Source organism: Megascapheus bottae, chromosome 13 (assembly GCF_031878675.1).
Source record: "Megascapheus bottae isolate mThoBot1 chromosome 13, mThoBot2.hap1, whole genome shotgun sequence".
Lineage (NCBI taxonomy): Eukaryota > Metazoa > Chordata > Mammalia > Rodentia > Geomyidae > Megascapheus > Megascapheus bottae.
In genome coordinates this window covers 54,548,150-54,692,328 of record NC_143521.1, presented here as the reverse complement: position 1 = coordinate 54,692,328, position 144,179 = coordinate 54,548,150, and the positions used below count along the sequence as shown (strand labels likewise).

The following is a 144,179-nucleotide window of genomic DNA, read 5'->3' as shown; positions in this document are numbered from 1 at the left end:
CATTTAAGTTTTTATGATGACTGGCCAAGGTTTAGGCTTGCATCAAAGGGAATAACTGAAAAATAAGAATATAAACGTGTGACTTGGGCTACCTCAGTAAAAGACTTAACACCTGTGTTAGCAGACATCAGTGGGAAGCCTGGGGAAGGACTTGTGGAATATGTTCCCTACGTGTTTGTGGCATGCACTCTGGTGCTACACACCCCAGACATGATATCTAAGGACCGTGCAGGCTCAGCAGGGGATCCAGTTCTTTCCACAGGAGGCGGTTTTGAGGACCCAGAATCACATGTTTTCCATTTCAACCTGCACGCACTGTAGCTCTTGATAAATAGCAAAGCATTGTTTGTATATAGGGATGCACTATGCCAAAAGGCAGCTGAACACTGATGCAACACAAATACTTTTGCCTTTCTGCCACTATCTAGGGGAAGACTAATTCTTTGGGTCTGAAAAAAAAAAAGAAAGTAGATTCCAACAAAGTTTTCAGACATGGCTGGTGGACAGAGCAGGCTTCAGCGCCACCTCCTGCCATCGCAAGCCACAGGGAGAAGTGTCACAGGCCAGGACTCACTGTAGTCTTCTTGACTCAGAGGGAGAAAGTGTGGTGAAAAGTCTGTGCAGTAAAGGAAAGCTTGGAGCTGAGAGGAAGAACTCTTTGCCTTTGCCCTCTCATCCTCATCAACTTCCTCAGCTCATGAAATTTCTCTGTATGAACAGAGGTTTCAGATAAGCATAACAGCAAATGGACCATATTCTATTTCTGGTATTGGACCAATGCAAGATGGTGGACAGAGTCAAAGCAGCATGAGACCATGAGGGAGGTGACAGAATTTACAGAAACTGCAAGGCAGCTACTGGACTCTCCTCACCAAAAGCTCCAATGTATAACTCAGCCCACCTAAAACTCAAGGGCCTGCCGAGCAGCCTTGTGTTCCTGTTTGTTTTGTCTTTCCCAACTACAATGTAAGCATTGTCAGGGCAGAAATCAAGTCTTGGTTATCATCGCATTCCCATTACCCCAATTTTTATTGTTATAATCAAGAAATAAAAATTCACACACATATGAGCTACCTCCCGTCTTCATCTTTATCTGTACCTGGCCCCCTAGCTCTCTTCATGACCTTCTCCTTCATAGGCCCTTCTGCATGTCTCTGGATCAAATCTGCTGTGCCTGAGATCTCATCTGCAGTGGCCATTCTCATCAGCTCCTCCCTGAATTCCTATATTCATCAAGACCATTTCTCACCAGGTCTGTCTAAATCTCCCTTGTTTTCTTTAGACAGGAGCTGGGCTTGTGTTTATACATGTAGCCCAGTCAGGGTAGGTGTGGAGGAAGGAAGGCACGTGGCTGCCTCACTCTGCCTGGGGAAGGAGCCCAGCCAGGCCTCCTCTGAGGATGACAGTTCAGGGTAGGTCCTACGTAAGCCTGCCCTCGGGCCCCACAAACATGTGGACAACGTTTATCTCTCACCAATCTTTGTCTCTTTTTTTCTGACTGTCAAAATGCCTTGTGCTCACAGAATAAAAACTAATAATAATGCAGACAGTATAAGAAACAGTAAAGATGCAGAAAGAAAAGTTACTTATCATTTTCTATCACCCAGAACTGGCCATGGCAGCCATTTTGTCATATTTTCTCCTAGGCCTTTTCTCATGCATTTCATTAGTCTTTACACAAAGTCTAGATACCAAATTATGTAAATGCTTTTGTTGTTTTAGTATCCTACTATAGTTATATTTCTTTGCCCTTGAAAGTTTTCCACAAATGTGATTTTATCTCTTCGTGGAAATTGAGAAAACAAAGTCTTCTGTGGTTCTCCATTCCTCACAAGAAAAACTTTAAATATTTTTAACATGGCTGACCATTACAGCACCACCAGTTCAGATTCTAAAACTTTACATTCCAAATGACAGCCAGAAGAGCAATTTCCGTTTCCTGAATGTATGTCTCCCCTTGGCTGTTAGGACTATCAAACTGGTCAAAAACACAAGCTCTTACCACCCTTCTAGAAATCTTCCCTGAAACCACATGCTTTTAACTTCCTTTCCTACAATCTAGGAATTCTGTACGTTCCCTCCTGACAAGCTTGTTCCTGTTCACTTTATGATGCCCACAACAAGTCATGAGACTATAGAAGAATACTAAATGACACCATGGATCCCAAAAATACTCATTTTAATTCTATCAAAAATTTGCCAAGTCATGTCCTTCATGTTGGAACTTCAGGATGCTTTCAGTTTTTCCTAATGATAACTAATGTTCCAAAATAGCACATTCACGCTTGTTTGTCATTTGCACACACTGAATATGTTCAGATTGAACAAAATCTCAAAGCATTTATGCATCAGACAATGAATTAATGTTATAAAACATTAGAAAATTATCTTTGACTATTTGGGAATCAGGCACCAGTGGCTCACATCCGTAATCAGAGGACTTCCCCAGACCAGGAGACACAGGGAGTATGCCAGAACTTAAGTTGAACTTCTGGCACTCTCCAAATCGTGTCCCAATTCAGAAACGTTGTTTTTCAGGGTTTAGGGGTGGATACATCTTATCCATCATACACGCGAAGGTTTCCACCTCAAGTGATCACTTCAGACTCTGGCCTTAGGCATGGGTTGATCCATCAACACTTAGGCGAGAAGAGTTCCCCCAGATGCCACTAATGGGATCTTCTTCCGGGCTTTTCCTCTACTTTCTGATTCCTCACTTAAAAATTATACAGACAGTATGTTTTACAGTTGTCCAATTTTCCTCTTCCTTTATATATACCAACTCACATCGTGTCTATAAAACTTTAAAAAGGCATGTAATATCATCCCAAGTCTAGTGTGAATTTCTAGTAAATCTCAGATGATGAATCTTCCAAATGAATGATGAGGAAATGTATTAAGTCGATCTAATAAATTTGAGCAGACATAGTAAATTATTTTCATTAACAAAAGTTTTTGCATTACTAAATGCCAGACTGTATTTTAAATGCTTTACGTGGAAACACTATTTAACAATCCTGATTCTAATTCTATAAAGTAAGTGATTTACATGTGAGCAGACCAAGGCTTCAGGATGGCTTCAAGGAAGAAGTATAATTACAGGCAGGGCCAAAACATCAGAACCATGTGCTCTTAAGTGCTTTGCTGTAAAATGATCCTGAAATGCTGGATGACCATGAGTTTCATACACTTCAAGACCTCAGGGTCAAGTTCACTTGTTCTCAGACTTGTCCCAATGTTGTTAGATCACCTGAACATCACCCAGAATGCCAAGCAGTAATCAGGCTTTTAGAACTGTTTTAAGAGCAGAAAAATACATGTGTTCATGTCACTAAATTTCATCTAGAACAAGGACCCTGAGAGGGAGGCAGAGAGGACTAGAGCTGTGATCCTTTCTTATTTATTTGGCTGCCTTTAAAGTCCAACAAATAGACTTGTGGAGATGCCAAGAGGATATTGGAAACGATTATAGGCATAAAACTCAAAATTAAGAAAAGTTCATCTGGGAGAGCCTCGGGTTAGACCACCCTTCAATCCTGGCTCCACCACTTCCACTTTTACCTCACAGCCCCATTTCCTTATCTGGAAAAACAAAGATAATCTTTGTGAGTCCCCCTCATGAGGGGGGAGAGAATTGAATCACGCATATAATGCATTAGAGCTCACCTTGTTAAAAAAAATGAGTATTTGTGCCTTAATAGTAAATATTAACTTCCTGTCTACCTGCAAAAATCTCCCTGCAAAAATTAGAAAGGTTTGCCACTATTCTCGATTTGTAGCTGAAAACCCATGGTCTGCAGGACCATATCTGAGAACACTTCTAATTTAACAGGAATACTGGCAATACTGCACACTGCACTAGTTTGAGGTGGAACTGTCAGGGCGTGGGACTGAAATAGAGATGACAGGAGAACATCCCCAAGTGGTCACATAGGAAAGTCTTGGTCTCACTGGGGGTGCTTCCTCCAATGGCAGAGAGGCCCCTCAGATCCTCCCTCTTTCTTTCTTTTGCTTCCCACCCATGAGAGGAACGGTTTTTTTCCCAGCACATGCATCTGTCAAGATGTACTGTCTCATCACAGGCCTCACATCCACAAGACTCAGACCTTCAAAACTGTTGTTCAAAACCAACCTCTTTACAGTATACATTGATGGTTCTAGATACTTGTAATGCTGATGGAAGGGTAACAGATAGGGGGTGGAAAAAAGAATCAGCCATCTTTTTCTCAATGAATAATGAACATTTGGTTTGCTAAAACAAGACGTTGTTCTTTTTGAGTCTGGTTTGTTTTGGGTTTTTTTTTTAATCTGACAAGATGTAAAATCTCCTTTCCTGTTGCATCTTACATTCAGCAAAGTCAGAGAGGTGATGAACTGATGATAGTAATAACAACAAAGCCTGAAAGCACGAGATCCTCTGCAAAATGCATCCCAGGAATGAGCTCACAGAGAGCTCATTATGACACGTATTGCAAGCTTTCAAAATACAAGTGCACTGCTGTTTTTGCAAAAGCAGTAGGGGACAAAAGTAATAACAGGAAGACGTGAATGCCTTTCTAGCACAGCACTCATTTCTCCATTTTCCTTATGATCCTCAGGCTTCAACTTCCAGCATCCCCAACTCACCATCTCTTTTCCTCCCCCTTCAGCATGGCTGGTGGGGGGGAAGGAGTGCTTGCAGCACATGGGAGGCAGAGGACAGAGTTCAGCCTGTTAAAAATCATTAATCATCTTGAGGTCACCAGCCCTGAACACGTTTCCTTTCTGAAGTCTGTCCTGTGGGCGATCTGTCTCCGCACAGGTTTTGTAATGCCGAGTTGTAAAGCGTTCCTGATGAATTATTGTTGGCACTCAGTCCAAAAGCTTGAAGGCTCAAGTCCACCAGAAGAAAAAGCAGACCCTTTCTCCTCCGCCTGCTGTCCACGGGGCCAGCTCAGCGCACACGTTGAGTGCAGGCAGATGGTCTGGGGCCCCTCATCCCTGCAGGAAGGGCCTGAGACAGACTGGGGTTTATCACTATGTTAAGGAACAGGGGTGTTAGAGGGCAGGTCACCCCTAACACCATGCATCCTTCCCCACATAAATCCAGATAAGGGCAGGGTTTATGTTTCCATCTGACAGATAAGGAAACTGAGGCCAGGGCAATGACATGGCACATTAAAAGCAATTTAAAGCTACTCAGTGGGAGACCTAAGAGTATTACATCTTGGTCTCTTACTACCTGTTTCTTTCCTCCATTTTACAGATAGAAAAAATGAGGCTCAATGCAACTTACTAACTTCTCCTCCTAACCCTAACAAAAGAAAACTGAGATTCCCCCTCCAAGTCTTTTGCCAGATAATCTCAGTGTCCCTACAGCTGAGTAGGGAATTGTGAATTCAGAGATTGTCAAATTTCTACCTCATATGGATTTCCAAGACTATTTGGAGCCCAAATGTGAACAGAAGGTAACGTGTGTTCTCAGAGGCTGTTTGGATAGCACTGTTCTGTGGTGGGCTTTACCTTTTCATCAAGGCAGAGACTATCTTTCTGTCCAGGTAAGGTGGATTAAGGTCCAGAGAAGAGTGAAAAACAGAGAAGGAACTCAGTCTGTTACCTGTCACTGTACCAATCAGGTGCTGAGTAATTCCTGTGCATTATTATTTTGCCCTCAGAAAGCACAAAAACTTAGACACGAAGAGAAACTGAGAAAACCCTGACAGATTGTGTGTACAGTACCACATGCCTGCCCAAACAAGTGACCGGAGTAGCTCATTCATAACTTCTAAAGGGCTGTGGAAACTAGGTTGTTAGATATTTGGTTTAGTGTCAACTAGGAGGAAGTTCCACTTTACTTTCACGGTCAACAGCTGAAGCAAGTTGTATCCAATAACTATATCTAAGTCATATGACGTCCAACCACAAGGGAACCTGGGAAATGTAGTTCTTAACTCTAAGCATGGCATGCCTAGTGAGAGTAGAAATGATGCTTAGTACTGAGGGCCACCATTCCCCATTCACCCTGTGATGAACCAAGAGCAACATCACTCAGTCCTGGACTCTAGAAGTCTGGAATGTGAGCTTGGGAAAATGGGGGAAGGAGAGAGAACGGGTAGGGCTGGCAAAGATCAGGATAAAGACACAAAGTGTCTGCTGAGCAAAGACAAGAGTGGCAAAGGAAAAGAAATCAAGGTGGTAACAAGAGAAACATTTTCTCAGAAGTCACCTTAGAGGGCCCCTCAGGGCTCTTTCTGTCTTCACCGTGCAGGGGTGGGCATCTTCAAACTCCGTGAGGTGCAGTTCTCTGCCACATTTCTTTCCCCTCTGGCCCTGAGGAGCAAATGGCTCATACTACATCAACAGAGGCAGCACAGAGGAAAAGCTGGCGTCACCTCCTCCTCAGCCAGTGCCCATGGGTGCTGAGTTCATTCAACCAAAAAAAACACCTGTAAGTGGCAGAGTTGTCTTTCGACTCAGAGGAGAATTTCAGGCAACTTTTATTTTATAATCATCTCATATCTAAGAATAACTGTGTCATATTGATCGTCAAGAGATAGCATGTTAGAATGTTAGAATATATCTTGAGCAAAACAAGATGCAATGTCATTAAAAGCTAATGATCTGTCATCTTGTCATCTTGTTTCCCTCCCCACTCAGCTTTCCTCCTTGTCGTCACAACTTTTCTCTCATTCTCTCTCCTCCCATTGTCTCTCTCCCTCTCTGCCTATAAGCTTTCACTGCAACACACACACACACACACACACACACACACACACACACACACACACACACACACACTCCTATGAAAACCAGTGGACCAGTGATGAGCTCAATGCTACCTAGCTTCTGATATTTTTCAGAAGCTGAAGGGAGAGTAACTAAAAGGCCCACCTAGAGCCGGACAGCAGCAGAAAAGCCTAGTCTGGAAGTGAACTCTGTTGCCTAATCTGTTTTCCCCACTGGCTCAGTGACCCATACAGACGGGGCTCTGATCCACGGTCAGATCATGGTTGGTCCTGTTTGTTTGCATAATGTATAATATTATTTAAGTGCTAAAGCTCAGAGGCATCCCTGACAAGCTGTGCGCTGGGAGCTGGTGCCCGCGCAGTGTGCAGTGGTCTCAGATGGAGAGAGCTGTGGGGAGGACAGGGTGGCTCTTGGCGGGCGGGGGAGGGGAGGTGTCTGCCCTTACACGTCATATCCTTTGCAGTACTATAAACACAAGTCCTCTGTATGTTTTTAAAACATGAGAAGAAGCAGGATCCTGCCCTCGTGTTTTGACATCGCCTGCAGGGAGAGAGAATGGGACAAGCAGATTCCGCCTGTGCGAATGTAATTGCTTCCCTACCTGATGGTTAATCTCAGACGGCCTCTTGGCCTGAACTTCCCGCACCCCCATACAGAGTCAGGCCCAGGGTCCAGAGTCTAGGCCATTAAAACAGTGCCATTCCTGGACTCTGGGGCTTTGGTCCTTGTTTTCCTTTCTAGGAAAATGAGAGGATTGGCCTAGATCATGTTTTTCAAGATGTCAAGGAAGACTCCTATCTGATCTATTTTATAATGTGGGTGTCCTGACAAGATTTAGGTTCGAGTTTCTCTTACTAAAAGGAAATTAAAACCTCAGGGAAATCTTTGTTAGCCCCAGGATATGGATTCAGGCAACACAAATCACAAACATTCAGGAGGAAAACGCATGTATACTGAACCTGCACATACATATTGTCTTTTCATTAGTACCTAAATAATCCAGTTTAACATAATTACACAAGATTATATTGTCTGAGGACTACAAACATTGCTATAAGTAATGTAGAGATGACTTAGGTATACAGGATGCTGTGCACAGCCTATGTGAAAACAAGAGGCCATTCCATATAAGGAACTTGAGCAGCTGTGGGCTTTGGCATCCTGGGAAAGTTCTGGAAGTAATACCCCACACCCACCAAAGGCCAATTGTATCTCTTTTGCTCTGAAATATTCTAATTCAATATTTTACTTCCCTTTAAGGAACTAAAAGGAGTTTTATCTCCATCCAAGAGACTTGGAGAGACACTCATAGTTGTTGGAAGGTCAGCTGGGGACGACAGGGTTTGGGGAGCTGAATCTTTCTGCTCTCTTCCCTTCCCATCTCATCATACCACTGTGGCTACTCGCTTTCTCTCCTGCCTCATCCAGCACTTGGGTCTTGAACAGATACCACGGCCGTGCAGTTCATGTGTTGGGCCAAAGCACACCTTCTGCTGCATTCCCTGCGAGCTGCTTCAAGTCCAGGCTTGTGACTTACTCCTGGATGAAATCCCAGTAGCCAGCACCGTGCCTCGTATGTTGTAGTTGGAATGGAGGTTGTATTAAGATGCATTCCAAATCCCTGGCCTGGATTTCAAACTTAGCATTCTAAAGCTAAGCTTCAAATGCACGTGATTGCAAGAATAATATTTTAGCCCAGAATATAGACTGTATTTTCTCAAGTAAAAATGAGCTGAGTTTTAAGTATCAACTCTAACCCAATGCTTTTCCAGAATGCAGAGCTACACTGGAGAATAACACTGGATATGTCTGGTGTGAAGCTTCTAGAGGGATGGGATGGAAGTGAGGGCCCAGGAAGGCCTGGGACTGCCTGTTCTTGAAGAGTGCACCTCTTTCTACAGGAAGATTCGGGCCTTGACTAGGAAGGAGATGTCATCAGTGTTAAGTTTCCTTACCAAGACAAGAACTTCTGCAGAAAGAGCACCACAAGATACTTTAAGGATCTTGAGAAAAGCACCGCAGAGAAAAATGTGTGCAAATAGGGGGGCAAATGGAGTATCATCCATCTCCATTTTCTGCCCAAAGACTATGGTGATAGCAAAACACGTTTGAATCCTCCACTGCTGCGGCGTGATGAAAAGAACATCGCCGCAGCCTCTGTAGGAATGCTTTGGGGGAAAAGACCATCCGTTTGGTTGGAGATGCATTTTGCTGACAGTGGCTCTGAGGTCACCAATGGTGGAGTGCAGAAAACACCTAGACGTCGGATCTGGAGCTCAAGAGAGGCAGGATTTGGAGGGTGAAGGTTTCGGGGCTAATTTATACAGAAAGTGTTTCTTAAAACCACTGGGTTTTGTGAGGACATCCAGGGAGAGTAGGGGAGGAAAGAACAGAGGAAGAATGGAGGAAACCACAGGGAACATTCAGTAGAGCAGCCCAGAAGCAAACATCACTGGGAAGGTGCTTGCTTTCCATCCTTCTGTAGGACCCTGGTCAGCAGCCACTCTAGTCCTCTCACACTGCCTAGGCAATCTTTGCTTGTTTCTCATCCATATCAATACTATGGACCTGAGCCACCCTTGCACAGCCAGCAATCTATCCGAGCGTTTGTTTGCTGAAAGGGATGAATGATGTCTAGCAACTGTGTACACCAAGATACAATTGGACCATCTATAAATGTTGTCCTAGAAGAAGACTTGCCTAAGGGAATCCAAAAAGAGCTGATGCTAAAAATAATATACCATCATGTCAGTATTGGGAGAAAATGATTTTGGCCCAGCCCTGGACATACCCAGTAACAGAAAGGCCACTTGGTGAGATGGCAAGCTTTTCGTCACAGCGTATAGAAAAGCTGAGGCATGTGGTATTTTCCCAGAATTAATGCACCTAGGGCAAGTAGCTCTGGGTCTGTGATTTCAACATGGTGCCAGGCAGCTCCCCCACCTGTACTGATGAGTTCAGAAGAGAGAAATGGAGCCATCACTTCAAACAGGAATACTTACTGAATCCTGTAGACCTCATTCTACGGATTTCTGGAAGGTTCTTGACACATCCTATTCCTAGGCATTCTGGACCCTCAGAACCCAAGCTCTGCCTACCTCGACACCCTTCTGTCCCATTGAGACTCAGCCTATAGGTTCATACCCACTTGCCCTTCTATTCCACTCCTGGCCCTAGCTCCAATCTGACAAGAGGGAAGTCCTGAGAAGACAGACAAGGATTCATTTTTTCATCAAGCAGCTCTGTGTGGTAGTCCAGTGTCATAATCAAATTATGCTCATTCTTCAGCCTAGACTGCTGCATGGATTAAAAAGAGTTAATGTGCATTCCATTCTCACAGGTAGAAGATTCTAAAAGATAAGCTAGCTATGATTACTATGATTTTCTTATGTACCTGAAATAGTTGATCAAGTTTTGCTGAATTTAAAGCAAAGAATCCATTTGTACTAAATATGACTGCCGTGGCTACCACTGGCTATGCAATGTGCTATATGTACTCAGTACCATCGCCACTGCACAGGCAATACTTCTATGTACCTAGTACTGTGCTGTGTGGTTAAAAGAAAAGTTAGAAATGGAATAAAAATATACAGGTCTTATTTTCAAAGATTATGCAATCTAGCAATAAAGAATAACATTATTTTTAAACTGATAAGAAAAATAATCTAACACATTATGAAGTCAGGCATGGTGGCCACCTATTTGGTCAAGTCCTGGGCCTTAAGGGATCTCCAATTAATGCTTTGAGGGGAAACAGGAAAATCATGTGGGCTTCCTCAAAGGAGGAAGGTTTTAACTTCCGTGAGAAGTATATTCTTAACTTTTTCTAATATTCTACAAGCTTCCCTGAAATACTCAAAAAAAAAAAAAAAGCTCAAGCAAGGCAAAATACAGAGGTGTGGAAAGGGGAAATAGACACTTGGCAGGTGACACATATGGAGTTTCCATCTTTTGTCTCTGTCAGTTCATTTAACACCAGCCTTAAAGCTATCAATCAGGTGTGGATTTTCATTGCGGGAATGCTGGGGTCAACCTTCCTGCAGGAGTCAGATGCACAGATGGACAGAGGGGATTCCCTCTCAGTATTCTCCCTCTGACCTATCAAGGGCCAGGATGCAAACAGGGCTTTGGTCAGTGATAAAGGAAGGACACTCAGCAGACCCGGCACTGATACGTTCCAGGGAATTCACCCTCAATATCCTCACAAAAGAAAACACAAGCACCATTGATTACCAACTAATAACCATTTTATGACACATTTTATATTTAGAAAAGGGCACCAAGAGAGAGCTGTTATTATTTCTCTAATGCAAAGCAGCTGCGGCTGACAGAGGTAAAGGGGACTTTATGGGTGTGGCTCTGAAAGTTTGTGTTTTCCCGGAAGGTTTTGAGCCAGGGCCAAACCAGACCCAAAAGTTCCCATCCAACCCCGTCTCAACACATGACTTTCATTAACAAAATTGCATTGCTCTTTTCTGCAGAAAGTGGTGCCATTACTATAATAAAAACATGTCTATTATGGATCAATTGCCACCTACATGGTGGTAAGAAGGACTTGGGGAGGGAGAGGAGCCCAGGACTGGGAAGAACAAAGAAAGTATGGCTCAGCCTGTGGGCCTCCCTCGTAGGTCTAGAGCTGGACAGATGGAACTTGTACCTGCAGCATAATCTGCCTGGGCTAATCTCCTAAGGACAGAATACTCCGAGAGTGTTCTTCCATGATGAGGCCAGCCCATCCCCCACCAGGCACCTTATCAATGGCGGCCAGAAGCAGGCTCCCTCCAGAGCCACTCTCTGAGCTCCTCCTGGCGTTGGACTTACTTCCTGACTTTACTTTTGAGTTCCACCCTAATAAATGTCATCCTGTTTCTAGCCTCAAGCTCAGTTTTTAAATTAATTTGAATTTCCTGTCTTGGCCACAGCCATCCTATGTCCAACCCACTGGTTCTCATCTGGTATGCTCAGTTTGCCTGTCTGACCAATATCTACTCCTGTGCCCAGGCCTGGCAGCCATCCCCACTTAGTCAGGCTCCTCTGCATGGCAGCAGATATGGCCAAATTCCACTGCTTGACATTTCCTTCCAATCACCATGTTTTATCTTGGTACCCTTTTGCCCCGTTACTCGTGATCCTTCAACACTTAGGTACATGAAAATTAGCTGGAGCGGGGAAGGAAATGAATTTTTGAGAACTTCCTGCAGAAAAATCTATTCCTCAGATCTAAACGAGCCAAGAATCTGCTTTGCCTATGCTAGTTGATTCTAAGGTGGGAAGAACCTGGAAATACACTTTGAGACACACAACCTTAAATCTGCTTCATCCATCTTTGATGGTAAGTGGTCAGTTACAGTAATGGCCTTCTGCATCTGTGCAATGCACAACCTTTTCCAAACAATGGCACACACACACACATGTGTCTTGTCTGTCCTCTCTGATTCTCCTCACCATTAAGAATAATGTTGTGTTCACTCTATTATAAGGAAACTGAAACTGAGAGCATGGGAACTTCCTAGGTTCTGAGCTAGGATCCTTAGTATAGATTCTGGTATTCTAACCAGATCATCTCTCCAGTACCCCACATTATCACACCCCAGCTCACTGGATACCAGCAGACGTCTGGACTTCACTTGCCCATAAATGATCCACAAAACCTCATCATCTGGGTGACTTAGCCATCAGATAACCACGGCGGCTTCCTAGCACAGAGCTATCTGATACTCCATTCTGCCTTCGCCTCCTGCTACCACTCCTTGCTTCTCTCAGTGCACATCAGCCTGCTTGTCTGTCCATCTGACACATCAGGCTCACTCCTACCTCAGGCCCTTTTCACACTCTCTTCCCTCTGCCTAGAATGTACTTCTTCCAGTGATTATTAAACCTCACTCCCTTCTCTCCTTCAAGTCCTTTCTTGTGTAAGGGCACTAGATACATGAAGCCTTCCTGAACTTAATACTGCTGCTCCCTTCCCCCAGCACACCTCTCTCTCTCTCTCTCTCTCTCTCTCTCTCTCTCTCTCTCTCTCTCTCTCTCTCTCTCTCTCTCTCTCTCTCTCTCACACACACACACACACACACACACACACACATATTCGACTACTACCCCTTCCTTGTTTATTTCTCTCCTCTGCTTATCACCTCATAACATGATAGTTTTCTCTATTTTTTCCATCTCTACCCACTCTAAATCATTAGTTCCATGAGGACATGTGAATGCATTGATGCCAGTTCTCTCTCTCCAACACCAGGCTCAACAAAGAACTCGCAAATAAATGAAGATGTTGAACAACCCTGCTTCTACCTTCCCTCATCTCTCTACCACTTCTCCAAAGGCAGTGCCATTCCCCTTACTTGTAAATCTCAGCAAAGTTTCTTCCCTTAGCAGGTTCAGGTTCAGACCGCAGGAGGACAAGAACCATGTGCCAGCCAGCACCTCTGTAACCTCCCTAGAATTTGAGATGGAACCCAGTGACCATTTCATGCTTGAGACTTCTATATCGAAGCATTAGAGGATGTTTGGGGGGGGGGGATATGTTCATGGACATCCACTTTTCCCCTAAATAAGAATCTGCCCTGTGGGAAGAATTTCGTGCTGTAGACAATGGGGAAGAAATGATATCATGGCGGTGGCCTGATGAGCAGCCATGGTGAGTTTAGAAATGTAACCGGGAGTGTGGTCTCGGGCAGAGGTGAATCCTGGTTTTTCCCACTCACACTCTGTCCATATTTGCAGTCAATGTCTGAGCTTCTGTTTCCTGGGCTAAGAAATGGTGGCAATTCCTTCCTTATAGGTGAACATTACAAATAAACAAAGACTTAGCACTGGCTAGTCCATAGTAGTTTTATTAAATTCTGGTCCCTGATTTTAAAAATAATTTGAGAGAGAAAATTAGCATTCAAAAAATAACTTCAGAACAATCTACATTGTGATTGGTCCAGTAGTGCAGCTGCAGAGTCCTTGCCAGAAGAGCTACAGAAGCAAGTCAGTGGGAGGAGAACAATCTAGAAGAACTCTTGAAGGAAATGAGAATCTTCTGGGCCCCAAAGAATGAGAGGCTGGAAGACCAAAGAAGGAGAGAGACCTTGGCCTGGGCCAAGCAAAATAGTCTTGAATAAGAGGACTATTTGGGACAGTGGGCATTATTGAAATTTATGCTAACTTCCCATGCTGAAAAGAGGACTCTTATTTCTTTCAAGCAGAAGAAAATACCACAAATGGGGAGAAGAGTCAGAATACTGAGGCCATGAAGGCCACATCACAGTGGCACTGAGTGCACATCAATTCCATACTGAGTGTCTAACAACCACAGGGGAGGAAACCAAAGGCATGCTACCCTTACTGTCATGGAGGAGGAATCTCTTCTCCTAGTATTGAACTGCAAAGCAAACTTCTCATCGGATTCACACGAAAGCTTTACCACTTCAGCCACAGTCACTATATATTAGGAAGTCTAGAAAGTCATTATTAGAGTCAGTATTAAAGATGGAACTACTAGTCTACCCCTGGCCAGATGGGAGTACAGGATGACACAGTCCCACTTTCGTTCCTCTGGTAGTGGGAGCTATGTCACTGGCTTCCTCTGTCTTTTACGCTGGTGTTGAGTTCTTAATTTTCTTGCTGCTCTTCTAGGAGAGTCTGACCTCTTCACCATGGCCTGAGGGGACGAGGGGCTCCTGACCTCTTCTGGTTTCCTTTGTACCATTCTGAACCACCTAATTCCAATCACATTGGCTTTTAGAGAGGATGCTGATTTCTCTGCCCTAAGTCCTAAGTCCCTCTTGCTCACTCTGTCAAGAGGACTGTGCCTTAAAACTTTGATGTGGTTGCTATTTCCAAATTCTGCAAGCTACAACCTACTGTCACTTTTTCCCATAAATCTTCTCTGCCACATCCTCTAAAATAGGCTTCTTCATTGTTCTCTGATTCATCTCTAGTAGCCTTCCTTCATGACCTTTTATTCATAAATTTAGTTGTGTATCAGTGTCTCTTCAGACATAGTGTGAAAGAGCAGAGCCTGACTGCTTTTCCTCCATCTTGTCCCTTGGCTCTGGGACAGCACCTGACACCCAGATGCTGACAAATATTTGCTGACAAATGAAAAAGAGGCACAGGGTGGGAGGAGGGGGTTACAGGAAAGCAATATGGTGAGTCTTGTCTGTCAGATTTTCCTGCATTGAATTCTAGCTTCAAAAAGTCTAATCATCGAAGGGGCCGGGAGTTTGGCCTAGTGGCAGAATGCTTGCCTAGCATGCATGAAGACCGGGTTCGATTCCTTGGTACCCCACATACATAGCAAAAAGCCAGAAGTGGTGCTGAGGCTCAAGTGGTAGAGCTCTAGCCTTGAGAAATTCCAAGGACAGTGCTCAAACCCTGAGCCCAAGCCCAGGACTGGCAAAAAAAAAAAAAGTCTAATCATCCAAGAAGATATTCTTCCTAGAAAATCAAAGAACCCAAAATGACAACTCCAAGGAGACACAGCAGAGAGACCACTCCCAGGTCCCTCTGCCCATGAGGTCAGAGGCCTTTGCCCAAGTGCTCTTTGGGGATAGAACCAAGTCTGTTCCTTCTACAGTCTTTGGCAATGTCAGGGGTGGAACACAACACACAGAGGATAGTGAGATTCTTTTTCTATCCCTTCCAATTCAATACCAAAAAGAAAAGCTCTCCCCGCAGGATGAAAACATGCCTCCAGTCCAAAGACACCAAAGAGTACTACTTGGTGTAAGAGAGACACTTCTGGATATGGATCAAAAAAAAAAAGCCCCACCAAGTCGCTTCCTTGGCCCCTTTCTGTTACCAAGGCCCTCTAGCCTTACTGCATAGCTAAAGGCTGCAGGCTTTCTTGAAGCACAGCTTCCACTCAGACCCTCCCAGAGGAACGCCAACCAGAGCAGGCCACCCACCAGTGCCCGCAGCCCAGACTGAACTGAAGGCTTATTATCAGAGCCAGTCCTCTCTGTTCCCTTTGGTTTCCTCTTTCTACCCCACACTCTTCTGCAGCTCCAAACGGGCCACAGGGTGCCCAAACCCAAATTCCTACTCTCCAGTCTGTCCTGCTCTGCAGCCACCTGGAGCTAGGAACACAACCAGCAAGTTCTCCTGCTAGACACCAAGGCAGGGTGGCCAGAGATGTAATTGCTGTGGGTGGGTGATGGTCAGGCTGTGAGACTTGGAGCAGAACCATTCCTTACCTGGGTCTATAAAACAAGAGGGCTGTACTCATCATGTTCCACCAGGAATTTTACATTCCTTCCCACTGCCTGTCCTGTTTTCAAAAACATGATTATCTAATGTTTGCCTTCATAACTGGCACACCTGGCAATAATATCTCTAAACTCAAAGGCATTCTATTCATTTTTCTAGTGTACATTCAAAAAAAAGTAACCATTATATGGGTACCTGTGGCTCATGCCAGTAATTCTTGCTATTCAGAAGGCTAACATCCAGAGAATCATGGTTTAGGAGGATCTAAACAAAAACTGGCCTAGCTCAAGTGGTAGGACTTCAGTTCTTCTTCCAAGCTAAAACAAGTGATACACCCTGATTTCAAATCCCAGTATTAACAAAAACATGCCTAACACATGGCTATTTGGATATATCATGGATTAAATGAGCACTTAACTGAGTCCTTATAATGCAAGAATCTAAGCACAATTCTAGAACACAGAGGAATTACTGTAAAGTATGGCTGGGATTTCTAATCGCATTCTGAGTTCCCAGATCTACTGCCAACCTCTGGAGTTCCCAGGGAGAAGGCCTATTCTGTGCATGACTTGGTTTTTGAGTCTCTATGCTTCTGTGCTTTGTCATCTCTAATGTGAGATGCTTGGAACAGAAACACTAGAAGGCAGAGGTTTGTGTGCATTAGGCCGAAATGCTAAAGGACATAGTCCAGCATAAACTAAATGTTTCTTACAGTGTGGCAGGAAGACCACACTCCTTGCCCATGGAGCTGAACCTCCTTCAGCTATGAGTCCTGCCTACTTTGCAGTGCTCAGTACACAGTGGAGACTTTACTGACTTATATGCTGAAGTTCTAGAGTAGAACACTACCAAGGAATGGCAGAACACAGCTTCACTCTGTATTGGGGAAAACAAATCACAGTTCTGCCAAGCACATTCCTCAAAAAATTAAGTGTTCTGAGAAAGTCTGATCTCCATGAGTCATTCTAAAGAAAAGGGGAGCCATCTCTGAATACATCTGAAGATGTCCAGGTGATGAGTCAGGTGAGGATGGGGTTATGTAACCTTATGCACATGAGCGTCATCTGCTGATTACACAGGGGTATCACACTGGATAGTCAGGGCCTCCTGGTGCCTGAGAGAGACCATATTAAGGAGATAGAATCCTCCTCTACCTCTAGGAAAACTGCTCTGAGTTCATGGATCCTCTTCCTGGTATGAACCAGCATTTATTCCACCACCCATCTGCTTGCTTGTTTCATTCTTGAACAAAACCATTAACCGACTTAACCTGACTGGCATTTACTACACCCATCAATGTCACTATATACTTTACTTTTCAGGTATACATGGAATATTAACAAAAATAGATCCTATCCTGGTTTCCTTCTGGGTTCTCCATCTTGCTCATCCTAATGACTTCAACCTCAGTGATGGGGCAGACAATTCCTGCCACTCCCCCTGAACCCAGCCATTGATATTCACACAGCCTCCAAAATCTCAGCTCAAATGGCATCTTCACAATGAGTCCAACCCTGAAGACCATGTTGAAATTACAACCTACCTTCCTTCTGCTAACAAAAGCCCTTTCCCCCCACAGCTTCAGACTTAACAGACTATCCTTTACTTACTCTTATACATATCATCTATCATCTGCCTTGTGCTTTCACTCTAATGTGTGGTAGAATGGTGGAAAAGATGCATTTGTTTCTCCCACTAATTTCTGTCTCCTTATCTGCTGGCATACAGGGGATATACAAAAAGCATTTGCTGCAGGAGTAGATAAACGATTTGTAAAGACTGCAGAGAACTACGTTGAATCAAAGTATGCATGGCCTTCCTGTGAATATGGCAGAGTGAAACACAGGTCCTCTAACTCTGACCTTCACCCCTCATTCGCACTCCTTCCTCTCACGCTTTCAGAGCTCACATCCTGAAAACCTGAATTCCTTTCAGTGAGAGGGTCTAAACTATTGAAATGAGGGTCTTGCTGTGTAGGTTAAATTAACCTCATGCTTCAGAGTGCTGAGATTAGTCATCCACCTCCACTCCTAGCTAAGCTATATTTTGTGGCTTGTTTTTTTTTTAAGTATGTTGTTAAATGTATGAGTTGCAAATATAGCCCTCCTTTTACCTTTACTCCAAAAGCTAGAGCCCATCCAAAGTGGCACCAGGACTGTATCCCCCAAATAAGGAAAAGTTTTGATAGTTTTTTATATTTGATATTTCATATTAATATAGAATAATATAATTTACATAATATAAATAAATATAGTAAGTACATAATACATATTATAAATAAACAATAATATAGAGTTTTGACTTGATTGGTCTCTACTCTTTCCAAATGTTGGATTGGTTAGCTCTGTTGCATTCATCGTTACTATGCAATTAAGTTTCAGCACCTTTTCAAATGCTAGTCAAGAATGTGAGAAGTGATCTCAGATTTGGAATTCTTTCCTATGCTTCTTTCATTATGTTGCAAAAGAACAAATCATCTAGGGGCTTAGGCTAAGCATTAGGCCATTCAATGCCTTGTAGCTTTCAATGTCACTGTGTCCTACCCAGGGCAAAGTGCTGCTTCTGTGAGCAAAGTACATGCTACAAAACTCAGGACCACAGAGAAGCTAATGAGCTCAGCAGGAAAGAACAATTAGCAGAGCAGGCCAGTCTGGGCTGTGTTTGCATTCCAGCTGCCAGCTCTCATGTTTAAACTCCTGTCTGTGTTTATTGTAGGCATTAGTGCCTGTCAGTTCTTCATTTCTCAACTGGGACCCAAGCTCAGTCAACATTTTCACATGGGAGCAGAAAAGTGTAGCGTGGCACATGCTTATGTGCCTCTGCATGGAGAAGAAAGGTATGATATTGCAGAATCAGCCTCCTTACCTGGCTGTTCCTGTTACCACGTGTGACTATATGTCTGGCTATGGGTGCTGAAACCAAGAGGACACCTGCCCCCAAGCTCCTTGTTTCCAAACCAAGACTCTGCGACAAGTGGTTAGTCTTTGCATGTGGTTAGAACTAAGGAGATGCAAATGTAAGAGCTTGAGTACCATCATTCTTTTTCCATCATGCTCCAGAGAAGATGGGCAAGCTTTCCAGTAAAAGAACAAAATAGCTCTAGAGGAAAGGAGAGACGAGAGGACTGCTCATTCTCCAGTTCTTGGCTCTATGCCCTCCACAGCTCCATGGTTCTTAGGTTCCAGGAGCTACCTAGCCATCTTTCTGTTGTTGCTTAAGCACTTTCAAGCTGGTTTCTTATAATAAACAGAGTCTATGTTACACATCACTGTGTATAATTACAGCTAAGCAAAGAAGGCTACATTGTGCAAAAGAATTAAAAATAGACAGGTCATGGAAGCTCATATCCAGGTACTCCAAGGCAGACACAGAAAAATGACTTGAGTTCAGCAGTTCTAAGCCAATCCAGGCAATATAGCAGGACCTCTATCTTAGAGGGAAGGGAAGAGAAGAGATGGAGAAGAGAGAAGAGGAGAAAGAAAGGAAACCGAATCGGGGAGGAAAGGAAGGAAACTGTACAACCTTAATTAGTTTTCTCATTATTTTTCCTCAGTTTAATAGTTTTTAAATTAGTTCTAAAATTCTTCATAAAGAATTCTAATGCAATAACCTAGTAATTGGCCTCTAGGCTCTCCCATTTATCCTGCCCCTTCTCCAAATCATCCTGACCTTTGATTCTTCCCTAAGCACATGGCTAAGTAAATTATTTCCCAAATCAGAATTCTGACCAGGTCCTTCTGCCTTTAAAATCAAGTTTGGAGAAACAGATAGAATCATTACATGCCTACAATTCTAGGAACACAGAAGGCAGAGGTAGGAAGATCCTGATCCAGGTTGACCAGGCAAAAGCAGGAGATCTTACCTGAAAAAAAAAATATCTAGCGCAAAAAAGATCGGGAGTGCAGTTGTCAAGGTATACAGCCCTTGCTCACCAAGCCTGAGGTTCTGAGTTCAATTTCTGGGAGGGAGGGATAGAAAGAGGAAAGGAAGGAGGGAGGGAGGGAGGGAGGGAGGGGGGATAGGGAAAGAGAAAAAAAGCAAGAGAAAAGGAGAAAGTGTTAGCTCAGGGGCCATGGTACACCTCCATGTTAAACACGTCCTTGCATGGCCACACTGACGCAAAAGATGATGTAATTAATTTATTAAAAATAGAAAGTGGTGCTGTGGTTCAAGGGGTAAGGCAGTAGCCTTGAGCTGAAGAGTTCAAGTCCCACAACCGGCAAAAATAAAAATAAAGCAAAGCTTGCTTCTCCTTGTGGCAGTGATGACTCGACAGCCATAGCCTGCCGTCTACAGAGGAAGAGCTGGCAGTGCCCCAGTTGTGTCAGCTCCTAAAGCTCCCTAGGATTACGCTGGCCAATATGGCAGCCTCTGGTCACATGTTATTCTGTATGTTAAAGAAAATTTATAGTCTATTTCTTCAGTCATGCAAGCCCATGCTTTCAGGGTCTGGTAGCACATATGGCTCACTGCTACACAGATGGAAAGTAGCCCAGCACAGAGGACAAATGTAATGGACATACTTGCTAAAGTGTGCTCTTCTTCTGACACTCTGCTTGTCCCATTCTGTCTCTCCCATCAGGTTCCAACCCTTACCATCACCTTCTTCCAACATGGAAGCTAGACAGTCCCTCAATCGAATTCTAGTCACTCATTTCCACTTCCTGAATTAATATGGCATCTGGACTCTAGATATTGACTAATTCACTAGCTCTTAGATAATTCACTTAGCCTTTGGGATATTACTTTCTTCATTTGCAAAATCCAGTTGGTAACTGTACTTGTCTGAGAGCTTAGTTGTATGAAGGAAGCTGCTAAGATAGGAATTCATGAGTAGCATCCATGTTCATCAAGCCTTAACCCCGAACCTGACACCAGCTACGTTCCTCATAGTGCTAGCCGCCCACATAGTAGCTGCTCTGTCTGACCTTCTGTCAGTTTTCAGATATAAATCTCAACTAGTTTTCCAAGATTCTTCATGAATCCAAGATGCAAGTATAATTCACCTCTGTACCTCTCCAGATGCTTTAGGACAGAATCTGCCACATAGGTTAAACTGGGAAATGTAAATTCCAGGAGCCTCTACAAGCGGTAACAGCTACTAGCAAATTGTTTGAGGGTAAGGGTGATGATCTGGAATTATCTGCATAGAACTGACCACAACATGCCGTGTGCATGTATATTTTGTGCACATGCATGGCAGCATGTGTCTCCTTCAACTTTATGACTCTTGCAACTTGGTTTGAGTTATTTTTCCCCATCTGAGAGATTTCCCTATTTATATAATGAAAAGCTTGGATGGGTTTCTAAAGGTCCTTTCTCTGGGGGATCTGTCATTTAACTACAAGTGCCAGTCCATGTTTAATCATGGTATAATTTTAAGCCAATTTTTTTTAAGGAAATGTATCTTCTGTGAGCACAATGCTTTGCCCAGCATCCCCCCTCTGCAGGTTCCAGTGTTTTTTCTCCACTCAAGGAATTTGTCAGAACAGAAGTCAAACAGAATAAGGTATGTATCACACATCCTTCAGTGACTGTCCTTTTCATTATTCCAGGAAGAGTCCACATTCTCTATGTTCACCAAGAATCACCCAAGGAAATGGAAAACAAGTGTATCAAGATGTCTACAATAGGCTGAGTTCTGGTGACTCACACTTGTAATACTAGATCAGGAGGCTGAGATTTGAGGTTTGAAGCCAGCCCAGGAAGTTCCTATGAGATTCTTACCTCAAATTAACCACTCAAAACCAGAAGTGGAGCTGTGGCTCAAAGTGACAAAGCACAAGCCTTGAGCTCAGTGCTCAGGCCCTGAGTTCAAGCCCCACAACAGATAAAGGAAGGAAGGAAGGAAGGAAGGAAGGAAGGAAGGAAGGAAGGAAGGAAGGAAGGAAGGAAGGAAGGAAGGAGAAAAGATGCCTATATAATCCTATTGAAAAAAATAGCAGGACATTTTAAGATAAAATGCATCATGTGCTTTGTCCTTCACTCTCTCTTCAGAGAAATAAGACTTAGCCATTTTAGTTATGAGGGGAAAAACTGAGTTAGACTCATCTCAGAGTAAATGAAGCTGAAATATGGTGGATTTTCTCTGCGGAATTTCAGGATCTCAGTGTGAGTCTGGTTTGTGCAACCTGAGATTTATTCAAGTAACAGTGATAAGAAAACAGTGGAACACCCAGAGAATAAATTTAATAAGGAAGAGAAATAAGATCATCTGGGTAGGATCTGCCTAAGCAGAGAGGGTTTATTGTTGTTATTGTTCTTTTTATGCATAATCAGAAAAGGGTATGTTCACATCAGAAGAGTGAACCTAGGGATGAGTTGTTTACGTGAGCTTTCAGACAAGCCCTGAGTTCCAAACATAGGGCTCAAGCCTAGCTAGTCACAGGATTGCTGTTACAAAAGAGTATACTTCAGAATGAGATAAGTTAAGTATAAGGCATCCACTACCTAGAAGCCAGCAATCTAGACCACAGCTGGACAGGATATGACTGCAGCCAGGCCAGCAGCCCTGGGTAGAGGATCATGGGAGTGAACATGACACAGTGCCTTTACTTCAGGTGCCAGGTAGCGGGATTACTTATGCACATGGTAGTCCTATTTTTTGAGCCAAATATATGTCCAGTGGTTTTTACAGTCTTCTGTCTGAGCATACTACTTGTCCTAAGAACTATGAGACTTCATATCACAAAACTAGACTCTTCGATTTTCTTAGACATGTAGATACTTGAAATTTTGCAAGATAATCTCCTTCTTCTTCTACATCAGTTTCCCATAAAGGTAAATATCTGTTATCAGGTGGTGAAACGCACTTTCAGGGAAACCAGGGGGAATGCCAATGTTCAGGGACCAGTTGGGGACCAAGGCAAGATTTGAACATAGCTTCTTCTCATTTGGAAATAGGTGTTTATTCTCCAACAACACAATGCGTGTGGACACAGTAGGCACTGGGTAAATGTTTGCTGAGTCATTTGAATAAAAGATTGCTCTTTCAGAAACCTGGGGGGGAGGGGGAAACCAATGCTCTGCTCATGAGCAAGGTGGTATCCTCCCTACATGTGCAAATGGTGGCATTGGGCTGCTTTCCCTAAATACCAACGCAAGCCCTGAAACACTTATGGTTAGAAGATTGAATTTCATAAAAGTATTAAATTTATGTGTTTTGAACAGCATCACTGGGGGAGGCACCGTGGTTACAACTCTCTCATCTTAAAACAGACAGAGAGTAATTTCCTCCTCTGCTGGTTGTCAGCCTGGCTCCCAATCATTTCCCTCTAGAGCTGGCAGAATTTCAATGACTCTAAAATTAATCTGTTGGGCAGAGTCTGTCCACTGCCTTGAAATTCTGGGAGCTTTGCTGTGGTCTCAAACTCAGTGAAACAAGGTCAGGAAGTCAAAGGTGAAATTCAAATTATTCGTCCAGTTGAGGAACCTTGGGTGACCCTGAAGAAATACTTTTCTCTGATTTTATAGTGAGGAACTTCACAAATGACTTTGAATAGCATGCAATGGCAAGGCATATTGGTGAGGTTTTTAAAATAAATATATTCCACGTTCATATGAGGCAGAGACACATGTGAATAAAGTGGCATGTGGAACACAAAGGACAGATACAGGCTGCGGGGGTCCCATAGAAGCTGGAGTAACTTAGGCCAGAAAATGGGGAGGGAACAACGATGCAAAGCTTCTGCAGGGGATGCTGGTGAGATTCGGCATAAAGAAAATAGAACTTGGTGAGTGGGATTACAGTAGATGATTACAGACAAGGAAATAATACACCTAACAGACAATCTAATAATTAAACTACAAGTAGCGCCAAATAACACTTTAAATCTATGACCCATGATGGTAGAAAAAGAGCTGATAAGGAAATCAAGGGCTAGGATCTGTACAGTATCTGCATATTGTGCTAAGGTACCTGGACTTAACACTATACATCCTGAAAAGCCATCAGAGGTTTTAATCAGAGGATAATACAGACATGTCTGTGTTTCAGAATCATCCTGGATGCCCTAAACTGTGCTAGCAGACTGCAAATGCAAGGACAGGAGAGAGATCAAGGACAGAGGAGAGGTGAAAGGTGAGGTGACTATCAGAGTCTTCAGAATGATTTGTAGACAGAACCACAGGACATGGTGTCTGGAATTAGAGCTAAAGTAATATCTCATTTCCAGGGTTAGATAAGTAGCTGTGGTACTGGTTGGTAGTTCAGCACAGGTGGAGAAGAAAGATCCATCCAGCAGTACCCTAGTATGTAAAATGGAAGTGAGGAGAGGGGAAGGAGAGTTAAGGGGTCTCAAGTCAAGGGGTTGATGTTTCAGAGCAAGAAACTCACATTGCATGGCCAGAAGATCAAATATGGAAATAGAGAAGCATCATGATCTCCTTTGTCCATGTCACACATCCTCTTTTCAGGCTGCTTCTCCTGACTGGTAATTGCCTACATTCAGAGTCCTAGCACTCTATACCTGATGGCAGAAATCTTACCTTCTCATTTTCTTGCAGTCGAGATAAACATGTGATGTTGGTTTCATCCTTCAGACATGTTCCTTCTATCCAGCAGGCACCTGAAAAGTACTAAGCACTTATTTTAGAACTTGTTAAGTTTGGGGCTCTGTGCTAGATCCTGGGAGAGAAAGCAGCAAAAGAAGCAAACCCCTTAGAGAAGGACCAGATTTCTTCTCTAGGAGCTGCCTATCTTGGAATGGATCTAGAGAGCAGTCAGCCTGGCTGGCTAGGTAGGATGGAACATTACCTTATACAGAGAATGGAAGGTAAATGGAAGGCAGGGGGGAAACACCTATAGTTAAATAAGCACCCTTTAAAGTCACACCCAATAGAATAAGATGGTTTCTGTGGTTTGAGAGGCAAGCAACCCCTCAAGTGACTCACTCAGCTGGGCTCACAGCTCCCCTTTCATCCACTGGACACACAGGCAATCAAAGCCACCCCCTACCCCTGTCTATACATCCATTCTCCTTCTCCTTCTGCACTCTTTCATCAAGTACATGGAGTTCAATCTATGTGTTCAAGGCTTACATAACTCATTAACTTACCAAAACCAAGCAGGAGGAGTTTACAAGTTCAAGCCTGACACTGGCTGAATTTTTAGTCCAGGATTATTACTTGCACCAGTTAATGTCTACAACCCACTCTTTTAGCCTGTGAATGCTCAAAGACCTCTGCTGATACTCCCTGGACTCCTGGACTCCCACCCAAGGCACCAGAGATCTGAGCTCCCAGGGGCCACAGAACTTGAGAGCTTGAGCCGAGCTGAATTGAGAGGTCATCTGGACAAACAATGGGGTGGCAGCCAGCTGGTGGGATACCATTCATTTTCCTGGGATGTATATGTTATAAAGAGCTTATCAAGGAGTGTTTACAAATGGGGAGACCTTGCTGGTTTTAACAGATTAACTATAACATATTGGATGAGTGACCTGACAGCCCATTTACATGAGCAGTTAGTTTACACTTGGCTCTTTTCCTGGACAGTAGGCAGATACAAAGGCCACCGGGTTGACAGGGGAGAGGCTGGCCATGCCCACCGCTTCCATTAAGCAGTTAAGTACCTACAGTGCACCAGAACTCACACTTCACTGTCCCCTAGAGACAGAAAACGAGCCGTGCAACCCCACCTATGGCATCTTTCTGAGTGGCTCCAATCAGAGGCATAGTCAAATGGAAATATCAGAGGAGAATTCAGGTCATTACTATGCGGGGCAGACTGTAAGGACCTCAGGGTGGTCCCAATTACATTTCTGATACAAATGAGAAGCATCTGCCTCCAGCAAAGCTCATGACAGTGCCAATGCCATCATTTAGACCAGTGGCTCTCACTGCTAGGTCTCATTTACCATCCAAACTGCTCTAAGAAGCAGGTACTACTCTCTTCCTCAGTGGATGTGAATATAGAAGCTGATGGCAGATAAACCACAGTGTGAGACTGCAGGTAGAGTTCACTCTTGGCCCTGTAGTATCCTGAATGATTTATAATGAATACAGGTTAATCCACTCATGGTTCTGGAGGATAGCAGTGCAAGGATCCAGTGCCAGCCTCAGCAAGCAAGGACCCTGGTGTGGGTCATTCCTGAGCGGAAGCAAGGGGACAAAGTGGGGATGGAGATGAGAGGAAAGCATCCATGGTATCAGGAAGCCATTCATGAGGGTAAAGCCATCAGGAGCTAGTCAGCTACACTGTCACCATGGCAATAAACTCTACCCCTGCACTTTTGAGACTCATTCAAGTCACAGAAGTCAGCCTTTAACACATGTTCTTCTCACCAGTGGCCTAATCCAAGCTCTCCTAACCTTCCTAAGAACAAGATATATCTGACCCTTTCAGAAGCCTTAGGGTATGAGGGCAACAGTAAAATCCACTATGAGTTCAGTATTTGGGGTCAGCAGAGCACAGACAAACCAACTAGTATATTCATTGCATGTATGGTACTATCATAATGAATTCTCCTGCACTGTATTATAGACAGTGATACAAAAAAAACATACATGAATAAGAATCAGCCAGGTGCCAGTGGCTCACATCTGTAATCCTAGCTGACCAATAGGCTGAAATGTGAAGATCATGGTTCAAAGCCAGCCCAGGCAGGAAAGTCTGCGTGACTCTTACCTTCAGTTAACCATCCAGAAGTGGAGCTAGGGCTCAAATGGTAGGGCATTAGGCTTGAGCAAAAGAAGCTCAGATGCGGCTATTAAATCCAAAGAGTACAAAGAGCGAGGACTCAATACCTGCATACCCAAAGCTATGGACACGGTAATGGAAATACAAACATAACTATATAGACATAAAAACCTATGACTCTATAGACATAATGTTTTATTTCATAAATTAATATGTTTCTATGACATACAAACCCTTAGCCTAATTTTGACTAAGTTCTAAATACTATGTCCCAGTGATTGTAATTAGAGATTCCCTCCTTGAACACTTGTTTGTTAAACTTGTCATTTAAAATATGATGTAAACATAAGCCATATAATGAATGATTGTTGTTCTTAAGGTACTATGTTATCTCTCATCACTTTTGCTGTCCCTTGGTTATCTCATATTGTTACACTATCTCACTTTGTTACCTGATATATCAGATATATTTGTATTTGGTTATTTGAAATTGGATAGGGAACGGGGGAAAACAAGCTGAGGGGTGGGGGGGGGACCAAGACATATGAAAGGGTATCAATGTATGGGAATTAATGCACCATCTATCTGGCAAATATCATGTAACCCTTCTATTAATTACAATAAAAAATATATGAAAAAAAAGAAGCTCAGTAACAGTACCCAGGCCCTGAGTTCAAGCCCCAGGACAAGCACCAAAAAAACCACCAACAACAAAGATTAACCAGAGACCTTGTTGAAGAGGCAGGCTCACAGAGACAAGCTGTGTGTCTGCAGTTCCATCCCAGAAGCTGCACTTCAATAAACAGCAAGTGCACAGAGTCATTTCAGAGCTGCAAGAAGTCTTACTCCTTGCAGGAGTGAACATGGAAGGGTCTCCAGTGAGAAGTATCATTTCTTCTTTCCTGGGCCTTCCTAGGATCTTGATGGCTGGCAGCTGTGTTGGCAGAATCTTTTGGATGTTACCTCACATTCATGCTCCATGAAGGCTAAAAAGCCCCCGCCTCCTCCCACACACAGGGTGACATGGACAGTCTAAACAAAGGTCTTAATCCAAGGGAAGCCATGAAGGTTCCTTGGAGTGTGCACAGGTGCACATACACACAAACATGTATGAAACAGGGCTCCAAGTCACCCAGTCACATACCTGGAAGGGTAAGAGGTAGCCATCAGTATCCTTCAGTAGCTCCCCCATCTGTTCCAAGCCAGAGTTGAGAGTCATTGGCCCTAATCACTGGTCTGCAACAACCATGTGATAAAATTCCACCCTACAGAAGAACATGAACTGTTTGTGGATTTTTTTTCTTTCTTTTAGCTTTTTCTCCTTCCTTTTTTCAGGCCTTCTAATTTTGCAATGTACATATGTGAGCTCTGGAAGAAATCAGCCATCCTGGGACCATGAAGGAGGTTGCCTAACAGTCACAGGCTAACAATGCCAAGGTGAAAGAGAGGCAAAGAATCTCAGAATGGGAAGGTTGGGAAAACTTACTTAAGCAATCCTGAAGTCATCTACCTAAAAATGCTATGGCCCTCTACCACCTGAGCCATGACACTTTGGCTTAATTTTTCAAATAAGTGATACAGTTTAGAGCATGGTGCTTGTCTCAGACCATGATTCTACTTCTTATGTCTACTATCTAGCTGGGATTACACACTTTAGCCACTATGCCTGGTTTGCTGGTTCAGATGGAATCTGTCTAACTTCTGACACATGTAGATCCTTCTGCCATGGCCCCTTCTGGCCTGAAAATGAGATCCCTCCAATCTCTGCCTCTAGAGTGGCTGAAATTACAGGCATTAGCCACTATGTCCAGTTCCTTAAATTCTTTATAATATGAATTTGGAACCTCTGTAACTTGCAGCCCAAGCGATCTCAACACTGCTGAGTTCCATGTGCCTATGGCCTGAGCTATTTCTAACTGGGACACAAGTGCATCAGCAGCTGAGGCACACTGGATGAAGGGCCCAGATACATTCTTGCAGCAGTGAGCCTTGGGCACTGTCATAAAATAACTGTGTAAACTGGGAGCAGTTCCAACAATTCTATGACATTTTATTACATCACTTCAATAGCAAGAACTATGCTGGCCAAGTGCTAACATGCTATTAAACCCCATTTTTAAATTACCCACAGCCATGGTAGTATTATCTGTGTTTTGCACACTGGGGAAGAGACCCAGAGAAGCTGAGTATTTTCACTGAGATTACATAGCTTGCAGTGGCATAGCCAGAATGCTAACCTCAATCTGTCAGCCTCTCTAGCTCTTTCTTCTTTCCATGTTGTTTCATTTCCATGACTTATGAAGCTCTTTGTGTGTTCACACATTCACCGAGGTGCTTAACGATGCAAATAAAAGGCATCCATCATTGTAATCCCTAATGGAGATAACAGAAATATTAGCCAAGGCCCGAGTGAAAACAGTTCAAGTGAGGCCTAATTTTTTACAAGGCTAAGGAATGATTTACTTAATCACAGCAAAGAATTTTATTTGACAAATGCATACTTTATCATCTCTGGTCTGCTGAAAATCTACGTTTACATTTTTCCCAGCCATAAAATTAAAATAATTTTGGCTCCAGAAACTTTAAAGCAGTCCTATTTTCAGTTTAAGTATTTTCCTGGAATGTAAATGGTAAGGATGGAGTCTGAAAAAACACAAGACTCTAATGCTGGTGGAATTGCACTCAAATCCTGCTTATGCCTCTTATGTACCATGTACTGAGATGTTGGATGAGACAACCCTTGCTCCATGTCTCAGAATTCTTAAGCTGTAAGAGGACAGCCAACTCTTGCTGCAACCAAGACTAAGAAATAAATCAGAACGTCAGAGCAGGTGAACTGTAAAACAAAAAACAATATACGTGTGTGTGTGTGTGTGTGTGTGTGTGTGTGTGTGTGTGTGTGTGTGTGTGTGTTAGGTAGACGGTAGCTACCCAATGTATCTTCTGTTCTTCCTTCATCTGATCTTCAGTTGTTTTCAGGCACTGACCTGCAAAGGCACTCCCCTAGCAAGTCAGTCCCTTCCAGCTATGGAATAGCAATGAGACACGAGCACATCTTGATTTGCTCAGCTTTTACAATATCACATTTACCCTGAGCTCATGGAGGGCAGCTAGATGATCTGTTTATGGGCCACTGGCCAACTCCAACTACTATCTTGAGAAAGTCAAAAGGAGGAACTAAGCAGTGAGGCTGGAGTGAGAGGAGATGGTCATCTCAAAAGCCAGGTCTCTGGAAAGCAGGAAAGAAATCCTCCACATTCGAGTTAGAATTGTGCTGGTGTCAGGAAATGCAAGAATTCAAGTGGACCCTGGTGAGAGTGGGAGCCACAAAAATCCAGGTTTCAGCCAAAGAGGAACTTTCTAAAAACCTATCAGAACTTATTACCCCCGTTCCAAGTCACAGTGACAGAGCAGACTTTGAGATAAACCCCTGCTCCCTTGTTAGTCTGGAGTCACTAGAGCTTAACTTAGCCCCATGAAACTCTCAGGCCTGAAACCTTTGTCACAGATCCTTTTTTCTTTTTTGTTGTCACGGGGCTTGAACGCTGAGCCTGGGCACTATCCCTGAGCTCTTCAGCACAAGGCTAACTCTCTACCACTTGAGCCATAACACCACTTCCAGCTGATTCTATTTTACAGATTTGCAAGCTGAGGCTCTGTATTGGTAATATTTTCTCCATCATATAAGAGCAGGAGAGATGGTAGGAGATGAGCCTGTCCTATGAGCCACAATCAGAATCCAGGGCTCTGTGTCCGGAATTATTACATATGCACGTATGCATATATGCATATATAATACTACATAAATAGGCAACACATAGATATATTTAAATACTGCTTTATACTAGTACACATTTTATATATACATGTTGTATATATATAATATGTACAATCTTATACAACATATATTTACATACTTATATAAACTATATATTTATACATTTGTATTTATATATTTGTATATAACATTATGCCATGTATTACATGATATATACTATATAAATGTAATAAAACTATTGATACTGTTATATGTTAGTTTATAATACTAAATATCATATATGTTATTCAGTGTCGAAACAATTTAATAAGAGACGATTTGATGTAATAGTTGGATAGCTGTGTAAGAACCAGCATAGAAGCACAAAGAAAACCATTTGAGTCTAGGTCTTCCCCGCCACTGAGAAGTTCACCTGCCTTTGCCTGGAATGCTGATTAAATCAGTACTCCTTAGCCCCACATCGGAGGCTGGGAAGACCAGCACACACACTAAATCTACAGGTGGAACTTGCTACTTCTTGCACTCTGAGCATTGGAATTTACTGTTTCCAGTACCAAGTTACAGGGTCACAGGAGAGTTGTCATTTTCATTTGTGTGAACAAGAGAAATTAAGATATTACTTCTAAAGAGAAGCTTGGAAAAAATGGTGAAAATACACTCATTTTCAAAACCCCTCTGAAGCAGCCCTAATGGAAAGATAAAACAGGACTCCAACCCAGCATGGTTTATAATGCAAGTAAAAATTGGACATAAAATATCTAGATAGAATGATAAAATATCACCCAAGTATACACTTGAAAGTCATAAGGTCACTAACAATGATTTATGCTTATAGAGGTAAAAAATGTTTATAATATCCCTTAGTGAAAAAGATTAACAAAATGCAACTTGTATATAAGAATACCTTCTGGAGACCTGTTTATAGACAGATGTTTAGAAGATGAATTATCACCAAAATGTCAGGAAGGGAGGAGGTAAGCTTAGTTTGTTTTCCTCTATCTTATTTCACAAAAGTGACCTAAGTCGAACAAATGATAAGGTCATTTTGGAGATTCACATTTTTGTACAAAATTAGTTATAGGCAATAAAGATTGTGAAAATTCATTATTTTTATAGACTTCCTTATAAATACATACTCACATAATTCCTTTCTGTGCTCAGTCATAGAGTGTGTGTTCATTCGTTAGAAACTGTTACCTAGGACTCAAGTGTAGGGGGCTAAGGATGAAGGAGAGCAGCCAATGGCAAAGAGGTCAGGCTTCCATACTAAATAGGCTGAGTCCATACCCCAGTCCTATAACTACCTGGCCCATGACCTTGTTGGGATATCAATCTACACTGAGTAAACTCCATTTATTCATTTGTCCAAAATAATACAAGTATTAGTTATGGACCACGAGGAAGCAAATTGCTCCCAAGGCTTGGGAACTTAAAACAACTGTACTGATTTACCATCTTCAATAGTTTCTGAGCTGCCTCTAGTTTGGCATCTTCCCTCAAGTTTTAGTCAGATGAGAAGTCAGTGCTATGTTTGTCTGTGGGCCTGATGGGCTGGTAGATTTGTTTCCAAGCTAGCTTTACCAGAGGAGGCCTGGTAAGTTGGTGAGCATCTTTTCTGCTTCTACATATTCAAAGCACTTGTGGCGCGTCCATACTGCACAGTGTCTGGATCCTCTCAGAATGAGCAATTCCAGGGACCAGGATGGAAGTCACATGGCTGGGTCTTGGAAACACACATCTTCATTTTGGCAGTGTTCTGTGGGTCACGGGTTAGCTGATTTAATGAGAGGCAGGACACAAATAACAAGCGGTGAGAATCCTTGGAGCCTGGTGTAAGGTGGACAACCATCTACATAAATGGAGAAAACATTTCATAAAGAACTTGGGACTCCCACATTGCACCAGATGTGACATGGTGATAAAGTGAATATGATGGCACACATACAAAAAAATGCCCCTGCTTGAAGCCAGCCTCTTGGTTCCTTCAGATCAGCAAAATGGGCAGGAAAGGTGAAACAACTGGGCTGCTCCTGTCAGTGGGTTTTTGTTTGAGACATTATGTGGGTTTGGGACAAGAGGTGGGTTTTCTAACTGGCCTTTTCAAGGTCACACTTTTCCCAAGAGAATTCCCAATGGAGCTGAAAGTATGTAGTCCTACCTACTAGAGCAAAGTGCTCTCCTAAACAGAAAGGGGATGGGGCGAGAAGGGGGGGGAGAAGGAGGGGAGGAGGGAATGAGAAGATCCTGAATGTCTTACTGAGAATTCATTTTCTTTTGAGGCAAAACATCACAGGTCATGGAGGGCTTGGGGATTCTTCTTGTTTTCAAAGCCCTCATTTTAATAGAGCAGTTTAAAGTTTACAGCAATATCGAGAAGGTGGTATTGTAGATTTCTCTCCACACAGCTGCAGTCCCCCCACCGTGGAGCTTAGCACATCATAATCACTCAAAATTTATGTTTATATTTCTAATTCTGTAGGTTTGCATGTATAATGACATCTATCCATTATACATAGCTTATTTTTTCTTTTTCAGTGGTCCATCTGCCTATTTTCAGGCTTCCTATCATTGACAAGCTTTCCAACGACACGGAGTCCCATGGATTTCTTGGTCTGGTACCACAATCCTCCCAATGTCAACTACAAAGCTGGAGATGATGGACACATGCTCTGAGCTCAGAAAAAACCTTTTGAACTTTTCTGCCCAGTTGGCCTTCAACTGAAATCCTCCCATTCTCAGCCTCCCAAATAGTGAGGACTGCTTGGCTTGTTCACAGCATTTTCATTCTTCTATAAATTTTCTGTGAGTGTCCTAGTCATTAATCATGTGCCCTGACTTCTGGCCACCACTCATCTACCAACTCCATGGTCTTCCCTTTCCCAGAACGCCACGAATATCCTTTTCAGATTGGCTTCTTTCATTTAAATAAATATATGTATGATTTGGTTTTGTTTTTTCTTTGCCAGTCCTGAGCCTTGAACTCAGGGCCTGACCACTGTCCTTGGGCTTTCTCAAGGCTAGAGTTCTACCACTTGAGCCTCAGCACCATTTCTGGCTTTTTCTATGTATGTGGTACCGAGGAATTGAACCCAGGTCTTCGTGAATGCTAGGCAAGCATTCTACCACTAGGCCAAACTCCCGGTCCCTAGCTTTTATTTTTATACCTTGACAACTAAATTCTTTCTAGTGCTGAATATTCCATTGTCTATGCAAGCCACAATTAATTTGCTTAGGAAGAGCATCTTGGTTGTTTCAAAGTTTTTGGCAATTATAAATAAAGCTATAAATATTTCTGTGTAAATAATATTTCAAACTCCTATGGGAGTTGATGCTTTCCCGCCACAAGGAATAGAGTTCTGGTTGTTCCACACCCTCTCCAACAGGTGGTGTTGTCATTGTTCTGGATTGGGGGGGAGGGGCTCTATGTTGTGTCGGTAGGTATGTACTGCCTCCTTGAGTTGGCATGTTCCCGATTACTGTGATGTAGTATGTTTGGTCACAGGCTTGCTATCTGTATATATTCTGCAATTTGTTGTCTACTAAGTATTTTGCTTGTTTTTAAATCAAATTGAGAGGAGTTCTTTTGCTTGAGCTCAGGGCCTGAGCACTGTCCTTGGACTTTCTCAAGGCTAGAGCTCTACCACTTCCAGCTTTTTTCTATGTATGTGGTACGGAGAATTCGAACCCGGGTCTTCATGCATGCTAGGCAAGCACTTTAACCACTAGGCCAAACTCCCGGCCCTGGTTACTGTTAATTCTTAAAGAGCTCTCAGAATATTTTGGACAACAGTTCTTTATTAGATATGGCCTGAGCATGAGGAAGTAGCTAAGTACAAGGTACGCTCTGTGTACTGTAAACTGTGTTCATTGTCTAGCACTGAGAAAATAATCAACCAAGCACATAAAACCTTTACACACGCTAGTTCAAACCCAGGGTCAGAGACCGCTGTACATGTCCCTTGGCCTCATGTCCCACCTCTGCTTCTTCAGTGTTCGCCCAGTCTGGATCCTTGGGCACTTGATCCCACTGGGGTGGAAAACAGCTATCACTACTGCTCCAAGCTGTCTCTTTTCTCAACATCCAGGGGGTAGGTCTTCTGAAAATTTCTGGGTGGAAATATGTCTTTCCTTCTTCAGAAATATTAGAAAATGTCCTCAGAAGTTTAAATAGCTCTGATAAAGGTATCAGACCATTTCTAAGCCAACCACTACGCCAAAGAGGTTTTATGCCCTGATGAGCCTAAGCCAAGGAAGATCCATTCCTGCAACGGACAGGGGTTGGAAAGTGAGGAGGGTGAGGTCAGGAAATCAGGAAACTGACCTTGGGAGAGGTGACAGGGATGCTAAAAGGTGAGGGGACAGACAGGTAATAATGCTTACTTAGCAGGACTGCAGGATACCTACCCAGTAGTTACTAGCCTGTCATAGCCAGAAAACTTTTCTATTTTTAAACAGCACACAAATTATTATGCTTATCATAAAGTTCAGTGATGAACTTTAAAGGGCCTTGGCTTACCTCCCCCTGGAATAATAAAGTAGTCACAGGAGTTCTTTGGAGCACTCCAAAAACCATGCCACAGTGGTTTGCCGCACATAATGGAGGGTACACTTGAAAGGCCGCATCCGATGACCAGTTCTGCTTGAAGATTTTTGTGTTTTCCAAAAGCTCAATAAGCAACCCAAGTGACCACAATGTGTTTGAAATCTTATAGTATGTGTCTTCAGAAGACAAAGTGCCTAAAACTAGATGGAAAAACTTGTAATTTTTTTTTAAATTAAACACTGTTGACAGGAGAGGTAACCGTCAAAGTAAAATAAGCATAAATCCCATGTTTTGTTTCAAAAATAAAAACTGAGCTATCTGGGGAAGTTGTAACATGGAATTCAGAAAGGTGCTTTCGCTGTATGTTCTACTTGTTCACTGGGCCTGCTTTCCTATGGCCAAAAGGCTCCCACTGACTGGTGACAGTCAGTTGAGAGACACACAAAACCAAAGAGAGCCAAGACAGGAGAAGAAGTGGTGGTCATTTCTGTCTTCATCCCTATGCCTAGGACAAGAGTGGACAGACAAGTGTATTGTTCAAGGTGGCCAGCACGACAGGGTAAATGGACCAGCACGGGGTGAGACTATTTAGCTCCATCCCATTTCTACACACAACTTCAGCCAAGTAACACAACTGCAAAGCAGCCACAACCCACATCAGGCTATTCTATTCTATCTCAGAAGCATTTCTCCTAGTTCTAGCCTCCCATTATCCAAGAATATTTGCTTTCTCTTACCTCTGGTTTTCTCTATGAGAACACATCCAGGCTGCCACTGTGTAAGAATAATTGCTTATTCTAAGCTCTGGTCTTCTGGGTGAGAAGACAATGATTCTTCTCTCTCTATATTTGTATAAAAAGCCAACAGTTCGCCAGAAGTTTGGCCTAGCAGTAGAGTGCTTGCCTAGCATGCACAAAGACCCGGGTTCGATACCTCGGTACCACATATATAAGAAAAGCCAGAAGTGGTGTTGTGGCTCAAGTGGTAGAGTTCTAAGCCTTGAGCAAGCCCAAGGACAGTGCTCAGGCCCTGAGTTCAAGTTCCAGGACTGTCAAAAAAAAAAGAAAAGAAAACAGTTCACATAGAAGGTACCAAAGAATGTCCAAAGGAGAGCAAACCTTACAAAGACCATTTCCTCCCTGCCCTTACCCAGATCTTCACAGTGCTCCCACACTCTAATCACAAGACAGAACCTTTGTTAACCTCTGGGTGGCCTCTGGGAGCTCACGCACTTTCATGACTGTACTGGGCAGAGAGAAAAACAGTCCTCAAATTGTCACGCAGATGCAAAAATGATACAAAATTGCCAAAAGGGTCATGGCCTTACCTATTACTGAACATAAAATCTTGGAACATTTACGTTGACAGTGGGCTTTGATCAACCACAGCAGTTAAAGTTACAACGGTGAACATCTCTCCTACGAAACTGTCAAGTCCTTGAATGCTGAGAACTCTTGTATTCAACCTTATTTTCTTTTTTTTTCTTTTTTTTTAATTGTAATTAGTAAAAGGGTTACATGATATTTGCCAGATAGAAGGTGCATTAATTCATACATTGATACCCTTTCACATGTCTTGGTACCCATTTCCCTCCCCCCCTCAACCTTATTTTCTCTTAGAAACTAAGCTGCATGCATCAGGAAGATGTTGAAAGAAGAGTAAACTGAACAAGAGTGAACCAAAGGGCTGATCACCTCAAGGGCTTAAGAGTATTCAACTGCTATAAAATGAAAAAATATGGAAGTCAAATAAAGATGTTGGATCCGCTAAAGAGTTCAGCCACTACTTTATATTTTTTATTATCATTTTATTATCAAGTCTAGCTCTGAGACTCGGAGACTTCTTTGGGTTTTTTGTTTGTTTTGTTTTGTTTTTGTGGGCCATGGGGCTTGAACTCTGGGGCTGGGCGTTGGCCCTGAGCTCTTCAGCTCAAGGTTAACAGTCTATTCCTGGAGTCACAGCACCACTTCTTGTTTTCTAGTGGTTAATTGGAGATAAGAGTCTCATGGACTTTAGTGCCCAGGCTGGTTTTGAACCACGATCCTCAGATTTCAGCCTCCTGAGTAACTAGGATTACAGGTGTGAGCCACTGCATACAGCTCAGAGATTTCTGACGTGTTCTTTTCTCTCCTCACTTTAGTTTCCATAGCTACACAGGATGTGAAATGACTTTTCTAAAATCCCTTACAGCTTTAAACATTGATGTCCAAGATTTCTGCACACACTGTGGCAAGCCTGAGACAGCACCAAGGGAGGCATGATGAACACGAACAGGGCCCATGGCTGCTCATTAGGCTATAAAACAATAACAGAGACGCACACATAGCTCTGACATAAGGCAGGAAGGAACGACAGCCATCCACAAAGTACTGGCATGGAACTTACATGTGTGGAGCTGAAGACATTCCACGCAGAGTGGCATTCATTCCTGCCACAGTGTAGAAAGCAGGGGGCAAGCCTCCTGCCATACACTGGGCCTTCACACAAACACAACTATGACACACAGACAGAACTGGACCCTACAGTCCCCACCATCTTGTGGTAGAAGACACGAGCAAGGAAAGATGCTAGGGAGGGACCTGCAGAGCAGCAAGAAAGTAAGAGCACCACTAAGTGGACAAGGAAGAGTGACACGAGAAAGCAGGTGGGTGGAAAGCAGGTGGGTGGAAGACGCAGCAGGCTGTGGAATCTATAACCATTCCAAGCAAACAGCCTCGCAACTTAGTGAAACCACGAGTGGGTCCAAATACATGATGTTTGTAAGACGATGGCTGAATGAAAATTCCAAACAAGAAAAGTAATTTAAACCAATTTATTTGTGAGAGAAAAACATCTGGACATCAGGTACTGTCTGTTCCACACTGATCCAAAAGGGTGTCACAACTCATTCTGAGAGCACTTTTATGCAGGGCAGCGAGGAAAGCCCACGTGGAACATCAGCTGGACATTTATCAACATTCATAAAGCCATCTAAGCTAAATATAATACGGTATGTAATGACCATGATACAGTAAGAAAAATACAATATCAAATACTTGCTACTTTGTGAGTTACAAACTACAATATAAACAATTTAGGCCCCTTGTTAAAAAATGAAAAAATATTTCTATTACAGCCTCTTTTCAAGCATTTTTAGTTACATATAACTATACAATTCACTCTTAATAAACAGCAAAGGAATGTCTTAAGTAATTGTAGGTAAAATATATTACTTTCTTCAATATTTGCACTCTGAAGTATACTTTGACATTCGTTGAGTTCCAAGAAGAGAATGCAACCATGCTATGGCAAAATCCTGGCTGATAATCAAGATTTAGGGTCTGCACATTTCGTTAAAAAACAAAAAATTAGATCAGGGAAATAGAAGTGAGGACATAAAGAACCAACATCACTCTTTTTCAATGATGCAATCTAACTCCAGAGAATAGACGCTCCATTTTGATTTCAAAGTGTGTGGTCCTGCAGTTGACTTCTTTCCAGTGCACAGAGCTGTCTGGGCTGTGAGGCAGCGCTGAATGAGGGCAGAGCAGGAGGGAGGTGTGAGCTCAACTACAGAGATGGTCACTGATAAAAACACGTTCCTAGACAGCCTGGGCCCACTTGGAGATGAAGGGCAGCCAGAACTATCAACACAAAAGAAAAATGGGCTCACTGAACTGCACACATGGAGCTTCTAGGCCGGTTAACAGTTCTCGACACAGGCTCCTGGCTGTAGTTTACAATATCTGCCTTCACCACCCTCTGCCATAAAAGAAAAGAGTTATTACCAAGACATCAGAAAGAGTCTCTCACAGCACATTTTCATTTTCTGAACTATGGTGAATTCCTGATGACAAACATCATAAATGTAGCAAGAGTTGATATTAAAAGAATTAGCCAGGACTAATGAAGAGTTGAAGGTTTGGTTGTTTTGTTTCTGTTTTTCTTCTTTTGAGTTTTTGGCCTTTTTTTAAGGAAGCAATGGCAACCCAGCAATTAAGACATTTTTAGTTTTATAACATTGAGAGTCTCATTAAAAATTGACCAATCAATATAAAAATGAAACCCTAGTGACAATTAAAACAAAATAATTAAAATTAATCATCTACCCATAATAAATACATCAGGACTCTGCTTCACACTAATCCTTTTCAATTTTAATATCGACATGAGCAACTAGCCTCAGCCATAACATTTCTGAGAAATTACGGCAGTCTGTGGATTATTGAGGAGAGGTGCGTCAAAAGGACTTGCACATAAATCAGAAGAGATATAAGTAACTCAACCTTTTAAACTTGCCCCATTTTTAAAACCTTTCTTCCAAATAGCTCTCTACTGGGTGGTGAATAATGACTCTAATAACATGACATATTGGGGAATTTTGAGAGTCACCTCATATTCATCTCTTAAAAATGACTTAAACAGAAAGATATTTTCAACCCTTTCCACCTTAAAATGCCCAGTCAAATACCTAAAACTGAGCTCTAATATTTATCTCCAAGGAATCTAAATTACAACAAATCCTTTACTCTATTGCTAAGTGTATCCATAAGACAAAGGACAATTCAAGGCAAATCCTAAAAACATTCTCACAATCACCAGGCTATTTCAGGGGAAAAAATGAGAAGGAATGAATGATAAAATAACTGCTTCAATTCTCTACTTCACTACCTATGTAATAAACAGAATCATAAAACAAATATATTTACAAATAACTAAAATGGTATTTTAAGTTGTTCTCAATTTCTTGTTTAATTTGTAAGTCTTCTGGCAAAGGATCAAATTTTTAAAATTCTACAACGGAACTTATGTAGTGTTAACTTATTAAAAAATATGTACAACAATCATCTGAACTACCCTATTTGTAAAGAATAAAGAACAAGATAACATTCACTAGTACTTCCCACCCCCCTCCCCAAATTGCAACAATTTATCCATTAATACCTGCACTACTGTACTGAACAGATTCTACTCTGAGAAGAGCTGGTGTGTTGGTTATCTTCTTCCGGATACTTCACTATTTCTGCCCTGACAATATGCTGTCATTTCCATACAGCATAAAAAATATGAAGGAAGAAAAGAGAGAGAGAGAATATGAAAAGTATGTTTAATGACTGAAAGAAGGAAAACACCAAGGTAGAAAAGGAAAATTAACTCATAAATTTAAACACATCACAAAAGAAAGAGCAGAATGTATACAAACAAACAAGAAAAAAAGGAGAGACCCAATAAACAGTATTCTTAATAATTCAATTATTAAATAGATAAATCTACTGAACTTCCTAGACAAATTATGAGTCTGTTTTTCACACCACAATTACACATAACATAGTTAATGCCTGGTATTTTAGAGGATTTTGAAGTGTCGTGAGCTTTTCTATACTAAACTCCAGCCAGCAAAAGTATTCATTCCATTTCCTCTGACAGATATTTTAAGGTCGCACTGAGTGCCATTCTAGACTAGGAATGGACAGGAAAACAGTAATCTATTCACACACCTGTTGGACCTAATGGGAACAGACATATAACTAATTGCCCTAAGTTCTTTACTAGTGAGAATATAAAGGGAAGAAAATCTATCTTCCAAGGCAGGGCAAAGTTGTTTCAGAAGCCAGGGGCAGCCATATGCAATCTACAGTGTGTGTGTGTGTGTGTGTGTGTGTGTGTGTGTGCACGCGCGCACACGTGTGTATGTGTGTGTGTGTGTGTGTACACGTGCAAATATAATAAAGCCACAGTTAACTTACACTCATTTTTTAAAATGCAGTTGTGGCACACTTAAAGAAAATCAAGAATACAGCAATTTAAGTACAACAGCTACTGCTTTCAAATATTTAAAAGCTTCTTCTAAACAAAAATAAAAACTACAGTGCCATGTTTTAAGTGCACTTCAGGATGAAAAGACCACATGGAATAAAGATAACCTCTCCAACACTTTAGATATCAGAGTATCCTCACTCAATATATTCCTTCATAAGAGCTTCTGTTCATTTCTTAACACACACAGAAAAACACTTCAAAATGGCTGCTACTTATGAAGAACACTGATAATAAAGATTTGATAGACAGCTGAGAGTAAATGGACAGTATATTGGAGTGCTGAATATGCAAGTTTGGATGTGTTCTAGCAAGCAGTATTATTAACCTTTAGATAAGAATCATGAGTTATCAGGCTCTCAGCCAAATGCTACAGACAGAGCATTACCAACTGCAGGAGGACTGCACACCTGTGAAATGCCATCCACTATTAGCTCCCCTTCTTCCTACTTGTTTCATGTCAAACTACAGGTTACAATGAAGAGAAGAGATACCATAATCAGTAAGCAATTCATTAATCAAAAAAAAATGTTGGTTTAAGACCTACCTGATAAACACAGCTAGGTTACGGACCTGACTCAAGACATTTTCGTCAAAGTCCTAACATAAGTGATTTGATTTTCAACATTTATTTTTTATTAAATTCATTTTTTTAAAAAAACTAACAAGGCAAAAATTTTGATGGGGGTTCTATTTGACCTAATGGTTTGTACAACTTTTCCATATTGAAAGCCGTGAAAGATTCTGCAGATTCAAAACTTTATTCACTATGAGTAAAAAATATAACTTTCATGGCATTACCACTTCATGGTAGGTGGTTTACAAGCCTAAATTACCTACAAAAAGGGGTTTTTTTTGGAGAAAATTATTCTCCGAAATTGAAATGAATATAAGTGAACTGGCATTAACAGAAACTGAAAGTAATAGCTTAACTCTGATCTTGTCGATACATTTCCAAGTAGGTACTAGAAATGCAAGTGGTAGATTCAAAGCATAAATAAGGGCCAAGCTCAAAGGTCTAAATATGATAAACACCTGAGAAGGTCATGAAGCGAAATTCTTCCAATCATAAAACTGTGCATTAAGATAGATAGTATCTACCGATGCAAGAGCCATGCTTTGTCATGGCCAGCATAAAGAGTAAATACACAAAGAAAGCTCAACTATTTTGTTGCTATCAAAGGTAAACATTGTTAATATCTTTATTCTGGGTATTGTAGACCTTTACAAAAATCTTGAGCTCTGTTCTGAGACATATAAAAGTACAGGATAAAAAGTTGATGTTACCTGGTTTTAAAAGAGTATTCTGACTAATCAATACACATGCAAAGTACAAAAAAAGATTATAGATTTCCATATTAAGCGTGGATACAACTTGATAAAAAGCACAGTACTTTATATGCAGTAGGAATGAAAAATAATTATACTACTCCTTTTCCAGGACCACTACATGTTGCAAGTAACATTCATAACTTTGGTCAAGTGATTTCACCTCATCAATCTTTACAATCTCCTAATCTATAAAATCCAACGCTCATCTCATAGAATCTAAGGTATCGTACTCGGTTTTGAAATTATGTAAAGGTGAATTAGGAAAAAATAAAAACTAGATATGATATGGAAGTTCATTACACAATGTTCAGTGTCTAAGAGTTTGAGTAGTATATACAAAATGAGTGAAAACAAGTGTGATTTGAGAAAAGAATCAAATTCCAGTCTAGGCCTCAGGAAACACACTGAAAGAAAAGCACCTGTAGTGAAAGAAGTGCCTTAAAGAAGGGTATTATTCAGAAAAAGCCAAAGACCCTGAGGATATGGACACTTTCGATATATATATATATATATGCTAATTAAGACTCAACTAACATCTAGAACATGTCTACCCCAGGCCAAGTCATATTAAACACTTCCATAGATAATATGAAAACAATCCAAGAAGTTAATAAGCAATACATACTTTAATATGTTTAGTGAGTATCTCAGACAAAACCAAAATTTGTTTATAAGGAAATTCATGTGTAACCGATTCAAACCAAATATAAACTCAATAGTTTATTGACACGTAAAATGTATAAATAAATTATAGCACAAGTATATATGACCAAATTCAGACTAACTATAGAAGTATCCACTTTCCTCACAGATTATGAAAAATATTATTCACATGCTCAATGCAGCCATCCTAGGAAACAATACATGTAAACTTAATTTTTTCCCAGAAGCTTTGATTAAGTTGCAGATGACAAAAATAAAAACCTCAACAATATGGGAAATTGAGAATATTTATTATCAATAGCCCTGATTTTCATACTAACTGGAGGGAGAGGAGTGAAGGATAAATGATACAAATGAAATAATTAACTAAATTTAGGATTGTCAGGAGGGGGAAAGTTTCTATCATATATGTAACTGCTAAAATGTTTGCCTGATCTGTTTATTTGGGAAGCTCTGAAGACAAGAAGCTCTTCATCTCTGTTTCCTTATATCCTGGTGTGGCCATTTTTTTTTAAGGAATCTGTACTGTATCAGTAAACTACATTCACTTGCTTTTAAGTTTCTCTCCTTTTCTTGCAAAACTTAAAAAATACGCTGAGAATTCAATTTTATATGACTCACAAACAGAAGCAATCTAGGGTAAAACTAAAATAGCAGAACCTAAATCATAAGTGAATGGAACTAAAACTAAAACCTCATTTTAAGTATTTATGTCACAAAATAAATTAGTACAGTGTCAATTTCCATGTGTCTGGGAAATCGTCCATTTAACTCTTCCTCTATAAAATACAAAATACTTTTAAACATTATCTTCAATCCCATTACAAATCTCTCAGGCATCATTAAAAACGGAAAACTTGTGAAATACATAACTATAAACAACCTGGACTTCTTTCTCCTGTTTACTTCCTCCTTTCTTTCTTCTTCCTCCTTATCCTTCTTTCTTGTCCCCTTCTCTAACCCACTATCCTCTTCCCCTTCTTACTCTGTCCCTTCCTTTGGTCTCTGGGATGTGAAGTCTACTACACTGCCTAGCATCATGGGCTAAAGTGGCCTTTCTACTGCAGACACATCAAGCTCATGCCAGTATATGCTTCTAGGGCTTGTTGCGCTCTTAAATAAACTTGCAAATATGCTTCTTCTGAGAAATATCAACTGTGAAATCCATGATTTAATCAGTAAAGGCACCAATTAATTGAATTCAAGAAAAGATGAGACTTCCCATTATACACAAAGAATTCTGACAAACATCATAGAGGAGGGCTCTAGCAGCTTAAATTTACCTTCAAATAAATGAAGACAGAATTAAAACACAAAGCATAAACCAAGCAGGCAATATCATTAAACACAGCTAACCTCCCTAGTTTTACATGCCTTGCTGTTGAGCCCAACTCGAAAGTGGCTAGTTTGAGTGACAGGAAGGAGCTAAGAATGCTGAGTTTCTCTGAACGTTGGCTGCACCTGAGCAGCATAGCAGAACAGCTCAGAGAAGTTCTTTTTCAGTCAGAACACCCTCCCCCCCCCCCGCCGCCCCGTGAAGCACACCTTCCTTCCTGTCCCCTTTCCTCCAGGTAAGACTTTGGGGCTAAAGGCTAGAAGAATAGCTGCTCAGTGGTCATGCGTGGCCATTTTGCATGAAACCTTAGGTTTCATCCTTAGTGAAGGAAAAAAAAAAAAAGTCCAAGAAAAATCTCAGGGACTACATCCTATCCAATCCAATCATTCAACAAACAAACCCTTTTAATTCTCCGAAATGCAGGTTAAATCCATCCATCTCTTCCTTCTCTCTTTCCTTGATTCTGATATCTATCACAGAGTAGTAATAAAATTTCATTCCCTCTAATTCCTTCCCAGCAACCACACCCACTGCATAAATCCTACCTAAAAAACCTTTCATTTACTTCCCTGTCTAAACATTATTTTCCCACTCTCTGCAGGCATGTACAGCTCATCAGCATGGCATTCATAAATCTTCATAATCTGTTATCAAACTCCCCTTTATCCTTGACTACAAATGAGCATTTATTCTCAATCAAACTGTTCTTTGATTTCCAAATTACAACCTAACCTTTTCTGTACAGGTATACTGTACACCCAGGTCCTCTTTCCTCCATTTTCTTCCTCTGCACTGCAAATTGCCCAGTTTGGAGTCAATGTTGCAGAGAAGAAACAAACTGTCAGACAGACCTAGGTTCAAATCTGACTTCACCATTATAGCTTAAGTAATAAATTACTTAGCTTCTCCACCGTTATAGTGTTTTGATATTACAATGATGAAATATCACCTGCCTCAGAGTTATTATGACTGAATAACGCTCTTTATTGGAAATAACGGATATAGTTTAAATTCCTTGTGGGACCACCAGTATAATTCAGAGGTAACTGACGATCAATGAATCACTTATAATTATTTGATCATCATTCATAGAGAGCCCAATTAAACAGACACAAGCATCATTTAGAAAGAGAAACAAATAATGAAGAAATCATTAGACCTCTGAAGTTCTTGGGTATGTATGATCAAGCACATCATCTAGACTTTTCTTTCTTATATTTCTCTAAGCCAAAATCAAGTAACTATTTTTTTCTTTAATGTTTCTGGGCTATTTACAAAGGACAAAATATCTTATCACTATGTTTGTCCAAAGGAAGTGCTGGAAAATGTCTCTGATGAGAACTAAAAGTCGCAAATTTTCAGAATTAGTTATTTTTTTTTTTGCCAGTCCTGGGCTTGAGCTTAGGGCCTGAGCACTGTCCTTGGACTTTCTCAAGGCCAGAGCTCTACCACTTGAGCCTCAGCACCACTTCCGGCTTTTTTTTTCTATGTATGTGGTACCGAGGAATCGAACCCGGGTCTTCATGCATGCTAGACAAGCACTTTAACCACTAGGCCAAACTGTTATTTTAATGAAATCTTCAACAGCATTTTGCTTATTTGTCCCTACTGCTTTAGCAGTCATCATATACAGAGTGATCATAAGAACAAGTCACCAAACTATTTCTAAATGAGTTAAAGTTTAAACATGACAAAAAGATACTTAAATCCTTTTAGCTACATGGTCAGAGGAGAGGTGGAAGACACTGGAGCAAAAACACTATTTGTTGCTTCTAACCAAACTTGTGTTGCTTTAATTTTTCATTCTGTTAAACATGTGAATTAGAGTGCAATTATACTGGTATTTTTCTTGCCAGTCCTGGGCTTGAGCTCATAGCCTGGGCACTGTCCTTGGACTCTCTCAAGACTAGAGTTCTACCACTTGAGCCTCAACAACACTTCTAGCTTTTTTCTATGCATATGGTACCAAGGAATCAAACCCAGGTCTTTCTGCATGCTAGCAAGCACTCTACCACGAGGCCAAACTCCCAGCCCCTATAATGGTATTTTTAAGTTTTTGACAACTGCCATTTATGTTTCTTTCTTGACTTCAAACTGTCTAGGAATAGTGAAAGCATCCAGGAATCCTCAATAATTGATAACGTAATTCTAAAATAATACCAAGAACTACTATAACTCTATGGACTGTTTTTAGAGATGAACACCAAGTCTTGACACAATTTTAAAAAGTATGAAATGGTAAGGCCAGAATCTCAATCTATTCATTAGCCACTGATAAAACACTTCCCAATCAAAAGGAGAGAATAAAGTTGCTTCAAGGGTACCATGATTTTGCAAGAAGTTAATTCTTCAACTTCTTCAATAAACATTGACTTACATACACAATCTATTTTCAAAGTCTTCAGGGAAATGGAAATTGAGTGCATAAACAGAGAAAAAATCCTAGGTAAGAAATAATTGTAGGAAACATATTAATTTTTAAATAAAAAGTTCAAGATCATCACCTGTGACTGTTCTATTTCTGCTTTGTTTAATTTGATGCCAAGGATTTCTGCAGCAACTTTCTGAAAACACAGGAAGACCTACATAACAAAAATAGGTTTAAATGATTTAAAACAGTCATGCTTACCTTCAAATAAATTGAACTTTAAAAAAATGATAAACAGCTCGAGTTTGCATGAATATGATATATTGGATCATTCTAAAAATAGCTTTATTTGTCATATATGGCAGCATACTAAAATAATTTAAAAGATTAAGTCATAATTTGAAAATCCTTGTATTTTACTGAGTCTAAACTTACATTTATCCCTAAAAAACATTTTTAAAGATGTATCAAGGAAATTAGAGCTGCTTTAAAAATCAAAACAATTCACATTAACAAATATCTAAAACTCCTAAACGAAAGAAAATAATCTTTCTCACTACCCGTTTTCTGCTGAGGTTTTGAGTTGGGTTTAATCTACTTTAAAAAGTCTTAGTTTCTAACCCATCAACAACCTTTCTAGGCTTCTTTTCAATTTCAACAAAGTCTCCATATCTTATGAGTGAAATAACTTTGGTACTCTATACTATATTTCTCCATTCAGGGTAAAGGAGCAATGCACCACATTCTAGTTAAATAGAGATTTATAAATACTTTTCTATAATCAGCATTCATACATGGCAGGCTTATGGCAGGTAGTGCTCAATCCTGGCCTTTATGGCTGGGTAACTTACTTTTGCCTCACAACTGTCCTATAATATTCCTAGTCCTACTCATGACTACTTGCTGAACATTTATCACCACTTTACTAATTCAATTTTGAATTTTAATCAAAAAATTTATTCCTGAAGAGTTTATGTTGCATTACCCTCCCCCAAATTATTTATTTAAATTCACTGATAGTTGGAGTCCAAGGAACTACAGAAAAATTAGTGTGGTGAAGTAGAAAAAAATAAAACATTAGAAAAGACAACACACAAAGCATGTAGAATCAAGAAGGCTGCTGGGGTGACTTTAAGTTTACACTAAGGAAATTAGAAGCCATAGGAGGGTGGTTCAAAGGACTTTCTATGACCATTCTGATGGCCATATTGCATACTCTTTGCAGACTAACAAGTGAGCAAAATGAGAAACTATGGATGCTGAAGCAAAGTGATATCCAGTGGAAATGATAAGAAACAGTCATCAAGTTCTACAGATATTGTCAAAGGGAAGTCAATAGGAGTTGGTGATAGATTGATGTATGCTGACAGAAAAGAACTAAGCAGCCAGCAAAATAGATCTGCTATATACTCAAGTGAGATATTTGAGGAGGAACTATACATAATCCAGTCCTGGGTGTGCAGACACTCACAACAGACACTTTTTAAGTGGGCAGCTGGATCTAGAGTTCAGGAAGATATGTGGAGAAAATGCTAAAGAATGGGGCCAGGAGTTTGGCCTAGTGGTAGAGTGCTTGCCGAGCATGTACAAAGAATTGGGTTCGGTTCCTCAGTACCACACAGAAAAAAGCCATAAGTAGTGCTGTGGCTCAAGTGGTAGAGTTCTAGCCTTGAGGAAAACCCAAAGACAGTTGCTCAGGCCTAAGCCCAAGCCCAGGACTGGGGAAAAAAAAAAAGTGCTAAAGGAATAAGCTTAGAAATGAGATGCCCCAAGCCAGGCACTGGTGGCTCACACCTGTAATCCTAGCTACTCAGGAAGCTAACATCTGAGGATCGAAATTCAAAGCCATCCTGGGCACAAAAAGTCCATGAGACTCTTATCCCCAATTAACAACCAGAAAACCAGAAGTGGTGCTGTGGCTCAAGAGGTAGAGTACTAGCCTTGAGCTGAAGAGTTCAGAGACAGCACCCAGGCTCAGAGTTCAAGCCTCACAACTGCAAAAAAAGAAAAAAAGAAAAGAAAAAGAAAGAAAGGAGAAGCCCCAGATGATAGCACATCAATATTTAGTGGGTGCAGAAACAAGGAATCAGCCTAAAACTGAATACGGTGAGGCAGAGGGAAAAGTAAATGTAATGTACTAAGAAAGTAGTTCAAAAGGTGATGTCTCAACTATTTTACATGCTGCTACTAAAGTATGTAAGATGAGGAGTAAGAAGTGAGTGGTGGAGTCAGTAAAAACATTATTGGTAACCTTGATAACAGCAGTCTCAGTGTCATATTTGGGTCAAAAGTCTCTAGGAACTGTTTAAGAGAAACTGGGGGTAACTTTCACAGCATCCATCTGGGAAGTGAAGAAAGAAGTAAGGTAGAGAATAGAAAGAGATGAAGAATTAAGAGATTCTTTGACAGAGTAACTAATAGGAAAAAAAAAAGGTCATGACAGAAGTACCCTGATGCTTGAGGGGTCACTTGAGGTTAGTGACTATAAATGGAAAGTGAAATCTCCAGCATGCCTGTGTTTTTCTGTGCTCATGTGTTTTTTCTATTGGTGCACTTGAACAAAGTAGATGCTTGGTCTACAGGAGAATTAAGATTTGGCTAAGTAAATTTCACAGAGTAACAGAGGAAGAGAAAGAAAAGAGGAGACACACATGACAATAATTATGCTTTACCATAAGATTTAAATTAGGAAGAGGACAAAATGAGGAAACAGATAATTAGGGACTTCAATAAAAATGTGGGGATAAGTGTCTCACTGCAATGGTATAAATTATACAGTAATGGTATAAATTAATTCATCCTTTTTAGTGAAAATTTAACAATATCTTTCCTGTTAAGGAATTACTATTAGGGAATATATGTAAAAGAAAGAAATCGGGGCCAGGAGCATGATCTAGTGATAAAGTGCTTGCCTAGCATGCACAAAGCCCTGGATTCGATTCCTCAGTACTACATACACACACAAAAAAGGCCAGAAGTGGTGCCGTAGCTCAAGTTGTAGAGCACTAATCCTGAGCAAAAAGTGTTCAAGGACAGTGCTCAGGCCCTGAGTTCAAGCCCCAGGACTAGCAAAAAAGAAATATATATGTATAGGTGTGCGTGTGTGTGTGTGTATGTATACTTGAACATTTTACACTATAATATCATGTTCAAAACATAGAAACGGGGCTGGGAGCATGGCCTAGTGGTAAAGTGCTTGCCTAGCATGCACAAAGACTCAGGTTTGATTCCTTGGTACCACATACATAGAAAAGTGGAACTGGTGGTTGAACTTTAGCCTTGAGAAAGCCAAGGGCAGTGCTCAGGCCCTGAGTTCAAGCCCCAAGGGTGGCAAAGCAAAAACAAAACAGACAAATAAAAATAACCTTAGAAACAACTTACCTATCTAACAATAGGGACAGGACTAAATATATTTTTGAATATTTTTTAAAGGATTATTAGTATTAGACTTACTTGATAGTGAGAAATTTTCCCACAGTTAAAAATGTTTCTAAAGACACAAAATTACTTGTACAATATGATCTTACTTTTTTATCTTGGGGATGACAGTGAGCCCTGAAATGTCACTTTCTTCGGCCACAAAACTGTCTCTACCACTAACTAGCCCTAAGACTCATCCGGGCAATGGAGATAGTAAGAGATCAATGGTGTCCACTGAAGCCACAGCTCTAATATCTGTGACCATCAGGAAAGAGAGGCCACGAAGAGCTCATGAGGCTCAACGGTCATCAGTGGATGTTGTAATTATTGATGCTTTCTATTCTTTGTAATTCTTTGCATGTTTAGACTCCTTAAAATAGAAAATTATTATAACTATAAAAGTAATATAACAATAATCAACATATTATCTCTAATCAAGACACCTCATATTTTTTAATAGAACTGCATTTCTTCCAAAAATTAATTAAGAGAAATATTCTTCCTAGGAATGTTACAAAATAAATGAAACAACATTTATAACATATAATATTTATTATTTTAGGTTACTTACAGAGTCTCCTGTCTTGGCCGAGACAAAATGGCTACTAAAACCATTTTCTTGGCAAAATCGGAGATGCTTCTCAGGTTTTACTGTTCTCATATGCTCCAGATCAACTAGAAAAGAGAAAAATCCAATATTATGTTCCTAACATGCTTTAATTTGACTTTCTAATATTATATTCCAGTTTAGACATTAGCTGTATAATATTAACTTCTTTGTGCCTCAATTTCCAAATTGACTAGGAATAGTAATTAGATATATCTAATATTTTTTGCAGAAACATTCTATGTATGATGAACAAAAACCAACACATAAATGCTTAAAATTGAGCTATCAGACAGGGCACTACGGTGCATGCCTATAATTTCAGATGCTCAGACAGATGTCTGGAGGATGATGCTTCAAGATCAGCCCTGGGCAGAAGGTAAGCATGACCCTACCTCAATCATCAAGCCAGTGTGATAGTTTACACTTGTGATCCCAGCTATATGGGAGACATAGATAGGAAAATCTCCATGTCTAAAGCCAATCCTGAATAAAAAGGACAAGACCCTACCTAAAACTTAAGGAATGCAATAAAGAGTTAAGGGCATGGACAAAGTAGTAGAGAGTTTAGCAAGCCTTGAGTTTTAACTCCAGTAACCTCAAAAAACAAAAGATGGAGCTATCGTTATCTCTACAAATTTAGACAAATTTATGATCCTCAAAAAAGATCTACTTAATACAGGACATTTAAATATGGTAATTAATTGAAGGCAAGGTGTACATATCCAATTTGTCTGAAGCAAAGTATTTTGATAATTAGAAATTATTTTAATATATAATTTAAATATTATCAAAAGACCTAATATTCTTCTAAAAAGATCCATACTATATTACATAATTTATTCTTAATCATAGTCTAATTCCATAATGATACAGTTCAGCTGCTTCCCAAGTCTAAAGTTTCCATTTTGAGAGTAATGGGCCAGTAAATTTCCTTGAACAGATGTGGGTACTTCAAAGCAGAGCACAGAAATCCTACCCAATACTGGTTTTATCCAACAGTTAATTTATTTAAATGTGATCCTTTAGAAAACATTTTCCTCTTATACAACACTAAAGACTGTATAAGGTTGTTGACTCAGTGCTGTCAAATTATGAGGCAAATATATTTACAGGATTTAAGGACAACTAGACTCTTTGAATCAATGAAGAAAAAAATAAAAAAGCAAACTGATTTCCTGAAGAATGCACCCAACTGACTTGTAAAAACTGGTAAATCTGAAAATCTAGTAAGCCTCTGTAATAGTCACAACTGATTATCAATTTAAAAAAAAACTGCTCTCATACTTCATAAAAGGTTTTGTTTAAAATTATATTGGAAGTTTTTTGTTTGAAGACTTAAAAGATCTTTCTCTAGAGATTTCTAATCTAGTAAGGGATTCTTGCACCCCATTTATATTGCTTTACCTTGGAAAATGGGGAGTTGTGTTGTTTCCTGGCCACAGCTGCTGTTCTTTAAACATCACCGAAGCCTTTTTACAAGAACAGGACCTGAGATGTGCAAGTGCCACAGTATTTACTTGTGGAAAACTAAAATACTAAGCTATTAGTACTGCTAATTATATATCTAGTTCATCATAATTTTGAAGCCAGAAAACTTTCCTAATTCAATAAGAATAAGAACAAGTCATGACACTGTGGAAAATCCCCAATGAAATTTCTATACAGTTCAAAATACAAGAAGTTGTGTTATAAAATTCAGTTCACATTTGCCTTTTCTAATAGAATTGCCTACCACTGCTTAATCAAAGGAAAACATTTAGCCACAAGCATTTATTGAACATCTATTATATGCCAGACACTATAGTAAGCCATGAAACACAATATGGAAAATATACAATCCATTCCTTCAAAAAGCTACTGCCAATATTTAAGAAGGATGAAGAAAGGCCATTAAGAATTATGAAAATTATTTTAAGAAACTGATCCTCTCACAAATGAGAGAATAGGTATAAAAAAAAGGCACAGTACTTCCCTACAAAGCTATTCCCATGTAGGATTCAGGGAGCAACATTCAGAGAACTTCACTGGTGTCTGGCATGATCTAAATGTATCCTCCCAAGTTCTTCTGTTAAAACTTATCTGCCCAGGTGATAGTGTCAAAAGGTATGAGGACTTTGTGGATGCAACTGAATCGTGAGGACTGAGCTTTCAAGGATAAGATCAGAATTATTACAAAAGTGTCTGAAGGAGCAGGGGTTTGGTCTCTTCTGCTCTTCTGCTAGGAGAAGACAGTGTAATCAAGGTGCCATCTTGGAAGGAGAGGCAGAGCTCTGACAGCACATATACCAGTGACCTGATCTTGTGGTTCTCACACTTCAGAACTGAGAAATGGATCTGTTTATAAACAACTCCATTTCAGAGATTTTGCTATGGCAATACTAATAAAGTAAGACACCTGAGCAATTCATCCTAAGTAAGACAGACAAAAATGAAGATGTACTTTTATTTCTTCAATACTTAGACACATTCCTAAATTATTATTAATACATCTATCATACCAATAGTAATAAAACTTTTCTGTTAAAATTTCCTTACCTTCCTTAATCACATAACTTTTCTAGACCTTATCTTTTATTTTTGAACAAAGAATTAAAATTTGACACAAGAACAACAATCAGAAAAATGAAATTTGAACTATCATAACTTAAAGATGACAATTAACATTTGGTGTACCTCTTTTTCAATGTCTAAGCAACAGAAAGATAACGGAATTAATATGTACAATTTCATTTCCTTCAACAATAGCATATTTAATCTTGTGCCTATTTCAGATGATATCCATTTTATTAATCCATCCTTCAACAAATATTTGGATACCTATTATGGCAAGGCATTGTCATGAACATGAGAGGTATAACAATGAGTAGCTAGGATTATAGAACCCTAAGACGTGAGCAATGTGGTTTCAGAGTCAGCCCAAGCAAAATACCAACACTCCATCTTCAATCCAAAAAAAAAGATGAACTGAAGGTGTAATTCAAGTGTAGGGGCCACCTATGAGTGAAAAACCCAAGCACAGCAAGAGGTTCTGAATTCAAGACCTGGAACGCATGCACACACTCAGAAAAACCCTTAAAACATGCTAATGAATCTGATGTAGGATGTGAAGGACACAGAGAAGTAGAAATACTTGAAAGTATTCATTCCAGATCTTAAATGAGTTAAAGTGTTACAGATTTTATTCCAGCACCACATTCTGTTGGAAGGTACTGAGCAGAAGATTGGCATTTGAGAACAACTACAGTTCTCCAACCATATATGGTGACTAAAAACAAGGGGCCCGTGATCAAAAAGAATAAAACAAGGAGAGATTATAATGACAGAACATGAAATGCAAGACAGAAAAGGAGACTGAAGGAAACATTTTTAAATTGGTAAGATCCACTGATTTTTTAAGGTCTGGTATGAATTTAGACTTTGGCATTGGGGAATTACAGGAAGAGACTAGAGATAATAGAGATCTTGATGTGTGAAAGTAATATTTCTATTGGAGTTAAAGTGTAGAAATGAGGTAAAAATTAGGCCTAGAAATAACTGTGGGTCAGTTTTCTGAATGTTGATTCCCCGATGCTACCAAGGTTCTTGAGAAAATTCTCTTCTGCATTAAATAAACTCTTGTAATCCATTGCTTAACATACTTAGAACAGAACCTGGTTTGCATTTGCTTGTTGTTCCAAATGCATGGTGCTCTAACAAAAAGATTGTTTTGTTTTTGCTTGCCTTAGTTTTCAACTCCTTTTATTAAAAAAAAAATGTTGTGGCTTAAGCTAATTTAGAAATTGTGACTAAAGGGTCATGCGCTTTCTGTTCTGTACATGTGATGTGACCAAGATGTATTCTGTCCTTATCTAGAAGATAAAATGTAAGTGAACCAAAGAAAGGAAGGAAGGAGGGAAGGAAGGAAGGAAGGAAGGGAGGGAGGGAGGGAGGGAGGGAGGGAGGGAGGGAGGGAGGGAGGGAAAGAGAATGAAGAGGAAGAGAAAGGGAAAGAGGGAGGGAGGGAGGAGGGAAAAAAGGAAGGTGGGAGGGAGAGAAAAAAAAGAACTAGATAAAACACAATTGAACCTTAAAAAAAAAAAAAAAGAACTGAGTTCATGATTACTGCATGATTTAAGAAAATGGTGGTCAAAAGAATTAAGATTACCCAATACAAACATAGAAATAACCAAGAAGCATGACAGCAATAGTAATAGTCAGACTAGGACCTACAGTCCAAATCCTCAAGAAATTCTAGGCGATGACTTGGGGTTGGTTAGTTGATACCTCCTATAAATCTAATTAGCAGGAGTCATTAGATGATGGTTTGATAATCAGATCTAAGGAAGCTCAAAGAAGATGAAGGAGAATGATCTGGAAATATTGTACAAGAGGCTCCACATCCAAACCCTGTAGTCATAATGGTAGCGAAAATGTAATCGAATTCACCACTTAAAGAGCTAGAAGACAGCACAGTCTTTATAGGTGTGCCAAGGCTCCAACCAGCAAGACATTTTCTATTTCTCTGAAGGACAGATTGCAAATATAGGAATTCTACTAACGTTGTCTACTGTAAACTACCAAAAATCCAGTGTCAAAAGATAACTAAAGAAACTAATGTAAAAAGAAGAAAGAATTGTACCTGATAAGAAACCAATAATAAGAATTAGGAGACCAAATAATTTCAGCTAAAAATAACAATACAATTTTACGTAGGTGTTGATAGCTCACTCTGTAATCTTATTCAGAAGGCTAAGATCTAGAGGATAGCACATCAAAGCCAACTCAGGCGAAATGTCCAGAAGACTCCATTTACAACTAAGCAGCAAAAAGCCAGGCTGACGATGTGGCTCAAGTAGTAGAATGACAGCAATGAGCAAAAAATTCCTATCAGAAGCCGGGTGTGTGGCTCACACCTGTAATCCTAGCTATTCAGGAGGCTAAGATCTGAGGATCCCGGTTCAAAGCCAGCCGGGGCATTAAAGTTCATGACATTCTTATCTCCAATTAACCACTAGAAAACCGGAAGTAGCACTGTTGCTCAAGGGGTAGGGTGGTAGCCTTGAGTTGAAAAGCTCAGGGACAATGACCAGGCCCAGAGTTCAAGCCCCATGACCAACAACAACAACAACAAAAAAGTCAAATCAGAGACAGACCTCAAGTCAAGAACTAGTATGAAGATCATCATTCTAAGAAATAACATGAATAATTTTCATTTAATTGTTTTTAAAATATGCCAGCAAAAGTACATTGCAGTGCTCCATGGAATATTAAAAATCCAGTAAGATTTTCTCAGAAATAAAGCTAATAGGTTACAAAACATTAGGTTACCTTAAAGATCTTTTTAAATATTTGTGTATAGCTGTGGGGGAAAAAAACTGATCCATTTTACTAAAATGGGAAGAAATGCCAATGAAAAAAGCAATGTTTACCTTTCGGACTGGCAAAGATGAGGGAAATGAGAATCTGTACCAATTACAAGAGCTGCTATTGGCTTTTTGAGAAACCATTTGGAAATATGTTTTAATATTATAAAATTTTAGTGTGACCAAATAGCACATCGTGGAAGGGTTTAGGTAAAGAAAACATGGGATGTATAAGAATTATAAATCAGGATACTAACAGAGTTTCTTTTAGAATAAATAATACTAGAACTAATATAAAGTACTTGAAGTAGTTACACAGTTCAACTACAGTACAATTACATAACACAATACCCTGGGAAGTATAAGTAACAGATTAAAGACTATGAAGTGAAATTTGTAATTATACAAAATGTTAAATTTAGAGTAGAACACTGCACATACAGTAAAATTGTAAGAGTTTTCTATGTATAAGTGTACATTCCAGTAAGTACATAAATAACAAAAAGATACTCAAATTTTTAAATAATTTTTCAATTAAAATAAAGAGGAATCAAATTAAAAAAAAAAACTGATAGCTTTGCTTTTGTCCCAGCATTTCAAGGATGTATAAATGGTGGGCATTGTAGAGAGACAACATCTCCCTCTGGCACACAGGGTAGGTTTATTTTTTGTCTAACATAATAAAGGTGGTATCTCCTTCCAGAGCAAAGATGATGGATTGTATACAAAAAGTCCCATATGAGAAATAACTTTTCTCACAACTTCTCAACTGTTTGTATTAAACGTAAAAGAAACTTAGGCTGAATATACCTGTGGTCAATTACTCATTGACTTATTTGGGGAGGAAGCAGGTCATAATAGTAAAGAATGCACTTCCCCAACAGAGTGTAAGTACACATTCCCTTTTCTCCAAATCCTCACCACCACTGGTCCCTCCTCTTTCTCTGTCTCCTATAACCCCCCCCTCCCATACTGAGCATTTAACTCAGAATAGAGCTCTTGATAAGCAAGCACTCCAACCACTTAAGCCATGCCCCCAGCCCTTTTGTTTTCAGATGGCTAATCTCCCCAGGGTTGGCTTCTAGCTGTGACATTCCTCAAATTACAGATACACATTTCCACTCTGGGCATAGTACCTGTTACCACTTCTCTCAATAATACAAATGTATTGCATTTTTGAAAACTGCTGGGAGTAGATTTCAATTCAGGCACGCCATAAAAATGTCAGGTAACAGCTTCTCTATATTTTTACTTTTGAGTATCTATCATATTCTCACAAGTCCCTTCTGCCATATTACAAAGTGGTTGTTTTCTTTGGAGTCTGAGCCATACCATCTGACCTTGTCATCCTGAAAAATGGTTAGATAATAAAACTTTTCAAGATGTAGACTATCTCAGGTCCTTTATATTTTGAGATGGCAATGTAAAATTGACTAATGCAATATCTATTTAACCTTTTTGTAAAGTTGTTACAAAGCTTCCTTTTTCCAAACTTATACTTTGCGAAACTTTGTTTTTATAATGAATCACCATAAAAGCTGAAATGAATTTATTTAACTTTTTTGTTTTTCATAAACTCAGTTGACTACCAATCTCTTAGCCTTTAAATAACAAAAATACTTACTTGAAAAAGAAAAAAAATGTCAGGTAATACATATGCTAATTACTTCAATTTAGCCATTCCACTACAGGTAGGTAGGTAGACAGACATCATATATATATATATATATATATATATATATATGTGTATATATATATTATCAATTAAAATAATCGGAAAAATAGTTTTTAAATGAAAAAAATAGCACAACTTCCTAGCTTTGATTTCCTCAATGTTACTGTCTGTGGCACTTTGGGTAAATCACTTAATCTCTTTTTCTGTTTTTTCTGAACAAAATGTGGACAATAACAGTACTGACCTCATAAGGCTAATGGAATAGATAAGGCCCCTATAAAGCAAATACAGCAATATTTAGGCACATAATAAGGTCCACATATGTAACAGGCTCTCAGGACAGCTAGTGCTGTCATAACTTGTCCACATATTCAGTTGTCAACTATTTCCCTGGCATTTTTAAGTGCTAAATGCTGGGTCACAGGTTAAAAACAAAACATCCTATAAAATGCTGAGACCAAAAGCTCTGTATTCGACAAGGAGAAAAGAAATTTCCAAAATTGCTTAGAGTGACAGAAAACACCACACTTCAACCAACTACTAAAAAGGAAAAATTATTCCAATGACATTGAGGGTAGACAAGATGTACATAGTCTACAAAGAAAATCTGAACAAAAGCATCTGAAAGAAACTGAGTTGGTCCTTAATGTTGCTGTCCCTTGATTATCTCACATTATTACAGTATTTCACCTCGTTATCTGATATATTGTATATATGCGTATTTGGTTATTTGAAATAGGATAAGGAAGGGGGAAAACAAGATGAGGGGCAGGGTGGGGGAGGGAAATGGGGACCAAGACATGAGAAAGGGTATCAATGTTTGTGAAGTAATGTACCTTTTATCTGGTGAATATAATGTAACCCTTCTAATAATTACAATTAAAAATATACAAAAAAAAAAGAAACTGACCTGGTGGGTTCAGCAAGGGCTAAGCAGGACAGTTCTGTACAACATGCTAAACTGTTTATATATACACAGAAAGCCATCTATGTAGCTACATTTTTCACCATCTTATTTCACATATTCCAGTTAAATTCTGATCAAATTAAGTTTTTCAAAGAAAAAGGGCATCAGCTATAATAATGATAACTCAATTCTTTGATAAGGAGTCTATAAAATTCTAAATAGCCATTATTATTTTTTAAACTGAACTGTAACATGGCTGGCTATTTATGTGTAATACTTCAAGAGTATTAATTAATAGCAAAAAATCATAAAATGAGCCTATAACCATTATAGACGAATTATCAATATGCTTTGCCTTTGAAGCACTACATAAAGTCCTTTACAAAGTACTTGCAGCTAAACATATCAGCTGCGAAGTATAATGTTTAAAAATAATCAATCATGATTAGCCCAAACATGACAAGTAAAATCCCCCAATAATGTATTAAATCTGATTTACATGGAACTTAAAATGTATATATTTTGACTTTTAAAACACATACACTAGTGCTAATAAGCCAATGACATAACTTCATTTTTAAGTTCTATTTACTTACTGTCATTAGAATTCCTTCAGAATCTTCACTGTACCTACCTACAGCATGAATACTTGTGAAAAATGCTGTTAAATGGAATTTTTTAATTAAACATATGGCTAAGGGCTGGTGGCTTAGGCCTATAATCCTAGCTACTCAAGAGCTGAGATCTAAGGATCTCAGTTTGAAACAAGCCATGGTAGGAAAATCCCTAAGACTCTTATTTCCAATTAATTAATCACACAAAAAAAATGGGAGGAAGGAAGGGAGGGAGGGAGGGAGGGAGGGAGGAAGGGAGGGGAGGAATTAGAAGAGGAAAAGGAAAAGGAAGAGGAGGAGAACAGAAGACAAAAGATGAAGAAGAAAATGAAGATGAGGCCAAACGCGGTGGCTCACACCTATAATCCTAGCTACTCAAGAGGCTGAAATCTGAGGATCCACTGTTCAAAGCCAATCCAGCACTGAAGACCTTGAGACTCTGGTCTCCAGTTAACCACTAGAAAACAGGAAGTGGCGCTGTTGCTCAAGAGGTAGGGTGGTAGCCTTGAGCTGAAAAGCTCAGAGACTGTGCCCAGGTCCACAGTTCAAACACCATGACTGACAAAAAAAAAAAAAAAAAAAAAGAATGAAAGAAGAACACAAAGAAGCAGCAGCAGCAGCAGCAACAGTAGTAGTAGTAGAGTAGTAGTAGTAGTAATACTAGTGGTGGTGGTGGTAGTAGTGGTGGTGGTAGTAGTAGCACTAGAAGCGGTGGTGGTGGTGGTGGTGGCGGTAGTAGCAGTAGTAATAGTAGAAGAGCTGTGCTCGAGTGCCAGCCTTAAGCAAAAACGAGCTCAGGGAGCAGTCGTTTAGGCCCTGAGTCCAAGCCCCACAACTGGTATTAAATTAAAAAAAAAAAAAAAAACTAAACATATAAAATGTTTATAATCAGTTACCAATCAGACTAAATTATGTAAAATTTCAGACTGTGAAATAGATTACATCATCCCTATATTGTTTTTATAGTAGCTTCTATCTCGGCATGCTGTAAGAACATCTGCTATAAAGTATATGACTTTTCACTCACATCAGAATGTTACTTCATGGTTCCAAAAAAGGAAAATAGATGATGTTAATTAATTATATAATTAATGTCTACTCACTGTCCATGGAAAGAAAACATTAAGAATATTAGCCATCTTGCTCCTTAGCCTATATATAACAGCAGGAACTAAAATTCTTAGTGAAATGTTTGTAACTTAAAAGAAGTAAAAGCAAAATATAAATACAGCACTTGTACAGATTTTCACAGTAATTTTTAGGTTATCAAGGAAACATCTAGAGTGTTGATCTGGTTATACTCAATTCAAACAAACTACTTGTCACATTAACTACCTCCAGGAAGTTACTCCAAACACAAAATAAACTGTTTATGCCCCTACTCAGATAGATAACATGACAGATTGTTATTAGTTGAAGACAGATGAAATACATTAATTTGATTGTGAGCATGTGTTTAATTTTACCCTGCCATGTACACTCTCTAATGCTGTCTTTCTATGATGACATAGTAAATCATGCCATATTAGAAGAATTGCTAATGTAAAAAAAATACAAAATTACCAAAACTTGACCTTGATTTTGCAGATTCCTAAACCAACTCTTTCAAAAATAACTGCCTACATACCACTGCATTCCACAAACAGATAAAGGAAAAGGTTGGCATTCAAGAAATTATTTTAATTTCTAGTATACATTTAGAGACTTCTGTGAAGTTTCCCATTTGTCCTTTATCAAATGTCTCTTCCCTCCTCTTCCCACCTTCTACTGGGTTAATAAGGATACCTACCATGCATGTTACTAACAATCCTCTTAGGATTTGCCTTTATAGTATTTCGTGACTTTTTGAGAAACATATTAATATCTTATGAAATCAATTACACTTGTGATAAATAAGTACATCATTGTTTCAATTATGCTTATTTGCTTTTGTGTTATATTTAGCTAAAAACAAAACTAAATGAATGAAAAATAGACAATCACAAAGTACTTGTTGAGTACAGAAGTCTAAGTGTTTTTAATAAATTCAAAAAGTGTCTAAAATAGTATTTATTGCTTCATTTTTACAGGAATACAACATGGGAATGGAACTCAATTGTTTCACAACATGATAACAAAAAATCTTATAAACAGGTTAAAACACAAAAGAATACCCATACATAATTGCATTTGTATGAAATTCTAAAATGGCACAACTAAATAATAGTAATGACACAGGTTATATAAGCAAAAAGAAAAGATCAAGATGAAGGATAAAGTTACCTTGGGGAGAAGAGATTGCATAAAGGCAGGAACCAGAACACACCGTCAGGGAACTGGCACTTTCTATTATCTGACCTTGAAAAATCGCTTGAAATTATACTCATTTTTTACATTCTTCTCTATGTGTATTTCATTACATTACAATTTTCTCCTGAAATTATAATGCATGACATTCTTCTCTTAAAATCTAATTTTTCATATGGCCATAAGAAAAGGTGACTTGCAAAAACATTTATAGTTTTCATCATTTTCCTGAAGACTACTATTAATCCTTGATCACATTCTTTTGACCTACCTATATAGGTCATGAACTCAACTATTTGTTACCTGATCCTCATTTCATTGCTTCTTTTAGCCTCAAGACTTGCCTAATCAATTTACATTGTGTTCACATTTGTATGACATACAAAAATCCACATACTAAACTTTAAGAATTCAGAGCAGATAATAATGAATAATACTCTTAGTAGAGAAAAACAAGAGCAACCAGAACTAAGAGGAGAAAGAAATACGAGTATGTAACAATCCCTATTATTTTCTCAGCTAAGTGTTGTTAGTTATCAAAATCCCTCTGGTGACAATGTATAACAGTTCCTATAATCTTAGTTAAAAACAGTAATGGCCAGGTGCCAGTGGCTCATACCTATAATCCTAGGTATTCAGGAGGCTGAGATCTGGGGATTGCAGTTCAAAGCCAGCCTGGGCACAAAACAAAAGTCCTAGAGACACTTATCTCCAATTAACCACCAGAAAATCAGAAGTGGCTCAAAATAGTAAAGCACACTGGCCCAGAGTTCAAGCCCATGACAAATAAGAGGGGGTGGGGAGGAGGGAAGGAAAAAGGGAGGGAGGACGGGAGGAAGAGAGGAAGCAAGAAAAACAATAATGGAACAAAACGAGAGCATAGCACCATCTAATAAGTAACATTTTTTTGTATTTGTGGTTGACCACAATTTTGCTGCTGAATGTAACATTCATGAACAAATTATGAAATTAGTATTTGTCCATATACCAAAAGCTTAAAGAAACTGGAAAATTAATCATTTTTCCTCTTATTTTAATTCATGTGCAATAGGCAATTTCACCTTAACATAGGTTTATTAGAAAAGTTTTTTAGATAAATATAATTAGTCTAAGTTTGCATATACTACTCACACAGAGGCTTGCACCAAAAAAAAAAAAAAAAAGTGTTGTCATACCTAGGGTCTGAGTTCAGGGCCTTGCACCTGATAGGTAGGTAGGCACCCTACCACTTGATCTATATTCCAGCCCTTTGTGCTTTAGTATTCTCCAAGTAGAGTTAAAACGGTGTTGACCACTGTACCAATGCTCACATTACTCCTCTGCTAAAAATAAATAAATACATTAGTGATTCATTATAGATGTTATGATTCAAACTCCTTAAAATACTTTCTCAGCTCTTCCTGCCACATCTGTGATAAAATAGTCCTCTTAGAATGAGTAACAGTGGCCATAGAAAATTCACTTCTACTACATACACTTGCTGTAGTAACGTCTGTGATATAAACATTGAAGATGGATGTGTTCTTAATTCACCTAATAAATATTCATGAGCACCCAGAAAAAAAATAGTCCTCTTATATCACAAACTATTTCCCAACTTCTGAAGGTTTATTCATTCTTGTTCTCCTTTCTAAGCTGCCCTTTCTCACTTCATTTTTTTTTTTTTGGTAGTCATGGGGCTTGAACTCAGGACCTAAGCACTGTTCTTGGGCTTTTTTCAAGGATAACACTGACACTTGAGCCACAGCACTACTTCCAGCTTTTTCTATGTATGTGGTACTGAGGAATCAAACCCGAGTCTTCATGCATGCTAGGCAAGCACTCTCACCACTAGACCAAACTCCCGTCCCCCTCACTTCAATTTTGTTTGTTTGTTTTGTGCCAGTAGTAAGCCTGGTAGTAAGCCTGGTCACTGACACTTTGCTCAAAGCTGGCATTCTACCACTTGATCCACAGTTCCACCTTTGGCTTTTATTGAAGAGTCTCATAGACTTCCCTGAACAGGCAAGCTAGCCAGTATTTAGTGAGATCATCAGCTCATCAGATTTGTCTTCTGAGCAGCTAGGATTACAGATATGAACCACTGGTGTCCAACCTCACACCTGTTACCACACATTCCTGCACATTCCTTAAAATTCTATTTATTGTCTCTGTTAAGTCTTCCATGGGCACTTTCATTGTAAAGCTCCCTTTGCAGAAAATACATCTCTCAAAGACAATACTATCATAGTGCTCTCCTACTACTGTACAGAAGACTACATATTATACATATATATATACTGTACTCATAAACTGCTCTTTTAAATGGCAACTACTTTGTACATCTATGTAAAAATAAAAGCTGGGAGCAGTGGCTTACGCCTGTAATCCTAGCTACTCAGGAGGCTGAGATCTGAGGATCACTGTTTAAAGCCAGCCTGGGTACTGAAGAACATGAGACTCTATCTCCAATTAATCACTAAAAAAACGGGAAATAGAGCTGTAGCTTAAGGGGTAGGGAGATAGCCTTGTGCTGAAGAGCTCAGGGACAGTGTCCAGGCCCAGAGTTCAAGCCCCATGACCTAGAAAAAAAAGTGAGTAAAATAAAAACACTGAATGTGAACAACAGTTTACAATACCAAACAGCCAAATTTTAACAGGTAGTTATACATTTGAAATAATAAAAATGTACTTTAATTAAATTAATTTTGGAAAAAATTCCAATAAAGCTATGGTCATTCTTAATTACAAAACATCCTTAGATTTTATTATTTAACTGTAAAGTAACCGAGAAGATGACACTAAGGTAATACATCAATAAGCCAAGAACCAAGTAAACAATACAATTTTCAAAAAAAGTCTTTATATTCCAAATCTCTTTGCAATAAAGAAAAATCCACTCTGGAATGATCTAAGACTAAACAAAATATAATCAACTTCCATCTATTTTTATTTTTAAAAAATAGAATGGTGATCAGTAAACTTTAGTACTTAAAAAAAGAAGAAATCTTAAACAGGAAATTTTAATTTCAAATCTTAAAAATATTCTCCACTGCAAAGCATTCAGCTTGTGGGAACAACGTATTAACAGATCAAATTATAACTCTAAGGATATAAATGGTAGTGATGGGAAGAAGTTGGAACAAAGAAGAAAACAAAATTATATCAACCATCTTTGGTACTCAGTTCTAACCCCCCCCCCCTCAAAAAAAAATTCCCTCAGGACCTAAAACAGTAAGTTCAGTTATTAAGTTGTATCACAATAACCTGTTTTTCACTCATTTTCAGATACTTGCCATTCTGTTACTAAAGTAGTTACCTTCAAAAACAATATACTTTTTGGTTAACCATATAGAAAATTCTGAAATAGGACTTGAGATTTAGTGTATTTGTTTTTGTTTTTACTCTACATTCAGGTATTCATTTTCAAAAGATTCCATGTTTTTGTACTGAGTATCTCTATCTATTAACAAGAATTTAAATTCGTTACTTTCATAACTGGCCTGTGCATAAAGACTAAAAATGTTCTGACTTAGGAAACATACAGCCAAAACCTCACTCCAAATATATCTGACTTAAAAAACCGGCAGTACTACTTTAACTGGGGTACACTGCTAAATGATACACTCTAACTTTGAAATAAATTCAAATATTTTTAAAATAAAACCCCAAAAATACATTTCATGAATGTGGTATGAGTAATGAAACTGAAAAAATACACAAAATGAATCTATACCTAAGAGAAGCACAAAAAAGGGGAGGGGGTACTGGTGCCTCATATCTGTAATCCTAGTTTCTCAAGAAGATGAGATCTGATGACTGAGGTTCAAAGCTAGCCTGGGCAGGAAAAAATCTGTAAGACTCTACCTTCAATTAATCAGCACAAAAGCCAGACTGGGAGGTAAGGCTCAAGTAGAGTGTTACCTAAGAACACATACAAAATCTAAAAGAGAAGGAACCAATAATGATTGTAAGGTGATTCTAAAGATCCCAGCAGGCTGAGATCTGAGGATTGCAGTTCCCCAAAAAAATCTTATCTCCTACCCCTCAGAAAATAATTGGATCAAGAAGATGTGGTACTTATACACAATGGAATTCTATGCTGCCATCAGCATAGAATGACATTGGCCCATTAATAAAGAAATGCAAAGACTTGGAAAAAATCATAATTACGTGAAGTAAGCCAGACCCAAAGGAACATAGGCTCAATGGTTTCCCTCATTTGTAATAATTAGTACACACCTAGGACTCTCCTAGCAAAGGATTACAACTGCACAAAACCTAGATATATAAGGCCATACAGGATGAGATCTAAATGAAAGGATTTCTAGGATATGGAAACAGAGCTTTATCTTGTGTGGTTGTTGTTCTTAAAGTTATTTCTCTTCTCTTTATTTTTTTTTTGCCCTTATGGTTAATCTCATATTGTTACTCTATCTGACTTTGTTACCTGGTATATTATATATACGATTGTTTATTTGAAATAGGAAAGTAAAGAGGGAAACAAGATGATTGGGAGGGGCTGCTGGGGGAGGGAAATAGAGATAAAAACACAAGGAGTATCAATGTGAGAGAAGTAATGCACCTACTGCCTGGCAAATGTAACTGTAAACCCTCTATACATTACTCCGATAATAAAAAATAAAATGAAAAAAAAAATCTTATCTCCAAGCTGGGTGAGGTGGCTCATGGCCTGCAATACTAGCTACTCAGGAGGCTGAGATCTGAGGGTCAAGGTTCAAAGCCAGTCTGGGCATTCATTACTATCAGCAAGCAAATTTCTCCCATAGGCAAAAGCAAACTCAATTTTCAAACTTCTGGAACATGGCCGTGCTCCTCTCCCATTTCCATGTTTACTTTACACAAGATTCTCAGGAACCATTCATTTACCGTTTCCAATCTGGCAGGTGTGTGTGTGTGTGTGTGTGTGTGTGTGTGTGTGTGTGTGTGTGTGTGTGTGTGTGTGTGTGTGTGTGTGTGTGTGTGTGTGTGTGTGTGTGTGTGTGTGTGTGTGTGTGTGTGTGTGTGTGTGTGTGTGTGTGTGTGTGTGTGTGTGTGTGTGTGTTGTTTTGTTTTGCTTTGTTTTTTGCCAGTCCTGGGGCCTGAATTCAGGGCCTGAACACGGTCCTTGGGCTTTCCTCAAGGCTAGTAGTACTCTACCACTTGAGCCACAGCACCACTTCTATCTTTTTCTATGTATGTGGTACCAAGGATCGAACCCAGGTCTTCATGCATGCCATGGCAAACTTCCAGCCCATGTGTGTGTACGTGTGTGTGTGCACTTTCTTTTTTTTTTCTATTTCCTTTTCTTTCCTTCCTTCTTTCTTGTTTTGATGTGTGTGCATGTGCTGAGATGTAACCCAGGGAGCTAAACATGCTTAAGTTAATATAACTTTAATGTTAATCACTTCACCAAAATTACTCAAATGGCAAAAAAAATTATGAAATCCATTAGTAAAAATTCAAATGTTTAAAAATTACAAGTAATACCAGGCACCGGTGTCTCACACTTACAATCCTAGCTACTCAAAGGACTGAAATACCTTTTATTTGTTTTATTTTATTTATTTTTTTTTTGTGGGTCATGGGGCTTGAACTCGGTCTTCTGAGTGCTGTCCCTAAGCTCTTCAGCTCAAGGCTACCACCTTGCCCTTGAGCCAAGCCCCACTTCTTATTTTCTAGAGGTTAACTGGAGCTAAGAGTCTCAGGTCCTTTTGTGCCTGGGCTGGCTTTGAACCTTAATCCTCAGACCTCAGCCTCCTGAGTAGCTAGGATTACAGGCGTGAGCCACCTCTACCCTAGTCACTGAGACTCTTATCTCCAATTAACTACCAGAAAACCGGAAGTGATGCTGTGGCTCAAGTGGTAGAGCACTAGTCTTGAACTGTAGAGCTCAGGGACAGTGCCCAGGTCCAGAGTCCAAGCCCTACAACTGAAAAGAAAAAAAAAAAAAGAAGAAGAAAGAAACATGCCTGTTATATAATACTGCTATGTGATAGTTACTATTCTCTTTCCAATTTTATCTTCATATCCTGTCTTCTGAATCTGATAAATACATTTTTTCTTTCTAAGAGCTTTTTTTATGTGTTAAGAATCAAACCTAAGGTCTCAGGCATGCTAAGTAAATACTCTATATTCTACCACTATTACCACCAACCTGCATATATTTTTCTCCTATGAAGATTCAAATATCACAAGCTGAAAAGTTTTTTGAATATCTTTGAAGTATATGTGGGCTATACTTGGTTTTTGGAAATGAAACCTCCTTTTACAGTTTAAAAGCACAGTTTCTGAAAATGGTTTAAAGTCAATTGACAGGCATAAAATAATTCTGATACTCAATCGCGATTATGAGAGCTGCTGTGCTATTGCCATGAATTTCCATCTCAAGTTTATTTTGCTATGTAGACATGTGTCTAATAAAAAAAAGATGCTGCATAAACCATCATTTGAGTTTGAATGTGCTTCTGTTTTAGGCTGAGGCATAAATGTTATTTCTGGCTGTGTTCTTCATATTTAGTTCCTCTTACAACAAATGGAAAGCTCTTAATTGTACCTAAGGGAATAGTTAATCCACAGTGGACATATGGTGGACAAAAGCTAAGTATAGTAAATGAAATAAAATTATAAATGGTAAACATGTGAATGCCTACAAAATCTGGCAGCTATGAAAGATAAAGTATTTGAGAATGATACATTTTGTGTGAAGCATAATTCTTTTTTGCCATATTGACAGTGTATGTATATATACAAAAATCTGATTAAAAGATGTGCCCTTAAGTTACATTTGAAACCTTAGTTAAGTTCAAAATGTGACTTTGAGGCCAACAATAGAAACTGATGATCTCACATTTGTAAAAAGTGATTGCTCTTTTGATTGGGGGCAGTTAATTAGCACTAACCCAGAACGGCCCTTGAGCTTTATGGATTTGAGCATTATATATGGTTGCACTGCTCCAGCAAAAGGTTAAGTATTAATGGAAAATGGTCACAGCCCTTTTACTTAAAGAAAACACGTTACTTGTAAGTTTTCTTTTGATTTTACTTTTACAGTTACATTGAATGTCTTCATTCATTTAGCCATCCATAAAGCAAATATTGTTGCACATGCAATGGATAATAAGTCTTTTTAAGACTACTTGTGTGGTATGTCACAGACCATTAACTACAAGTAACCACCTGACTTGAGGGGAGCCTGGAAGCATCATTATAGTGAAGTAAGCTTTTATTTAGGTATTACTGCAACACACTGATTTATAGAAATGTCAGATTGCTACTGTGGAAATACGTTCTCATTATCATTTAGGGAATGGTAGAAATTAACTGCTGTAGACTATAACAGAGATCTATTGCTAACAATGGAAAAATAAGAATACTATTATGGCCTGCATTTTGTTCAGTGATTCTTTTGAAGAATTATTACATAATTCATTAAGCTAAATTAATTTTTAGAATGATTTCTATATATGTATTGAAGACATATTCTAAGTTCTCTATCACTTAAAGTATCTTTAAGCAGTATAAAAAAGGAATGCCAAACATAAGCAGCCAGGTGATAGTGACTGAGCTCTGAGAATCACAGTTCAAAGCTAGCCCTGATAGGAAAGCCCATGAGACTCTTATCAACAATTAAACACCAGAAAACAAAAGTGGCTCTGTGGCTCAAAGTGACAGAAAGCTATTCTTGAACAAAAAAGAGCTTAGGGACAGAGCCCAGGCCCACAGTTCAAGGCCCACAATCGGGGGTGAGGGGGGGTAAGGATCCACAATCAACACTTAAATCACCAAGTTCTGTGAGGGCATGAACATACTTCATGAATACTGCTTTCCAAAACCTCAGTCCTGTTGAAGAAGTCTTATAATGTACCAAACATGTTCATCTTATTTTAGAGAATAGATCCAGAGTCCTTTCACACACTTTTATCTCCAAAGAACTCATTCTAGAGTTTGCTAAAATAGGAACTCCACTTAAATATTTCAGTGTTTGTTTGCAAGTTACTGGCAGGTTAGAAAAACTAAATGAATGAAAAATATTAGAGCCTATGTTATCTTGCTAGCACATGCGAGCAAAGTATATTAGATGAGATGGATTAAGCAACATAAATGTACTTCCACACAGTTCCAAAATCAGTGTTCTGATAGTGGAGATGGTTTCCTTTTGAGGCTTCGCTGGCTTTGTAGATGACTGGCTTCTGCCTCTGTCCTCTTGTTGTCTTTTGTGTCATAATCTCTTACAAGGACATAAGCATAATGGTTGAGCACCCCTTCTGAAGACTTCATTTTATCCTAATTACCTCTTCAAATACATTCACCTTTAAAAGTACTAGATGTATGGATCTTAACATATGAACTGAGGTGGGAGGAGTGTGTGTAACAGAACTCAGATCTTAACAGAGCCATTGTAATTTAATGTATTATAAATAAATCTCCCCAAGCACTGGTGGCTTACGCCTTTATTCCCAGTTATCCTGGAAACTGAGATCTGAGAATCCTAGTTTGAAGCAAGTCTCGGCAGGAAAGTCCATAAGACTCTTATTGCTAATTACCCCAAAAATCAGAAGCGGGGCTGTGGCTCAAAGTGACAAGAGTGCTAGCCTTGAGCACAAAAGCCCAGGGACAGTGTCCAGGATCTTAGTTCAAGCCCCATAACAAGAAAAAGGGAGGAAGGTAGAGAAGGAGGGAGGGGAAGAAAGGGAAAAGAACGAAGGGATAGAGGGAAAGGAAGGGAAGAAAAAGAAATTTCAAGGAATTGCAGAATAAATCTTCAAACTTAGTATTTATTAATGAGGAAACCAAAATTAGAGTGCTTTGAAAACATGAAACATAAAATGTTTACCTAAACTTTAAACATTTATTGAATGAAAATGAGCTTCATGTGATTAATCAGATTAAAATTTTAAGTATCGTTTTACTTTCGGTAGGATAAAAATGCATATAGCATGCAAATTAAGAATACATCTAAAACAATGGTATCTCCCCATTCAAAAAAAAAAAAAAGAAAAAGAAAGCCAAAGGAAACCTGACTGTATGACTTACAAAAATACTTTATATGATGTTTAGAAGCAGATTTTAATTCTCTTGAAACAATGTTTTTCTTCTAATACTTTTTCTCAAATTGGATATATTAAAAAAGACTTAAGAAATATCACCTTTAAATAATTTTTGAAAGGTAACAGCTTAAGGTTACTGTTCAAGAAGCAACTGGGCACATAAAAAAAGTCATCGTATTTTTTAGTTATCTTTAAGTAGTTGGGTACAACATGCTAGTTTAGGAGTACACTATATCTTGATCAATGCTACTACCCCTTTTGCCATTCTCCATTTTTCCCAGCCCTACCCATCCCCTCAATTTTGTACATGGACTATTATGACTGCATTCACACACTCTTCCTGTGTACTTTCTCCCCTTGACCACCCCACCTCTGACTCCTCAAGTTCTAGCTTCTTGGGGTTTACTTTGTTAGACAATTGTTCAAAGAGCTATATCACTAGAATTTGTTTCTATATACCATACTTTAGATACTGTGATATGTCTGTCTGTGTGTATCTAAGCATAGGACCTCATATGTATATTTAGAAACTAGATCTTCCACATGTGAAAGGAAACATATCTTTTGTCTCTCTAGGCCTGGAAGTTCACATAACATTATTTCTACCTCCATCCATTTTTAATAAGTTTAAATTAAAGTAGTATTACTAGAATCTACATACTTCTTATATTCAAAATTTTTATAATATTTTTCTTGTTGCCCAAGTAGACTGTCCTAGAGAAATTTTTCAGATGCAACAAGCAGTCAGGGCACACTTGATGTGTTTGATCAGTTGTGTTCTGTGCTACCAATAACAAAGTTTGATGGTATGAAGTTAACTTGTATTTTTATATGCTTCCTAAACAGAAAGAATAAAGCCAGAAGTCTGTTCTTAGAGCTACTTGGAAGGCAACAATCAAGGGATCATTGTTGGAGAACAGCAGAGTATAAAAATGTGTGAGACTTCATCTAAACCACACCACAAAGAAAGAAGAATGGCTAGCAAAGTGGACACACCTGCCATCCCAGTCACACAAGGAGGAGCAAGGAAGAGAATCACAATCTGGACTGTCTTCGGGCATAAAGCAAAACCTTATCTCAAAAATAACCATACAAGAAGAGCCCTCGTAGCTCATATTTGTAATCCTGGCTACATAGGAGACTGAAAACTGAGGATTACAGTTCAAAGCATGTCCAGGCAGAAAAGTCCATGAGACTCTTATCTCTAATTATCCAACAAAAACCTGAAAGTGGAGGTGTGACTCAAATGGTAGAGCATTGGTCTTCAGTAAAAAGTGGTAAGGGAACCTTTGTTTCTTTGGAAATGGCTTATTTCATTTATTATTTCCTTATGAATGGTAAAACATCATTCTTTGTAATACATGAGTAAAAATCCATTGTGTATATATGTCACATTTCCTTGATCCATTCATCTATGAAGGAGCATCTAGGCTGATTCCATAGAATAGTGCTGCAATGAACAAGGTTGTACTGGTGGCGTTACTATAACCACATTTGTATTCTATTGGATAAATGCCCAGGAGCGGGATTGCTAGGCCATAGGGTAGTTCTATGTTTAGTTTTTTGAGGAATCTCCACACTGCTTTCCACAGTGGTTGAACAGCTTATATTCCCACCAACAGTGTATTAAAGTTTCCTTTTGGCTGCCTAAGAGGTTACAGATGAATTAACTGATGAATAATAGACTCTATGGAAAGCTCAAATAGTACAGGTACCTGATATATTGTATACAAGTTTGTCTGTACTGACCTGCTACCACTAATTCTAACATTTTTCTCTATACCAAAAGCAAACGTTGTAGCCATTCAAAATTACTTACCTTTCACTTCTCTTCTCCTCTTCCTAATCCCTAACCTGACTTCTTTGTAGATTTACCTGTCATAGATATTTCACAAAATTGATCCATGAACTATGTGACCTTCTGTTTGTGGCTTTCATTTACAATAGCATCTTGAAGGATTCATGTTTGAAGCATGCATTTATACTTCATTTATTTTTATGCCAAATGACATTCTATTGCATATATAACTTACTATAGTTTATCCACTGATTAGTTGATAGATATTCAGTGTGTTTCTACTTTTGCTAGGATAAAAATCCATATACCATGCATTACATGGTAACTCTCAGGTGAATTTTTTTATTGTCAGGGTAATTTATAGAGGGGTTACACTTACTGTCGCCAGATAGTAGGTGCATTACTTTTCACACATTGATGTCCCTTCTCATGTTTTTGTCCCCATTTCCTGCCCCCCACTCCCTCCTAATCATCTTGTTTCCCCCACCCCTTTCGTTTTCAGGTGAATTTTTTTTTTTTTTTTTGCCAGTCCTGGGCTTGAGCTCAGGGCCTGAGCACTGTCCTTGGACTTTCTCAAGGCTAGAGCTCTACCGCTTGAGCCTCAGCACCACTTCCAGCTTTTTTCTATGTATGTGGTACCGAGGAATCGAACCCGGGTCTTCATGCATGCTAGGCAAGCACTTTAACCACTAGGCCAAACTCCCGGCCCCTCAGGTGAATTTTTGAGGGAACTGCCCAACTTCAATTTTTCAAGGATTGCCCAACTGTCTTCCACGGCAGCTGTGCCATTTCTACCAGTAATGGTAGATTATTAATAATGGCTACCAGCTGGAATTTTTCCCATCTTGATAAGAATTGTAAGTTATTCCATTCTTCTACCTTCTACCTATGAAGTAGTATCACATTGCAGTTTGCATTTTCTTAACAATGTAGTTATGGGCTTGGAGTCTGGCCTAGTGGTAGAGTGCTTGCCTAGCATGCACAAAGACCCAGGTTCAATTCCTCAGAACCACATACATAGAAAAAAAGCCGGAAGTGGTGCTGAGGCTCAAGTGGTAGAGCTCTGGCCTAGAGAAAGTCCAAGGACAGTGCTCAAGGCCAGGACTGGCAAAAAAAACAACAACAACAATGTAGTTATATATCTCTTATTAAACTTTGTGACTGTATGTCTTCTTTGGTGAAATACATATTCAAGTACTTTGCTAATTATTAAATGGGTTGTCTGTTTATTGTTGAGTTTTAAGTATTTCATATAGGATATCAAAAACAGTAGATATATAACATAAATATCTCCTCTTATTACTACAGATTATCTTCATTTCTGCAATACGTATAGATGAGCAAAAGTTTTAATCTTATAAAAACAGATTCAATTCAATCCCAAAAAAATCCATACATAAGAAACCATACACACCAGAAGTAATGCTGAGCAAAGAGAGACATATGGAAGGTATAACAATACTGAAAATCAAAATATATTATGGAGCCATGGGAACAAAAGCAGCATGGTACTGGCACAAAAACAAATACAAAGACCAATGGAACAGAACAGAACAGAACAGAACAGAACAGAACGCTCACGAATTAAACACACCATTATGGTCACCTGACCTAGAACAACACCAAAAACTCCCGGCCCAACATGTTTTTGATTATTTATGGAAATTATATCTAAAAGACATACATGAACGTATGTATACATATGTATATGTATGTATATACATAGAACTATAAGGCCAAGGATAACATGGGAAAAGGAGATAGAGAATGAGACTAATGGAGGGTGAATATAAAAGACATTATGTTTATGTACAAAGATGGCATAAGGAATCTCACTGAAACCTGTTGAATAAGGGGTTAGAGGAGATGGAGACTGAAAGAACTATAGAGAGTATTATGACTAAAATGGAATAACACATGTGAAATACCATGGTGAAATATAATGATATAATTAATATACATTTAAAAAAAAAAGAATGACCAAAAAAAAATAATAAAACCGTTGGGGCCAGGAGTTTGGCCTAGTGGTAGAGTGCTAGCCTAGCATGCACGAAAACCCAGGTTCAAATCCTCGGTACCACATACATAGAAAAAAAGCCAGAAGTGGTGCTGTGGCTCAAGTGATAGAGCTTTATCCTTGAGAAAGCCCAAGGACAGTGCTTAGACCCTGAGTTTAAGGCCCAGGACTAGCAAAAAAAAATAAAAAAATAAAACCCAACTGAGGGTAGAGATGGGGAATGAATGTACTTTATATACATATATGAAAATAAAACAATGAAACCTGTTGAAATTATTCTAAGAAGCAGGAGAGAGATGAAAGAGTGATGGAGAAGGTTACTTTAGTCAGGGTATATTGTATTGGTTTATTCATTTGTGGGGATGTCATCACGAAATCCTCTTTGTACTAGTAACACATTAATAAAAATCTTAATAAAATATTAAGTAAACAAAATCCTCAACAATAAATTTAACCAAGAAGTTAAAAGACTAGAATGTTGAAACTATTATAAAAAAAACTAATGAAAAAGTCACCGTGAAAATGTCTAAGTATAGATATCATCCAACGTAATCTACAGATTCAGTGTAATCCCCCTCAAAAATAAACTGGCAAGGATCATGATTTCACCTTTCTTCAATAATCACATTTTTTAAGTTTCAAAATATTTAGAACTATTAGGAAGGAATCTACCTAGGAGTCTATCTCAGTCATTTTCTACTTTTTGTTATTTTGTCTGTTTGTTGTGGGGAGGGGAGGTTTTCAGTCCTGAGGCTTGAACTTAGGGCCTGGGCACTGTCCTTGGACACTTTTTGCTTAAAACTAGCACTCTTCCACTTGAGCCACAGCACCATTTCTGGCCTTTTATGTGTTACCAAGGAATCAAACCCAGGGCTTCTTGCATGCTAGGTGAGCACTCTCCCACAAGGCTACATTCCCAGCCCCAATTTCTACTTGTTCACAGACCTCACTTGTATAAATAATTTAGGAAATTGGAAGGTGCTCACAAACTTTTCATGTTCTACCTTCTCAATCAGAATCATTGCAATACATGACAGGAGAAACTGAATGACTCATTCAAATCTGTTTTAAAAGCAAAAAGTTCACTTTTATAAGGGCATGCCATAACCCCTTCTTCCAAGCTTACAAACAGAACTAAAAGAACCCTCATCCACATTCATTTCAGCTGTTCTCTTTTACAGCATTACCTGTGTGTTTCGGATTCTTTCACTGCCTGCTATTTCCTTTGTCTCTCTTGAACTAATTTTTTAACTTTCACCCTCACCACACCAAATAATCTCCTTGCCCAGGTCACCATTAATTACTTCTACAAGGCTGAATCTAATAACAGTTCTCAGTCTTTATCTATTGATTACTCTCTTCTTCTTAAGATACCCATGTGTTTGGCTTCCTGTGCACTTCAGTCTTTCACACTTTCCTCCCACCTCCACAGGCAAAATTTCCATCTTTTCTCTCCACTTGTCTCTTCAAATCTTCAAACTAAAAACATGAGCATAATACCATCTTTAAACCCCTTTATTTTGTATACACAGTCCTTTGGTAAAAATCATATAGGCTCCTGGCTTTAAATGTCATTCACATCCTACTCACCACATCGTGCCCTAATTTCCAGGTTATTATATCCAGTCTGACAGCTCCCATCAATATTTAAGAAGCACAGCAAGCTTGGTATGTCAAGTTAAACTTCTGATCCTGAGCTTATTCCTCCCATGTTCTTACTCATCTCAGCATTTCAAGATGATAATATGGGCTTTTCTTAATCTCCTCTTTTCTTGATCTCCTCCCCCACCAATGTATGATAACATTTAGAAGCACAAAAGCCAACTACCTTCACTGCTTTCACCCTGGTCCATGCCACCATTATTTCTCACCTGGATGACAGCAATGCTTCTTAATGAGTCCTCCAACTTCTACTCTTACCCACCATAATATAGCTTCAAAACACGAGTTGTACTAATCCTTTTCACCTGGAAGTTAACTCACTTCCCTTTACTCAAGATCCTCAACGGCTTTCCATCTTACTCTATGCAAAAGCCAAAGTCTACAAGCCAAGCCATAGACTACAGATCTTTCTTAATCCATCTTCTTCCTAGACCCTGCCCTTTTTGTAGCTTTTATTTCCATCTGTTATTCAAGCCTTTTCCTACCTTTCTCTTCTTATCCTTTCTTCTCTTCTCCCCGCTTTCCTCTCCCTTTACATTTGTACTCACATCATCACTCACTTTCTCTAATTGCCCTATTTCTAATAATAACTCCCAAACTTTCGATTTCTTCCTTTCCTGCTTACTTTGCTCTACAATTTTTATTATCATTTGACATGTATTCCATTTATCTCCTATCAATCGCCTGTCTTCCCCCATGAGAATATGATGATAGTAAAAATTTACATGTTTTAATAGGTCTATTATTTTATTAACAATCAAGTTATTCTAAAATTCAAAATCAGACTTTATAATGCAAACAAAAACAAGGTGCATTATGTTTTCAAAACTAATAAAAACAGGGGCTGGGAGTTTGGCCTAGTGGTAGAGTGCTTGCCTAGCCTGCACGAATACCTGGGTTCGATTCCTCAGTAACACATACATAGAAAAAAGCTGGAAATGGTGCTGAGGCTCAAGTGGTAGAGCTCTAGCCTTGAGAAAGTCCAAGGACAGTGCTCAGAGCCTGAGCCCAAGCCCAAGACTGGCAAAAAAAAAAACTAATAAAAACAAAACTAAAAGATCCTTAATATTTACGAGGCTAATTATGACACTATTAATATGGTTTGAGGTAAGTTATCTAAAAAAGTAACTATGAAAGAATAAAATAACAACAGCGGGCCAGGAGTATGGCCTAGTGGTAGAGCCTGTCTAGCATGCACAAAACCCTGGGTTCAATTCCTCAGTACCATATAGACAGAAAAAGACAGAGTAGTGCTGCAGTTCAAATAGTAGAGTGTTGGCCTTGAGAAAGCACAAGGACAGTGCCCAGGCTGAGTTCAAGCCCTGGGACTGGCAAAAAATAATAAAATAAATAAAACCATCAGGGCAGCAAGCATCCATCAAAAGAATGATAAATGTTATAAAAGCACTACGTATTTTCACTATGCATTTTCTCCCATGAGAGTTGTCAATCATACTGGTCTGAAGCACCTGCATCCCACTGGGAAACATATTTCTCACCCAGATGAACTTAAAATGCTACTACCATGCCCTGAAGGTATTGTAGGAGTACAAAGATTAATGTAAGAGAACCTTTGTGTGCGTGTGTGTGTGCGTGTGTGTGTGTGTGTGTATGTGTGTGCGTGTGTATTTCTCATTCTAGTGGTAATATAACCATATCTCTATTTGAAAAAGTTACAGGTCAAAAGGAAGAAAGTACAGAAGCAGCAGTACCAGCAATAGTGACAAAGACATAAGGATCATATGGGAGGGGGGGGAAACAAAAACAAAAAGTACTGAAGTTTGATGTTTTGGGATTACTAATTTTTTTTGCCTGTCCTGGGGCTTGAACTCAGGGCCTAAGCACTGTCCTCAGGCTTTCTCAAGACTAGCGCTCTACCACCTGAGCCACAAGCACCACTTCCAGCTTTTTCTATGTATGTGCTACCAAGGAATCGAAACCAGGTCTTCATGCACGCTAGGCAAGCACTCTACCACTAGGCCAAACTCCCAGTCCCAGTATAAACCTTTTGATATGAGTCAAATATCACCTACTTGCTTCACACTTCTACTCTCTAGTTAAAGTAAGAACTTTTGAAGACTCAGACTCCCAGCATAGGCAAATCTTTTTCTCTTTTCTTTTTGCCAGTCCTGCAGCTTGAACTCAGGGCCTGGGCACTGTCCTTGGACACGTTTTGCTCAAGGCTAGTACACTGCCACTTGAGCCACGGCGCCACACATGGCTTTTTTTTTTCTGTGTTATGTGGTACCCAGAAATCGAACCCAGGACTTCATGCATGCTAGACGAGCACGCTACCACTAGGCCATGCTCCTGGACCAAGTTTGTTATTTTCAAATGTGACATATAACCACTTCTTGTACTGTCCTATTCCTAGAAGAGAGTAAAAAACCTGGTCCTTTAAAAGTCTTGTGATAGTTTTATTGAGGGCATCAGTTAAATTTTCAACTTGAAATTTACTTGTTTTATTAGCAGATTTCCACAGAGTTTAGGGAACACAACTTACAGGGTACATTAAAATGTAACCTTTAAACTTCCCAATGTAAAACATCACTTCCTGGGCAAAGATAGTACTCCACGAACAATCAATCACTGCTAGGAAGAATATACACTCCACGTGGTTAATTAGTGCTGATGCACTCTTCTCTATACCCTCATCTGTCATGAAGATTGTTTACAAATCTGAGTTATTAGTCTTTATTTGGGAAAGGATCTGGTTAATATCTTTAAGAGTAGAAATCATTCATCCATCCACTCTATAGTGGAGCATGATAATTCCTACCCCCAATCCAAGTTACAGATAACCACCACCCCTCCACTAACTAAGGAGCTATAAATCAGGACTAGGGCAGCTCCTATGCAACCCCTGTTAATTCTGTTTATAATCTATCCAACTGAGAATGTTAGCGAGTCAGAGAAGAAACTAGCTGATGGATCAGATAGTAGAACAGTATAACAGATTAAAGATAGAAAACAACAAAATGATAAATTAAAATACCATGTGGTTATAAAATAGAGTGAATTTAATATTTTTAAATTTTTAACATTTCTACATTTGTTTGAAATACTACAGAACAATTAAAACTATCTGTAACTATGGATCATCACATTTTAATTAAACATAAAAATTTAAACCTTGTAAATATGGAAAGTATACATCTCTAACAGAAAAGACACAGGCTAAATCTTTTGTATTCGTCCATTCAAATTCTTGACATGAAATCTATGCTATTCTATTTCAAACATGATGCAGCATTTATATAACTATTAGGTTGATCCTAAGAGGAAAACAATCCATTGATACTCTTCACCAGGGTAGAATTCAGAAGACAGCAGTTGGCCCTGAAGACCATCTCATACAGAGACCCCTTTTCAATTAGTAGCTGGGCATGGAGGTTGAGAGAGGGAAGATGATGGTTCCAGGCCAGCAGGACAGAAAGTTTACAAGACATGATCCCAATAGAGTAAGCTTACTGTGGTTGCCTTACCTATCATCTCAGCTGTAACAGAAACATTAACACAAGTATATTATAGTCCATGTGTGCATCAAGACAAAAAATAAGACCCTATCTCAAAAATAAGTACAAAAAGTGAGTAGAGGCATGGTTCAGAAGCAGAGTACTTGGCTAGCAAGCTCAAGATCCTAAGTCCAAACTCCAGTACTGCTAAACAACACATTTCTATTAAGTGAAAAAACTAGATTAATAAATGAAGTGTTTCTCAATCTAGAGCCCATGATCTTAACCACTATTCTATACTTTATTTAATACTTTAAGGTGACAAAGAAATACCACTAAGTAGTATGTAATACATTTTCAGAATAGAATATAGGCTAAAACAGTATCAACTGCTGAACACATTGAAGCATTACATATTGAAATAATGAATGCTCTAATTATAAAACACTGTGTCTATTCCATTAAAGCAAGTAACTTCATCTACTATCTACTACAGTAATTTACTAATTATGCTTTATATTTAAGCATAATCCACGATTCATCTTTGTATCCCAATATCCACTATGTGCAGCCCAAATTTCTTTTTTTCTTTTTTTATATATTTTTATTGTAATTAATAGAAGGATTACATTATATTCACCAAACAGAAAGTGCATTACTTCACAAACATTGATATCCTTTCTCATGTTTTGGTCCCCATTTCTCTCCTCCCCACCCCAACCCCTCATCCTGTTTTCCCCCCTTCCCTATCCTATTTCAAATAACCAAATAAACAGATACAATATATCAGATAACAAGATACTGTAACACTATGAGATAACCAAGTGCAGCCCTAATTTCTGAATTTAATATTTGAATAAAAGGCAAGTGACCTTATAACTTAACAATTATAAAGCCATAGTATGTAACAAACTCACACATATTCTATCCAACTTACTAAAACTTGAAATATTACTATTACTATTTTCAGAGTACATAAACTTCTTTCAACATTGGCCTTCTACATAAATTACAAAGAATAAAACACAATGATGAATTTTACACCACATTTAAACAGAAAATAGATGCACTTAAAAAATAAGCAGTTAGATAATAATCGACTTTCTAGTGTCCTACTATTATGTACCTCTTGCTTTGCCAATTTGAAGTCTTTGAGAATGTTACTGCCTTTTAATAAAATTACATCATCCCCAAAAGAAGAATGTATAAGTACTATACTATTATAACATCAGTTTGGAAGCCAAAGTTGTAAAGTACAACAGGAGAGTTAAGGCTTTAATAGGCTTAACTGAAGAAGGATCTTTCATTGCATGATCACATGAATTGGGCCAGAGTCAGATTATGTAGTAAATAACATCCACAAAAATTTGTTCATCTGTAATTTCTTCATTTTCCATATACAGCAGGCTATGTAATTGCTTAGTGTTATGCAATATTTTAATCAAATAGCTAAGTCAAAAGTATAAAACATGACTTTTATCCTAAATCTCAAACACAGCACTATTAGTTTTCTGCAAAACTTCACATAACTTGGGGCTAGGAGTTTGGTCTAGTGGTAGAGAGGTTGCCTAGCATGGACACAGACCCAGGTTCAATTCCTCAGTACCATATACACAGAAAAAAAAAAAAAGGAAGTGGTGCTGAGGCTCAAGTGGTAGATCTCTAGCCTTGAGAAAGTCCAAGGACAGTGCTCAGACCCTGAGCTCAAGCCCAGGGCTGGCAAAAATAATAATAATAATAATAATAATAATAATATTAAATAACTTAAGCATTTAAAGATGTAGAAAGAACCAGGCATGGCACCACCATTCCAACAGCTAGATATTGCCTAATATGCAGACTGTAATGATAAACGGTGGTAGGTACTTCTCTAAACAACATAAATATATAACATAATGTATATAATTATGTACCACTATACAATTATCTCAGATGGTGGTTAGAGCATATTCTGAAAAGTGAAAATTAATCTCAATTCCTTTCCTGCTATAATTCCCCTTAAGATGATTGGGAAAAATCAGCCAATAAAGAATAAATTTTACTCTAAGTTAGTGGTTTGATATGACAAAATGACTCAGAAGTTATCTTCTAAAATGCAAAGCTGCATACAAAAGCAGAACCTAAACTCACCAGAACTTGTTATTTCTAAGTAAAAGATTTCAATAAATTGGGCCGGGAGTTTGGCCTAGTGGTAGAGTGCTTGCCTAGCATGCACGAAGACCCGGGTTCAATTCCTTGGTACCACATACACAGAAAAACAGCTGGAAGTGGTGCTGAGGCTCAAGTGGTAGAGTGCTAAGCCTTGAGAAAGTCCAAGGACAGTGCTCAGGCCCTGAGCCCAAGCCCAGGACTGGCAAAAAAAAAAAAAAAAAAGATTTCAATAAACTAAAATGCAGGCTTCACCCAAAGGGATTTACTTATAAAACACATGAGGAAATTTTAGCAAAACCATAAAACAAACACTACCATTTCTACCCACATTACACCATTTCATGACATATAATGTTCTCTAGAGAATACAATGACATTAACATTTTTGATTCTCCAGGGAAGTAGCATTCACACCTGGTTTGTAATGGTTTTAAATTAAGGCTTAGATTTACTAATGCTCACCTAAGTGTATAGAAATTACATAATGCATAAATCTTGGTTTTCCCTTCAGGAAACACTCTCCCAAACATTATAGAAAAATGAATATCTTTATTAATGTTTCCCCAAGATTACTATACTGCATTATTATGAACCAAATAGCATTCTAGTACAGAATTCAGTTTTATGGGTTTTTTTATATGCTCTCTAGCACAGCTCAAAAACTAATGATCCATCATTTTTATCAAAGACTGTTCATCCTCTAAATACAATGTACTTTCTCAAAGAAAAATTATCTATACTTTAGAGCAACCTCAAAAATTTGGAAAATAAAGCTTATAAGAGATAAGAGAGGGGCCGGGAGTTTGGCCTAGTGGTAGAGTGCTTGCCTAGCATGCACGAAGACCCGGGTTCAATTCCTCGGTACCCACATACATAGCAAAAAGCCAGAAGTGGTGCTGTGGCTCAAGTGGTAGAGCACTAGCCCTGAGAGAAGTCCAAGGACAGTGCTTAGGCCCTGAGCCCAGGACTGGCAAAAAAAAAAAGAAAAAAAAAAAAGAGAGATAGGAGAACGATGGATACAGAATTCCATGCAGACACTGCTTCCTTCTCTAGAACTAATCATTTAATGAAATACATCTGAAAACTTGTGGGAAGCAGTTGAAGCTTCAATGCAGTATCATAAATCTACAACTGTGTTGCTGTTCTTAATAGTCCACGCTGCTTCCTCAAAAATCACAGGAAGCTAAAACACATACTGTCAGAACTGAACTTACCTTCACAGGAATTGGCCACAAGTAACAGAACAAATACATCAGAGTTAGCATCAAAACAATTACTGAGCAATATATATTCGGTAAAGGTAGGTCTTTACCACACTGTAAGAACTGAAATGAGGGTTTAACTCACATGTTTAAAAGATGTTTCTCCAAGGACATACTAAACCCACTAGCACAACAATGTTCATTGCAGCACTATTCACCATAGCAAAGATATGGAACCAACCTAGATGTCCCTCAGTTGATGAGTGGATCAACAAGTTGTGGTATTTGTACACAATGGAATTCTATGCTGCTGTCAGAAAGAATGACATCGCCCCATTTGTTAGGAAATGGAAAGACTTAGAAAAAATCATATTAAGTGAAGTAAGCCAGACTCAAAGGAACTTAGGCTCAATGGTTTCCCTCATTCGTCATAATCAGTAGAAACCTTGGGCTCTACTAGCAGAGATTTGCAATAGAGCAAAATCTTGATACATAAGGACATATAATGTGAAGCTAATTGAAAGGACCTCCAGGATAGTGAAACAAAAGCCATATAATGAATGATTGTTGTCCTTAATGTACTATGTTGTCTCTCATCTCCTTTGCTGTCCCTTGGTTATCTCATATTGGTATAGTATCTCACTTTGTTATCTGATATATTGAATTTATTTGTATTTGGATACTTGAAATTTGATAGGGAAGGGGGGAAAACCAAGACGGGTAGGGGGTGTGGGGGGGAGGGAAACGGGTACCAAGACACGTGAAAGGGTATCAATGTATGTGAATTAATGCACCTTCTATCTGGCAAATATCATGTAACCCTTTTACTAATTACAATAAAAAAAATGTGTTATATATACACAAAAAAAAATAAATAAATAAAAGATGTTTCTCAGAAGGTGGTATACACTAAAATGGTGTACTATGAATTTCAAAGAATAGTGTAGGGGGGAAACCATCCTTAACAAGATTATCCACACCCTTCAAGCTCTTCTGCTAAATTTGCTTACTTCCAAAAAGGCTGCTTCCAAATATCAAATCTGTTTTCTTGGGAATAGGAGAGGAGAGGAAAATGTCTTACAAGTTTTCAGTGAAGAACACTATAACAAAACATGCAGACTAGTGTGCTAAACAACAAAATGATTTCTCACATTTTCAGAGATGGAGAAGTCCAAGATCAAGGCGCTGGTAGATTCAATGACTATGATACCCTAACTCCTGTATGAAAATGACCGCCTTATAAGCCTCCTTGACAAAGAAAAATACCATCTCTCTACTACGTGTCATAAGAAGGAATCCCACTCGAGAGGTCTCCACTCTCAGGATTTAATTACCTCCCCAAAACAACCACCTCCAATTACCATCACATTAGGAATCCAAACTTCAACATAGGAATTAATGAGAAGACACAAACGTGCAGTCCATAGCAGCAATTAACCTTGACTACATACAAACAAGTAATGATGACTTACTTTTATTGCCCACCAAAGCCACTAGTGGATGAGTTTCTGACTCTTCACTCACTTTCTTCACCACGGTATACCAATCTTCTAAATTCTCAAAGCTCTGATAATTTGTGATATCATATACCAAGAGGATTCCCTGTGACAAAAGAGTTATAAAATATCTGTCAAATATTATTTGAAAAGATATTAATAATATTCTTTAGCAGAGCTTCAGATCAATCCAGCAGCATAAAAATACAAAAGTGAAATGTTCTATATGCAGATTGATTTCAATTTAAATTAAGTTTCTAGCGGACAATGTAGAAGGTCTACATTCACAGTAAATCCAGCTATTAAGAAGCAATGTGAGCTAAAGTAAACTTTTATCAGAATTGCCAGTAGTTTCCCAATGACTTCTGCTTGGTAATTTACAATCAATAAGGGAAAGAGAAACTACAAGGTCTACAATCCTGCCTCTTACTCTAGTGACGTCAAACATGTAAACTTTTCAGTAATGAACCATCAGCTGTTAACCTTTTAAAATAATTTCCGACATGGAGATTCCAGGACATCCTTGATAGTCAATTTTCTTTGAATGAAACATTAGCTTCCTCCTTTGGTGCTCTGTACATTTTGGAGAACCTGAGATTGTACATCTTATAATAATCCTTTATGTTCCTAAATATAGTTAAGTAACTTCTTTACTGTCTGCTTTCCAGAATAAATAAACTCAATTACTTAAACTTGTCTCAAAGGGGCTATTTTCAAACCTTTAATGATAGTTGTTGATTCTTCCCAGGACACACTACATATAGTTTTTTAACATCCTCTTTAAAGTGAGCAGTGTAAAACTAGACATGATACTATGAGAGTTTGAACAAAGCCAAATATAACAAAAGGATTGCTTCTTGCCTCTTATATATCATATTACTTTTAATTTATCCCATTATTTTGTGGAGGAAGAATGAGAAATATATAAATACAGAAAAAATAACTACATTCTTGATTCTCATACAGTTTATGATCAGACAATACAGAGTTCTAGATATAGTGTAGGTCTGAACTATAATGACATTTACATCCATTGCTTAAGTTGTAATAGTAATCAACTATTTCTGTACCTACTATGTACTAAGCACTTATCTAGCCCTTTTCATTTATTCTCATAACATTCACAAGAGGCTGGCATTATTATTTCTTACTGACAAAAGATTACAGTTGATCTAATTTTCCTTCCAGCCTTATAGAGATGTAAGCCCATCACCATATGTCTCACATCCCAGATACCTCTGGTTTCTACCCTTTACATGCCCTTTATATTTTTCCTGTCTTCACTTCAACAGGACTCTGTGTTCTCTGTCTTTAATTTGGCCTCCAACTCTTCTTCCACTTTTACATGACTTTTGGCTATCAGATTTCAAGTTTAATTCTTTTACAAAAACCCTCTAATTTTTATGCACTAAATGCACATTATGTGCTCCAGCAATTCAAAGAATATACCAGTGTCCCTCTCTCTGTAAATTAAGAATTGTATATATTACTTTATATGGCATTTTGTTTTTATTTGTTTCATCTATTATCATTTTTTTCAGTGGTGGGGCTTGAACCCAGGGCTTGAGTGCTATCCCTGAGCTTTTATGCCCCACGTTAGCACTTTATCATTGATCTACAGGACCACTTCCAGTTTTCTGGTGGTTAACTGCAGATGAGTCTCATAGACTTTCCTAACCAGGGCTGGCTCAACTCTCAATCCTTAGATCAAAGCTTCCTGAGTAGCTAGAATTATTGGCATGAGCCTCCCACACAGCTTATCATCATATATAAAAGTACCAAATGGATACTATTTATTCTCAAAGTAACAGTAAAGAGCAGTTTTAAACTAAAAACACCAGTGGCAACACATCACCATTTCAAGGTAAAATATTACATAGATTTCATTCGATAATTTAATGGATGGCAAACACTGTATACACATTATTTAACCTCAAAAATGAAAGGTTCCCTCATTTCCAAAACTGCATGTTATTTTTTCACCTGACCTGCAAAATAAATCAACTATTAGTTTTTAGTTATATAGAGAAATTAATCAGTTAATACCAACTATACAACAGTCATCACATAGCATCTTGCAATGTAAGTACAACCTACAGGAGATACTAATGCAAAAGGGATAGAAATGTAGCCAATAATTTGGCAAGTATCCAATTAAATTCACAATAAAATACAGCAGAAGATTCTAGGGAATTTGGTTTTCAAATGCGCTTTCTTCCCAGTTGTCACACAAGTACCTCCTTTTGTTGGCAATTAATGACAGTCCATCTGTGTGGGGCACTGGCACACAATAACAGTTATGTTCTACCTCACAAATGACTACACTTCATTGAGTTTATGCTCAGTGGGGGCAGTGTTTGCAAACCACTTAGATTCCAGGATGGAAGGAGCTATGAAAATGAAACATCCAGTCCTTCTCTGAGGTTTGTTATTAGCCTCTGTAAGCCACAAGTTACATGGCACTAAACACTAGGTACTGTGTGTTTGCCTCTAACCACTGGGAAAAATAGCCTATAACATCTTTCTGAAGTCTCCTAGAAAATTTCGAGTTAACTTAAAACCTGAAGATTTAACTGGGACATATTTTCAATTCTTACAACTAAGTCCTTGTCAAAATATCTCAGGAATTCTTTTCAGGTGTCAGTTCAATTTGATTTCAGGTAACAGTATTCAGTAATTTAATACAAGTGGAGGAGAGGGATAAAGAAATTAATCACTTTTATATAGGCCAAAATTAACTTCTACAAAGAAACATCTTTCTACATGTTAAGAAATATTTTTTAAATATGTTTACTGGCTTAGTAACCCAAACATATGTAATTCATTCTAAACATTTTATAGTTTGTCAGAACAAACAAGATTTTAAATAACACATTCAGTATCCTGAAAAGTTTGTGAAAGTATTATTTATCAGTTTGCTGTCATGTAAATGTGTACCAAAATCCAAAATATTCATGAAACAGTCAACAGAAAGCATCTACCTCAACTCATGAAGCAAAATAGATCTCCTTTAGAGGATAATTACATAATTATATAATAGAATGCTTTTGAAAAGTAACATTCTCCCCAAATAATGTGTTAGCCTTCTGAATAAATTATAATGTATACCTTAAAATACAAAGGAAGCATACTTTTATGTATTTTATGATTTTTAGGAATCTCTGTAAAGCCGTTTATGATCATTCATTTCATCATTTCAGAATTTTCAGTTTCCTAGGACAATTTAATGAAAATGTTCATGTATTCCTCAGAAACACTGTACTGTTGCTTAACATAAAGGGCATAGGCTTATAACAGAATCTACACAGTATAAACAACCTAAACCATCAGCATATGGAAAAAATGTACCTTCAAGAAATAAAATACTATTTGTGTGATTGTCATTTATCTTGTGTGATTCTTAATGTACTATGTTATTTCTCTTCTCTTTTGTTGCCCTTTGGTTAATCTCATATTGTTACTGTATCTGACTTTGTTTCCTGGTATACTGTATATACGTTTATTTATTTGAAATAGGAAAGGGAGGGGGGAAACAAGACAACTGGGAAGGGTTAGGGGGAGGGAAATGGGGACAAAAACACAAGAAGGGGTATCAACATGTTAGAAGTAATACACCTACTACCTGGTGAATGTAATTGTAACCTCTCTATACATTACTCCGACAATAAAAAATATTAAATTAAAAAAAGAAAAAACAAAAACAAAAAAATACATTAATAGAGAACAAGAACTCACAAAAAAATTATATACTTACTGACTATAAGCAACTATGCAATAACAAATATATGCTTATTTAAGGGAATGTTTACAAATATTATCAATGTACTAAATTCAACTGATTATACACTTTAGAATGATTTGTGCCTTTCTTATGCTAATTTTGAGATAATACTAATAAATTTTAAATAAATTTGACACCTATTTATATTGGTTTTGGGGGGCTTTTGGGGTTTTTTTTGCCAGTCCTGGGCTTGAGCTTAGGGTCTGAGCACTGTCCTTGAACTTTCTCAAGGCTAGAGCTCTACCACTTGAGCCTCAGCACCACTTTCAGCTTTTTTTTCTATGTATGTGGTACCAAGGAATCTAACCAGGGTCTTCACAGATGCTAGGCAAGCACTCTACCACTAGGCCAAGCTCCCAGTCCCTATTTATATGCTTTTTAAGTGCAATAATATGAACAGAATCCGATTATTCATGACTTATTCCACAGATTTTTAAGACAAAAGAATTAAATTTCCATAATTACTTACATTATGCTAGGATGCACAATGTTCTTCACTAATTAGCTATTCCATGAAAAGCTATTCTTTTTTTTGTTGTTTTTGTGTGTGTGTGTGTGCAAATGCACGTGCATGTGAACAACAACCCAAGGGCTTGAATTCGGGGCCTGAGCACTGCCCCTGAGCTTCTTTATACTCAAGGCTAACACTCTAATATTTGAACCATTGCTCTACTTCTAGGTTGAAGATAAGAGTCTCATAGAATTTTCTGCCTGGGCTGCCTTTGGCCCACAATCCTCTGATCTCAACCTCCTAGTAGCTAGGATTACAGGCAGCAGCCACTGGCACCTGGGTTGAAAAGCTATTCATTTGACAATAAGAGGCAAATATCATTGGAAGTGATAAGTCTTAATTTCCATTTTAATAAAGCCGATAGTGCCCTAAAGGTAGATTTTTGTGGAGCAAAAAGGAAAATAGTATCAATTTCAGATCCAATATGACCAATGATATGAGTTAAACAAGGACTATGGCCCCCAGCATCGCTGTGCAACCTGTTTCCTTTAGATTGATATCTGTTTTAAACCTAATTAATTTAAAACAACAGCAAAAGTAAAAAAGCTAGACACAAAGTCTGAGATGTACCTTTTAAAAACTAAATGTGGGGCCGGGAGTTTGGCCTAGTGGTAGAGTGCTTGCCTAGCATGCACAAAAACCCGGGTTCCATTCCTCGGTACCACATACATAGCAAAAAGCCAGGAGTGTGACTGAGGCTCAAGTGGTAGAGCTCTAGCCTTGAGAAAGTCCAAGGACAGTGCTCAGGCCCTGAGCTCAAGCCTCATGACTGGCAAAAAAAACCTAAATGTGCACTAAATACAAGGCCATACAATCTCAAGTGTTAATGTCAAACTTAAGCAAAAAGATTCTCTAGGAAACAAAGGAAAAAATTCTACAAAAATCAGAAAAAAAATCAAGGAATAATGTCTGAAGAACCAAATAAATATAATTTTTAAAAATTCAAAACCGGGGCCAGGAGTTTGGCCTAGTAGTAGAACCCAGGTTCGATTCCCTGGTACCACATACATACAAAAAAGCTGGAAGTGGTGCTGAGGCTCAAGTGGTAGAGCTCTAGCCTTGAGAAAGTCCAAGGACAGTGCTCAGGCTCTGAGCTTAAGCCCAGGACTGGCAAAAAAAAAAAAAAAAAATTCAAAACCATGTTACCCTCATTTATACTTCTGAGTATTTTACAAAATAAATGAGAATCTATTGGACAAAAATCAAATTCTGTTCCATAGATTGATTTCTTATAAACAAGTTATACTTCTGCTATGCATAATGCAAACTCCAACAAGAAAACTAAATGAAAATGTAGACTTCCTTCAGAGTGTCACATAAAGCTACAAATTAACTAAAAGTAGAAGAAAGAAAATATAAAGAAACAGAAAATTAGTAAGAAGTGAACTCAATATATAACATGTACTTTATTTTCAGCACTGTACTATGGTCTGCTTCATCAGATCATGATGTTCAATGGAAATATTCCATTAATTACTCTTCACTATATTGAGTGAATTAATTTGTAAAGTATATTACTACCACATATATTTTAATTTGCATAATTTTATTTAAGAACATAAATTGTGTCTATTACAACCTCAGTTTACTGGTGAATTCTTTTATTCAGTTGGCTTTCAATCTACATCATTATCACACGAAATATTATATGTACTCAAACATATAATCATACTTATCTAATACAAAATATCATAGTCTATAATCTGAAGAACTAAAATTACTTAATTCACAAATCAAATTTATAGACATAGATATCTTTAGTCCTTCCAAGTGAAAATGAAAGTAATTTTTCTCCTTCAACATTTTTCATTCAGTATATGATAGTAGTCACCAGATAAGCTAATAATATAACAAGTAACTTATCATTGCCTTTATTCAGCTACTGACAAGAACATCTACTAATAAAAGCAGTGTGCAAGAGCTGTGAAGGGTTTTCTAGTTCCCAACAGTTAATGTCACCAGTTCTCTCACTCAGATCCTTCCAAAAATCATCTGAGAAAGATGAAACTAGAAGAATTTATGGACATGTAAAATTAATCTCTCTACAGGTCACATAAAAATCAAATTAGAGAGGTGGGAAGGGAAATGGGGACCATGACATGTGAAAGGGTATCAATGTGTGGGAATTAATGCATCATTTATCTGGCAAATATCAGTAACCCTTCTATTAATTACAATAAAAAAATCCTTCTTAAAAAAATCAAATTAGAAATAACATATATGCACGTGTACCCACATTTGTGTCCATACACAGGGTACTCTCACTATTAAAATGACCACAGAGCTCATGTCATACCTGTGCTCCATAGATATATTTATCCAACATCTTGCCTCCTATTGTCTGGCCTCCTATGTCCCAAACTTGTAGAGTGACATTCAGATTTCCTAGAATATAAGATGAGAGTGTAAAATTAAAAGTAAAAAGTAAAAACCAGTGGACACAGTTTCATAGAACATTAAGTCACAATGATAAACTATGAGCCTAATTTTCCTTTTATTCTGCAAATACACATGATCACATATTTGAATTGTGAAAATAATGTCAAAAGTCATATTATAGAACTAGTTTTATTTCTTTCCACTATTTCTATAGAACCGTATTTATAACTGTCTTCAAACAAGAGAAAATAAAGTAAGCTTTAATTTATAAACAAGCTTTATGGAGAAAAGGTTCAGAGAATAAAATACATATATAAGACATAGGAAATGTATTTTAGAAATAAAACTGAAGCCTCAGCCTCATATACTATAAATTCTGCTGTCCTAAACTCTGTATATTCTAAAACTCACAGAATAGACTATTTGCATATTTGCTACTATATGTACACTTAATCAAAAACTACGTTTGCAAATATAACCTCTAAAATGTAAACACATTTGATATCCCTATTTATATCCCTACTTTGATATCCCTATTTATCCAACTAAAGTTGGATATATAGACACAGAATTTCTCTAAATGTTATGATTTATATCTGGTCTCCGCACAGAAACAAACGATATGTATTCCAAACCTACATAGCATAATTAATCTTCTTCCCCATAGAAGCCTTATAAAAGTATGCTACAATATTAAAAGGAAATATTTTAAATTTATTTGTGCATTTTATAAAATGTGGGTTAAATAAAAATGTATGCTAAGTCCTATCTTATCCATGTAACCAATGGCTGAATTACATCTAAAAGCCCATGTCCAATATGCATTTTAGTTTAACATTTGAAATCATCCTTTTAAGATTATAGTTTTCTCTGAATTCTCAATTACTGAATGATTTGCAAATCAAAAATATCTAAAATTAAACCTTAGAAACTAACTAAAAAAACTAAAAAGGAACTATAAGGACATGATTTTTATACCACCATAAAATACTAAGATCAAAAAATGTTGCATCATTTAACTATGAAACTGAGCAGAAAATACCAGCAAAGTTTACCCTGAGGTCTAAGTTTTGGTAGGTTTGTATGAAAGTCTTTCCATTATTGGCTGTAGGCTTGCTGAATCTGCCATGCTATAGGCAACTAGCTATGGACTCTAACCAATGGTAGCTACCTATCATTCCCAAGACACACGCTTCCAGTGCTCAGAGTAATGAGATAGTCTTAAAGTCGGGTAAACATGAAAAAAAAAATGCCACAGATTAAAATTTCTCCAGTTCTGTAAGATGCAAATCATTATCTATAATATCATCCCTAATGTAAAAAAAAGAACTATCAGTAGTAGTATATGAAACAGTTTCAAAAGCCTGCAGATAATCAGGAAAGGACCTATTCATTTTATATACAAAACTTTCTAAAATCATTTCATATTACTCTTTAAAGACAGTGTTTAAACAATAGTAACTCATAAAGGGTTACATTTTATGTAGCACTAATTAAAGGGAATTTAATCCCTTTCTTCATAGTCAAAAATCCTTATTTCTTTATCCCACATCAAGATAGAAGGAATTTTTTTTGCCTTTACTTTTCTTTCATTACATTCCAACATTCGAAGCTGATCTGAATCAGGCATTGTGAATGCTTCAACTATAAATTTAATAACAAGTTTCACGCCCCCCCCCCCGACCCTTCAAGTCTTGGGACTTGAACTCAGGGCCTGAGACTGTCCTTGGGCTTTCTCAAGGCTAGAGCTCTACCACTGGAGCCATAGCACCACTTCTGGCTTTTTCTATGCATGTAGCACTGAGGAATCGAACCAGGGTCTTTGTGCATGCTAGGCAAGCACTCCACCACTAGGCCAAACTTCTGGCCTAAGAGCATTTTTTTTATTACACATTTCCAAACCTCTACAATAGCTTCAAGACCATACCTCATTAACTCAGTTGTGTTCCATACATAGGGTATTTATATTCACTTTTAAATCTACACCTTCCCAAACAATGTCTGATATGTGCTTGAACTATTTTTTTTTTAGGTTACAGCTTCTAGTGACTTAAAAGTCCACTAGAATTATCACGAATACATACTTTTCTAAAACACTAACAAAAATATTTGCTACCATTATATATCCATATCCATCAAGTGATATTAACTTCATAGATACTTCATATACCAAGAAATCGATTTTAACATCTACATTTAAGGTTATTAATATATAAAACTTAAATGAGGATTAAGAAAGATATGACTGAAAATGATTTTATTTTCTGCAGATACAAACATATAACATCTTCAATTACATTTTTAATTTGATTACATATAAGGTTATTCACATAATACTACATTTTTTAAAATCAAGACTTCATTTAACACAAATTTCTAACAAGTAGACAATATTAAGGAAGTTGTCAGCAATCTAATTCCAAACACAAAATGCTATAAAAATCCCTGCTCCTTTGGGGGAAAAAAAAGACATATAACCAGAAAAAAAGGGGGGGAGGAAGGAGGATAAAATACAGAAAGTTGATCATGTATGAATCAAAGCCACTAAAAGGATTCACAAGTAACCTTGTAAAAGTACACGTGGTGCCTTGGTTAACCTTACTTAAAGTGCTGCATAGTAAAGATGGAACTAAAAACACAAGACTACCCACTTCTTGTACTGAAGACTTAGAAATCCCTTTCACAGTAGAACGCTGTTTACTGGACTGTACCCACAAACTTCCTGAAAGTATTTTGACTAAGGCTCTTAAGAAGCTCTATCAGCAGAGGCTCTGACTAACAGATACACTATTTTAAGCAAGAAAATCTTCACAGTGGTTGCATCCAGACTATACACTATGCCGGATCATGAAATACACTAAAATGGATGAGTATTTGCAAAGTAATGACCTTGAAAACTTGCATGAAGAGAATGTGAATAGATGGGCAGAAGGTTTCCACACTTAACCTGGCCAGAAGATGCACTAAACCAGAACTATTCTGTTAATGCACTATGATACTGCATTATAAATTCAATAATGTTGTCTTATTGCTTTACTTAGCAAATAACCAAATTATCAACAGGCCTATATTTCACACAATGATTTAAAATTAGGGGGGAAGTACTTAAAGTAATCTTGTAACTAATGCATCTCATTTTTTAACATACCTACTAATTATTTAAGACGCAGGTACACTGAAATAATTTTTTCACACTGAAATTTCTACCGTAATTTTGAGTTCATTAACTAGAATGAAACCAACTGCAGTTTAAAAATACAGAATATTTTCCAGAACTATGACCATCAAGAGAAAATTGATAAATATTAAATACATATTCATTAAGAATATACATTCCCTAACATAACCTTTTATATCAAATTCATCTTGTCTATATATTATACTACAAACTTGGAATACAAAAATCTAAGTTTTTTTTCATAAAGTAATCAAAATTTTAAAACTAATAGTCCTGTTCACGAGGTCAGGAATCATTACATATACCATATACTTATGTCCAAAACGAGTCTTTGTTGACAAAGTCTTTGTTCGTTCTTTATTTAAGCTCTTTAACTAAATTAGTAAGATAAACAAAGCTGATAAGACAATAAGATGATGTTTTGATATTTTTGCTAATTAAACATCAAAACAAAATAATAATTATTAAACTGTGGCTCTCTCTGCACAACTATCACTTCTGGAGGAAAAATGACTGGCACAAATTAGTTTTCAGTATGCATGTTACATAACTGGTACATGCACTCACTGTTGACTACATTATATGTTCTACTGCATAATTAATTATTCTAAAGGTAAAATTCATGTAATTAAAATGATATTTCAGATATTAAAAGAAAATACAGATGAAATATGCATATCATTAAACCTCTTGCCAAACAATAACGGAGTAATGGAAAAATTAAAATCTTTTTTTCATGCTACATCTTCTAATCCACTTTTGAGAGCCAAATACAAACATCATAAAAGGTAACTGAGTATATCAGTAAGTAGATATAAAGACTAACTCCAGGGTTACCAAGTTTCCAATAGCTGTTCTGTAATTTTCATGGGGAGTCACTCTATCACTGGGGTGTTGGAGAGGTTATCATATTTTGATAATACTAGATTTGTCAAACCTCTTCTACTATTATCACTCATGTTCCAATATCTGAATCTGACATTATATTTGCAACCATGTCATACAAATGTACTTCTTCACAGCGGAAAGGGTAGATCATTTAAAAAGTCAATCAAGATAAACTGCTTTTAATAAAATACTTTAAGCATATAATTTAACCACTGAAATTGACTGGACAGAACATTTTAAAGCCCCAATTGTTCAGAAACTAACTAAAAACATAAACCACTCGTTTTGTGTTATTATTTCCCTGTATTTCCCACTAAATGTGCTTCAACTGGCATCTAAATAGTTTCTTTGCATGGCAAACTGAAACATCTTGAATGCTCAAACTGTATTTTTATGAGTGCCTAGGGACCCTAAATTTTAGTGGTCTATTAAATGCCAGCAATTTCATGCTGCCTTGCATAAAACAGCATTCACATATTAGAGCACAGGAGTTCCATAGCTACATTATACTTCTGTTCCAACTTTCAAACAAAAAACCGAAGCAGAAGCTAAGCAAAATAATATTTTTAAAATAATCCTCAAATCTTTTCACGTTTAGTTAATAGGGTATCTGTTAACAAACATGAAACATTTAATTCTGTAAATGCCTTTCAAATTCTATAAGCAACTATTGTTTATCCTCAAAAAATGTACAGTGGCCAGAAACAGTAAGCAGCAGCAGAATATATAAACTTTTTCTTACCCATGGACAATACGCCTTCATACTCATGGCAGATGGTGACATACATTAACCTCTTGGGATATTTACTGATTACATACATGTCTATGAGAAGCAACCCTGGCATATGCTTCTTATGGTAAGACTTATAGTTTCCCATGTTAAGACTTTTTAAATCTCTTACCTTGCAATGTTATCCTTCTCATAAAGAAATCCAGTCCTATAGTTTGTTTATACTGTTTCCCAAAACTTTCTTGAGCAAAACACGTAGCTAAGGAGGTCTAAAAAAAATAGATGCATTAAATATCAAAATCAATTTAAGAAATGCAAAGGTAAGTCCACTACTAAATCATATTAAATAACCCTTATAATTTGATTTAAAGTAATCCAACAAGAAATTTTAAGCTAGTCTTCCAAGGGGAGGAGGGACCCAGTATCAACAAGTAAACCTTCAGGCAGTCAATAGAGAAAACAAGGAACTAATCAGTTAAAGCTCTTTAGATCCCCTGTTCATCAGGCTTCTTCATGCTGATGGAAAGGAGAACTCGAAAACTACCAATAGAAAATGCAGTGATGTTATTAAAGATCTGAGTTTTACAAACCACTACAATAAAAAGTGTAGAGAATGTTAAGTTTCATTTTGAAGATTGGCTATTCTGAGGGTAGTTATGCCCTCAGCTAATAAACAGCAGCAGCACTCACCAAGGGAGGAAAGCTACTTATAGAATTTCATTTTCCCTATAAGACAAGCATCCCTATTATCTCATTTTCTCTGTATTAAAGATGATAAATTAAAATAACTATATAGAATGACCCTAATAATATGCATCACTGAAATAAAGAAGCTAATATTCTGAAGATTATTATGAATCAGGCAAGATAGTTCCTTTCCAAGGACCATAAAAAGCCATAAGATGTAATAACCAAAACAGATTGTCATCTACGTTTTGTAAATAGTAACTAAAAGTTTTATTTAAAAACTCAATAGAATTTTCTAATAGAATACCATGTCTTATCAAAGCAAAAGACTAACCATTCTGGTACCAACTGAAATAACTCTATATGTCAGCATTCCCAAGCATTTTAAATCCACTATTGTTACTTGAAAACCTATCCGGAGAAAAAGGCAGCTTGCTAAGTTTTTAAACTCTTCAACTGTCAAAGTAAGTTACTTTTAAAGTTAAAATTAGATGTCCATGCTTAAAATTGTGAAAACTAATATAAAATTTCCAAGCTTGTTCGTTACAGTTAATTGTGGTGTAAGGATAGCAGTGCAAAAGAAAAGCATGCCCAAATTTAACTAGATGACTCAAAACACCATTTATACACACAAATGAGTATTTTTCACACAAATGACAATTTGCACACTAAACCCAATTTTTTTCATTATTTGTCATAAATTCTATGAAAATGTCATCTAGTATTTATTGAGCACTTCTACATTAATGTTCTATTAGACATTCAGAAATAAACTCATTCCTTAGATTATGCCCTTGAAGTATATAACAGTATCAAAACCAAGGGATAGATAAAGAGGTAAAGACTCCCTGGATTTCAGTGAGTTTTGACTACACCATGAGTTTATGTAACAGCACAATATCATGTGTGAAGAGGCTCAGAGTTTTACCAAAGAATTTCATACTCCCATAGATAGATGGTAGAAATATCTTTTTAAATCACAGAACTTAAAGGTTCAAATAACATCAGACTAATGTCATTTGAGGTAATCTCTTCAATTTTAATATTTTTATTAATACTCAGAAAAACTCTGAGTTCTTCTCTTGGCAATAGGAGCTCCAGAATTTTAAAGCCCTACCCTCAAACACTTGAAGCAAATATAAAGCCTCAAAACCCACAGGGTTTATAATAGAATAATAAACATTCAAAAATGCTAGTTATAAAGTATTAGAAGTTTTTTGTATTTTATCATCTCCTGGGATTGTACTATAAAAACTTCACAGACTCAACTGAATCAGTAGGAGGCTTCTCTTCAAGAATATACTTCGTGCCACCTTTTATAACTAATTTTTCATAAGGTACAGTATAAGTAGCCTCCTATAGTAGATAATCAGTTAACATGTTGCCTATCTGGAACATTTTATGTAGGTGTATACATGCATATGCATGGTGTTCCAATATTTTTAACCAAATTATACTTACTAACACTAATATAACACCAAAAAACTTTTGCTTCAAAACTTTAAAGAAAATGTGTAATAAATATATGAATCATAGCTGGAAAGAATAGAAACATGGAGGAAAGAACTCTATTTCTCTCCAAAAACAAAACAACAACAACACCAAAAAAAAAAACCAACCCTGTCATCATTCCACTATTATCTATTGCTTCATCAGTGCATACAAAAATGCCCAGACTTAAAATCAGCAGGAAGAATTAACAAAGGAAAGGGGCACAGGTTACAATGGGGATACAAATAAGAAGGAAAAGGAGCAAAAGAAGCAGTTAAAATATCAATCTGCAGTCAATCTGAGCACTGAGGTACAGAGAAAATAATGCCTCACAAAAGGAGGTTAGGTTTCAGATGCTTGTTTCAGAAAAGTTATGGCAGAAAAAGTTGTTTTAAAACAGTCTACTGAAAAAGATGAAGCACTACAAAAAAAAAGTATCACTCTATTCTCTGAAGCCAAATGATAGTCCTAATTCAACAATTTGGAAGTTAAATATATATCCATATCTATAGTGCATATATGTAGTGTATATAGTATATATATATGTAGTCTTATACAAGATAGAACTGTGAACAGAGATGAAAAAATAATTACACTAAATTAGCAACACAAAAAAAACATGTGTGATACTCTAAATTTAAAAAATCCTAAATACAAAACTGTAAATAAATTCCAACTGAGTAATAAATGCACAAGAGATAAATAGCAGAAGAAAATGAAGGAAAATTTAAAACAATATACTACATAGGTTAATGGATAATTTGAGGGGTTTTTTTCACCAACACAGTATGGTGTCACTATAATTTGAAATGGAAAATAAACTCATTAATTGAAACCAATAAAATTTCAGAAACAAAAAAATTAGGTAACCTTCAAATGAATATCAAAAAATGCAATACATAACCTAAAAATTAAGAAAAGGGAAAGAGTGGGTTGGAAGTGGTGGGTGAGACTGTTGAAAGGGTCAACACTGACCAAGACACACTATACATAAACTGCCTTGTTGAATGGCAACTCCTTTGTACAAGTACTTGAGTTAAAATAGTTTAAAACCTAATTTTGTTTTTATTGACTATAGGTATTAGAAACAATGCCAAATTATTTATAGCAATTCATCCATTCAAAAACCTATATAATATTATGCACATAGAAGTATTTCATACAATACTTCTCTTTTTTATTTTTTTTTTTTTTGCCAGTCCTGGGCTTGAGCTCAGGGCCTGAGCACTGTCCTTGGACTTTCTCAACGCTAGAGCTCTACCACTTGTGCCTCAGCACCACTTCCATCTTTTTTTCTATGTATGTGGGTACAGAAGAATCGAACCTGGGTCTTCGTGCATGCTAGGCAAGCACTCTACCACTAAGCCAAACTCCTGACCCCTCATACAATACTTCTTAAAGACAAATGACTCAAAGTTTTTTTCCCCACAGTACGTCCAAGCGATCACACCTATTAAATTGGTTTCCTCACAATAAAATTGTATCCTAGGAAAAGAAGGAAGGCATTAACAAAAAAAAAAAATTCCTAAATCTATAGATGAATGAAATCTTTCCTAGGGGCTCTAGAAACTCTTTAACTCCACAAAACCAATACATGGAGCAGCTAGGGCAATGTCAAACCAGGGAGGATGCAAAGAGAGGCCCTTTTCATCACAGACACCAGGATCCCAAACCACATCAGGAACAGGGAAATGTGAAGCCAGAGGCAGGAAACTGGCAGCAGTAGAAGAAGGAGAAAATAAATAAATAAACTAATTAACTAACTAACTGGATTTCTGAAGACCCTGCCTGGGAGAAGGAGACATAGTATTGCCAGTGCTGTGCCCTTGACAGAAGTGACAGGTGTGACAGAGACTGCACTTTCTTTGGCAGGGTAGATCACAGTCCCTTTGAGGACCCTCTCCTCTGAGCAAAAGCCAGTCAATGCTTATCTCCACAGTTTGGGGAGCCAAAAACCTGGGACTTTGGAGAAAAGGAAAATGGACTGCTGTGGGGGGGGGGGCGGTGCAGAGTCTCCAATCCCCCACGTGCTCATTCATTCGGACCTTCTGCCCACGTCCACCTAGAGGGGATGTGGGGGGGGGCTGGACTTCAAGGCGGGAATCCCTTTGTCCAGCTGGCAGATCCACGCTCACCCCCACCCCTTGCCCCAACCCCAACCTTCTGCCCGCCACAGGGCCCCCCCAATAAATGGGTGAGGGGATCCTGCCTGCCACAGGGCCCCCCAATAAATGGGTGAGGGGATCCTGCCTGCCACAGGGCCCCCCCATAATGGGTGAAGGGATCCTGCCTGCCACAGGGCCCCCCCATAATGGGGGAGGGGATCCTGCCTGCCACAGGGCCCCCCCATAATGGGGGAGGGGATCCTGCCTGCCACAGGGCCCCCCCATAATGGGGGAGGGGATCCTGCCTGCCACAGGGCCCCCATAATGGGGGAGGGGAAACGTCTGCACTGACAGGTGCGGAGCAGGGGGACCCGCGGAGTCCACGCGTGTCCATGCAGTGTGTGTTTCCCACGTTTCTCCAGGGGGCGGGGGGTCCCTGGTCAACGAGAGGCACCCGCGGGCTTGCACGGCGCCCTCTGAGGACCTGGCCGGCCCGGGGGGGAGGGGGCGCCCGGCCCAGAGCCGGCGGGCACGGGTGCCCCGGCGTCTCCGCGGACGGACCGCAGGCCGCCGCCCGTCCCGGGCCCGGCGGGCACGCGCGGGGCGCCGGCGCCGGGACGCGGGAGGCGCCGGGACGCGGGAGGCGCTGGGACGCGGGAGGCGCTGGACAGCGCTCGCCCCGGGCTCGCGGCGGCCCCGGCTCCGGCCACAGCAGCCGGGCCCGGCCGGGCCTAGAGGCGCGGAGGGCAGCCGAGACCACCACAGGCCGAGCCCCGCGGCAGGACTGACCTTCCCGGAGGTCATGGCGGACCCGCTCGAGGACTGACCTTCCCGGACGTGCCGTCCCCCAACACGACGATTTTCAGTTGCCGGTCCTGGCTCTCCTCCTCAGAATCCGACATGGTGTCCCGGGAACCCTGGCCCGCCCCCTGAGGTGGAGGGAGGAAGGGAAGGAGGAAGCCTCCGGGGGGCGGGGGAGAGGAGGAAGGCAGGCAACCCCGGCGGGGGCAGAACCCCCCCGCCCCGGCGTCTCCGCCGCCGCTGGAGGGACTCGGAGACAATCACTCGCCGGGCGCCATCTTGCCCGCCTGCCCTCCCCCCCTTCCCTCCCGCGAGGCTCCGCCCCTCTGCGTCACGTGGGGGCGGGGCGGACTGAACCACTGCGCGTGGCCGGGGGGGAGGATGTGCGAGGTCGGCGAGACGCCTCGCCCGCCTCGAAGGGGCAGTTCGCTTCGAACACCAAAGCAGTTGGTCACTCGAATGAAGTCGATCAAGGTGTGAATAGAACAGCTCTCGAGGGACTCCGTCGAGTTCCCCGGCTGCCATCCCCGCCCGGAACGGTCCCCCCCTAGGCGGATGGTTCACTCCAGGGTGGGCGGAGAGATGCTGCAGCGCGGTTGCCCTGGCAACCGGAGTCGGGTCAGGTCTGCGGGCGCCGGGCTGGCGTGGTCCCGTGGACGGGCAGAGAAGGGGCTCTCACGCACAGACACATTATATAGATATATAATTTTCCACCGGAAACCTGTTATGTCTGATGTCATCATTCTGCAGACAGCTTGTGCTTTGCTACTCTTGCTTTTTTAAAACTTTTCTCACTTGGATGCTTCCATGTCAATTCATGAGAGGTCCCACCATGATTCTTAAGAACCTAGAGCACCCTTTCCAGAAATAATAATAATAATAATAATAATTAATAATAATAATAATGAAAAACTGTCCTGAGTCATCTCAGTCCAAAGGGTAGAGTTATGCTGACATGTTTACTAAAGTGAAATTGTGTAGTCATTATGAGAGTGCCCTACTCTGTTTGCCTCATGGTTCACCATTTCACACTCGTTATCACATTGAGTTCTCAGAGGAACACTATGAAAATGATTTGGGGGAAAAAGGGGACTGGGGATAAAGAACAAAAGATACACACAGAGGTGAGCCCTCCTCTCCCTGCCTTAATTATCATTACTGGATGCTAACATGAGGCTCCAAACTACTACTACCTTTTGGAGCCTATCTTCTTAGGAATATTACTATAGAAATAACACTATTAAGTACTATTTACATATTCTAGATATTTCAGATATTTTAATACTGAAGTCCGGGCATTTAAGAAAATGAGGCTTTTTAAAACTAGAATCCTAATGTTAAATGATCGTTTCTGGCATCCCGAATAGATGATCATCCAATGTTTATCTGAATAATTTCACATTCAAAAAGCATATTCCTTCATGAAGCAACCTCAACTGTAGATCAGTATTTGGCTATTAGAATATTGTTTCATACCTTTATGAAGCAATCTAATCTGTAAATCAATAATATTTAGTTATTAGAATAATTGTTTCAGAGAGGGACTGGGAGTTTGGCCTAGTGGTAGAGTGCTTGCCTAGCATGCACGAAGACCCGGGTTCGATTTCTCGGTACCACATACATAGAGAAAAGCTGGAAGTGGTGCCGAGGCTCAAGTGGTAGAATGCTAACCTTAAGGAAAAAGTCCAAGGACAATGCTAAAGCCCTGAGCTCATGCCCCCGGACTAGCAAAAATAAATAAATAAGCAAACTAAAGCAAAGAGAGATGTGAGTGTAGCTCAGGTGATAAAAAGCATGTGCCTAGCAAGCACAAGGCCCAGAGTTCAACCCCCAGGAGTAGAGATAGACAAACAGACAAACAAACAGAAAAGTACATATACACATACATACATGTATACATCCCAGCTTATAACACAAAATATGCATTTTAAAATAAAAACTCATTGTAAAAGAAGATGGTCTAATTGAACTATAGTGACTTTGTGTTACTTAATGCTTAATGCTTAACTTCACAAATATTTAGTGAATGCTATATTCTTCACAAGTAATCTGAGCATGAAGGACACAGAAATGAACAAACCATGGAAAGATCCTGCTCCATGGAGTTTATAGAAGCATCCCAACAAGGATGCCTGCTCCTAATCATTGGAAATAATCTTATTTGGAGAGACTATTTTCTGCAGATTAGCATGTATGAGCAAGTGAATGATTTTGAAATGTGGAGATTGTGCTGCATTATGTTGGTGAACCTGCAATGCAATCGCATGTATACTTACAAGGAGAAAGGGGAGGATGCACCCATAGATTGGGCTCAGATAGATGAGGAGAAGGCAATATAACCTAAAGACAGAGCCCTACAACCTACAAGGAAGGAAGGAAGGAAGGAAGGAAGGAAGGAAGGAAGGAAGGAGGGAGGGAGGGAGGGAGGGAGGGAGGGAGGGAGGGAGGGAAGGAAGGAAGGAAGGAAGGAAAAGGAAGGAAGGAAGGAAGGAAAAGGAGAGGAGGAAGGGAAGATAGGAGAGAGGGAGGGAAGGAAGGAGGGAAGGAGGGAGAGGAGATATATTCTTCATTATCTTCCTCCTTTAATTCATAGTTGCCCATGGAAACAGAGAGGGTGGGTACTTTTCATTGATACATACTAATCCAAGAAATAATATCCAGTCTACTTTTGGTGAACATATAGGTTATTTCCAGTTTGTCAGGATCACAAATAATATTCCTGCACATACTCCACCACTCCTCCAAAGGAAACCTTAGTACCCAAATACCATTCTCTCTCAAAAAGACCTACCATCCACATTTTACAGTCTATAAATAAGAGACATTCACCAATCATGGAACTGGCTCTTTACTGTACTTTCTCATCACCTGAATTGCAATTTGCTTTTGAAGTAAAACCTGAAACTGGAATTACACAGGAAAATATATGGGAAACACTTTAAGACAGCTAATGACTTTCTCAATAAGACTTTAATATTCCAGGAGACAATCTAAAAGTAACAAACGCAACTACATCAAATTTAAAGTTCCTGCACAGCAAAGGAAATAAATTACCCAAGTGATGAGACAGCTGGCAGAATAGACACAATCTTTGCCAACTCTTCTCCCAACAGGCACTTAGTATTTAGAAATATAAAGAACTCAAGAAGCCAGGCATGATGGAACACACATGTAGTCCAAGCCATTGGAACACGAAGGTTGAATGAAGTCATTAAAAACTAGAGAAAAACAAGGATGAACATTCATAATCTACAGTCAACATCCTTCTCCAAATCCAATGTGAAGCTCAAGTCACAAAATTAATAGAAAAAAAATTTTAAACAGGAAGTGGCACTGTAGCTCATATGGTGGAAATGCTAGCCTTGAGCTAAAAAGCTCAGGGACAGAGCCCAGGCCCAGAGTTCAAGCCCCACCACCAAACAACAACAAAAAATTTAAACATGCTCATCATTCCTGGCCATAAAGGAAATGCAAATGAAAACAACTCGAGATTCCACCTCACCTCAGTTAGATTGGCCAACATTGTGAATTCAAAACACAACAAATGTTGGTGGACAGCGGTCTGAACATTCCTCCAAAAGCTAAACATAGATGTCCCTAACTATCCAACCACTCCTGGCAATTTACCCAGAACATCACAAGCCACATGCTATGAAGACACATGCTATGCACTATTCACAATAGCCAAGTTGTGGTAACGGCCAGATGCCTTATAGTAAATGCATGGGTCCAAAAAATGTACCTACACACAATGGAATTTTACATAGTCATTAGAACAATAATGTCATTTACAGGGAAATATATAAACCCTGAACAAATCATGTTAAGTAAGGTAAGCTGTACTCAGAGATATACATTGCACAAGTTTTCTCTCATATCTGGAAGCTAGATCTAAAATGTCTGGAAATAATAAAAACTTATACATTTCTCTATTCACACAGTAAGACTAAAGGAAGACACTCTTGGGAGAAGAACAGAAAGACATAATGCCTATGTATATCTGATCATACAAAATAATTCTTATCTAAATGAATTCCAGGAAATTAACACAAGACTTTTTTTTCTTTTTTATCTTTGTTGCCTTGCCTTTTCTGATTGTTTGCTTTCTCATGGGTCTTTAGAAGTGCAAGGGGAAGCATAGAAGTGGAGGGACAAGGGATGAACACATGAAGCAAGAGTACTCACTGGTCACTGTGTTGAAAATGAACTACCCAACTTGGGGGCGGGAATAGGAAGGAAAAACTGGGAGAGAAGGAGGAAAGGGGTGACGTCCCCCCCCAAAAATATACTCTTTACCTGATTTATGTAGTTTTAATCTCTCCATACATCATTTTTCAATAACAATAAAAAATTTTAACGTTAAACACTCAGGCAGCCCCCTTTTAGGATTGTATATCCTTTCAACAAACACAGATTAGATTATTTGAACCAATATTTCCACTAAAGCCATCTGGAATACTAGACATAGACATGCCCCTAAAAAAACAAATCTGGACCCACTCTAAATGTCCACCATATGATGTGTTGTTATGCAACAACAAACTGCTGTTTATTACCATATGAAAGACTCTCTTTAGGATACTATTGAATGAAAAGCATCCAGACACAAATGAGAACATATTCTATTATTCTATTCATGTAGAAACAAAATGCATATCCCACTGGTACCAGAAGTTAAAATACTGATTACTTCTGGGAAAGAAGCTTTTGGAATACTGGCAGTATTCCACTCCTTGACTTGTCATATAAACATGTCTGTTGCGCACGTGTGTGTGTGTGTGTGTTAGTGTGAGTTGGTACTCAGGATTTCACACTTGCTAGGCAAGAGTTCTACCATTTGCCTTATGCCCTCGGACCCTTTTACTTTCCATTTATCTTACATTAGGATTTCTTTCTTTCACCTGGGCTGGCCTACTATCAGTTTCCCCTTACCTCTACCTCCCAAGTGACAGGGATTACATGTACGCATCAACACATTCAGCTTTGTTGAGATCAGCTCTCACTAAACCTTTTCCATGGCTAGCTTCAAATCATCCTCTCCCTATTTCTGACTCTCAGGTAATGGGATGACAGGTGCAAGGAACTTTGCCCAGCCCCTCTACTTTTGGCAATTCTTTCATATAATGAAGTGTTCCTTCTGAGAGAGGCAACTGTATTGGCAGGACATTGCATGATCCATATGATATAATAGTAAACATATTTAATCTTTGTCCATGGCACCCAAACCCCTTAGAATTTCCTGAGTTATAATCTTTTGGTATTTATGAGAAGTTCCTTGTTATTACCTCAGTTCATACCAGTGAGGTGACTTCAGAGCAGACTTAGGCTGGTCACAGTAAGATCAAGGGATCAGAATGTTGGAAGTATCAACAGTTCCTTCCCCTAAGCACCTGTCATGAATGAAAGGGTGACAGCTGGAGATGGAGCTCCATGAAAAACGCTTGAGCGATGACATCTGGAGCTTCACACTGCAGCTCCTACACTTCCTGACCACATCCCACAGTCTCTGCTCCAGGCTTTTCATTTGCATCTTCAAAATAAATTTGTCAGGTGCTGCTGGCTCATGTCTGTAACCTTCGCTACTTAGGAGGCTAAGACCTGAAGAGAGTAGTTCAAAGCCTGGTGGAATAGGCAAGTTCATGAGACTTGTCACCAACTGGGGATAAGAGACAGAGTTGTAGCTTGAGTGATAAAAGCACTAACTTTGAACAAAAAAGCTCAGGGACAGCACCCAGACCCTAAATTCAAGATCCAAGATAGGCTCTAAATAAGTAAATAAATAAACAAATTTATAAGCATAATAAAATACATATATACATTTAAATTTAAGTCATTTTTTACTTATACTAAAATTATAAAGCTGGGCACCGTGGCTCACTCCTGTAATCCTAGCTACTCAGGAGGCTGAGATCTGAGGCAGTCCAGGCACTAAAGTCCGTGAGACTCCTATCTCCAATTAATTACAAGAAAACAGGAAATGGCACTGTGGCTCAAGAGATAGGGTGGTAGCCTTGAGCTGAAGAGCTCAGGGACAACGCCCAGGCAAAGAATTCAAGTTCCATGACCACCAAAAAATATATATATAAATATATACATATATTGTTAATAGCAAATGCACAGTAAACAAATCTAGTGGAACATAAACCACATTATTAATTGCTTTTAATAATAGTGCAGGCCAGGGGCCAGTGGCTCACACCTGTAGTCCTAGCTACTCAGGAGGCTGACATCTAATGATTGCGTTTCAAAGCCAGCCCGGGCACTAAAGTCCATGAAACACTTATCTCCAGTTAACCACTGGAAAACCAGAAGTGGTGCTGTGGCTCAAGTGGTAGAGTGCTACCCTTGAGCTGAAGAGCTCAGGGACAGCGCCCAGGCCCAGAGTTCAAACCCCATGATCGAAAAAAGAAATAAAAAATAATGAGATCACTATTTTCCATTTTTATGTTATATATTTGGTATTGTATGAATTTTTCACAGTAAACATACATGTGACTTGAAATTGGTAAAGAAAGAATGAAAAGAAAAGATCAGCAGAAAGAAAAGACTGACAGTTAATCACCTTTTCGGTGAGTGAATGAAGAACTTGGTCCTGTAATTAACATGTTCTACCACTACACAGAAATCCTACTAGTTTCACAATCTAAAAGCCTTTGTTTGAAGAGAAAGAAATCGTGCTTGACAGAGAACTCCAGGCAGTTATGGGAGTTGCAGTTTCCCAGCTGTCTGCAGTTTCTGCCTCATTGCTTGAGGACGTGCTTCGTTGGCTTCTAAAGCATAGCTCCAGACCAGACCAAAAACTGCAAGGCAGGAGAGTTCTCAAATCAACTCTACAGCTTTGACAAAACAGCAAGGCTGGCATGGTTGACTCTGGCCATGTTTGGAAAAACAGAAGTTGGAATGCAAATGCAAAATATTTTGATTGTGAGAACTTTTAGGGCATGAATTTGCCTGAAAGTTTGACCATCAAGAGGTAGCAGGGGGGAAAAAAATCAGTGATTTAGGGAAACTGCATTTCCAGATTCTGAGGATAGTGTGTTCTCCAAGACATAACATCCTTTCCTTTGATCCTCTCTGAACCTTTTTAACACAGCTCCCTTGTTGCACACCTGTTTTACCTTTGATGGCCTCTGGCTGTGTCATCTGGGCCTTCAGGTTTATCCACATTATAAACTAAATTTTGTGTTAAGACACTCAGACAAGTGAGATGTTGTTACCAAGGGTATTGGAGTTTTTGTTTTGATTTTTTAACCTAGGAATGCTAACTCTTAGAAATGAACTCTTTAGGACATTAGCCTCATGGTTTGCTTTCCCAGTGAAGTTTGAAAATAGCTGTAGCTACTCCATTCCTGCAAAATGAAGGTATCTTGTATTATCTCACACTCTAAGAAATCTTTCAATGAACAATCTTTCTGGATCTTTGTTTATAACTCAATAGTACACAGAATAACTTTCATGAATCTTTATAACTAAAACAACAGTCCTAGAGAGAAAATTTTAAAAATCTGTTAAGAAAGTGATTTCCAATACTTAAACACATTGTAAGAGACACAAATAAGGACTTCCTTTGCTGAGCATTTATCCTGCTTTGACACATCAGAGAACATCCTTTGCACAAAACAATGATCCTTTGAGAACAACCATTAGAAACCTCCAGTACCTCAAGAACTTTCACATGCATTATTTAATTTCATCTTCATAATGTTCCAACAAAGGTAAGTAGATCTTCATTATTATAAATTGCAATGAATAAGTCATTGTACAGAACATGCTCTACTCAAGGAAAAATTGAAACTATAGAAAAAATAAAGCATAACTTAAGAAAAGGTGGAAATAAAAAAAAGTAGGAAAAGTGTTTAAAATTCCTCATCATTTACCAAAGAAACACTTTTGAGTTGTCTTGAACTAAGCCTTAGCTTTTTCTATTTTTACATAATGGAATAAGTATATTTTTCCTTAATTATTCAATTTTCCACCACACTATGGCATGCTCATACAAATTAAATGATATATAATGGAGAAAATATGAATATAATGAGAGTAATAAAACATGGATTTCATTTCAGCTCTATGTATCACTAACTTGGTGGTCTTGAGTAGGCCTGCAGCCTGTTTTGTTATGTATAAAATGACAAGAATAAACACCTCACAAGAATACTATGCAGATCAAGTTAAATACTAGCTTATTAAGGTCTCTATAAATTATACAAATGTATAGAAGAATGCATATTTCTTTAAATTTTCTAGCTATTACATTTTCTTTTTTCCTAAGGGCAATCATAACAGAGGAAGAGTTGAACAAAAGCTAAAGTTGTTTTTAATAGTTTTTATTAAGCTATAAACTATAAAAATGCTTCCTTAACCCAAAACTAAAAACTTTAAAATCTAAAAGTCTAGAAGTTTTTAGAAAGAACTTTTAGAAATATAAAGTATAATCAGCAAAATTAAATTATGAGCAAATTAGTAAAATGGCATATTTGCAACAGCTGAGTAGCTAGTATCTAGACATAATTAACTGCCCAGAATAGAACACAAAGATGAGGACATTAAAAGCATTAAAAAAAAAAAAAACCTGGGTGCTAGTGGCTCACACCAGCTATCTTACTTAATCAAGAGGTTGGTTCAAAGCCAGCCCAAGCAAAAAAGTATGGAGACTTATTTCCAAGTAACCACCAAAAAGCCAAAAAGTGGAGCTGTGGCTCAAGTAGTAGAGCACTGTCCTTGAGCAAAAAATCTCAGGCCCTGTGTTCAAGTAATGGGACTGGCACACACACATGTGAGCACACGTGCACAGTCATGAAGAAAGGTTTTAAAATACAGAAAATAAGTCAAAAATAGAGGTTCATAGCTCATGGCTCCTAGCCATTTGGGAGGTAGACATAGGAAGATTGCTGTGCCATCCCCAGACAATAACACAAGACCCTACCAGAAAATCAAGCTAAGGAAAAAGAGACTGGGACATGGCTCAAGTGGTGGGTAGAGCGGTTGCCAAGAGTTCAAAATCCCAATAGCACAAAAGAAAAATAAGGAGCATTACATGAGCAGGTGTGCCATACAACTAGCCTTGGAGAAGACATCCAAGAAACACTGTTCTAAAATGTAGGGCTTTGCTGCAGAACTAATGAGAGACATTACAACACGTATGTACATGCAGAAAACAGAATAGACTAGCCTGTGGATGCAGCTCAGTGGCAGAACACTTGCTGCACATAATGAAGGACCTATGTCAACCCCTGGCTGTGCACATATCATATGCATATGCCATATGCATATGGGTTTACCCATATGCATATATATCAGCATGTGAAAAAAGTGATACTCATTGTAGTAATACTTCACAAATGATCAGAGACTAAAAAAAAAACTCATTTTGTAATAAATTCTACATACCCTGATTCCCTGCTGTAATTTATTGTTATCAGAAAGGTGGACAATATTCACATGTATCACAATAATATATTTAATTGCAAGTGTTAAAGCATTCAGCATTTTAGGTTTTTTTCTCTCTCTTTTTCTTTGTATCAAGCCGATTCCTTACTGAAAGTCATATTACAAAGCATTTTTGCCCACTGTTTTTGTTCTTTCCTTACTTAGGTAAAGTAAATCTCATACTTTCTCAGTGGGGTGAAGGTCAAGACTCAGAGGGGAGCCACTCCTTCCTAATTAGTTCCCCAGACTCCTCTTTTTTCCCCCCTCTCCATTTAAATGGCCACAACAGTCTAGAAAAAATATTTGGAGTCATAATCCCCCTGATAAATGAATCCTCAATCAAGCAGCTGGTTACCAGAAGGGACCCCTCGCTGCGCAGCAATTACGTTCAAGCTGAACTCCAGTAGTTTGGGTCACATATGACGTACTTCAGGGAAAAATCACCTATCTCTGAGCTGCATTGTGTGATGCAAAAGACTCTAGCTTCTCTCCTCCAAAGTTCTTGCCCCCCAGACCCATATACTTGTTAATTAATGAGAAAAAATACTTAAGGATATGAATGCATATAAAGGTCCTCTACTGATAACCCATGGCAAGGAAAAACTTGTGTTTCAGAGAGCAAGAAATTTAAAACCCAGCCTTGAAATCCAACATCCTTTTGTGATTAAAAAGAAAAAGAAAAACCCTGAGAAGCTAGAAATAGAAGAACCATATTTCAATATAACAAAGGATAATTATGGCAAACGTACAGCCAATATCATACTTATTGGTCAAAAACTAAAATCACTTCCCCTAAGATCAGAAACAAGACAAGAATATCTACTTTCACTGCTGTTTCCCAAAAGAAAGACAAAGGGAATCCAAATACAGAAGGAAGAAAGTGAGCAATCTCTCTTTACACATGTTATGATCCAAAGTCACATAGAGACTGAAACAGTCTTGAGGACTAATGGAACACCCCCAAATAAACTAATATTTGACAAGGGAGCCAAAAAACATAGGTTGGAAAATAATATCTCCTTATCAATGAATGGCATTGGGAAAGCACCATTCATTAGAGAAACATTAGAATTATTGACCTAGGCCACAACCTTCTGAATACAGTTCTAAAAAATTGGAGAGAGAATTGACAAATGTGTAGAAATAGTTTAGCCTGATGCAATCACAACAAAAGAGATAGTTACTAACATAAAAAGGGGAAGATCCCTAGCTATACATCTGGCAAGGGCCTAATATCCAGAATACACAAAGGGTTCAAGAAGCTAAATCCTCAAAGAATCAACAACCCAGTTATCAAATGGGCAAAGGAATGAGAGGCTTCTTAGGTAAAGGTGGCCAATAGACATGGAGAGAAATGTTCAACACCTCTAACTATAAAAGACATACAAATAAAAACAATGTCTTACTCTAATTAGAATGGACATCATCAAGAGTCCAACAACAGCAGATGCTGACACACACCCGGGAGGAAAGGAACCCTGGTGTACTGTTGTTCTACCACTCTGGAAAGCAGTTTGGAGGTGCTTCAAAAACAAACAAAAAAGCAAACCAAACATACAACTACCCTATGACCCAGCACTACCACTGCTGGGTAATTATCCAGAAGATAAAATGTCAGGATACAGTAGAGACACTTACACAGCCATGTTCACTGCTGAACTCTTCCCGTAGCTAAGTTGTAGAAACAGGCCAGGTCTCTTTCAATGGACAAATGGATCAAGAAAATGTTGAGTGTGTGTGTGTGTGTGTGTGTGTGTGTGTGTGTGTGTACTCTTAGATTCTCTTAAATTATATTCACTTATACACATTCTTTTAAATACACACACACATTCTTGTAAATGGAGGAATGAAAATCCCACTGTTATGTACCCTCCCCACTGCAGAACATTTCATTATTAATTATGACCATGTCACCTTTGGGCCCCTACACCTATATCTGTATAGATAGGTAGATAGAATGTAAAATGCTCTGGAATAAATACGTGTTATATATATAAAGTACATAATGTAATTTGACTTATCCATCAGGGAAAAGGATATACCATTTTCAGAGAAATGGAAACTAGGGTAAGTGAAGTAAATCAGACTCAAACAAAAGGTACATGGTTTCTTCTCACATGTGGACATTAGATTTAAGTTATAAATGCAAATATATAAATATGCACAAGGCTATATACATATATAGAAACAGTAAATAAATATGGTATATGCTAAGCGAGGAGTCCAATACTGCAACACTCCTCAACAAACTATCTTACAGTCTTACAAAATAAACAACAGGAAGCTAGAACTTGTGTTGGGGGAAGAAGGTAGGCAGAGGGAAAGAGGAATAGTAAGAAGATGTGGTCATGATACTCAATGTCTATATGTGCAAATAGAACTAGGACAATTGAGGGGCTGTGTGGGGAGAGGAGGAGGAGAACGACGAAAGGGACAATACTGACATTGATCAAGATGCATCATACTCTTTAACCTACCTTTGGTGTTGAATTGAAGCCCCTCTGTACAACTACTTCAACATAAAAACAAGCACGTCAGAGTGGTCTTCACATAGGATGCCAAATGGAAATTCAGTAAACTGAGCTTGAGAAAATAGACTCTGCTCTTAATTTTGCCATATCGGTGTGTCCTTAGATGGCTCGTCTCTGGATGCTACTGAGCTGACAAAGTCAAATGATACACAAGTACATCAGGAAGGGCCTACAAGAGATCTCTAGATAGTTTTTTAATACCAAATGCAATGTAAGCCCTGCATAAACAGTTGAAATCCTGCATTGTTGAGGAACTAACACAAGAACCAAAGGTCTGTTCAGTACAGACTTACTACTCACTCATCCCGATATTTAGTTGAAAATATGGCTATACCGTTTCTACATACAGAAGGCAGACTGTATTGGTATCTAACAAGACTAGAAATTAAACTTGTCTTCACATTCAACCAGGAATGATGGGAGAAGGTGAGAAACCCAAAATGGTTCTTTGTAAGATGACTTTCAATTTCAATCTGCTTGGTGAGAAAACCTAAGAAACTCCTTAACAGAGGTTTAGGGGTGTGAATCAAGTCGTAGAGTACCTGATTAGCAAATGTAAAGCTTGATTCAAACACTACTCGTAGTACTAATCCTAATAATAACTGATATGTCCTCTAAACTTGAGTTTCAATTCAGTAGCAGTAGTGAAAAGTACTAGACTTGTCATAGTTTTGACTTTGTGGATGCATGCTCTTTTAAAGCTTGAATTCAGGGCCTGGGTGCTATCCCTGAGTGTATTTACTGAGGGCTGGCATTTTACCACTTGAGCCACAGCTCCACTCTGGCTTTTTGGTGGTTAGTTGGAGATAAAAGTCTAACAGACTTTTCTGCCCAAGCTGGCTTCAAAGCACCATCCTCAGATCTCAGCCTCTCAAATAGCTTGGATTGCACAGGCGTGAGCTACCAGTGTCCAACTTGACTTTGAATATGGGAAGCGAAGTTGGCCTCTTAAAATGTGATTACTGTCTTGGCAACCACATTCTTTAAATATTTTGTTATTTTAAGCTATTCTTGTTTCCTACCATTTTAAAAATAAGATATTGATGTAATCCTAGCTGCTCAAGAGGCTGAGATATAAGGATCACAGTTCAAAGCCAGCCAGGCAAGAAAGTGAGACTCTTATCTCCAATAAACTTCAAAAAATAAAAAAAAAACCAAACCGGAAGTGGAGCTCTGGCTCAAGTGTTTTAGTACTAGCTTTGAGCAAAAAATGCTCATGGACAGTGCCCAGGCCTTGAGTTCAAGCCACAGGTCTGGCACCAAAAAACAACCAACCAACAAAAGATGTTCAATCTCCGCATTTAAAAACATTGCTTTGCATTATCCTTTAAAGTACTCTGGAAGTTAAAAACATAAAGAGTCTAAAGTACATTTCAAGGAATATTTGAAACTTAAATGCTAAAAAAAAAAAAAGTCCCTCTACTACTTGAACCTGCACAGGGTTGAAATTCATGTATACAGAACTTTGTTAAAACTCTGCACAAAGTTAGGGAAAGAAAGGAGGATTGTCTGCTCTTTCACCATAATGGGAATGTTTCAGGGGAAGGCTCCTTAAAATGAAGAAAAGGGTCAAATCCAATTAAAACTGCAAAGGAAACTTCCAGAGGATGAATGCCATTAGACCAAACTGGAATGTGGCCAACACACAGGGTAATACTTCAACTCTTAGAAAAAGTGCCAGGGGGATATTTAACAACTGCAGGTGGCCAAATGCTTTCTTCCCAAGTCTCATCAGAAAAGTCATTTACAGCAACAATATTCACTAAAGTAAAAAGAATACTATTTGACAAACTGCAAACTCAATTATCATGTTTAAACTCCAGCATTAATCAGGTATCAGTGTCAATCGCATCTCAATCATCCACTCAATATAGAAAATAAACATATCCATTATTAAGCAAAACTAGAGCACAAAAACCAATTGCTATTTACACCTAACATTCAAAATAGAAACTAATTATCATTTTGCTTAGTAACCGAGCAAACTTTTCATTTTCCTTCTGTGTCAGAGCTATAAAAACTTTGATCAAGAGTTTATTTCCTATAGTAGTTTCTCATTGTATGCTTTTTTCCCATATGACTTCAGTGTTCTATTTCCTTAGCCTTCATGATAATGACGGTTTAGCTAATACACAAATTCATCAATGCTGTGAATTACTACATACACTCTTGCTCCTTAAGTAATCTTTTCTTTGTATCTCTTTAATATTTATTTCCATTTAATGCCCCCCCCCCAAAAAAAAAAAACTTGTAAGAGAGACGTTGTGTGAACTGTATACTCAGGCAATGGAAAATGCAAGCCTGTTAGTGACATAACACATCCCCTGAATCCTGCAAAGGATATTATTATGTGAGCAAATGCACAGAGTGAAACCTGAAAAGGTTCCCGGGGTTTTCTTTTTTTCTTTCTTTTTATTTCTTTAAGCTGAATGCATGAGAGCTCTGCTTTTACCTGCTGTGATTTAAAAGGCTAAAGGCCTCATTTTGAGCCACTAAAATTCAAAGTGACAGAAACCTACAAATTTTTATTGTGGTGCATTTAATAAAATTTACATTTACAAGCTGTCAGTTTGAAACGTTGAATAACGGGTACTTTCGCATTCAGACAGCAGATTTGGTTGTAGTGTGGATACATTACTACCTACTTACTTGTTCCTTAAATACTCTGAATAATCCTTCAATCTATGACTTTTGATATCTCTTAATGCAACAGTGCACAAAAACACCATTGAGTGGGCAGCAAAGTCAACAAAAGGAATTTACTGTGCTCCCATAAAGCGAGGTGTAATTAAGAGCCCCTTTCTGCTTGTTGTAATGTGCTAATACGAGAACATTAGAACTCAGGAACAGCTCACTGCTAGGTGTCTGCATTAGCTGCCTAACTTTTGGGTAATTTACTTACTCAATTATGTCGACTCTCTTAAATCCACAACACTGGTGGGTGGTAAGGTACAAAAATAGTAAAAACAAAACCAGAGAGTAAGAGAGTCCTTTCATGCAGGTTTAATGTGCATCTTGGGTGAAATTTTTTGTTTGTTTGTTTGGTCTTTTTTGAGAATTAACGATGGCAAACTTTAGGAAACTTCAGGAATCACAAGCACTGGGTTAAGAAAGACTGGGATATGTCTAATAATCCTATGATTATGTGGTATATTCTGAACATGAATATGAAACTGAATCTTCCATTCAGTATTTTAAAAAATAAGCAGATCTATCTAATGGCTTTCAAGAGGTAAATATGAGAAAGACTATTCATAAAGTTACTAAATAGTAATGAATAACATCCACTTCTTAGTTTTTCATGCAAATAGACAAAAAGAAGCTCTGAACAGAGCATGTATTGTCATGACATTATTTTAAAAATCAGCTTTAGTTATATTTTCTCAGATTGTTTACTGTCAGAGTAAACCTAGTTTTTTTAATCAATGGGCATGATATGAAAACATTTGCAATGTTTACAGCATACATAACTTCTGTTAAAAATCAAAGAAACCTGAAATGCCAAACTCAAACTACTCTAAATTTTGGAAAGCATTTATTTTATATCCAGGTAAAATCACAAACTGGAAGAAAAGAAAAAGGCCTAAGGTGAAAATTTTAATCTGTTACAAAAGGAAAAATTAAATTATTGCAAAAAAAATATAAACTACTGACTTAACCTTAGAAATTTAAATTGTCTTATTTTTAATTTACATTATCTCTAACCATAGCATTCATATAAAAGGGCAATTTACAATGTATCTATACAAATTGAACTTTGGAGAATAAAGAGGGTAACTTTTGCTTTCACATGTCACATTTCATAGTCCCATGTTCAATATGTAACATGACACAAAATATATTTATATTTGATCATCAATAACTTCTACTTCACGATTCAGAAATTGCAAAAGAATTTACAGATACCAAGTCATCAGTTTTTGTTGCAAATTATATATCCTTAGACTTTTTTCACAAAAATGTATACTTTCTGCTAGTGAAATCATTAAAAATAAGAGAAAAATACCCTATTTTATATCATTAAGTCCCAGTTATTAACTCTGGAGTCTTTCATATGTATATTTTAATTCCTAAAAGAAGTTCATTTCAACTTTGTCTCAAGGAAATTAATGGCATTAAATATTATCGTAGGCCATATTAAGTTCTATGCACTATTATGTGCAGTAATACTGCGATCGAAGTTTCCAGAAACATGGCTTTACTTCATTATTTTTTTTTTGTTTAGTTGCTAGAAGCTCTTTGGAAAAAAGCCTGTGAATTTCTGTGTTTAAAATGAAAAGTGAAACCTGATAAATGGCTGAGAGGCTACAGAATGACAGAGGAGTGTATGAAAAGTCATTTATTTTCTTCCCTTCCTGGAGCAATAAAGTGACTGAGCTAGATCAACTAACCTACTGGCTTTTTACTGTGCCCAGATTTCTGGACTTGACTCTAAATGAATTATGCACTTGTATTATGCCCAACAGAAAATGCTTGATCCCCCTCTTTCAGAGAGTGTATATACTGCTCAGAACATGGGGTCAAAAATAGTATCCACAACGAATAATTCCAACTCTCCAAAACAATTAAAAACAATTTTATGGTAAATATAAAAGTACATCACATAACAAGTACCAATGATAAAGATAAAAAGAGGAAGAGAAGGACAGAGAAAATGAGAGCGAGAGAACCTTGTACCTTATTTCAGCAGCTTCAAGCATGCTTAGGCTAAAAAATCCTTTCTCATATATTCAGTTTCAATGTCTGTGTGAAGCTTATTGGTATAATGCACACTGAAAATATCTGAACTCTGTTTATTAGGCTATAAGATAACAGAACACTTGGTCACTAAAATAACATCAATATTAATATAATGGTATTTACTAACCTCTAGCTACTCCCTCCTACCTAGTGTAAGTGTTGGAATTACAAGTCAGACAGTACTGATGAGCAATCTCCAAGAAAATTGTTTTAAATTGGCCTTCATTGGCCTTCATTAACTCTCTCAGAGCCCTGAAAAACAACTCCAAGTGCATGCCTATGGAAGGTGAGGCAGCAGCAAAGCCTCCCTACTGCCTGCTCAATCAGCATTCATCACATTCAATACAGACTATTAAAGAACTTTCTGCCACAAACAAGTTAGGAGCATGTGTGAAGTCCACTCTAAAACAGCATCTGTGTTAACTGCAGTTGGTTTTGGTTTTTTTTTTGGGGGGGGGCCATAAATCCACCTTTAAATTTTTTTTTCATAATGTTCCTTAGTTAGAACTAATCATTATCACACAGTAAAATAGAAAAAAATAAAATTAAACTTCCATAGAAAACTCAAATGTAATTTAGATACCAGAGGAAAGTATATTTCTTTCTGTCTTACAGCTTTCCTTTAAAAAAAAAAAAAGCCTGCTCTTTCTTAACATCTGCATAGTAATTTCCTTGGTCAACTATGCTTTCTGAAAATCCTGCTTTGGCAGACTTGGAAGTGGAAGGAATTTTTCTCAGGGATTAATTCGTAACTCTTCTTAACACTCATAAACCCTGAATATCTTCAGTACACAAGCCAGGGAATTTGGCCCTCAGAGTTACACATTTTAGCAAACAAATATTTTTAAAATATGCATATATTTTTCCAAAAGACAGACAGACCACACAAAATCTATCAGACTTTCAGATTTTCTGATATGGAATTGACATGCATATTCATTTCCCAGTTAAACTCCCTCTGGCTTATAAATTGAAGTCATTCCAGCCTGTCATCTTTTATATTGGCATTTTTCATTTCTGAACCTTACCCACTGGTTCTGGTCCAAAGACACAACATTTCAAAACAAAACAGTAAAGTAAGTAAAACATTTTGAACCTAGCATGTAAGACCATATTCTTGAAAGCCAAGTAAATATCTCAAAATCCAAGTTCATAGCCAATTCTACCATTTCAACCTGAATCATTTTATTTTTTTTTTATTTTATTGTCAGGGATTACAGTTACATTCATGAGATAGTGGGTGCATTACCTCTCAAACATTGATACCCCTTCTCATGTTTCTGTCCCCCTTCTCCCCAATCATCTTGTTTCCCCTTCCCTTTCCTATTTCAAGTAAACAAATAAATGTATATACAATATAACAGGTAACAAAATCGTATACAATGACCACATGAGATTAACTATAAGGGGAAAAATGAGATAACTGCTCATAGTGCATTAAGAACAACAATCACAAAGATAAACCTCTTGTTTCTGTATGCTAGAGTTCATTTTGTTTAGTCTCATCCTATATGACCATATGTACATAGCTTTTTGAGCTATTGTAATCCTGTTAGGAGAGTTCTAGATGTATACTAATTATTACAAATGAGGGAAACCATAGAGTCTATGTTCCTTTGGGTTTGCTTACTTCACTTAATATGATTTTCTCCATTTGTTTATGAATGGGGTTATGTCATTCTTTCTGATGGCAGGATAGAATTCCATTGTGTATTGACAAAGTACCAGAAATCATTTTAATTTAGTAAACAGCTTTAAAAAAAAAACCATGAACTGCTATGAATTCGTAGGTCTCTTCAGTGAAACAGAGCTATTTCAATGGTAAGATGCTACCTAATGTAGTAGCTAAAACTTGGATCTCATGGCCAACTGTTCTAAAGTTTGCTGCTGACTGCCTATATTATAGTAAGCAAGCCACTTATACCCTCTAAGCCTTTTTTCCTCATTCCTTAAGTGACTTCCACAAGATCCTAAAATAACATTTGTGTATTAGCAGGCAAAATGTTCAGCATATCACAGGCCCTAAGACATATTATCTACATGTTTACTTTTATTTCTTAAGTAGAATTATCTTATATCTAAAATGACCACTTTCTTCTAAAACTATAAATATTAAATTCACATGTCAATATTGGCCTGATAAAATGTGACAATTTGGATCATTCATACATGCTTTCTCCACAAAAATAGATACAAACCCTAATTTTTTTCCTTCTAAAATAGCTGTTAACCTGTCACTGTACACAAGTACACAGAATATAAAAGTATCCAAAATGTTCCTTTTTCTTCAAATTATACTGCCAGTTTAAAAACAAACGTCTGTTCCTTTTTTCAATACTTGCATGTAAACCAAATGGTACTTTAGTACTTATTTTAAGATTCATCTCTAGACTGACTTGAACTTTTCCTTACATAGACCACTGTCAAGCAAAATTACAAATTCTTTTCTTTATTCAAATTCAAGATCCAAACAAGCTACATCTTTTGCTGGATTCCTGTTATATGCATACATATCTATGCTCAGTTTCTTCAGTTTTGTTCAATAAGCAATTATTCAGAACCAGTAATATAAGATTTTTAATAACAATACCCTAAGATTATTTATTTCTCTGTCAGGTGACCTGTTCTTTGATAGGTAATTCATTTCTAGGAAAGCATGTTATTGGAATTATTTTCAGTTTTGTGACGGAGAATAAAGGAGGACAGAAATCCAAGGTAAAAGCCATAGTGTGGGGAGAGATGAAAATTCTTCTAAATCCATTTGCACAGAAGGAAAGGACCAGGTAATCTGCTAATAGAGCAAGGTATCTTTCCTTTCTATTCATTATAAAAAATGGGAAGACAGGCAAGACAAAGGCAAATCAAAGCTTCCAAATAATGATGGGCTTGCCAGGCAGCTTATGTAAAGAGCAGTGGTTGAAGAAGGGGATCCCAGCTCAGCTTCATGAGAGGTCATGAGCATTTCTACTCTCCTGTCACCAAGGCCATTATGGGATCCAGCTAACCTCAGGCATATACAGACAACTCAAATTTGGCCAACTTACTCTATTTTTTTTCCTTTTCAATTTAATTTTATTGTTAAGGTGATGTACAGAGGGGTTACAGTTACATATGTATTGAGTACATTTCTTGTGGAATATTATTGCCACCTCCCTCATTTTTCTCCCACTTCCCCTCCTCCCTCCTGCACCCCGAAGTTGTTCATTTCCCACATATTGTCTTGTGTCTCACCATTTTGTTGTTTCCCTCTCTCTTCCCCAATTCAGATCAACATATATACAAGACACAAGGCACCAAAATCAAATACAGTGACAACAGGGGATAAACCAATGGAGAAAAAAAAAAACAAAAGAAAGAAAGAAAAATGACTTCACACAGTACATTAAAAACAACAACAAAGAAAATCCTCTTACTTCCACATCTCAGAGTTCATTTCACTTAGTCTCATCTTATATGGTCATGTATGCATAGCTACTGAGTTCTCTTCTAGGACTACCCACCTTATTCTTAATTGCACCATTTTTTTTCCTTGCTTCCCTCCATCCATGGAGGTAGGACTGTAGAAGTCAGTGGGAGTTCAGAACACATGGATGTATGTAAAACATGCCCATACGGCTAAGGCCTATAAAAGCCAGGAAATGAATACGTTTAAGTTCTCATAGTGTGTTAATGCGCCCACAAATGTACCTCTTTTATACATTTAACAGTTCATGTAGTAATGAAAAACGCCATGTACAACATGCAGCTTGGTCAGCGAGGTGGGCTAATTAATATGCCTACTTGTGCTCCTTAATTGTTTCATTCCTTGTATTTTGGGTTCCTATAACACTGAAAAATTTTATATAAATAATATGCATTTTATATGGAATTCGTGTAAAAGAAACCAAGAGGGAACGACAAATAAGGGAAAATTCTGGTGATATATTCTCATTGAATTTCATGAGCTCAATATTGTACCTTCTTTTCCCCTTATAAACATTCGATACATTGTCCAAGAACTTTCAATTCTGGCATGAAGATTCAGCAAACCAAACCATGGCTTCGCCAAAGTTAAAAAAAATAAAAATAAAAATAAAAGGTGGAGGAGACTGGAAAATTCCCATCCTATTGGAATTAACAGTTTACTTTTTCAGTCATGTCTCTGCTATGCCATCTCTAGTTTTTAAAAAAGAGGGGGAAGCAGGTATCAAATCTGAAATGTGGAAGTCCAAACATGTTTTTGTCATTTTGAAAATTAAGGAAGCCTGGCATAAAGACCCGAACCTTACATTTTTCACCATTGCTCGTGAGATTTGGGGGGTTGGGGTTGTTTTTTCTAGGAGAAGCCAAAGGCTACTGAAGATGTTTTTCCATTCATTTTTCATCAACCTTGACGGTCAAGGGGGAGGAAGGATGGAAAGAGGGGAGGGACATGGTTTTCTTGGGTGAGGGGGGCTGTGGATTAGAAGTCACCGCAGGTAATTCACCTGGCCAGCTGACCAGGGTTGGCTTCTGAGTCCCTGACACCGACCTGGCTCCACTTCAGACCCTGGGGGATTGGGCTGGGCAGGGCATGGGGCGCGCGCGTGGGAGGAGGGGGGCTTGGACAGCTCCGCCTGGCCCCGCCAGGGCTGCCAGGAGGCGAAGTCTTCCTTCTCCGAGGGGAAACACGAGGTGGTGGCCGCACTTTGGTCTGCCCAGGACCGCAGGTAGACGCAGGCAGACGCGTGGCGCTCTCTGCTCCATCCCCGTCTCCCGCAGCTGGCGGCACCCTTGCCGGGTCCCCAAGGCCGCTCGGGTGCATGGAGTCCCCCTTCCTTCCCTCGTCCAAGCTCACACCTGGCAATCTCCCCCTCACCCCTTGCCCTGACCCGGGATCGACGACCCACGCGCGTGCCAAAGCTCCCCGCAGAGGCTCCAGGAGGGGACTTGAGATGGCACCAGTGTCTCTGGACATAAAAGGCTTAAGTTCGGCCCTGCCCAGGGCCTGGTGCCTCACTATAAAAAGTTGTGGGGTCCCCCGGGCACAGTGCCCCAAGATGAGCTGGTCCACGCGGAGCGGGGGTCCAGGCAAAGCCGGGATGCGCTCGCCCTCTCGCTAGGCAACGCTGGGCATCTAGGCACGGGGCTCAGAACCACCCGAGCTCCTATTCAAACCCAAACACACTCCCCACGCGTGCTGAACTCCTTTGGAGGCGACGCTGTCCTCCGTTTCGTCAGGAAGGAAGGAAAGAAGGAAGAAAGGGAGGGAAGGAGGAAGAAAGGGAGGGAAGGAGGAGAGAAAGGAGGGCCTCCGCCACGTCTGCCCACCGATCCCAGGCAGGGCCCTGTGCGCCATCCACCCACCCCACTCTCTGTGCTGACCGGGCCTTCCCGGCTTTCCTGCTCGCATATGTGGCAGGTGCTCACAGCCTCTCGTAGCCAGAGAGGATCCTACATCCCTGCACCGCAGGCAGGCTCAGATATCATCAGCCTTCCCCAGTTTGGGAGAAACACAGTGCTCCTCCGCTTCAGATGGAAGAAGCCGGTACCCTCGGCAGTGTGTGTGCATTGCCCCTTCCGTCACGACGACTGTCCTAGAGACTCGGGAAGGAAGGAAATACTGGGGACCGAGCAGCATTTCCTGCGGCTCGCAAGCAGTTTTCTCTTGGTCAGTTCAGTGTGAATCGCGGTAACCTTAAGATAACCAAATCTTTCTCTTCCCACAAATATCCAGAGACGTCGTCTGCACTTCTGGTCACTGAGACATAGGAGAAGGCGACCCACTGTCATTAGGTCCTTGAGTTCTCAAGTTCAAGACTTTTAAAAGTTCAATTTCTGGGCTCCATCACTGAATTAGAGACAAGACCACGAGAAAGTTGGGTCCTCTGTACTTCAGCCAAATATAAATGGTGGGGTGGGGTGGGAGATGACCCTCGCAGAGCTGCTGTGACTAATTTGCTTGCCATAGCGGCTTGCACCAGAGAGTTCACCAATCGCCAGGTCTCTCTCATTACCTTGTTTACAACTGCCTTTAGCACCCACCAGTCTTGCCAACAACCTGTCCTAGGGGTTGAGAAAGGAAGGGACACAGACGAGCCAGAAGAGGTAGGAAGCCAACTCTGGGTCAGCAGCTGTAGCTCCAGAGATATAGATGAGCAGAAATGCCCCAGAACTAAGCACAGGTAGAGCCTCAGGAGATGGGGAAGGGGAGAAGGAGCCCACAGGTGCCTCTTCCCATGTTTTCGGAACACCAGCCCTGAGCTCTGGGATAGGGAATCCAGGGACAAGGCCCTGATTCCAATAGAAATAACCTCTCAGCTACAGGATATCCTTCAGTGAAAGAGTAAAACCACACCTGAGCTTCCTTATGAACATGTCCCCTAAAGTCCTGTTCAGGCCCTTTTTACATTTTCAGGCATTTAAGCTATGACTAAATGTTCGGAACTCCTCTTTTTCCAGTACTGTGTGCTGGACTCATTTTCTATCACTTACGTGCTAAGAATCTAAATCTATGTAAAAGCCACAGCGCACTCTTCCTGCTTCTCGATCACTAAAGTCCCTCCCCCACACCAGAAGCTCCTATCCAATCTACCTAAACAGCTTGAAGAAAAGCAACCCCTACAGGAATTGGAGAGCCTCCCTCTGCCATGTGGAAATTGTTATCTTCCTTGAACTACTGAAAGAGAGGCTATGACGGATGCAAGGCCACCTAGGTAGTAATAGATATAGATAGATAGATAGATAGATAGATAGATAGATAGATAGATAGATAGATAGATAGGAGAGAGGTGTGCAAATATCCCTCCCTTCCCTTCCCTCTCCCTCCCTCCCTTTTCCTCTCCTACCTTCTCTTTCTCCTCCTCTTCCTCTCCCCCCCCCCCCCCCCGCCTTCTTCACCTTCCTCTCCTCCTTCTACTGAGAACTGCACCTGGCTCCCAGAGCTGGGTGAAAGAAACAGATGCATGCAGTTTCCCTTCTCTGTGTGTTTTTTTTTTTTTCATTTCTCTATTGGGTTCCTTGTCTCCTTGACCCTTCTGGGTCAATCCTGCTTCTGTGCAAGAAGCAGCAAGAAGCAGTGCTTTTAGACTGGCTTCTAAACAGGGTCTACATGCAGAATGGTAGACACTGCGGCCTGAGTCCAGACTCGCTGGGTCAGGCCCTGAGCAATCAGACCACACCTGCCCCCATCGACCTCCAGTGGAGCTCAGAGCTCAGAGCTCAGCTCAGTTCAGACCACAGAACACCTGCTGAACTTCACCCGGGCTCCCGGAGGAGCTCCAGACCTGTGGGCCCTGCTTCCTGCACTCATTGGTCTCATGCAGTGCCTGCAGCAATCCCCCAACCACACAGCAGGCAGTCTTTCCAGGGCACCCCCTGTGAAACCCGTGGGGTTCTGCCACACACCCCTGAGGCAGTGCTAGTGAAGGGAGAGCTGTCACTACGCAGACACACACCCCAGTATTCTCCAAAATGCCTCCCTGCTGGTTAGGATGGCTAGTCCGAGTCTTGAACCCCTGTGGGGTGGGCACACTCTCCGCCCCCTCTCTATCCCAAAGGCCCAGCCAGTAGTAGTATCTGTGTGGAAGACAGGGGATCCTCAAAACTGGCTGGATAATGTTGGCAGGTAAAGAGGCTCCCTGGGTCCCCAGGTGACTGTGAAGTGCCCAGATGGGGGCATGGGCTTGAGCTTTGGGCCTTCCACCTGCTAACCTGTTTCCTCACACTGAAACAATCAATGGTCACACCTGGCTGTGGTGGTATCTGAGTGGAGTGTGAGATCAAAATGAGTTCTATTAAGAAAGCTTTAAGAGCAGGGCGGCTGGGCTCTGACATCTGTATGGGCACTGTGGTCTGGTACGAGGTACACCAAATCTCTGTGCCTCAGTTTCCTCCTCTGCACTTACCTCGAGTTTGCTGGTGCTCCCCTCAAAAGCTTTGGGTTGTCAGGTGCTAGGGGGTCTCACACCGATAATCCTAGTGACTCAGAAAGCTGAGATCTGAGGATCACAGTCTGAAGCCAGCCCCCACAGAAAAGTCCTCGAGCCTCATAGCTCCAGTTGACTAGCAAAAAGCCAGAAGTGGAGGTCTACAAAGCTCAAGTGGTAGCATGCCAGTCTTGATGGGGAAAAGCCAAGGCAGGGTTCAAGGCCCTGAGTTCAAGCCCCAGCACTGAGAAACAGAAGGGGGAGGATGATGAGGAAGAGGAGGGAGAGGAAGAAGAAAAAGGAGGAGAGGGAAGGGAAGGAGGGGGAGGGGGAGGAAGAAGAGGAAGAGGAGAAGGAGGAAGAGGAGGAGGAGGAGGGAAAAGGAGGAGGAGGAAGAAGAAGAAGGAGCAGGAGAGGGAGGGGGAGGAGGGGGAGAGGGAGGGGAAGCAGTGGGAGGAGGAGGGGAAGGAAGGGGAAGAGGAGAAAACCCTTATGACATGGGATGTTGTTGAAGCTTTCAAATAAAGGAGGTAACTAGATTTTTTATCCACTGACTGAAAATCACCACAGTCTCACCCCTGCTAGCTTCCTCCTCCTCAGTGAATGACGAATTCTTGCAGAGGCCTGGTCCTCCAAGCTCTGGGTTTTGACTGGGAGGTGGTAAGGGAGGGACGATAGAGATAGGGAGGGGTAAGGGCTGGCTGGTGGGACCGGGAAGCTCGCAGGGTCAGGTCCATTTGGAGCCACTGTCCAGCCTCACTCGCTTTGGGGTGGGCTCAGCTGGCTGGGGCCAGTGGAAGCCAGGGACTCCAGCAAGGCTGCGCTGAGACACCGAGCAGAGGACGGCTCCCCCACCCCCGAATTCCCATCACCACATATGGTCTGTGGATTTAGGTGTCAAAAACCGGAGAATTAGAAATGGTAATTTTCCGTCATTATGGCTGAAACGCGATCTGTCACAACAACTGGAACATGTCTCCGTGCTAGGGAAAATAATGTTGGTGATTAGGAATCATTATGCACGTCAAGCCGAGTCCATTAAGTTGTAGGGAGAAATTAGCCTTGACGGGCAGAATCAAACTACAAATATACAGGCCTGGCCTTCAGGAGACTGAGCAGCTGCCTTGGGGAGGAGGTGGGTCTGAATCCTGGTGTTTTCTTAATAGGAAACTGTCCAGAGAATTAATAACCCCTCCCACCAGGCAGGAGCCCCCCAATCCCCACCCTAGGAGTAGCAATTGGGGTTAGGCACCTATTGGGTGCAGCCAGTGGCTCCAAACTTTTCACCGCCCTGGGGCCAGTTCCCAGTGTCCTCCTCCTTGCTGTGTGACCCTGCCCAAGTCACTTGACCCCTCTGAACTTTGCTCACCTATAAAGAAGGATAATCCTGCCTACTTTCGTGGAGTTCTTCTGAGAATTGGATGAAGAGAGTCTGGCCAGTGACTTGTGGAGAGTGGGAGTGTGTGAAATGCCTCTTTCCCTCTGGAAGCTCCTCTCTCTGGGCAGGGAGAGGTGATCTGGATTGGAACTGTGTCTGAGTCCTGGTGGCCCATGCCTGTGAGCCTCTAACTATTCAGAAGTCTGAGATTTGAGGCTAGAGGTTCCAAGTCACCTTGGGCAGGAAAGTCCATGAAACTCTTCCTCGGCTAAGCACCAAAAAGCCAAAAGTGGAGTTGTGTTTTGTGGTAGATTACCATCTTTAAACAAAAAAAAAATCTAAGGGACAGCAACTAGGCTCTGAGTTCAAGCCCCAATATTGGCAGAAACACATACATACCAGCGGACACACACGAGTGCATGCACACATGCACACACACACACACACACACACACACACACACACACACACACACACACACCTAGCGTCAGAAAAGTGTAGATGGTATGACATGGTAGACTTGGGCCCACAACTGACCAGTATCCACAAGTCACCAAGAAGCGGCACACAGTGATGGAGCAGGATTCAGACACCTTCCTTTTCAGGCTTCCACCTTTCTCCCTCTCTCCACACACACTGGAGGCAGAGATAATCCACTGTTCCCTGAAGCCTCGCCAGCAAAGAGTGTGTGATCAGTTCTCATAGCTTCTGAAGACAGAGGGGACAAGGAAAAGACACAGAACAAACAAAATAAAACAGGTCCCAGTCCTAGGGCCCAATAACCGAGTGCCACCTAGGAAGGATTTCACTTACCTCGTCTCCCTGGTTCTGGAGAAACTTAGAGCCAGATGCTAGAGTAGTCCCTCAGAACCCCAAAGCGTGAAAGACACAAAAGTGGGAGCCAGCCTGGGCCTGGTTCTTCTTCCCAAGCCTGAATATTATGATGCCTTTTTTGATCTGCATTGTGGCTAACCTTTTGTTCCTGCGACCCTCCTGAGAATTAGTGAGTGCAAAGCATCATGGGTACTCCTGTAACCATGGTCTCTGCCTTAATGTTTCTCAGGCAAATGGGCTCTGCTCTGTAGTGGCCACCAATATGTGTGGCCAGCATTGAATAGTTTGGAGCAAAAACTGGCTACACCCAAACCAGAAATAGCCCTGTGTAAGGAATCCCCCACTCCAAAGTGGGGGAACAGGAATGGGGCTGGTAAAGAGAATGAAGGAAGGCAATCACCAAAAGCACTTTATGACTGCAGCAGTGGAAACAAATAAAGCAGACTGCTAATGGGCAGCAGTCAGTACACACGGGTTCATAAAGTTTCTTCCAGTGAAGAATAAGAAGTTACCCCTGCCTCTGCTAGGCACTTCTGGCGTGTGGCTGAGTTCCAGGTTAGCATTATACCCTTCTTCAGGCCTCCAGAAGCCCTACCTTAAAAACTGTGCAGGGGTGGAGGGGACAGATTAACACTTAGAGCTTCTCACCTACCTCCTCCCATCCCCACCTTCTCCTGAGCTTTGTACAAGCTGAGAGCTCTAGACCCAAAGGAAGGGATACAGGGAGACTAAAGTGATCACTATCAGTGAGTAGAGGTCGGAACTGCACTCCATCACCATTCCAATGACCCTGAGGTGGCCCTCAGCCTCACTGGCCACAGCACAGAATGCTTTGATTTTGCATTTTCATCCTGTCCACCTTTAGACAACAAATTCCACCAGATAGGGGTTTTCACCTCTGTACCTCTGGCACAGAGCAGGCACTCAACTCTAATGAATGAGCAGAGAAAGAATATGGAAAGAAAGAGTAAATCATGATCTCTCACAATGCACTGAGGGAAACCGAGGCAGGAGATTTATAGGTGATTTATAGGATACACAGAATTGGAAGATACCCCGGAATATACATAGTAACACTATGTCTCATAAACAAACAAAACAACTTCCATACTTCCCCAGGAAGCTCGCTGTTGAAGTCACCCATGGCTGAACATTGGCCAAAGATGCCCTGTAGTCTTCTCTTGCTCTGGGGCTGTCTTCCCAACCTGTCACCTCAGACTGAACCACATGGAACGACCAGCCAGGACAGGTTCCTGCCACTGGCAGCAGGGTAAGCACAATAGTAAATAAATAAATATTAAATAAAATAAATATTAGCCTAGAAAAGAGCTGAAATGCTTTGGGGAATGACAGAATGAATTGAAAAGAGAAATTCTCTTTCAGTATACTTCTTCCCTAAGCCTTGAAAGTGACATGACCCTGTCTGCCATGCACGGAGGGGGGGGGAAGGGGTGAAAGTAAAGGAGCACTGGAGACCCAGCCTATGGCTTGAGCAAGTGCTGTGACACTGAGCTACCCCTCCTAGACCACAACTGAATTATTTTCCTTTGTCTACTGATATTTATTTATTTCCTTATTTTTACTGTGCTGTGGGGATGAAACAAAGGGCCTGTAAAAACTGCTTTTAATCACTGATTTTACAAAAAAAAAGATTAGGCATGGAGGCTGGCAGGCTCAGTGTGTTGGTTGTACATAGTCTCTCAGTGCTCTCACCACACTTTTGCCTTCCATAAAAAAATCATTAAAGTGACATATATCCCCAATTGACTTTGCAAATGCTGCCATCTAGTTAGACGCCTTTCTTGACACCAATTGCTCAAACAGCATGTGATGTCGTCATGCCCTTCTCTTTGCCGAGCTTCAGTTTCAGCAGAGCAGTACAGGATGAGACTATGAAAGCTGAGCACCAACTCTGGGTACTCTTGTCTGTGGTGACTGTCACCATACTGCCGGCCCTTCCAGATAATAAACAGTCAGGCCTGAGACTCTCCATTTGGCTTTTTAGGGGCCCTCTCCTGGATGGGCCATGGAAATGGGGGGTTGGCTCTTGTTGGTTGTTGGAAAGCAGCTTTCCCAATCATTCTTTCCTCAGATCCTGGCTACATCCAGCATGAGCTGTGCTCAACCCCAACAAAGGCTCTGCCCCGCTTTGAGGGCACTCTAGCCCCCACAGTGGCCACTGTTCCCTCTCCAAAGATGTCTCCCTCCACAGAGCCTCTGGACTCACTCCACGACAGGCTCAGTCCACACTGCCACAGCTGCCCAATTTTAAAACTGGACTAGTTTCTAATGAAACACAGAAAGGGAGGTTTATTAGTTTTATTCGTTTTTCATTTCTTTTTGATCCCTTTACTAGTTAGGAGAAGGTAAGGAGCATTTTAAGACTAGAGAAGTTGAGCTCAAGACAGCTCAACTCCTGTGCCTATCTTTCCCTCAGATCCTGTGCTGTGCTGGCAGAAGACCCAGGAGAACTTTGTAGAGAGAGCAGAGGGAGGGAGAGATGCAGACACAGAGAGAGAGAGAGAGAGAGAGAGAGAGAGAGAGAGAGAGAGAGAGAGAGAGAGAGAGAGAGAGAGAGAGAGAGAGGAAAAGGGTTTGTTGTTGTTGTTTGTAAAGCGAACACTGGGAATCGCGGTCCTTATTCCTAAGTTTTATCCAGTCCATATGAGATGCCAAGGAGCAGACAGATCCGACGGTGGGCAGAGCTTCTTCACACTGCAAACGCCCCAGTCTCTTCTCCCCAGAAGTCACAGGCCATGCCCAGCGCTGAGCCAAGAGGCACTAGATCACTACAAGTAGGTGATAACATACCCAGAATGTACAACATAAAGGGACAGACTTGCCCTAACTCAGTATCTCACGTCTGTAATCCTAGCTACTCGGGAGGCTGAAATCTGAGGAGGGTGGCTCAAAACCAGACTGAGTTGGAAAGTCTGTGAGACTCTTTATCTCCAGTTGACCCCAAGAAAACCAGAAGTGGCACTGTGACACAAAGTTGTAGAGTGCTACTCTTGAGTGAAAGAGCTCAACGACAGCACCCAGACCCTGAGTTCAAGCCCCCAGGGGGCAGGGGAAAGACACAGACAACTGGGGACTTGGTCAAGCAAAGTCCTCGTGTGGTCTGTTCGGCTGTGTCTCTTTTGAGCTTGTGTTCCAGCAAGTTCTCTGTAGGGCTGTGTCTCTTTTGAGCTTTTCCCTGGGCTAAGCACATTCCATTCAATGTGATTGGGATTCTCCCAGGTCAGTCACCTAGGCTTTCCATGGCGTCCCTGACTCAGATGGCAAGAGCCTCGCTATGCCCGACATGCTCAGAAATCCTTGGCACGGGGTTCTAAATAATCTTTTCTCAAAAACACAAGCAAAATTTAAAACAAAAAATAGAGCAGGACAAAGCAACCGCACGCTTGGTAACTCCGAGGACCCGTGGAGAATGCTTTCCAAGACTCCCCAACCCACACAGCCTGGTGGCTTTGGACAGCTCGGTCCCTTGGAGGCAGGCAGCGAAGCTAGACCCAGGCGGGGTGCGGCGGTCCCGGGTGAGCGCGGAGGATCCGCTGCCCGGGGAAGATGCCGAGCAGGAGCAGCGGAGTCCCCCGCGTCCACGCGCCCCAGCGACACCGGGAGGGAGGCTCCACGCAGGGGCCCCGCGGCCGCTCGCTGCACACGGCCTGCCCACGCTTGCTTCCTGGTGGCCTCTCCCTTCCTTCATCACAGACCTTCCCAGTCCGGTTCCAGCCGGGCCTGGAGACTGGGGAGCCTCGGGTCTCCTCCCGCGTCAGTGGGAATGGAGGGGTGTGTGTGGGGGGGTGGAAACTGGATGTTCCCAACTTCTGCCGGCCCAGGCCCAGCTGCAGGCAGAGGGGACCCGGCAGCCATGAGCCGCGCGCTTCCCAGCCGAACGTGACCCGTCCCCACACGCAAAGAATAGACACTCAAAGAAGAGACTCACCGTCTCCGTGGCAGGCCTGACGGGGGCCCACGGAGGCCCCCTTGGGCGATCCCGGCTCTGTGGCTCGGTATTCCACTCCCACACAAAAACATTCTCACCTGCAGCAACCTCCTCTCTCCTCCCCTCCCCTGGCCCAGGCGCGCTCTCGGCTCGCCGGGCCGGTCGGGGAAGAAGCCGGGGTTGGGGTGAGAAGAATTTACCCCAAACCCCTAGGCGTGCACGGAACCCCCGCACTCGACCCCTCGCCAGGGGTTTGAGAGGTGCCATTGCACGGAGTTGAGGTGGAACGCGGGGCGGTCGGTGCAGCGATTACACACAGTTGGCTCCGCGCGCTGCACAAATCTCAGGGCGCACGGTGGCTTCGGGGGCTATGGGTGGGGGTGGGGGACACGAGCGAGGAGATCCGGGGTGCGAGTGAGGAGGAGAATGGGGGTGGGGTGTGAAGCCAGCCCGTCCAGAGTTCCAAAGTTTGGAGGGAGAGGCAAACTGGGAAGGTGGAGGTTGGCTACCTTCGGCGCTTCCCAGAGCTTATTTGAATTGGGCTTTTCCAACAGAAAGGCCAGGCTGCCGCCGGGTACCCGCTGGCTCTAGGTGGCCCAGAAACCACGCTTTCCAAAGTATAAATCTCAACTGCGATTCTGGCCCGGTGCGAAGGTACCCCTGGCTGTTTTCCCAATTCTTACATTCAAGAAATAGCCCCCTATTTAGGCTTTGGCCATTTTCCTCACAGGAGGTGCAGCCTCAGGCAGTCATTCAATAAGTTTGAATAAAGTTCATCATTCAACTTAAATCTATACCTTACTTAAGACCACCCCTGCTCGCAGGGCCCTGGGAACCAATCTTCTCTTATAAATGCTTTAACGATTTCAACAACCTAATTTATGTTGAATAACTCCTATGTGCGGCAACGAGGGGGGGACCAATTTATTAGATGATGTAACCATTTACAATATAACATGGATTTTTTTGCCACCATGCTTTGGTATTTTTTCCTTATTTTAAAAACATTTATATCAGGAGACCAAAAATGAGGATGGGGTCTCTTCATATCTGGTAGATTCTAAGCTTAGCGGATTCTTGGAGTACCTTGGAGGAGGCAGGAATTCAAAACATATTGTTTAAAGTCATAAAATCCCCATAGTCAAGAAATTAATAATAGTAATAATAACAATAATACCAACAGGAGTAACAATAATGATCATATACAACTTAATGGTTTTTCAAGTGTTTTTCAATGTTTCTGGGTTCTGAATAGCTATAGTCATTCACAGACCCTTCAAAGCCTGTATTCAAGGAAAAGACACATTCACTCTTTGAAACTCAGTTTCCTCTTCTGTGGAAGAGCCTGGCTATCCTGAGTAGGATAGTGAATGGAAACAGCACGCTCGTGTGTGTGTGTGTGTGTGTGTGTGTGTGTGTTTCTTTCTTCTTTCTTCCCTCCTTCCTTCTTTTTTCTCTTTTCTTCCTTTCTCTCCCTTCCTGTCTTCCTTCCTCCCTTTCTTCCATTCTCTTTCTTTCTCTCATATGACTTTATGGAACATGGTTTTGCTGACATTGGTACTATTGTTAAATGTTGTTTGCTTGGTCATCAACCTTCCATTAGATTAAGAACCGCTATTCTTGCTCCGTTTATCTACAATGGTTGCTTAGACTGTTAAATCCCTGAACCCTGCAGCAACTCCAGGCTGCTCTAGGCTCTCAGCACTTTCCAACTTGGAAAATACAGTCAGGCATTTGCTTTCTCCTGCCGTCCCCACACACTTCCTTGCCATTTCCAATTAAGATCGTTGGCAGAGTGAAAGTAGTGGTGAGTACAGTTTAGAGCTGGTTGGCACAGGCTGGGGAACTAGCTCTGATCTGGGACCATTTTTCCTGCCATGCTCCCAGTTCATCTGGGGAGGGGGGAGGTAGGGATTCTTGGTGTGAGTGTGGGAGGCAGGGATGTGTGACTGTCCCTGGAGCTCAGGTTCAGTTGCCCTCGGTGGCTTAGGGCAAAGCAGGGAACCTTCTGTAAGCAAGATGAATTCTGTGGGTGTTTGTAAGCAAAGGCCAATTATTATGTTTTCCTAAAAAGTGCATGGGGGAGACTCCATTGTTGGGGCTGAGATCTGAGCTCAAGTGCTGGTGGTGACCGTTTAGGGAATGAGAGATATGCCGCTCAAACTTTGTGGGATATTGGCTGGCCTGGGATAGCATTCTGTCTTTCTAGAATACTTGTCTGATTTATGCCAGGATCCTATCCTGAGCTCCTCTTCCTCTGAGAGAAGAGAGCGGGAAACAGAAGCAACACTTGAGTCTGCTCTCCACTTCTGCAAAACCTCTGAATGCCATTCTTCAAACCAACCCAGTGTCTTCCCCTTCTGCCCTTGTGCAAACACGAGCAGCCCACTGGGGAGAGCTCTCGGGAGGTCTCAGGACGTCTTGTTCGAGATCATTTCAAGTCACCTCCAGTGAGGTCAGATTCACTGTCGTCCACTCCCAGCGTGCACAACTGCTGAGATCCTGGGATCCGTGGCTGATTCATTTGTTAATTGGATTCAAACTCAAGCTCTCGGAATGAAACACAGCTTGAGAAAAGCGTAGCCAGAGGGCCCAGGTCTCTCTCTCTCTCTCTCTCTCTCTCTCTCTCTCTCTCTCTCTCTCTCTCTCTCTCTCTCTCTCTCTCTCTCTCTCTCTCTCTCTCTCTCTCTCTCTCTCCCTCCCTCCCTCCCTCCCTCCCTCCACTTTTGGCATTCAGCGAATCCAAATTTGCTGCCCAAGGTAGGCTTCCTGACTCTCTGGGACCTGTATCAGTACAGGCATTCTAATCCTCCTTCCCAGCCATTCCATTCATCTTCGTTTCCTTAACTGTAAAGCGGCTGCAGCAGACCCAGTATCCCCAAGGCCAGCGCTAATGTTTTATTACTAAGATCCCACTGGACAGAGGGAGGAAGAAGTGGAAGAAGTCTGGGTTCAGGCACGGCTGTCTTGCCCTGCACAATCAGAGCAGAGAGGTTTCGATGCAGCAAAGACTAGCAAGTGTAGAAACCAAGACCGCAGTGAGGCGGGAAAGGTGAGAAGTGGATAACAGAAAAGAGAGAGAGAGAGAGAGACAGAGAGAGAGAGAGAGAGAGAGAGAGAGAGAGAGAGAGAGAGAGAGAGAGAGAGAGAGAGAGAGAGAGAGAGAGAGAGAGAGAGAGAGAGAGAGAGAGAGAATAAAGGAAGTTACCCTGCATGTCCAATTGAGCCGGGTCTGTGGCTGAAGGCCCAGGCGAGAGCGCTCTTCCTGGGTCGCAAAGTGCATGGAGCCTGACCTTGAGTTTCCTTCTCACTCAAGTATTCTCACCAAGGCAAACCGAGGCCCGGGCAGCGTGGAGCCAAGTTCCACGATTTCAGGTCAACCTGAAATTGCTTTATCTGAGTCTCCTCTCCTCCCCCCCATTCCTCACTCGTCTTCGCAGGCAGCCGCCAAAGCCGGCCCAGGCCCGACCCCGGAAGGTGGGAAGGGAAGATGAGGCCGCGGCAACCCCGACCTCCAGACCCTCGCCAAGTCGGAAGAAACGCTTAGGTTCTCTCGCCCGAGAATCCGCGAGGAACGAGGAAAAACCATTCTCTTAAGACCCAGTAACGAACAAAAAAAACCCGGCTATTTTCAGACAGAAGAGGGAGAAAATGATTATTTTCCTTAAAAAAAAAATAAACTCTTACTCCAAGGACCATCATCTGTGGGGAAAGAAAGAGAGGAGAGTGGGGCCTTCGGGGAGCGGACGGCTTCCTGCAAGGACAATGCGCTGGGAGGACGTTGGGTAGAAGGAAGCGAGGGTGGCGCGCGTCTCTGGGTGTCCACCGTCTCCGGAGCTGGCGACTGTGTGAAGCTCCGGGGACTGCGCTCTGCTCCGCCCGGGTGGCCCGGGGGCTGCGGGCGGCCGAGGCCCGAGGCCTTTGCCCCGGGCAGACCAGAAGGCCGAGAGGCCGCGACACGAATCGGCCCTCTGGGTGTCTGTGGACCCGGGGCCTCCGCCCGCGGCGTGGCACGCCGGGTTCACCTGGGAAATGGGGGTGATAATAAGCCAACCTCGCCCAGCGCACCCCGACCCGGTGGGCCCCGCTTCCCGCAGCAGCGAGAGCGCCGCCGACCCTGCCCGGGGAGATGCGCCCTGAGCCGGCATCGCCAGGCCGCCCGGGCGAGCGCGGTGGAAGCGTGAGCGGGGTGTGTTTTTAAGGAACCCGTTCTCGGAAGGAAAGGAACCCGGGGTCGTTTGAGAGAAGGGAACCCCGGGTCCTTTGAGGCTCTGAAGATCGACCACCAGGCGCCCAGAGTCGGCGGAGGGTGGGCGAGAGAGGCGGGTGGCTTGCAGCCGCCGACGGAGCTTGGCTGTAGGCTCAGCCCTGGGAGTCACGAAATCCGTGACCCCGAGAAAATCGGGAATCTTAGAAACTGCTTCCCGGATTCACGGACGCCTGAAGAAAAAAGAAAAGAAAAGAAGAATCGCCCCAAACTTACTTCTCCGACCCTGAAGGATTTAAATCCGCCCAGTGAGTGAGTGGCCTCGGGGCTGCTGGGGAGGTGAAGGTGGAGGAAGGGAGTGGGCGACGACCCCCCAAGACTCCAGACTCCGTCGGAGGACGCAACGGAGACCCCGCCATTCCCAGCCCACCTCCGGCCCCCACCCCCCTGAGAGCAGCTGAATCAGAGAAAACACGGTGTGGAGAAAGGCGAGTGAAACTAAACGTTTATAAATTAAAGAAAAACATACAGCCAGTAGAGCTTCCAAACGTCACACATCTCTTTAAAAGATAATACTCTAGTCGAGTGCACTGTGCCCTCCAGGAGGCAAAAAACACGGCGAGATTGGCAAGACGGGGTCACCGGTCTCACGACAGGTGCGGACATTGGCACCGCAGGCCGGGGGCGCAAGAGTCGTGGACGATGTGGGGCCAGGCTGCGGGGCGAGGTGGGGGGGGAGGCAAGTGGACCACGCCACGCTGTGGAAACGCTGGTGGTGCCGGGAGGGTGTGGGGGGTATTCACATTGAATACAAAAATAACTGTCATTTGAATACAAACCATTGAAAAGTGCTGCAAGTCTTAACCTCCTTTGAAAAATAAAATAAGAAAGAAAAGGGAGTTTCGGTGATGGGCTCCTTCGGTGTGACACTTCACCCTGGGGTCCCAGAGCCTCCCCTTTGGGTGCGCCTTGGACTTCATAAACGGGAGGTGTCGGGGTCCCTGGCTTGGCCTGCCTGGGCGCTGAGAAGGTCCCCAGAGGGCGATCCTTCTCCAGCTCTGACCTTAGAACTGGAGGTTCTCCCCCCACTACCAAAAAACCCAAACCCTTCTGGGGTGCAAACAAACCCCACCAGCCCCGGAGCTGTCAAGATCTCACACTCCTTTGTCTCAAATGTCATTTCCAAATAAACAATACAAATACAAGATCTGTAGATACACATAGACTGGTAAACATGGATACCATGAAACTAAGTGTGGCCTAACGCACAAAGCTTCCCCCGGGGCAGGCCTGAAAATCTGGGGGTGGTGGGGTGGGGATTCAGGCTGTGTGGGCTCCAGGAGTCCTCTCTGCTCTGGGGAAACGACACCAAACCCAGACAAATCTTGGCGTAGCAATAAATAGCGTCCGTGGGGCGGAGGGGATTATAGGCAGGCGAGGGGCGAGCGATGCCCCTAGGTGTTCGGGTGCCTCGGAACACGTCGGAACAGGCGCCCTCCTCTGGGCAAGGCTGTTTGGCTACGGGGCGCAGGGTCCTCGCTGGCGGACCCCCAGCTGGACTTCCTCCTCCACCCAGCCCCTCGGCGCGCCGAATGCTACCAAGCGCACGGTGGGCACTGGGCTCTGGAATCCTGGGCGTGCAGGCCCGGGCGGCTCACTGCGTGGAGAGCGCCCAGCCCGGGAGGCAGTAGTAAGGGTAATAGTACGAGGGCTGCAGGGGCAGGAGCGACGGCGGCCGCAGCACCTCTCCGGGCAGGTATTGTCTCTGGTCGTCCCGCACCAGCACTTTCACCGCCACCTTCTTGGCGGCGGGCGCCGAGGCCAGCAGGTCGGCGGCCATCTGGCGGCGCTTGGTCTTATAGCGACGATTCTGGAACCAGATCTTCACTTGCGTCTCGGTGAGTTTCAAAGACGCAGCCAGATCGGCGCGCTCCGGCCCGGATAGGTAGCGTTGGTGATTGAAACGGCGCTCCAGCTCGAAGACCTGAGCGTGGGAGAAGGCGGCCCGGGACCGTTTCTTCCGTGGCTTGGGCGCCACGGGCTCTTCCTCCTCCTCCTCTTCCTCCTCCGCGCCGCCCGCGGGCCCACCGCCACCTCGGCCGCCAGCTCCGCCGCGCGGGCCAGCCACGCGCGCACCTCCGGGGCCGCCACGGTCGTCCTCGGCTCGGGGGCTGCGATCGCCTGCGGGCCGCGAAAACAAGAGAAGAGTCAGAGCCACGGAGCTGCGGCGGGGTCTCCACCTCCAGGCTCAATCTGGGGAGCGCCAGCACTATGATCCCACGGGAATGGAGCTCCCCAAGACTTGATGGGCGCAGGAGAGTCACCTCAGGACCCCACTACCACTCGTGCTAGCGTGTTAGCCTCTCGGGGTGCGGCTGACTGACTCACAGACGCTCTGTGACCGCGGGGCCACGGAAGACCAGCTCCCCACCTTGCCTGGGCCTCAGGTTCCCTGCAGTAACGGGCAATGCGGGGCTTGCTCGGACACCCCAGCCAGTCCCACCGATCCCGGGCGGGCCAGGCTGTGTTTCCTTCCGTCTCTGATCTCGGGGTCACCGGCCTCTCACTCAGCTTTGGCACCCGCCAAAGCTACACGGAGAAGGGAGGTAGAGGATGGCTCTTGGGACCAGAAATCCTTAGAACCTTCTGGTCCAGCAGCTCTGTGCTGCTGCGAGGGACGTGGCCAACAGATAGCACCCCGGAACGGCCTTCCCTTCCAATTTTGGCGAGGAAATAGGAGGAGGAGTGGGGCTAGGTGTCGGGGACAGGGCAGTACCTTCCCCTGGGGTCTTTAGATGGATCCGACAGCACTGTGTCGCTCCGGAGGCAACTCGGGGTGGGGGGGGGAAGAAAGTCCATCCCCGGCCTGATCTTTGGTCAGCTCGAGGCCTACATCAGAGCGCACTGGACCGGGCACATCTCTCAGGCCAAGGACGGTGCCAGCGTGTGGCTGAAGACCCCCTCCCTTCGGTGCCTCTGGGGGGACCTAGGTCCAGCTATTTCTCTACCACTTTCAGGTAGCTTTCTCAGCCCCAAAATACTGCACTCCCTGTCTGAAAGGGTGGAAATCGAAGCCAGTCCTCTCCTCCAAGCCTCATGATCCCCGCTCCGTCCCCAATCCTTCACCACTCTCGAGCTCTGAGGCTGGGCTCTAGACCTCCAGCCCTTAGGGTCTCCCTTCGTTAATCTTGCGTATTTGAGGACAGACAACTATAATTAAGGAAGGCACTGGCGATGAACTCAAAGTCCTCTGAGCTCGGGTGTAGTTAGTAGTGGTCTCTGAAGCCCGTCCAAGGCACTGTGTCCCAAGGACTTAAGGTTCTACTGGGGCTCATTTGGTTAAGGGTCGGGGCGACTTTTTCCAGCTCGCCCCAGCCGGCGCACCCCACTCTGCGTGCCTGATCTAGGTGTCCACCCCCCCTCCTTCCCCTCGAAGCCACCGCAGACCTGAAACGCTGGCGGACATCTCGCTGTCGCTGCGACCCGCAGCGTCCTCCTCCAGGTCCTTGGCGGCGGCATGAAGCCGGCAGACCGGCGGCTCGAGGCCCAGGGTCCCCCCGGCGCGGCCGGCCCCGCTGGCTCCCGGCACGTCCGCGCAGCGCCTCCGGCCCTCGTTCTCCTCGCTGACGGCTGAGTCGGAATCCCAGCCTCCAGGGCTCTCCGCAGTCTGTCCCACAGCTGTTCTGATCCTGGCCGGAGACGCCAGCAGAGAGTCCTCGGCGCCCCCCCAGAGCGCCCGCGTCCGTCTCCCCAAAGAGCCGCCAGCAGCAGACGGCGGGCGCCGCGGCCACCGCCACGGCCGTCCCTCCAGCCGCCGGGCGCCCCTCCGGCGCTGCCAGCCCGCCGCGCTCCTCCTTCTTGTTGAGGATCGCCTGGATGGAGAAGGGCGTCAAGGTGTTGGCGCCGCGCACGGCCATCTGCGCCACGGGCCGGAGCGGACGGCAGGCCGGGCGGGTGGCGGGGACGCCGGACAACTCGGAGCCGGACGGAGAGTGCGGGAGGCCGCGGCGCGAGCGAGCCGGGTGCGCCAGGCCCGCCGCGGCGCTCTCCCCGCCCCCTCGGTCCCAGGACCTGCGCCGACCCGCGCCCCCTCCTCTGAGGCCCACCCCGCCCGGAGAGCACCCCTCCCCCGGAATCCAGAGCCTGGCGCTCTCCCTCCGCAGCTTGGATGGATTATCGCATTTTCCGCAGCTTTGGGGAGCGGGCTGGGGTCTGCAGGGCGCGCAGGGGAACAGGCGGGTGGCCGGCCGCCGCGCCGCCCGCCGCCGGGGCGCACGGCCCGAGTCCCTTTTTCTCCGCGCCTCGGTCTCTTCCCCCGCCGGCCGGATTCTGTACCGGGCGAGTCCTCCCTCTCCCGCTGGGCAGGCTTTTCCGGATCCCACCCCCCTGGTGGCCGCGGCTCTGACGGCGGCTCGGGGTGCGGAGGAGAGCGGGCACCTTTTACCCTCCGCCCCGGCTTTATCTGTTTGGTCTCTTTCCTTCCCTCCGCGGCGTTTCGCAGTTCCACCGACGCCCCCCCCCCTCCCGCCCGGGTGTCATTCCTCAAGGCTGAGTGACAGCCCCGAGCCACGCCCCTTCGCTGGGCCGTCTGGGTCGCTCCAGGCCGTCCATTGGCTGTCTCCAGCTGGAGGACTTTGACTTTAAGAGACTGCACCGGGCGCGCCGAGCCACCAAGGACCAGGTCTGACTTAACCCCTTGTGTCCTAAGCTCAAAGCGTCGTGGAGCAAACCTTGGCTCACCAACCTGGAAACCTCGATTCTTATTTCTACAGATCTATGCATCTATGACAGCGCTCTTCTGGACCTCGGAGAGGAAGTTCAGCTCAAATCTGCAGCGAGTCTAAAATAATCCAGGGCCATCGACGACTCGCTTAGTTTCTATTCCCCACGGTGTCAAAGCTAAAGAACAAAAAGGCGTCTTTACTTTTACGCCCCAAGTTTCACTGCTTCCTCATTGTGGGTGCTTTTTGCAAAAATAGCCAATTAATTAGAAGTAGGCTCGAGATATTTTTCTTTCCTTGACACCTTTCATTTGATTTGAGGAATGAAAAAGATTGAACAGGAACCCAGATCTGGAACGAGAGGGTTTCTGGAATCGTACGGTCATTTTCCTGGGTGGTCAATATTGACCTTAGACGGAGTTTGTTCCAAGTCTCACAGCAGGAAGAAGAAAATTAATTAAAAAAATTTGTTCTTAGATACTCTGTGACTCGAATTGAAACAGATCTTTGTTTCAGAGAATATCAGGGAATTACTATCCTATTGATCAAGAACTGACATTTAACGTTCTTTAAAACTGAGATGTTATTGTTTTATGTATCAGAAGGAAACAAGTAAGAAACATAAATATTGTGGGTTTATTAAAAACATCGGTGGCTGGCCAGGTGATGGTGGCTCATACCTGTAATTCTAGCTCGGCAGAAGGCTGAGATCCATGGATCTCAGAGCCATCCTGGGCAGGAAAGTCCTCGAGAATCTTACCTCCAACTAATCACTAAAAAGCTGGAAGTGGAGCTGTAACTCAAGAGGCAACGCACTAGCTGTGAGTAAAAAAGGTCAGGAAGGGTGCTCAGGCCCTGAATTCAAGTTACACACACACACACACACACACACACACACACACACACACACACACACACACGGCTTGTGTATGTTAGCCATTTAGAATTTTATTCAACTCACATTTTATTGGCTTCCATAGATTTCCTCCTCCATCAGAAACTTAAAGCCAATTATACAAATTTGAACCATTAAGCATGGGTATAGAGCTGTGACTTAAAAAAAAATATTGCTGAGGCTGGTACTTTGGGAGTGAGGAAAACAGATCCCCTCCCAGAGTGGTTCGCCGTCTGCTTGCTGTTCAGAACTGCCAGGTAGAAAGCACGTGGGAGCCAACCTGCTCCCACGAGGAGGAGAGCTTTCAGCGGTTCCTCAGCAAAATAGTTCCTCCTTCTTCCCGGACTCGGTGGTGGGTGTCTCTGGAGAATGGGGAGCCCTCTCCTTTGAAGAGGCCATTGCCCTGCTCCCTGCCCTTATATAAGTTTTGAGGGGAAGGTGCTTAAAAGTGGTGTCGGTACGCTCTTCAGGCTGGGAGGGGAACAGAACTAAAGACAGATGGGGTTCCGAAATAAAGTGTTCCTGCCCTCCAGACCTGGCCTAATTTTAACAATGGCTGCCACATTCTCTCCCCTCCTAAGAGGGCGTGGGAGCCTGAGCATTAACTCGGACACCACGATTCCCTAGAGGCCAGTGGAGGACCAGACTGATACAGGTTGCGTTTCTGTGGGGATGGTCAGGTGTGAACCCCAAAGTGTTGTGGCCCTGGACAAACAAAAACAAAACAGCACGGGACGTACGGATACTTGGGAGAGGAGTTGAATAACCACGTAGTGGAGTTCATTTTGCAAATCCAGAGACTTGAAAACAATATGGAATGAACAATTATTTTATGGAAAAGAAAACACAAATCACGGTGGCCATGGGCTCGGGTAGAGGTGTGCAGAGCACAGGAAGGCGCGTTTCTGTCCAGTAGAAAGTCTCCATGGTTTTGAGTGTGCTCGGGCAGAAAGAGAAGGCGGCCGAGCGAGCGCGCACGTCCAGCGGGCGCAGTGGCCTGGGAGGCGGGTGGGAACCCGTGGCGACGTTGGCAGACCTTGCCTGCCCCGTTGTCCGATCTTTAGGCCTGGGGGCAGGACCCTGAAGTGGGGGGAGGGATTGGCGGGAGATCCACACCTGGGTCTTCAGATTCGGGTGGGGACCAACACGTTTTGCGGGCTCCGGAGCGGAGGAAGTGGGCCGCGCGTGCCGAGCCCAGGCCCGGAGGTTAGCGCAGGGTTGAGGGCCAGGAAGGCTCGGGGGTTGCCCAAGCCCCTCCAGGGTAGGTTCTTCGGAGCGCAGCGGGAGATCCCGGAACCTGGTGGCGGCCCGCGGCGCTGGCGCCGGCCGCTTGCAGGGCGCAGCGATGCCCTCTCCACCCACCCCTTACCCAATGGGGCTGGCCGGCTCCGGGACGTGAAGCCAGGCAAGGCTGCTGGGCGCTTGCGCCTTCCAGTCCGGACTCACCCTCTCCTCTCTCCAGGTCTCCTTTCCTTCCTCATCTTCCCTTTTCCACCACTGAAGGATCTCTGCGTCTTGCTCACGATCTCCCAGGTCCCCCGGTGTCGCCGGGAGCCTGCGCGCCCCCTACGTGCGGCGCCCCTCGCTCCCTGGGCCTGGATCCCGGCTTCTTCCGAAGGCCGAGGGAGAGGTGCGTGGTGGCAACGCAGCGGGGGCTGCTTAGGGGAAAACCCTGGGTCTGGCAGCGAGGGGAACCGCGCACGCGCGTCGGGGTGGGGGCCGGTGTGATTTCCCCGCGGGGTCACGGCGGTGGCTGACCACCGTCACCTGCACCCCCAGTCACAGCGCCTTCTCTCGGGCTGGGCCACGTCCCAGGGCTCACCTTTCAGCGCCGTGACCTTGGCCCGAGGTCACCTGCTTTCTTCCGTCTCCAGTCCTTTCCAAAGGGAGGTTGGGACCAGGGAGGTGGCGGTGGCGCTTCCCGTAGCAAGTGGGCTCGCTTCCAGGGCTCTCGGGGAGCAGGGGCCAGGCCGGGGGTGGACGGGCGATCCGCGTCTGCGGAGTTGTCAGGCGGCGCCAGGCGTCTCCTGTGTCGGCGGGGCGCACGGCCCCAGCGGGGCCCCTCGCGCGTGCCAGGCCAGGGGGCTTCCACGTGTAAAGATCACTCTTCCAGTGTGCTAGGAGCCAAGCCCTCTCCACCTATTTAGGGATGCAGCGAATAAAAACGAAAAAACCCCACTCCTGTGTCGCAGGTAAGGGCCACGAGTGCGTGGCGAAACAGGATTCAAGTTAGGCTTTGGCGGCAAAAGCCAGTTTGGGTTTTCCACTCTAAATCCACTTCCAGGTCCAGTCTTCCTGGCCTATTTCTAATGACTGCCAAGAACTTGAAAGGAATCAAAGAAAATGTGCATTTGAGGAAAGTCTGACAATGGTTTTTTTTTTGTTGTTTGTTTGTTTTTTGTTTTTGTCTTTTCTATCATGTGTGCATTACGAAATAAATGCACTCTAAGGTGGATCTGACTTTAAGTCTATTTGTGATCCATAAACTACAGCCAGACAGCCAGGGTGGATGGACTTTCACTGGGTCCCAGAGGTCAGGTTATGTTCCCCAGCCAGGGATGGGATGAAATCACCTCGTAGGGCACACCTTCCCATTGTAGCTTGGTTTTCTCATGGGTCAAAAGAGCCAGGCTTGGAGCTCACCAGTTCCAGAACCTTCCTGGGTACAGTGGAGAGCGAGCGCCACCTAGAGCGAGCCAAGTGAGCAAGCTGTGTGTTTTATTGGTGCCACAGAAATGTTGTCCAGAGACAAAGTTTTTCACAACACTGAACATCAGGGTGGTCAGACCCGTCTGTCTTGTCCCTCGGGCTTTTTTTGCGCGTGCGTGCGGGGTGCTGGGACAGCGGGTGGGTGGGCAGCGGGACCTGGGAGCGAAGGGCGGGGGACGGGGCAGCAGGTAACCACACAGCTGCTGGTGTGGCGCTTGAGTTGCTTGTGACTTCCACAAAAACGTCTTCACGATTTGGTATTTTGGCTCCAAGAAACAAACCACTGGGTGCTTTCCTGGTACT

General features: G+C 40.9%; 1 protein-coding gene and 1 long non-coding RNA gene across 8 annotated transcripts; one reads left to right on the top strand and one right to left on the bottom strand.

The window, feature by feature from the left end:
* Positions 1-16,847: 16,847 nt before the first annotated feature.
* LOC150055968 (uncharacterized) lies at positions 16,848-23,992 on the top strand. The gene is made up of 3 exons (XR_016537491.1): positions 16,848-16,950; positions 21,404-21,436; positions 23,924-23,992. It is a non-coding gene; the product is annotated as an uncharacterized LOC150055968 (long non-coding RNA).
* Positions 23,993-28,853: 4,861 nt separating this feature from the next.
* On the bottom strand, positions 28,854-100,892 carry Rab28 (RAB28, member RAS oncogene family). Of its 7 annotated transcripts, XR_016537416.1 has the most exons (9): positions 100,624-100,892; positions 95,686-95,782; positions 90,635-90,723; positions 84,023-84,152; positions 50,374-50,477; positions 46,519-46,596; positions 41,094-41,148; positions 39,811-39,905; positions 38,543-38,628 (listed from the first exon to the last, which is right to left on the bottom strand). XR_016537416.1 is itself a non-coding variant. In XM_090343825.1 (8 exons), exons 1-7 carry the CDS (start codon positions 100,696-100,698, stop codon positions 39,816-39,818), a joined length of 663 nt encoding a protein of 220 aa, XP_090199951.1. In that variant the 5' UTR covers positions 100,699-100,892; the 3' UTR covers positions 38,543-38,628; positions 39,811-39,815. The 7 variants fall into 7 exon arrangements, 6 of the variants coding, with proteins under 6 accessions (XP_090199953.1, XP_090199947.1, XP_090199948.1 ...); XM_090343825.1 differs by lacking the exon at positions 41,094-41,148; XM_090343827.1 differs by lacking the exons at positions 38,543-38,628; positions 39,811-39,905; positions 41,094-41,148 and adding an exon at positions 28,854-28,939.
* Between the last annotated feature and the right edge of the window lie 43,287 nt (positions 100,893-144,179).

Bases quoted from the DNA above. Each gene is read 5' to 3' on its own strand.
- Rab28 (XM_090343821.1), bottom strand. From the start codon at position 100,698: ATGTCGGATTCTGAGGAGGAGAGCCAGGACCGGCAACTGAAAATCGTC. The intron at 95,783-100,623 runs GTCAGTCCTCGA...TATTTTTTTTAG, and splicing joins GGGACGGCACGTCCGGGAAG to ACCTCCTTAGCTACGTGTTT. The intron at 84,153-90,634 runs GTATGACATGAG...CTTTTGTCACAG, and splicing joins AATATATCTATGGAGCACAG to GGAATCCTCTTGGTATATGA.